Source organism: Enhydra lutris, unplaced genomic scaffold (assembly GCF_002288905.1).
Source record: "Enhydra lutris kenyoni isolate GAN:26980312 unplaced genomic scaffold, ASM228890v2 scaffoldscaffold10, whole genome shotgun sequence".
Taxonomy (NCBI): Eukaryota; Metazoa; Chordata; class Mammalia; order Carnivora; family Mustelidae; genus Enhydra; species Enhydra lutris.
The window spans coordinates 2,198,112-2,329,447 of record NW_019154094.1 but is presented as its reverse complement, the minus strand read 5'-3'; the positions used below and the strand labels follow the sequence as shown (position 1 = coordinate 2,329,447).

General features: G+C 52.2%; 4 protein-coding genes across 6 annotated transcripts; 1 reads left to right on the top strand and 3 right to left on the bottom strand.

The window, feature by feature from the left end:
* The first annotated feature begins 10,779 nt into the window (after nucleotides 1-10,779).
* On the top strand, nucleotides 10,780-69,552 carry LOC111144141 (unc-13 homolog A). Its single transcript, XM_022498299.1, has 44 exons — nucleotides 10,780-10,928; nucleotides 20,057-20,086; nucleotides 20,716-20,815; nucleotides 22,922-23,039; nucleotides 24,293-24,416; nucleotides 25,047-25,120; nucleotides 26,030-26,084; nucleotides 27,992-28,027; nucleotides 31,173-31,380; nucleotides 34,650-35,189; nucleotides 35,449-35,557; nucleotides 37,149-37,195; nucleotides 40,496-40,574; nucleotides 40,738-40,743; nucleotides 41,195-41,266; nucleotides 41,519-41,738; nucleotides 42,293-42,520; nucleotides 43,479-43,620; nucleotides 43,746-43,915; nucleotides 44,483-44,598; nucleotides 45,591-45,754; nucleotides 46,150-46,300; nucleotides 46,601-46,669; nucleotides 46,978-47,067; nucleotides 47,281-47,415; nucleotides 49,223-49,356; nucleotides 50,627-50,712; nucleotides 50,889-51,015; nucleotides 51,772-51,868; nucleotides 52,243-52,386; nucleotides 53,154-53,237; nucleotides 53,782-53,859; nucleotides 54,081-54,169; nucleotides 54,634-54,786; nucleotides 55,976-56,099; nucleotides 57,004-57,009; nucleotides 58,596-58,634; nucleotides 59,779-59,808; nucleotides 61,221-61,277; nucleotides 61,645-61,725; nucleotides 62,619-62,766; nucleotides 66,566-66,658; nucleotides 67,582-67,741; nucleotides 69,252-69,552. The coding sequence occupies exons 1-44, from the start codon at nucleotides 10,907-10,909 to the stop codon at nucleotides 69,550-69,552; spliced, it is 5,136 nt and encodes a 1,711-aa protein (XP_022354007.1). The 5' UTR covers nucleotides 10,780-10,906.
* Nucleotides 69,553-82,119: 12,567 nt separating this feature from the next.
* On the bottom strand, nucleotides 82,120-102,106 carry LOC111143947 (collagen beta(1-O)galactosyltransferase 1). Its single transcript, XM_022497983.1, has 12 exons — nucleotides 101,844-102,106; nucleotides 100,476-100,586; nucleotides 99,638-99,755; nucleotides 95,018-95,152; nucleotides 93,654-93,858; nucleotides 91,641-91,760; nucleotides 87,093-87,169; nucleotides 86,901-87,007; nucleotides 86,602-86,734; nucleotides 85,298-85,425; nucleotides 84,051-84,257; nucleotides 82,120-83,840 (listed from the first exon to the last, which is right to left on the bottom strand). The coding sequence occupies exons 1-12, from the start codon at nucleotides 102,104-102,106 to the stop codon at nucleotides 83,573-83,575; spliced, it is 1,872 nt and encodes a 623-aa protein (XP_022353691.1). The 3' UTR covers nucleotides 82,120-83,572.
* Nucleotides 102,107-103,881: 1,775 nt separating this feature from the next.
* Nucleotides 103,882-119,790, bottom strand: LOC111143967 (family with sequence similarity 129 member C). 3 transcript variants are annotated; one of them, XM_022498003.1, is made up of 15 exons: nucleotides 119,576-119,790; nucleotides 117,677-117,807; nucleotides 114,749-114,874; nucleotides 114,086-114,200; nucleotides 112,886-113,053; nucleotides 112,219-112,334; nucleotides 112,042-112,146; nucleotides 111,652-111,814; nucleotides 110,852-111,042; nucleotides 109,776-109,934; nucleotides 108,619-108,735; nucleotides 108,426-108,533; nucleotides 107,486-107,597; nucleotides 106,174-106,257; nucleotides 103,882-104,784 (listed from the first exon to the last, which is right to left on the bottom strand). In XM_022498003.1, exons 1-15 carry the CDS (start codon nucleotides 119,628-119,630, stop codon nucleotides 104,678-104,680), a joined length of 1,857 nt encoding a protein of 618 aa, XP_022353711.1. In that variant the 5' UTR covers nucleotides 119,631-119,790; the 3' UTR covers nucleotides 103,882-104,677. The 3 variants fall into 3 exon arrangements, with proteins under 3 accessions (XP_022353711.1, XP_022353712.1, XP_022353709.1); XM_022498004.1 differs by lacking the exon at nucleotides 106,174-106,257; XM_022498001.1 differs by lacking the exon at nucleotides 103,882-104,784 and having other exon boundaries at nucleotides 104,791-106,257.
* A 3,087-nt stretch (nucleotides 119,791-122,877) lies between these two features.
* LOC111144295 (6-phosphogluconolactonase) lies at nucleotides 122,878-130,287 on the bottom strand. Its single transcript, XM_022498539.1, has 5 exons — nucleotides 129,571-130,287; nucleotides 126,313-126,420; nucleotides 125,731-125,832; nucleotides 125,303-125,443; nucleotides 122,878-123,239 (listed from the first exon to the last, which is right to left on the bottom strand). The coding sequence occupies exons 1-5, from the start codon at nucleotides 129,856-129,858 to the stop codon at nucleotides 123,102-123,104; spliced, it is 777 nt and encodes a 258-aa protein (XP_022354247.1). The 5' UTR covers nucleotides 129,859-130,287; the 3' UTR covers nucleotides 122,878-123,101.
* Between the last annotated feature and the right edge of the window lie 1,049 nt (nucleotides 130,288-131,336).

Below are 131,336 nucleotides of genomic sequence, written 5' to 3'. Positions count from 1 at the left end.
GCAGTAAAATACATATAACACATAACTTATTTTAACCACTTTAAAGTATGTCATTCAGTGACACATAGTACCTCCAGTTCACAACGTCTCGGCACCTTCACTGACACTAGCTCTGGAACTCTTGCATTCCCATTAGCCATCATTCCCCGTTCCCCTCCCCCAAGCCCCTGGCAACCAGTATTCTACTTTCTGTCGCTATAAATCCGTCCTGGACATTTCATACACTATCTGGCCATTTCTATCAGGCTTCCATCATTCAGCATATTGTTTTCAAGGTGCATGCATATTGTATCCACGTACAACTCCTTTATTCCTGACATTCCTGGTTTATCCGTTCCACCATTGGTGGACTTTTGGGTGATTTGTACCTTTTTGCTATTGTGACTAGTGCTGCTGGGAACATTCGTGCACAAGTTTTTGCTGAATACCAGCTCTCCATTCCCTTGCATGTATGCCTAGGAGTGGAATCTCTGAGTCACGTGGTAATTCTATGTTTAGTTTTTTGAAGAGCTGCCAGACCCGTTTTCCACAGCGGCTGCACCATTTCACATTCCTGTCAGCAACGTATGAGGATTCCAATGCCTTCACGTCCTTGAAAAGACCTGGATTTTATCATCATCGTCGTTACTATTCTTGTTATTAAAAGCTCTGGGTACCAGCTTTATACCGTTTGTCCCCTTCACCTGTCGGTGGACATTTGGGCTATAGTGGATGAAGCTGTTTTGAGCCTTTTTTGTACATGTCTTTTGGTGACTATACCTCATTCTCCCCCCTCCCCCCATAAATGCCTAGGGGCGGGATGGCCAGGAGATGGGGTAAGAGATGGCTGGACTGCTTTCCCAAGTGGTCTGTGAGGTCCATCCATCCTCAGCAACACTTTGATTTTAGCCTTTTCAATATTTGCTTTTTTTCCTGTCCATCCTCTACCCCTCTCACTAATGCAGTACATCTGTCAACATCCATTAAGCATGTGTGTTGAGAACACTAGTTCTCAGTGCTGGGGAGGGGAACAAAACTGTTGGTCCTGGGTGTGCATCACTCCCAGTCTGGGATTGAAGGAGGCTGAGGTCCCCGAGGCTGTATGCTTTATATATTAGTTAATTTTACCCTTGCAACGATTTAGGACAAAATCTCTGAGTAAACACATTTAATAAGTGGGCAAGACAGATTGGGAGAAGTCAAGGGGCAGATTCGGTGTTCAGCACCCTGACCAGGATGTGAACCCAGGACATCTGACTCCAGGCCCTGCAATACTCATTCATCATTCGTCTGTTTATTCATCCCCTCCGGAAACACTTCCTGATAACTCTCCTGTGCCCCTAAGAGGTCTCAGTCCTGGTTCCCAAGGAGACCTCAGTATGCAGGAGGAAGAGCTGTCCATGGATGTCCCCTAGCCCTGGGGAGTCAGGGTTGAGCTGGAGGGTGGGTTCAGGAGCTGGAAGAATTGTGAGTAGAGGAGTAAGGGCTTTGACTGGGGAGAGAGAGAAGGTATCCTCAAAAAAGGGACATTGGAGCTAGGGTTTTGAAGAGTGCATAGGAGTTCATCAGGCAGATGATGTATTCATTAATTCAACAAACACCTCCAGCCAAATCCTCTTCTGCTAAACTCACCCTAACCAGTTCCTAAGGAGTCCCCAGGCTGGGGGAGTCAGAACCACACAGATTCCCCAAAAAGTCATGGATGAGGGGCAAGGAGAGGTGGAGCATAAGTATGCCCTGGAGGAGAGGAATATGGGGCCAGCAGGAGTCTCCTGGGAGGAGCCTGTGTCTCCAATTCCCTCCTCCAGAGCAAAAGCAACAGGTGCTGAATGGTTTTTGCTTTGTAATGTATTCCTTGGGTTAAATGAGGCCACGATGGCATGATTCTGCCTCAAAGAGATGCTTGGGCCTGGTCCAAGCCACTTCCCAGCAATGCAGTGTCAGTTTCCCCAGGTGATATATTTGGAAGGAAAAACAACTAACCCCTCCCTCTGGGCCTGGTGGTGTAGTGGTAATGGAGGAGCATTGAATTGTTGCTTGTGGATGGAGGTCCATGCAATTGAGACATTTGAGACCTGTGAATGGAGCAGGGAGGTCCCAACCAGATCTGGAGAGATCTAGGAGGACTTCCTGGGGGAAGCAGCACTTGAGGCAGGACTTGAGGGAGAAGGAGTTGAGTACAAGTATGGGACAGGGAAAGGAGCACCTGGAGGAGGAAGAGCACTTCCTGTGGGGGAGAACAGCATGTGCAAAGGCTCTGAGGCCAGAACAGACTGGGTGTGTTGGAAGAGTACAAGCCCACAGAATGGCTGGGTGGGTTGACTGGGAAATGCAAGAGGGTATAGCTGGGGAGGCTAGTGGGGGTTGGGCCACACAGGCCTCCGGGTCACAGGAAGATTTGTGGATTTTATTTTATTTTATTTTATTTTTAAAGATTTTATTTATTTATTTGACAGACAGAGTTCACAAGTAGGCAGAGAGGCAGGCAGAGAGAGAGAGAGGGAAGCAGGCTCCCTGCTGAGCAGAGAGCCCGATGCGGGACTCGATCCCAGGACCCTGAGATCATGACCTGAGCCGAAGGCAGCGGCTTAACCCACTGAGCCACCCAGGCACCCAGATTTGTGGATTTTAGACTGAGGGCCATGGTGGGGACCCATGGAGAGTGTGGGAGCAGAGGGGACATGGAACACAAACTATAAAAAATGACCATGAGCTGGTTCCAAGCATTTTATAAGATCAACGCAAGTCACTACCCCATTCCATTGTACAGGTAAGGAAACAGGAATTGACAGGGTAAGTGACATGCCCTGGATCACACAGCACGTGGCAGACCTAGGATTTGAATCCAGATGCCCTCAGTTTCAGGGGCTGGGCTCGTGAGCACTTAGCCAAGAGCAGCCCGTTCCAGGTGGTGGCCAGATTGCCATCAGTTCCGTTGCAAAATCGTCAAGATGTGGCACGGGGAGGAGGGGAGTTGTGAGTGGGAGAGGCTGCATTTTGTTTGTTTATAATCCAGTCCTCTGCGAGGACTGCTGCTCCTCCAGCAACCCCACCCAATTAACGCAAAGACGCCAGAAATGGCGATTTCCTCCCCTCTACTCCCACCTGCACTGGATCCGCCTAAACCCCACCTCCAAGACGGATTGGACGGGACAGCGTTACCGACACCCAATGGTAGCTCAGGATACAAGTTCCCGCCCCTTCCTCTCCCTCAGGCCACTCCCCAACTCCGCCTCAGGGCAGTCCTTAGAGTGAGAGCGGGTGGAAGGGAGGTGGCTGGTTGTACCAGTTTAGGTCCCTGGGTTTTGCAGAGGACCCTGAAGTAGTGCTTCAGGGAGCCAAGGGCTCCCTAAGTTTTAATACCGGATTCATTCATTCATTCATTATTCCGCTTGATAGATGTACTTGAGCAAGAGGTGACCTGCTTGGATGGCTTGCAGTCTTGGAAGCTGGTTAGAGGGGACAAAGATGGGTCCTGAGCCAGCTTCCCAACCCCAGGCAGCGCCATGTCCTTAGGTCCAGACCGGAACCAAGTCAAACAGTCACCACTGTACTCGCATCTCCTATCCCACTAATGACCGGGTGGGGAAATGCAAAGTCGAGGATGACACAAGGGTCAAGGGCGCAGAACCCAAGTCTAGTGGTGTTAAATCCCAACTATGTCCCTTCCGAGTTGTGTGACTGCCCTGTGCCTCAGTTTCCCCAATGCTTGAACCCCTATCATAACAGCCTCCGCCCAGTAGGGTCTCTGTGATATCAAATGATTTACAGCATGAAGCAAAATCCAGCTCCGCTCGTGCTAAACTCGCACCTGGTTATCTATTGTAATTTATCGTCTTATTTTGGAAATCGACTGGCCACAGGTAGCTCACTTGAGTAGACAGCTGGCAGTGACCCAGCTGGGGTCTTCCCATGGAGCCCACATCCAACCCCACAGACCTGTTTTCTGATGCATTGATTTTAACCCCAGTAAAGCTTACATCCTGTTCCTGAACATAATTAAACATTGATTCATTTGGGCTTTGCTGTTCTCCTTTTGCATTCTAAATCAGTGTGTGTATATCTGAGTCGCAACATTTTCATAGGACTCTGGAGTACTTGGGAGCTCTGGGCATGAGGGGTTGACACAGCCCTGCCTGACAGTGCCTCAGTGGTAGTCCTAGAAGCATGAGAGGCTGAAGCCCTGAGTTCAAGTCCAGCTGTGCCATACACTGCCTGTATACCTTGGGCAAATACTGGGGCATCTCTGATCTGCAGTTTTCCCACTTGTCAAAGTGACAGCCTGACGGTCCCCTGTCGAATGTTCTTAGCCACCCATTACCACCACCCCACCCCACCCCGCCACATCTGGATTCAAGTCCACCAGTCTCCAGTCGATCTGTAGCAGGGAAGCAAGATTCAAAGGGGTGGCATGAATGAGGGTGCAGCCCTGGACTGGCACACAGTGAGGGACTTGTTTGGGGGCAGTGGGGGCAGCAGGGAACTGGAAGCTAGAGAGGGCAGAGGCGTTAGGTTCCTACTGATCCCTCCCCTGAGCTGGACCCAGGGTAAACAGCGGATGAGCCTCATGTACTCTTGGCATTCTCACATTGGACATAGAACTACCTTGGCTCCCAGAGTCATTTCTTTGTGCTTCTGTTTTCCTCATCTGTAAAATGGACATGATTGTACCTACCTGGGGGGATGGCATCTAAGGTACACAGGAAGAGCCCAATAATTGTTGAGAAGGAGTTCTTGTTTTGTTTTAAACTATCATAGTAGGGGATTTGGGAGTACAGGGATTAAGGACCCCAGCGGGCTGCTGGGATTTGAATCCCAACTCTGCCATTCACCTGCTTGACCTTGGGCACGTGGCTCACATTTTGGCTCTGTTTCCCTCTCTGTAAAATCGGTTAAGAGGATTAAAGGAGTGAGCATTTGTAGAATTCTGCGCAGTGCCAGGCTCCGCTAGAGAAGGTTTCTGCCTGCCTGCAGGTGGCCCTCAGCCTAGGGATTGCCCTTTGGCCCAGTGCTGCCACCTGCTGGTTACTCTGGAGACTTTGGACTGAGCTCCGCCTCCGAGCCTGGAGCCCCGCCCCTACTCCCTCTGGACTTATCTCATCTCTCCTTACTTCTTCCGGGTAGTCCCTCACTAGAGCCCCCAGGTCAGGGCTGGGAACTTGCAAAGGGTCAGCACTGCCCGCGTCCCATTAGCTCTCTAGGAAGTAATTACCTTTTTAATCCCTATTTTATGAGCGATAAACCGAGATTGTCCTCATTGACTTCTCTTTGTGATCACTGGCTTGAGGGCCGCACGTAGGTCTGGCAATAGGTACAGCCTCACAGCATCGGCGCTCACCTTGTCCTCTACCAGGAATGCCCTGGAAGAAGCTCTGCCCATTCCCCATTAAAAAGCTGAGTTCAGTAGGTGCTGTGGAGGGGGAGCTTTCTCATCTAACCCTTGGCATAGGAGATGGGCAAGTTTGGGCCCCTGGGAATTGCCAGGAGCTCATTGGCTGGGACGTGTGTGTGTGTGTGTGTGTGTGTGTGTGTGTGTGCGCGCGGGTACGCGCGCACATGCTCATGTTTGGTGTGTGGGGGTCTCTACTCGTGTGTGTGCATGGCAGGGGAGGACTTGTACTTCTCACCAGTCTGTGTACTATCTCCCATTATTTGTCTTTGAATGACTTCTTTGTGGATTACATAGGATGGTAAAGAGAGTGAAACATCAAAAGCCAAGAAAAGAGAGATGGAAAGACAGAGGGTGAGGATGAGTTTGCAGAAGACTTGAGTGTAGATGCATGGGAAGAGGAGCCAGGGAAAGAGGGAGCTGAAGAGAAGAGAGTGTAAGAGAAAGATAGAAGCAGCATGGCATAATTAAATGGAGGGCTGGGGTAGCTCAAATAAATAGCTTTGGAATTAGCAGAGCTGTTGGTGGGGGCAAAATAGGACAGTGGGGCTTAAAAATTAATTGGATCTGAGTGATCAGTTTATCAGAGGCTTTGGCAGATAGAGGGAGATGACCTGTGGGTAAAAGGGAACAAGAGAGACCAATGCACATCAAATATTGAGAGACTGTAATTCACATTAACAGATTAAACAAGAAAACTTATATAGGCATTCCAATTGATTCATGGAATGTAATTGCTAAAATTTATCACTCATGTCTGACACAAGCAAAAAATTCTAGCAAACTGGAAATAGAAGTGGACCTCTTTGACTTGATTTTCTGTTAAAAAAAACGTCCAGCAGGGGGCGCCTGGGTGGCTCAGTAGGTTAGGCGTCTGACTCTCGCTTTCGGCTCTGTTGCTATCTCCCAGTCGTGGAAATCAGAGCCCCCAGCAGAGGGGCTCAGTGCTCGGTGCTAAGTCTGCTTCAGATTCTCTCTCCTTCTCCCTCTCACCCACGCTCTCACGCGCTCTCAAATAAATACATAAATAAATAAAATCTTAAAAAAACACAACCAAAAATCTCCAGCATATATATTTAGTGGTGAATATTGCAATGTTCCCTTTAAGATGGGCAGACAAGGCCAGGATGTTAATTACCATGGTGTCTGAGATGGTACTGAAGGTACTGGCCTGCACCATAAGGCAGGAAAAGTAAATGAAAGGTCTAAGAATTGTTAAGGAGGAAATAAAAGTGTCTTATTTTCTTTACTGTGAAGGGAAAGATAGATTAAGTTGAAGAATTTTAAAGTAAATCCATAGACCCAGAAAGAAGATTGGTGGTTTCCAGGGGTTGGGAGAGAGGAGATGGAGAGTGACTGCCAAGGGGGACAGGTTTCCTTTTGTGGTGATGGAAGAGTTTTATTACTAGATAGAACTAGTGGTTGCGGGGCGCCTGGGTAGCTCAGTGTATTAAAGCCTCTGCCTTCAGCTCGGGTCATGATCTCAGGTTCGTGGGATCAAGCCCCGCTTCGGGCTCTCTGGTTAGCAGGGAGCCTGCTTCCCTCCCTCTCTCTCTGCCTGCTTCTCTGCCCACTTGTGATCTCTGTCTGTCAAGTAAATAAATGAATAAATCTTGGAAAAAAAAAAAGAACTAGTGGTTGCCCAACATTGTGAATGTAAAAAATGCCACTGAATTGTACATTTTAAAGTGGTTAAAATGATAAATTTTGGTATGTGTATTTTGCAGCAATAAAAAAAGGATTTTAAAACTAAGAGTTTCCTAGATACTCCTGCTCCAGGAGGTGGAGCACAATTCCCTTGTCTTGAGAGTGGGCTGGGCTTAGTGATTTGTTTATAAAGAGCAGAGTAGAGAAGGAGAAAAATAATAACTTGACAGTGGATAAACTTGGCAGACAACATGTTACCCAGATGATCAAAGTTAAAATCCCCTGTGATGTCACGTGGGTATCAGGGATCTCTGGTGACAATAAGGAAACCTCATCTCTGTGATCTTCCCCCCAAAGCCCATAACCCCAGTCTAATAATGAGAAAACATCAAGATAACCCAAATCGAGGGACTTTCTGCAAAATGCCTAATGAATACTCTTTAAATGTGTCAAGGTCATGAATAATAAGGAAAGACTAAGAAACTCACGTTTATCAGTTTATCACAGTGTACTATCACATTGGTCTCACATTTAGGCAGAGATCAAGGAGATAAAATGACTAAATGCAGTGTAGGTCCTGGAGTGGATCATCGACTAGCAAGAGAACATTAGTGGAAAAACTAGTGGAATATAAAGTTTGCAATTTAGTTAATAATAAGTGCCAATGTAAATATTTTTCTTTTGAAATGTATATCCTGGAAGTAAGTACATGTTAGATGTTAAGATTAGGGCAAGCTAGGTGAAGAGTATATAAAAACACTCTGTACCTTTTTACAGCTCAGTGCCTCTACAACTTTCTGTATATCTAAAATTTTTTCAAAATAAAAAGTTTAGGGGTGCCTGGGTGGCTCAGTGGGTTAAAGCCTCTGCCTTCAGCTCAGGTCATGATCCCAGGGTCCTGGGATCGAGCCCCGCATAGGGCTCTCTGCTCAGCGGGGAGCCTGCTTCCTCCTCTCTCTCTGCCTGCTTCTCTGCCTACTTGTGATCTCTGTCTGTCAAATAAATAAATTTTAAAAATCTTTAAAAAAAAGTAAAACAAAATAAAAAGTTTATTTAAAAATTTAAGAGATTCTGTTCAGAAAATGATTCCTAAATAGAATGAAAACAAGCTACAAAATTGGAGATTTTTTTAAACAATACACATTAAACCAACAAAGGATTCATATTTAATATGGTTAAAGAGCCACACCAGTAGGAAATGACAGTCACATTTTATTTATTTATTTTTAAAAGATTATCTATTTTAGAGAGAGAGAATTCATATGAGGGGGGAGGGGTAAAGGGAGAGGGAGAGAGAGAATCTCAATTAGACTCCCTGCTGAATGCAGAGCCCAGCAATGCAGGGCTCGATCTCACGACCCTGAGATCAGGACCTGAGCCAAAATTAAGAATCAGACTCTTAACCAACTGAGCCACCCACATGCCTTTTTTTATTCCTTTTTTTTTTAAGATTTTTTTTAATATATGTGACAGACAGAGATCATAAGTAGGCAGAGAGACAGACAGAGAGAGAGAGAAAGGGAAGTAGGCTCCCTGCTGAGCAGGAAGCCCAATGCGGGGTTTGATCCCAGGACCTTGGGATCATGACCTGAGCCGAAGGCAGAGGCTTTAACCCACTGAGCCACCCAGGCGCCCCACCTTTTTTATTCATTTTTTAAAAAAATGTAACTATTGGGGCATCTAGGTGGCTCAGTTGATTGGGTGTCCTACTTGTGATTTCAGCTCAGGTCATGATCTTAGGGTTGTGAGATCGAGCCCTACATCGCTGGGCTCCCTGCTCACTGGGGAATCTACTTGAGATTCTCTTTCTCCCTCTGCCCTTCTCCCCCTCACATGTGTGTGCTCTCTCTCTAAAATAAATAAATAAAATCTTTTAAAAAGTGGATAAAAAACTTGAAGCATTTCATCCTAAGAAGAAACCAATAATCACATGAAAAGTTCCCCCTCGTGAGCAGTAAGAAAGCAAATCACACCAAAATGAGGCACCAGTTCTCCCCCTTCCGTTTGGCATGATTCAAAAACTGGGAGTTGTCCAAGTGTTGATCAGGGTGTGGAGCAACTGAATGCTTATATGGTGTGAGTGTGATAGAAATAGTTGGAGGCATGTCAAAAGACAATCTGATGCTATCTCGTGCAGCTGAGCGTGTGGGTGTCCTACAATCCAGCCATCTTACCATGTGCACCAGCCTACATTTCTGAGAATGACTATAAAAGTTAGTGGGGTTTTTTTTTTTTTTTGGATTAAACTCAAAGCGGAAGCAATCTTAAGGTCCACCAACTGAAAGTAGATAAATAATCAAAGGTATAGTAAACCAAGAGGATACCGTAGAGCTGTGAAAAATGCATCTATTTGAGCACACGCAGAAATGTAGGTGAATATCAGAATCATGTTGACCAAACAAGTTAGTAAAATATGTGATCATTTTATTCTAGTTACATAAAGTCCCCAACCACACAAAACTGTGTATTGTTTGTTGATAAATATGTGGTAAAACTGGAAAGAAAAGTAGGAGGATGAAAAAGAAAATTTAGGTAGTTCTTCTTTCTGAGGGGAGGGACGATGAGGTAGGGGAAAGGCCCATGGGGTTTTCCACTGTGGTGGTAATGGTCTTTACTCAAGCCTATCATTGCTGCCTTTTATTCCTTACCTAGGGCTGATCAGTATGTAATAAAAATTGGAAAAGCAATGAGAGTTACAATAATATACATTACTATTCCAAGTTCTTTCAGTTGTTAGCTTACATAACATCTGCAATTCTGTGAGGCAAGACCTGTTATTGTTCCCATTCTACAGATTGGGAAAATGAGGCATAGAGTGGTTACATGACTTGCCCAAGATCATGCTTGAGATCAGAGTCAGAGTTGGGTTTTAAGCACAGACCTCACTTGCAACTAACTCCATGTACATTCTGTGTTTATGAAATTCCTTCATGTGTGCTGGGAGCAGGGGATTCTGTGAACTCAGCTTCTAGTGCTGTTCTAGACACTGGAGGTACAAAGTAAACAGGTTTGTAGGAACTTGACCCACAGGGAACTGCCCAGCTAGGTAAGTAGGGAGCCCTGGAGAGCAGAGATGTGTTGGAGTGAGGGCTGAGTCAGGGGAAGAGTTGGTGGCTGAGGAAGTTCAGAGGGTAGGGTCCGTGTGGGGAAGTCAGGGAAGTCTTCCTGGAAGAAGGGATGTTCCAACCGGGTATTGATGGATGAATAGGAGTTTGCCAGTTACACAAGGGAGTGAAGGATGGGATCCAGTCTGAACGTGTGCAAAAATCCACAGGCTGAGTGGCTTAAAGAGTGAAACAGATACTCAGAAGGAGACCTAGATAGGGAGTGGTAAAGACACAGACTGGACAGAGAGACGCTCAGACAGAGACACATGACCAAAAGAGACAAGGAGACAAAAAGAGGAACAGAGAGACACAGGGAGAGAAAGAGATAGAGAAACAGGCAATGAGAGACACAGACATAGAGACAGAAGAGTAGAGGGAAAGCAGAGAGACAGCAAAGAACTCAAGAGAGAGCCAGAGAACCCACAGAGCGATTCCAGGAGAGATGAAAACACACAGAACCAGTAGGGAACCTGAGTAGGACTGCTCTCTGTCCCTCTGGTAGGGAAGCCCTGGGGGCGGGGAACCCTCACCCGCTCCGGCCCTTTAAAGCTCCCGCAAGCCTGCAGCGCCCCCGCCCCATCAGGCGTCCCTGGGCTCCGCCCGCCAGCCCCACATCAGCACCACGTCAGGAGCTGTCCGCACCCCCGGTGCTGAACCAAGATGGCCGGCGGCACAGGCCGGGCCCCGGCGTGAGCTGAGCGCGGGCTGCAGCCCCGGCCATGCCCTAGTCCAGTGGCCGCTAAGCTCTACCTAACAGAGCCGGCCCGCCGGCGACCTCGGAGACATGTCTCTTCTTTGCGTTGGAGGTAGGAGGCAAGGCTGCGGGGCTGGGGACCCGTGTGGACCCGGACGGGGCTCGGGGTCCGTGTGGATGCGGCTGGATTTCTGAGGGGGTGACTCGAGTACACGCGGCTGGACTTTTGAGAGGGGAGCCAGCCCTTGTAGACACATCAGGACGCCTGAGGGGGTGATCCGTGCAGATGTAGCTGCATTCTCAGGGGGTCCTGGTGGCCACTGCTGGGGGTCGTACGGACGTGGCTGAACGCGGAGGCCCTTGCGGACGCCAGCAGGGACCTGGGGCTCTATCTGACTCCCTAATCTGGACTGGGGAGTCTGTGTAGACCAGGTCATTAGGTGTGGAAGGGGCTGGGCTGGGTAGTTCGAATGAATCGTGTAAGGTACTTGGAAGGAGTCCTGTGCAGTGAACTGCCTGTGGGTTCTCAGGAACGTGAAGTAGCCTCGGAATTCGAAAAGGAGTGCAGAGGGAGGGGTCTCCAAGACCTGAGCATGTAAGATTTGGGTAAGGGGGTTTAACTATCAAGACAACGGTGAGCTCTAGGAATCTCCCAGCCTTGGGTGTAAAGAGTCCTGGGAAGGGGCTGGGGAAGACCCTTCCCTACGTCCTAGGAGGGTTGTGAAAGGGTCTGGGGGAGCTTTTCGCGTTAACTCTTTGGACTCCCGAGTTGGGGCTGGGGGAATCGCCTGAGGGCCTCCCCACTCCCCACCCCCTCCAGCACTCCGAAACCAAAACGCGTAACGGGCCTTCCCCATAGGGAGCCGACCCCTCGAGGGTGCAGTGCAGGTCTGCACCCCTCCCAGCATCCTCACCTCACCCACTTTGCACCGAAGCGAGGTAGGGAGAGGTGGGGTGGAGCTATTTTGGGGCCTGAACGCCATCTGCACCGAGGCCCACGCCCAGGCCCACGCTCTGCGTTGGGGTTGGGGAGGGGGAGAGACACAGGAGGGACATGATCGTTGCCCCGGACTTCTGGGTTGGGGGCAGACCCAGCCTGTCAGGACTCGTGTGTCCTGAGCATTCCTGCTAAGAACTCAGGCTCTGGGAGACCTTGGGCGGCGGTGGTTATGACGAATAGGGGCTCAAGTCTTATAGAGGTCTCATCCTTGGGTTTCAAGGACTGGGGTCCACCCCCCTCACTCACACCTACTCCCTCCAAGAAGGCTGAGGTCAGGGAAGTGTGTTGGTCAGGCCTGAGATGTCAGGCTTCTAGAGACCTTAGGCAGCAAGAATTGTGCTGTGTATGTGAGAGAGAAAGAGACAGACAGCTGAACACCGGCTTCCGCCTGGACCCCAGTGAACAGGCCCAGAACTGGGAACCGCCCCCGCCGCCCCTCCCCCCTCCTCCCCTCCCCCTCTGTCGCTCCATTCACAAACCCTGCCCCGCCCGCTCCCTGCCTGTGCGGCGACTTCCAGAGTGCTGTCGTGCGGGGCTGGGCAGGCGTGGACGCGGGTGTTCTTAAAGGGGCAGGGACCTGCTTTCTCTGAGCTCTTCCCCAACTGTACCTGATGGTGACAGAAAGGCCCATAGATCAAAAGCCAACTACCCCCTGACCTAAGGAGTTAAGGGAGTGGGAAGGTGCAGAGGATCCCTTGGAACCGCCAGGGGCTAGGCCTAAAGGAAGTCGAAGGTGAATGTCCAACCCCCCTACTGGCCTCTTCCCCTCCTCTAAGTAGTCTAAAATTGGGGGCCAGGAGGTGGGGGGCGGCATCTGGCACTGGAGGAGGGGGTCAATGTGAGTGTTCCTGGCTGATTCTCTTCTCTGCTCCTCCCACCCCCACCTTATCCTGCCTCACATCCTCCAAGTTGTGTTCTGCGAGAAGGTTTGCCTAGTTGTGTGTGTGTGGTGGTGGTGGGGGAAATCTCACCATTAACTCTGACGCAAACTGGAGGCTGGACTGCGGAGGTGGTGTGAAGGGGGGGGCAATAAGAAGGGTGAGGCTTCCAGAAACAGAGGCCTGGGGGAAGAATTATGTTGGATGATTCTGTGGAACTTACAGGAAGGGAATCACCAGCAGAGTGGAGGGGTGTTGGTGGGAGGGGCAGGGCTATGGGTGGGGTGGGAAGTAAAGCCCTGAGATGTATGGTGGGTGGAATAACACTGAGAGAGAAAGGGAGAGGCAGAGGGGGAGACCAGGATAAATGGAGACAGGGTGAAATACTGGGGGGAGTGATGCCTAGAGTGGGGAGGCCAGGGGGATGAGGGGTTGAATGGGAGGGGAGAGGGGGGAAGGGAGCAGTAGAGCTAGGCTGGGAGGGCTTTCCGTGGGTCTGAGCTCAACCTTGGAGATGAAGAAATTCCTATACTTTCAACCAGAGGTCCACTCATGTTTGCCCACATCTGTACACACATGCACTGAAACACTCATACACAGACAGTCTGTGTCAACAGTAATGCCCAGGATCCATCAAAGCTCCATGAAGTCCACATGCCTGTGGATGTACACTTATGGACACATGTGCACATTCATATGTGTGTGTGTGAACACACACATGTATATGGGACACAGCCACTCTGCCACGTAGGCATGGCCCCTGAAATATAGGCAAGTGTGTCCACATGCATGTACACAGACATGTGTGTATCCAAACATGCTTGATGCACGGTCACAATATCCATGTCACATAAAGATCCACTCATGCCCTGACATACAGGCACATACCTAGGTATACCTGTTAGGACCCCAATCTCAAGAAACACACATGTGTACACATGAGCACATGCCAAGGCTACATGCGTACACGCATGGAGACACTTGCCTGGACATTCAAAGCAGCCCCTTCCAGCAGGTGAATGCTGGTGAGTACACACAAGTAAACAAATACACTTTCCATATTGTATATTCCATATACAACTGTATAACACACACATCCATACACACACAACATATGTTTCTAATTGACATTATCACCTGTAAGTCCTCATGTACCTAAACTCACACATACTAGCATGTCCCACATACAGTCACACTGTACTCCCTGACACATATGTACAGATCATCACCTGCATTCAGATGGTAAAAGTAAGCACATGTCCTTCCATGCACATATGTACATATATACACACCTGCCTGCCCTGGTAACACTAACAGATACACATGCAAACACACACACATGTCAACTCTTACATACATACCTGAGAGCAGGACATAGGACACCACCTAATATAAGTCTTGCCTCTGCCCCCTCTCATTTCTTTATCTTTGTGGAGTCCCAATGCCCCTCTTCCCCCAACAATCCACTTGCTAGGGCTTGGTAGAGTCCTGAGGCTGCAAATGCCAAGTACCTGGTTCCTTCATGAATTCATTCATTTATTTAATCAGCAAGCATTAGCTGAGCACTTATTCTATTCCAGGCACTGTTCCTGGAGACCCAGCGCTATTCTGGCCTCATGTTGGTAGAGTCAGAGTGGGAGGAGCAGGGAAGGGCTGAGGGAGTCACGGAAGGTGGTATCCCGGGCTCTCTTCCTTTGGGAAGCCTGTCTTTACCCGCAGCCTCCCCCCCACCCCACATCCATTTGCCTGTCTCCGGGTCTCCGAAGATGGGGGGGAGCTAAGCAGAAGGGAAGTGGTGCTCTAGGTGGAGGGAACAACACATTCAAAATCATGGTCGTGAGTATTCCGGTCTAGAGCTTCTTATATACCTTACAACATTTTGCCAGGCCACTCAATGTTTTTAAAGGCTCCATAAATATTTCATGAATGAATATTGCATACAATTAGCAAATTCATAAACTAATAATATCAACAACAAGCCCCATTTATCCGGCATTCTTCAAGTATGGTGTTGAGGACTTTTTGCCCACTGCTTTCTGTAATCCTCACAGAAACCCACTTTACAGATGAGGCAAACTAAGCCTCAGGGAGGTTCAACAACTTGCTTAGTGCCACAGAGCCAGAAATGTAGCTATCTGACTCCACAGCCTACTGGGATTTGGGGGCAAAAGTTGAGCCTCTTCTTGGAGGAAGGGAAGCCAAGTCCCTTTCATGGGATGAGAATCTTCCTGGGATCACCTTCTTCCTTCAACCACTCAATAAAGAGATGTGTCATTTCTTCCTGATTCATTGTGGCTTTTCCTCTGCTCCTCTCCCAGGAAGCTTCCATAAACCCCTCTGCTCCTGGCTACCTTGTTTCTGATACCATGTAGCCAGGGGAGTTTGTATCTGGGTCTTTGCTCTCACTGTACTCATAAGATGCTCTCCGGGGTTGGCTCTGATTCATCTTCAGGAGTGCAATCTTAGCCCCTTCCCTAACTTGTACCTCACTTTCTTCCCACACACAATGGGGTTCCTCTGTGAGGTGCCAACCAGGACATCCCTAGTCCACCAGGCCTGGGTTCAAATCCCTAAAACCACCACTTCCTGGCAAGCCCTTTATCCTCTTCATTCCTCAGTGTGCCCATCTGTAGAATGGACACATTAACAGTACCCACTGCCTAGGTTTGCTAGAACTCCAGTGATATGAGGCACGCAGAGCCTTTGGCACAATGCCTCATCTGTGGAAAGGGTCTGTAAGTGTGAGCCGATGACAGGAAAAATCGATGATGGTGTTTTTATTAATGGGGACTAAAAGCTTTCCGTGGGTGTAGGACATTTCCTGAGAGCTCACTGCGTTCTCAGGCCTGAGGAGGTCTCAGTAGTATACAGGATGTAAAAAGACGTCCAAATTCATTGGAGGTAATTGGGCAGGGACAGGGGTTCAGCACCATGGACAGAGCAGAAACAGCACCCTCCACACCATGGACAGCGCCCGCCTGTGCTGAAGGAGCTGATCCTAGGACAGGGCTGCTGGAGGAGGAAATTCTGTCATTACTTCATTGAACACAATTTAATGAGCACCTACTATACGTCAGGCTTAGTTCTAAGTGGCAGCCCCTGGCAAAAATACAGACAGAAATCCCTGTTAAGGTTCTTGGTGTGTTTATGTTTTACACCGAAGTCTTCTGTTGGGCTCTGGCTTATTTCTGTCAATGGAGGGTGAAAGCCCTCTCTCCCAGTTGAAAGCCAGTGGGGCCAGTGTCCTTACCACAAGGCTCATGTAGGCCATCAACATCACATATAAAACCACCAAACATCTTAAAATCGATTTCTGAATTCTTCGTTTCCCTTCCCTCTTTCTCCATCTTGTAGTGTCTTCTGACACCCAGTAAGCATCTCCCGAAGAGGGGCTTTCAGGCACTTCCCTTGATGGTTGGCATCTACTCCTCACCTGCCCCCACTCCAGACCTGGAAGGTCATGGAGGAGGTGCCCAAAGACTGCAATTTGTCTCAATTAGAATTCAGGTTCATCTAGACCCGCACACTTAGAACCCCACTAAATAATACAAATAGTAATGATATTGGTAATGGTAATTATAAAAATATTGGTCATGACAGTATAATAAGGCCAATTCTAAAAATGATGAAAAAGAAAGGGGAGCAGGAAGAGAAGGGAATATAGGAGGAAGAGGAAGGGGAGAAGGCCCTACTTCGCTCCATTTTCCAGATGCAGAAACAGAGGTCCAGAGCCTGGCAGAGCCTATAGGAGTCCCCAGCCTGAGCCCCAGCTCCCACCACCTGGCCAGCATCTGCCTATGTAACCACATTAATCAGTCAGGGCTGATGGGGCCCCCAAGGGCCGTGCAGGCTGCTGACAGTTGTGAGGCAGTGTCTCCTGCTGGCCTGTCAGAGGGGAGGGCAGTGGGCACCTCCTCCACCCGCCACTCCCAGCTGTCGCATCGCCCACACACTCTGTGCCCACGTTATAAATAGCCTTGTGCGTGTGACCAGGAGCCGGCAGGAGAGGAGTGGTGCTTCCGCCCCGGTGACCCCGATACTGCAGCTCGGCTCCAGCTCGAGTTCCAGCAGCGCCAGCGAGCAGGGGGAAAGTGGCAAGGCAGAGATGTGATGACTGTGGTGGTGAAGGCGACAGTGACTCGGACCATTTACTGCCTGGAAAGACGGAAGGAGATGGACTTGGTCCCTTTTCCGAGCTCCACCAGCCCCTACCTGAGTCCCCTCCTCCTCTGAGCCCCACCTCTGATGACATCTGCTCCTCTGCCTTCCTGAGTCCCCTCCCCCACCAAGACCTTCCTCCAGCTCTGGAGCTTTCTTCCTTAGTCCTCTCTCCTCCACCCCCTACCCCATACCCCATTTCCCCTCTGAGTGCTCCTCTCCACTCTGAGCCCCCTTCTTGATTCCTAATTTCTTTCTGAGTTTCCCCCTCCTCCCTCTGAGTTCCCAGTGATGAACACATATTGAGGTCTTCATTCTGGACTCACTGAAGGAGCCTGGGAGCCAGGGCCTGGCCTCAGGTAGAGCACCCGCCAATATCACTCCACTGCCAGTGGGCCCCAACTGAGCTCACTACCCTCTGGCCCACTGAGGCTTAAGGAGGAGGAAAGTGGGCAATCTGAGGGAGTGGGGGATGAAAGAGACAGAGACAGATGGAGAAGGGAAGGAAGACAAACAGAACCAAGAGGAGGGAAACAGAGACGTTCCATCCCCCACCAGGAAGAGAGGATGGAGGACAGACCTTAGATGATTAGCCTCCTCTCTGAGCCCTGCCCCTGGTCTGTAAAAAAGGATACAGAGCAGGAGCTGCAGGCCAGGGCCCAGGCCAGGCCTGGCTAGACAACAATCAGGCCCTCATCTCTCCCTCCAACCCTTCCCTTCCAACTCTGCCTCTTCTTTTTGCTGGCCCTCCCTGGTGGACGTCTGTGTCTCTCTTTTTCTGTGTCTCTGAGTCTCTGTCTCTGACTCTCATGACTTGTTGTCTAACCCCTCCTCTCTGCTTCTCTTTCTTTCCCCATGTTGATCCCTCCATGTGTGCGTGCCTTTCTCAGCCTGTCTGTGTCTCTTTCGCCATTCTTCTTCCCTGCCCTGCCCCTGCCTCTGCATCATCTCCACTCCCAGCTTCACAGTCGCCAGGTGTGCAAGCAGGAGCTCCCCTAGGAGGGAGGTCAGTAGCTCCTGCCAGGTATATTCCTAAGTGTCCCTGAGCTTCACTCAGTCCCAGGGGTGAGAGGCAGGAAGTTGAGCTCCCTATGGGCTGAGTGAGGCTGAGGGTATGAGAGGGGGCCAGTGGGACAGAAGCTGAGCATGTCTTCAGGAGAGGGGCCTTTACATGTGAAGTTATGTGCCTTGAATGAGGAGGTGAGAAAGATAGCACACGGTGACCAATTTAGGGGTGTGGGAGAAAGGGAGACAGAGACACAAAGATAAAAAACAGAGAGAAGGCCAGATCTAGAAAAACAGAAAGAGAGAGACGGAGAGAGAGATGGAGGTCCAGAGAGGGGGATTCACTTGCCCAGGTTCACACAGCACTGTAAGCTGAACCTGGATCCACCTGACTCTGAAATGGTGCTCATTGCTCCCAATGTCCAGCCAAGGGCTTTGTCTGTACTCTAACCTCCCAAACCCAAACCCAGGTGTGATAAGTACAATGCACAACCCATTTGCATTTAAAGTTTCGGTTTTCTTGGAGGGTTGGCATTGGCATAGGAAGATAATCATTCTCTCTCTTGCTCTGTAACTCTAGGGAGCTCACTTAGTACTTCTGAGCTACAATTCCTCCCCCTGCCCCCCCGCCCACCAGACACGTACACCGTCTGTCTACAACAGGAACAAACAGTATTTATGGCAAGTGTTTAGAACTACTCCATGTCCCTCACCCTTGATGGGAATTCTCTCTTCTCTGGTTTCATTCGGGTGCTTTTGCAAGACAGAAACTCAAGTGATGAGGACAGAGATAGGAACCCAAGATGGGAGGCCATGGCATTTTCCCAGAAAAGGGCTGAACTTGACTCTCAAAAGAAAAGAAAAGATAGAAACACAAGTTTGTTTCTAGGAATTTATCCTTCAACTTACTGCACATACTCTTCAAGATGCACTGAGAAACAGAAAGTTTCTATAGAGAGTGTAGAAAGCTGCCATTTGTGTAGAAAATAAAATAATGTACACACGCACACAATCGCCGAATCAGAAACCGTCTATCTCTAGCACTACAAAAAACTAGTAACATGGATTGCACCAGATGGGATCGTGAGGACTGGGGTAGAAAAGAGCCTTATTCTCATTGTATGCCATGGATTTTGTAAAATGTGCCTGTACTGCCTACACAAACAAAAATGTTCATTGAAAAGGAGAAAGGCAGAACTGTAGAAAGCAGGGGAAAGAGCTCAGTTTGGGAGCTGGTTTTGGGTGGAGACAGAGAGTGAATGGTAGAGAAGGATGGTGGGGGCAACTGCAGGGTACCAGAGATGTTGAAAGTAAGTTTAATATCCTGTGAGAAAAGCCAGTAGAGAGTGGAATTGCTTCAAGTCACTGTGAGTTGATGTGAAACATAAAGAGACTGGACCACATGGGATCCTGATGTATATTTGGGTTTCACCTTTCATAAACAAGTTGGGCTGGACAAGCTATGTGGGCACTCTGGAGCCAACTCTCTGGACTGTTCTGTTCCATCTTGCCTAGTCCCCTTTGAATATTAGACCTCAAACCCCTGGAGCATTTGGTAGGACAGACTGAGCTGGATAATTGGGGTAGAAGTCTCACTAGCCTGACAGATGGAGGGAATCATTGGAGATTGTCTTTCTCCTCTCTCTATCCCTCTCTCCTTCCCCAACTGTTCTGTCTCTGCTGCAATCCTGGAGGGCTTCCTGTGGGAGGCCCCTCCTATCCCCTGCTCAGCTCCTTCTTTTGAATCCTGTTCAATTGTGGGTAAAAGCACAGCTGGAGGTGGGGGAGCTTTGCATGAGTTTGATGGGGAGGGATGAGGGACAGAAATTATGCCCAGGATCCAAATTTCCTTCAACCCCTTGGTCTGCTTGTACTCATCTGTCTGATGGCTTCTTTCTCTCCCTCTCATCCCTGCCTCCCTCCTCTCCTTCCTGTTTCTCTTTGTCTCCTTGTCTCTTTGTCTCTGTCTCTGATCTCATCTCTTGATCTTGCTTTTGTTTCTGTTTTCTGTTTGGTCTCTTGATCTGTCTCTTTTGCTCTCTATCTTTGCCCTTCCTCTTTGGCTCGCTCTTTCTGTGTCTCTCTCCTCTCTGTCTCTCTTGTTACATTTCTATTTTGGTGTGTCTCTCTGTGTCTCTGTCTCTCCCTTCTCCCTACTCTCTACCCGTCTCCCTTCCCTTTCTTTGTCTCTCTCCACAGTCAAAAAAGCCAAGTTTGATGGTGCTCAAGGTAAGTGGCCTCTATTCCTGTCTTGTCCTGTGTTGTCTGTCTGTGTCTTGGAGAGATAGCGGAGGGGGTCTGAGCCAGTGATAGGGAACTTGGGCTGCATGTCTGCTGAGCGTCACAGAGTGTCAGACTTGGCCTGCAATCCCAAAGTCTCCCCAGCCATCTCCTGGAGAATCCAATGGAGGTGGTGTTCACCTTGACTCAGGGGCCCTTCCCAGGACCCTAAGAGACAGGGTGGGGATACTTAGATCTGTCTACAGGTGGGAAAAGTGAGGCTCAGAGAAGTGAAGAGAGTTTCCTACTGCCAATTTTGTTCCACTATCTGGTGCCTCAGTCTTCCCAGCTAAAAACCCAAAGCTATTGTACCCAGTAATTTCTAAGCTGCAAGATTAGGCATCCCAAAATTCCACATCTCCTTTTACCAAGACCCTTCCCTTGGGCTCTGCGGGACTGGCGGGGAGGGACTCTGGGGTTTAAGCACAGAAACAGCTCAGTTTATTTGACCTCGTTATTGGACTGAGGCCCCAAATACACGGAGACCCTGGGGGATCACAGCAGGGTCATCTAGAGCTTGAGAATGGGCACAGGGGGTCCCCAAACCCCTATGTTGACCTCCACTCTCACCACCACAGAGAAATTCAACACGTACGTGACCCTGAAGGTGCAGAATGTCAAGAGCACGACCATCGCTGTGCGGGGCAGCCAACCCAGCTGGGAGCAGGATTTCATGTTGTGAGTCTGCAGTGACTGGGCTAGCATGGCCTGGCACCTCGCTGGTCCCACAGAGCAGAGCCGGACACTTGCATGTCGTCTGGGCATCCACTCCCTCGTCCCTCGGCCCCATGTCCGGCCATTAGCATTGCCTCCAAAGCCCTTCCTAAATCCAGTTGCTTCCCTTTATCTCCATGGCCACCAGCCAAGTCCCTGCTGCCCGCCAGCCTCCGCCCCTGGCCTCCTGCTGCTGCCCGCCTCCTGCCTCCCAGCAATCTGTTCTCCTCCAGGCAGCCAGGGGGATATTTTTAAAACTGCAAATCACATCCTGTCACTCTCTAAACTTGCCCGTGGCTCATGGCTTGTGAACCTCAGAACAAAACCCACACTCCTCTCCACAACACCCTCTTTCCAGGCCTGGCCTCTGTGACCTGCCAGTATCTCTCTCCATCACTCCTGGCTCACCTGCCCCAGCCACCTCCACCTCTGGACCATTCCCCCAACATGTCCAGCTTTTTCCCATCCAGGACCTTTTCGCTTGCTCTTCTCTCCTCCCCACTCCCTCCAGCAGGGTCCTTCTCTGTCCTTCGAATCTCCATTGAGTCACCTCCTTAGGGAAGCCCTCCTTGACCACCATCCCCAAGCTGCCATTGGAGAGTAATTTTAGGCCTAGCCACCAAATATCACTTTAGTCATTTGTGTGATTTCTTGACACATTTCTGGTTCCTGGTTTCGGACTGTGAGCTCTAGGAGGGTGGGTCCCAGTTGGTCTCTGTCTCCACTGTGAGTCCCACCCCCATGCCAAGGACAAGGCCTGGCACACAGCAGGTGGCTCAATAAGTATTTGCCTAACAACTGAAAGAATTCAAGACCTGGACCCTCCCCTCAACCTGGAGCCACTCAGGGCCTCATATTACTTCCCATCTTCTCTGATGATGACCAACAACATGTTTTATGCCCTCTTCTAAGACTTTGTTTAAATCCGTTTTCCCCACAGCCTTGAGAGGGAGAGTGCTAATCTACTCCTCATTTTACAGAAGAAGAAACAGAGGACCAGAAAGGCCAAACCACTTGCTCAGTGTCACACAGCCTACACTTGGCAGAGCTGAGATTTGAACACACACAGCCCTCAAATTCCTGAGCAGTGCTTGGCTGCGGACTAGCGGTGATGGAGGCCATGAGAGAACTCAGAGTCAGGATCTTGAAACGGAGGAGTTTGGGGAAAGAGGGGAGGAGCTGGCCCTACAATTCTAGGGAAGATGTGAAGGGAAGAGACAGGGTAGTCCCCAACTCCCTGAAAGCCTATTACTGAATGACCAGGTCACAGCTATATGCCAGGAGAACATTCATTAAGATAAATCTTTGGGGGGCGCCTGGGTGGCTCAGTGGTTAAGCCGCTGCCTTCGGCTCAGGTCATGATCCCAGGTCCTGGGTTCGAGCCCCACATCGGGCTTTCTGCTCAGCAGGGAGCCTGCTTCCTCCTCTCTCTCTGCCTGCCTCTCTGCCTACTTGGATTTCTCTCTGTCAAATAAATAAATAAAATAAAAAAAATAAAAAAAAAAAGATAAATCTTTGGTAAATTGGTAAATTCAGTGAGCTGGACATTCACCAAGGATTTCCCCCAAATCTGCATATTTTAGGGTGAGTCCTGCAAGGAAAGTGCCTAGAGATGGTATTATTCATGTTCTCATGCGTGTCCCCATATGATTGAATAGAGATGACCCTGGGAAGGATGGAGACATCCTGAATACCCTCATCGTGGGGTAATAAGGAGCCACAGAGGATGTCTGAGCCTCTTCCTCACTTAGCAAGTACTCTCGGGGTCTGAGGGCTCAAGGAAGGGCCAAGGGAGTTGGTGATACAAGAGATGTGTAATGTATTTCCCCACTCCTTCCTTCCCAACTTGTAATCCTGGTTCTGCTATGATACCCTGAGCATGTAACTTAACCCTTTGGCCTCAGTTTCCCTTCTGTAAAACAAGAACCACTGTGTTACCTTCCTGGTAGGACTCACCCAGGCCTGGGTTTGAATTCCAGTTGGCTGTGTGTCCTAAGGCAGGTGAACTGAATTTTCTAAGACTTTACTCCCTCATTCTTACCCCATCATGCCCCTCCCCTCTCTCCACAGCGAGATTAACCGCCTGGATTTGGGGCTGACAGTGGAGGTGTGGAACAAGGGTCTCATCTGGGACACCATGGTGGGCACCGTGTGGATTCCCCTGCGGACCATCCGCCAGTCCAACGAAGTGAGTGGAGGGCCAAGGGCTGGGGAGGAGTACCTTGGAGGGGCCCAGAGGCCAGTGGCCTTCACAAGATGAACGTGTATCTCTCTCCCCCAACAACGTTTGTGACGGTGGTTCCAAAGTCACCAGGGTCTGAACTCCTTCCATCTTGTTGCTCTGCCTTTCTAGGGAGAAAGCAGCCCAGGATGGCTGCTGGAGGATCCCCATTACATCTGCATTGCCAACAAGGGAAGAAAATGTGGCAAGGGAGGGGGCTCACCCTCTCGGTTAAGGGCCTAACCTGGAAGCTGCTCACAGCACTTCACTCACATCTTATTGGCTAGAACTTAGTCACGTGGACACTTAGCTGCCTGGGAAATGTAGTCTTAAGCTGCACAGCCTTGGGCCCTGCTGCAAATAAATGTATTTCTATGGAAGAAAGGAGAAGGGTTATTATGGGTAATTAGCACTTTGTGCTGGGAGAAGGCTACAACAGTCCTGAAGGTACTAGACAATAACCTTGGCCTCTTCCCTCACCTCCTGGCCTTACATCTCACCCCTTCCACTCAGACCCTTCATGCTGAGCCCACCGGGATCTTAACCACCCTAGGACCATTCCTTGCCATCCCCGCTCATCTCCTTTGGGATGCCTTCCTGATGGCACTCGCTTACATTGCCAGCCTCATCTCCCCTGCCCCCCTCCAACTTCCACCCCTTGTAGGCCCCAAAGATGGTCTCTGAACCTTCGCATGTGCTGTTCCCTGGGCTTCAAGTATCCCTTCCATCACCCTCTAAGCTCAGCCCCCATGGCCTCTCCTCCTGGAAACTTCCCTAACTTCCCTCTGAATACCCCAGCCCCACCCCACCCCACCCCTGGCTCTGTCCTGACCTCTCCAGGTTGGAGGTTAGCGTGTCATGCTCTGTCTCCTGTGACCGCAGCACTGGTTTGTTCACTTTCGGTGGGGAGTTCTCTCATCTGCCCATGACAGATGAGGCATAGCTGTGCAAACTTGGGACCACCCCTGCCTGGCCCCACAGGGCCTTCTCTCTGGGTCCCTGCCTCTGGGTTTCTTGGACCCACCTTGGTTGCTTGGACCAGAACCTTCTCTCTGTTTCCTTGTCTGTAACGTGTGGGCATGACCCTTGCTCTTGGGGTGAGGGTGAGATGAGGGGAAGGGCATCTTCTGTGAGAGTCGGGGGACTGCTGGTCAGCATGTAGCAGATCCCTGCTCCACCCTGCATCACTTTGGACACTGTCACCCCGCCCCAATCCCCAGGAGGGCCCCGGAGAGTGGCTGACACTGGACTCTCAGGTCATCATGGCGGACAGTGAGATCTGTGGCACCAAGGACCCCACGTTCCACCGCATCCTCCTTGACACCCGCTTCGAGCTGCCTTTAGGTGAGTGTGGGGTGGGGGGACAAAGGACCCTCATCAGACCCAGGGGAATGGCCAGGACTGGGTGGGTTCAGACTGCCCTTCCTTCTGAGGATGAAGTTTCCGTCCCTGGAAGACAGAGTGTCCCAGTTGCAGCGAGTCAGAAGGGCAGGCACCTGCCACGTGCAGAGCACACCACAGCCCCCCCCACCAGGTCACCAAGGGCCAGCAAATGCTCCTTGATCCATAGGACTTGGGTCTGAACTGATCGGGGCTGGTCCTTGGTGAGGTCTTAGACTGCAGGGTGAGCTGGAGATAGGAGGAGAAACAAACAGAGACAAAGAGACATGTAGAGAAAAACAGCAGAGACACAGAGAGGCCTCTCTTCTTCTCTTGGAAGCAGCTCAGTTCTCTCCACAGCATTTTTCCAAGAACCCATGGCTTCCCCACCCTTCAAATGCTAGGAAGCATCTCCTCTCTTATCTTCCATTCATTCCCAAGGCAGCTCTGGGGCAGGGGAATGGGACACCACATTGTCTTCCCTTCCTCTTCCTCCACCCCCGTGAGACCAGCCCATAGACCAGCAGGCTGCCCTGGCTGGAGGCAGAGGGGAAGGGAGGGGTTCCAGACTCACAGCCAGGGCTCTGCTTCCAGACATCCCAGAGGAGGAGGCGCGCTACTGGGCCAAGAAGCTGGAGCAGCTGAATGCCATGCGGGACCAGGATGAGGTAAGCATTGGAGGGGGGACTCTGTTCTTCTTGTGCCTGTCCCTCCCTCTGTCTCCCCACGTCCTCTGCTTTCTGTCTCTGTTTTGCTCTCCACTTATCTGCCTCTGTGTCTCTAACTGGACAAAATCAGAGCCTCATTTGGTGCCTTCTCAAAGCACGGAGGACATCAAAGAACACACAGTCCACCAATGATGAAACGCTTTCAATCCGCTGGAGTCCTGCCCTTGCCAGATACCCTCAAGGAGACATGGGGCCCCGCAGCAGCCCTCACCTCCGTTCTCTGCCCCACACCCCTCAGCTGCTTGGTTCATACTTTTGGACTTTTCAAAGTTCTCCCCCACCAGTTTGGTCTCTATGCCCCTGTTCTTCCATGGCAACCCCCTTCTTCTTCGCTTTGTATCATCACAGTGCAAAGACCCAGCGGGGGTCAGAAGGCAGCCTTTGAAGGCGAAGGCTGAGAAGAAAAAGCAGGTGAGACCAAAGCTCTCTTTAGTGAGAGGTGGAGTGCCAAAAGGCAACCCTCACATTATAATAGATTTTGTCCAACCTCATCCCTCCTGATCTTTCTTCTGCTCCTTGCCTCAGTTCCCCCCACTGCTCTCTCTTTCTTCCACTTATATTTGTTTCTTTCCCTTATCTGTGTTTCTTTCTTTTTCTGTTCCTGTTTCTCTCTGTTTCTGTGTCAGTGTGTGTGTGTGTGTGTGTGTGTGTGTGTGTGTGTGCGCGTGCACGTGCGCGCGTGCGCAAACGCGCGTCTGTCTTTTTTTGTGGACATCTGTATCCTTCTCCTGCAGACAGAGTGATTTGGGAGGCAGGGGTAGTCAGGATGGAACAGAGCAGAGGACCACCTTGGTCGTCTGGCTTCTGGCCCCTTCTGAGAGGAACTCTCTCTCCTTCCCTCCTTCTCAGTATTCATTCCAAGATGAACAAGACAAGCCTCTCCCTGTCCCCAGCAACCAGTGTTGTAAGTACCTCTCAATTCCTCCCTGGGCATCAAATGAAACCTCTTCCTTCCCCTACCCATGGCTGTTCTGTGTAACAGGCCACCCCCCCACCCAGAAGAACAGATCCTAAGAACACACAGTATTTGCTCGTGGTTCAGTGGAAAGAAAAGATCCAGGGCTTGGATGTGAGTCTTGCCTTGCTGTGGGGTCACAGGCATGCCGGTGTCCCTTTCTGATCTGCAGAGTCCCTCTCTTTGAAAGAGGGCATTTGACAGTGCCCTCACTCTGAGGGCTTGGAAAGGCACAAGAGAGTCCTACTAGAGATTTGGAAAACACTTTGCAGACCCTTTAATTCCATTCATCAGATCCTGAATGAGGACCTATAGCTCATTTGACAAACTTTCCTGGGGCCCCCACAGACCGCATCCCCCCAAAGCAGCCCACAGTCTGGTGGTGTAAACAATCTTGTTAACACAGATACAACAGGCACACATACAATGGATGAAGGCTGTTTCATCTGCCCATTTTCTTAGATAGAGAAACTGAGGCCCAAGAGGAGAAGTGACTTGCCCAAGGTCACACACCCAGCAGGAGACAGAGCTAGGATTTGAACTCAAGGTCTGAGGGGCTCCAGCTTTGCTTTTCTTTCCACTGCTCTGTGTCTATGGACAATGTTGGTTACGTTCCTCTGACTACCGCCTCTCCACTAAGGCTGAATTTCTCGGGAGTGTTTATCCTCCTTGGCCCTGTGGATACTCAGAAACACCCAGGCCAGTTCTGCATGGGCCAAGGAGATGTCTGTCCCCTAAAAGCGCCCTCTGAGTCCCCTGGAGTGGGGAGGAAGTGACAAATCATATAGTCTCAGGGCAGAGCCCCACCTGACATTTTGACCCCACCTTTCGACCTCTTTCTCCTTTTCCATCTGCTTCCCCCTCCCCCTTTCATCCCTTCTCACAGTCTCCCCATATCCACTGTCAAACCCCATATGCCCAGGATGGTAATGATGGAGCCCGGTGGGTGGAAGGGCTGGGGGACTGCAGTTGGGAGCCCCATTTCCACACTAATTTGGGGGTGCTATTGAGAAAGTCCTCTGACTTCCCTACTTGGGGAGGGGTCATCGCTGCCCTAAGAAACTACTAACCCCCCACTGGTGAATGGGGTCACTGAAGGACTGGGGGGGACGGTGTCAGACAAGTGGAGGCAGGAGCAGATGACGAAGAACAAACACCTGGGCAGGTGGACTGACCTGAGGATTGGGTTCAATTAGGGAATGGAGACCTACCGCCAGCACTTACCTCCAAGTTCTCTTGAAAATGTTTCGTCACCGCCATTTCTTGGAGGAGGCAGCCAAGTGTCAGAGGAGACAGGATTCCGGTCCAAGGCACTTTTCCAAGATGCCATGTGCTGAGGATGAGGGGATGAGGGAAGATGTGGTTCTCTCCCTGGTCCTCAGAGGCTGTGTGACTTTAGGCTGCTCACTCTACCTCTCTGAGCCCTGTTTCTTCACCTGTAAAATGAGCAGAATGATTAAAACCCACCCATCAGTGGTGTTTCAAAGTTTAGGTTTCTAGTTCAGTGTTTCTTTCCTTGTATTCCAGAAGGGGGAGGGAAAGAGTGGGGAGTGCTTACTCCAGAGTTCAGAGTCAGAAAACCCTGGGCCAAAATGCCCCCTTTATTACTTCCTGGCTGAACTTATGGCCTCTGTGAAAAATGGGGATATCCCACCTTCCTCCCAAGGTGATGATCAAAGGTTTCACAAATGTCAGTGGTTAAAGTGATATTCTGAGAAGATACTCAGGGCAGGAGGGGATCGGGGTCCTGGGGTGGGAGGAGGAGATGGGGAAAATGAGGAGGATGGGGGAGTCCCCCTCCCCATGCCCCCCCTCTGCCTGCTCCCTTTTATTATCTCTGCCCCTTCTCTTTGTAGGCAACTGGAATTATTTTGGCTGGGGTGAGCAGCAGAGTAAGTACTCAGCTTGATGTTCTGGGAGGCCATGGGGAGGTGGGTGCCTTGGCCACCCTGAGGCCCCCGCCTCACCACCAAGGACGCAGGGAGCCTATGACGGACACACTGGGGCCTGAGGACTCGCAAGGCCCTTCCTGTGCCCTCCTGTCCCTTGACATTAACGTCTGTCTTGAGGGTCCTGCTCTGTTTGGTGGGGAGTGGGCACCATTATTGGGGTGGACAGACTCAGCTGGGAGGAGTGGGCCCTTAGACCAGAGATCTGCCTGTCTCCAGCTGGGCACTGTGACCCCTTCTCCCTGTTCCCCATGTATAATGTCATCTCCTCTCCTGTGACTCCTTCCTCTTTTTGTCTCCCCATCTTCCTCCTCCACCTGGAAATGGGCCCCAATGTCACTTGGCAGTGGTAGGTATGGGGTGAGAGGTTCTCAGAAGAAGCAGCTGGGCAGGAGCCCCCAGGCACTTATCATTCCAGAGACCTCAGCTTCCAGAGTTCCCCACCATCTTCCTCCAATCTAACCCCCGGTTGAAGGAAATAAGTAACCCTCACCGCCCCCCCGCACCCCGCAACTTGATGTTCATTTACTCCCTGAGCAATAAACTCATTTTCCCCATGTCCTGCCCCTTCCAGGGAAATTTAGTCTTCTAGCCTGAGTGTGAATCTACCTCCTTCCCTCTGCCCCGCCCACTGGGTGCTCAGATCCTAATGGACAACTTCCACTATGCCCTCCCTTCAAGGACCAGGGAAACTGCTTACAGATACTTTGATCCAAAACAACTTGTCAAAAGCCAATTTGGCCCAAATAGGCATTTGGCAAACAAGAATTCTTGGTTAACAAACAGTTTGCCACAAACAAACAATGCAGTCAAAAACAAGCACATTTTTGGCTGAAACCAATTTGGCAAAAGCTGAAAATTACGACAGTTGGGTCATTTCGTTAAAACCAGAGTGGCTGGAAATGCTTATTGGGAATCAGGCAATTTGGTCAAGAACTATTTGGTAAAAAGCAGAGTCTGGTGAAAGCAGAAAGAATCCAGTAGGAAGCAATTTGCCCCAAAACAAGACAGTTTGTCAGAAAAAAATTAATTATTTGGCGAACACGTCCACAGCCCCATGCAGTTCGGTTGGAAACACCTTGGCTCAGTCAAGGACAGTTTGGTAGAAAGAATGCCCATTTGGCTTAAGACTATCTACCCAGGTAATTGGGTAGAAAACGAGTTGGTCAAAGGAGCAATTTGGTGAGACTGACAAATTGTCCGGAGTTCCCTTGGGGGACTGTCTGGGTTTCAGACCCCCCGCTTTCATGGACTCACAGTTACACCCTGATGCCTGCAGATCTGAGCCGTGGAAATTCACATCCGCTTCTGCCTAAAATGGCAGCACCGGTGCGCACAACACATCAATCGGATGGCGGCCACAGATGATGGGGACAGGATAAAAAGCCTGTAGGTCACAGTGGCCCAAGTCAGCTGAGAAACCAGGAAGTCAGAATTACCTTGGGGAGGCCGGCTTTGCTAGCTGAAAATGAAGTTAAGGTTTCTCAAAAGGCAAAATAGGTTTGAGAATGAATCCAACTAGCTTTCTATGTGAAGGGTGAAATTAATTTTTTCAACAGTTTACCACATTTTATTTATTTTTTTTTTAAGGATTTTATTTATTTATTTGACAGAGATCACAAGCAGGCGGAGAGGCAGGTAGAGAGAGAGAGGAGGAAGCAGGCTCCCTGCTGAGCAGAGAGCCCGATGCGGGGCTCGATCCCAGGACCCTGAGATCATGACCTGAGCCGAAGGCAGCGGCTTAACCCACTGAGCCACCCAGGCGCCCCAGTTTACCACATTTTAAAAAATGGACCTATTTGTCAAATATATAGAAACGGACACGATTAGCTGGAAAAAAATTAGAAGGTTAAAATAATACGGCAAGAAAAACATACAAACAACTGGGAAATAAGCAAAAAAAAACCGTACAAGGATAAAAAGGGGCAGACCACCCCTTTGGCAACTAATGTGACCAGTAAGTTGATGCCACAGACAAGAGCCATAGGCCACCCAGTCAGGGTTTTGATTTATTGATTTATTGATTTATTTATTTTTGCAGCCCATTTGTTTTCGAGTGTTGCTTTCTATTTTATTTTATTTTATTTTATTTTATTTTATTTTATTTTATTTTATTTTATTTTATTTTATTTTATTGAGAGAAGGAGAGAGAGCATGCGCAGGTATGCCTGCACGCAGGTGAGGATGAGGAGGGGCAGAAGGAAAGAATTTTATGCAGACTCCCCACTGAGCGCGGAGCCAGACTGGGCTCCATCTCATGACCCCAAGTTCATGACCTGATCCAAAATCAAGGGTGAGACACTTAAGTGACTGAGCCACCCAGGTGACCCTCGTGTTGCTTTCTAAATAAATTGAGTCTCTCCCGTCCCACCACAATCTAACATCCTTCCATACTGTCCCCTTTTTATCAAAGAAAACAAACCAAATGAAAACGTCCTTCAATTCTAATAAAACACCTGAAGTTCAGCAATTCCACTCTGTTGCATTTTAGCGATAGATTCTGAGTGTGCGGTGATCTTGCCTACCTAAGAATCTAATCCTTTTTGAGGGCTACAGTATCTGTCAGAGCCGCTTCTTTGTTCCGACACATGTGAGTTCAGATCTAGGATCCGCATCCTCGGACATCATGAAATCTCTGAGTGTTAAAGGAAATTTATACTCCACCTTGTCCTCCTGATCGCCCTCTAAACCTCCCCCGGAGTGTTTGTGTGACTCACTGCCTGATGGAAAAACTCATCTTGTTTTCAGAAAGCCTGGACTTTAGCAAAGTCCATTTTCATATTTGAGCTGAAGGACACCCTCCAATTTGTCCTTGTCCTCCTCATATTGTAGGACCTACTCTGGACCCCCGACTATGAACCCAGTCTGACCGGCAAAGCAAGGTTTTCGCCTCCCTTATCATAATGCCTCTGCTTCTATTAACATGGCCCAAGATCCTTCATTCATTCTGGCAAAGATTCCTCTTTTTGGGTTAGCAGCCAGTGAAGACTCCCTAGTCTGAGAAGTCTGAGACACTGCGTTGGCCTCCATGGTGTGCTTTCTCTCCCTCCCCTCCTCACTCTCTTCCCTCCCCTCCTCTCTCTTCTAGATGATGACCCTGACAGCGCAGTGGACGACCGTGACAGTGACTATCGCAGCGAGACAAGCAACAGCATCCCACCACCTTATTACACTACATCCCAGCCCAATGCCTCAGTCCACCAGTATACTGTCCGTCCACCACCCCTGGGTTCCCGGGAATCCTACAGTGACTCCATGCACAGTTATGAGGAGTTCTCCGAGCCACGGGCCCTCAGGTGTGTGACCCTGGAGAAAGGGATCCATGTGTGTGCATGTGCGTGTACATGGCTGTGAGTCCCAGAGTGGAGAGAGGAGTAGGGGACTTGGGCGAGCTGGAGGGGGAGGTCAGTGGGTCTAGGAAAGCAGCATCTGTACTTTCTTTTAGGTAATAGAGTCCTTTCTTTACCCTTGATCTTATAAGAAAATCTCCCAAGCTTGGTAAAAGGGGATCTGCTTTGGCTGAAGGAAGAGGGATATGTCAGGAGGATCCTGAGAGGTGCCCCCAAAATATGGGGGTGCCTTGGCGCTCCCTTTAAGGGCCCTGGTTTCTGTGTACTCTCTAACTGGGCAGGGGAACTGTGGGTAGGGGAAGAGACGGGCATTCATGAGGGTGGTGAGGCATAGTGACATTGAAAGGAGCCCAGTAAGCAGCTGGTTCATGGTCCTGCCATGGTGCTGCCCGGTCCTCCCTAATGGCCCCACTCTGTGTTTCTGACTGGTGACCATGGGCACAGTGACACAGGAGCTATACCTTGAAAGTAGGCTGTCCCATATCTGTCCCCTAGGTGGGCCCCCTGGTCCTCACAAGCCATGCCACTGCCCTGTACAGGGTGCTGGTCCTCAAGCCTCAGAGGCTGACCCTCGTGCCTGCCGTCCTTCCTCGCTGTCCCGATGACCCCAGCCCTGGTTTCCAAACAGAACAATGGCAAACACGATATTGAGCAGACTGAATATTTGTAAAGCACTTAGAGTGGTATCTGTAAGTGCTACACTGGGACTGTTAGATACAAGGCACAAATAATAGCAGTTGGAGCTAACCATGCACCCGGCGCTGGACCGGCACCTTCCCTTCATCATCTCATTTTATTCTCTGGGTAAGAATACTATTGGTCCCATTTGGTAGACAGGGAATCAAAGCACAGAGAGGTTAAGTCACTTGTTTGAGGTCACACAGCTGGTAAGTCATAAGGACTAGTGTTTATGGGAACCTACTGGATACCAAGCAGTGGCCTGGTGTGATTTTTGGTTTTCCCTAAATATTTGTTCCCGGAAGAATACATCTCCTTCATGAAACACTTGCCTTCATTTGCATACTCAAGGTAGCTTCGTGGGATTATGGGAACAAAGTTTCAATGTGTTGGAAACAGCTGAGAGTAAAAGATATCAAATATTAATAAAACTATTAACTCTTTTAGAAGAAGGAAAAGTCCTCTCTTGGAGAAAATAAGCTGGGGAGTGACCATAGCATCAGACCCAGAGAAAATGCCAGCAAGTGTTTGGTTGGAGGAGTCTGTCTACTGTGAGCATTCCTGGAACAGAATGGGGGGTGTTGGAGAAAGAGGAGTCTCCTCCCCTCGTGCTGTGGTCAGGCCACACAGGGGTGAGGGGAGAGCTTTCAGAAGGAGGAGAGGATGCAGAAGCAGAAATGGCCTGCATTCCCCTGAGAGTGACTCAAGCCACACTCCCTGGGCATCCTATGGCTATGCTGCCTAGTGCTGGGTGATCCGAAAGGCTAGGGATACAGAGCCAGACACAGACATTCCATTCCACAGGTCGGGGCTTGGCTGTAAGGAGGGATTGGACTGGATACTCTAGGAGCGGGGAAGGGTAGGGAGGGATTCCTGGAGGAAGGTGCCTGGGAGATGGCCCTTGAAGGATAAATGAGTCCAAGGCAGAGGAAATGGCTCGGCCACGGATTGGGGAGGTGCAAGGTCCCAGATGGTACAGGCCCTCGGGTGGCTAACTCGGGGGCACGGGAGCCAGGGGAAGCATCTGAATGGGGTAAGAATTGTGTTGGGACTCAGTATGTCAGAGCCAGGATGGGAGGATGGCCCCAAAGTCAAGCCTGGGACAATGTATGTGGTGCCTGAGTTTGCAGGTGGACACTTCCAGAGCCATGTTGGGATCCCCGTCCCAGGCTGCCCTCTTACCAGGGGCCCCAGAATGTGCTGGGCTGGACTTCAGGGGTATTCATCAGCAGTGGGACTTTGGAGTCCTTTCCACCCAAGTAATACCTGCTGATCCCCCACCTGCCTCCTTCCATCTATAGGGATGGGCACCAAAAAGCAATCAACTAAAGTCAAAAACCAGCAAACGTTGGCTAGAGGGAGAAACCCCCATTTTGGTTGCTACAGCATCCCTGGAGCTGCCTGGGGAAAGGGGTTGCAGTCACTGAGAGTGGAGGAAGTATTTAAGGCAAGGAATGATGTTTGTTGAGTGACTGAGTGAATGATTATAAGGGGGATGAGGGGTGGCCCATGTGTCATGCTGCCCACCCCCAGGCAGAGATAGAGATTTCTTCCTAGTCATGCCCAGCACGATCCAGGGGGGTATATTAGGAGCATATAAAGACCTGACTTGGCCAGAGGGTGGGGAAACTCACTCAAAGAAGGGACATTTCATTGGGCACCAAAGTATTTTGCCCAGAGGTGGGCAAGAGTATAGGATTTTGGAGGAACAGTGAGAAAGCTAATGTGGCTGGAGCACGGGGAGAGAAGGGAGCTTGTAGGGAGATGAGGTGGGGAGGCTGGAGGGTTTGGGCCACACTGGGTGTAGTCTGGGTGTGCCACACGGCACAGACTTTATTCCAAGGGCTCTAAAAAGCTATAGTAGGGTTTGGAACAGGGAGGTATTTGATCGCATTTATGACTTGAAGGAGTCCCTCTATGGCTTCCGTGGGAAGCGAGTAGTGTTGGGGATAGGACGGTGGGGCTGCACCTGGTAGAGGCAGTGGAGCCTGGATGAGGGTGGAGCCCAGGGTGCAAGGAAATGGATGCATTTTGCACGAGTTTTCAAGGCGGAGCTGGGGAGACCCCCGGCAAGGTTGGCTGTGAATGGAGGTTGAAGCAAGGAGTGGAGGCAGAGAGGCGTGGGACCCGGGGTCATCAAGAGCCAGGCGTGGCCATGTTCAAGTTTCAGGAGCACTAAGTCTCCAAAGGCTGGAGATAATGGCACTAACTGGGGTCCCCAGCACATGAAAGGAGCATTTGCAGCCTCCACGGTGCATGGACAGGAGTGACGCAGAGTAGGTCATCAGAGATCACTAATGGCATCCATCGAGTTTCCTGCCTGTGTCTCCAGACCGGAAATGGCCCGGAAAGCCGAGATTTCTGTTTCTTCTGTTCATGACTGTGTTTCTCGGGTCCGTAGGGCAGAACATGATGCCCGGTAGGGACTTAACCAATACTGAGTGAATGACTGACTGGGTGTTGGAAACTGTGTGACTGGGGCTGGGTCCGGCAATGGCTCTGTGCCTCCGCCGCTGAGCCCCAGCTGGTTCCCACAGCCCCACCGGCAGTAGCCGCTATGCCTCTTCGGGGGAACTGAGCCAGGGCAGCTCGCAGTTGAGCGAGGACTTCGACCCGGACGAGCAGAGTCTACAGGGCTCCGAGATGGAGGACGAGCGGGACCGGGACTCCTACCACTCCTGCCATAGCTCGGTCAGCTACCACAAGGACTCCCCACGCTGGGACCAGGATGAGGAGGAGCTGGACGAAGAACTAGATGAGGAGCTGGATGAGGACCTGGAGGACTTTCTGGAGGAGGAGGAGGAGCTGCCTGAGGAGGAGGAGGAGCTGGAGGAGGAGGAGGAAGTGCCTGATGACATTGGCAGCTACACCCAGCGGGAAGAGGTGGCAGTGGCTGAGCCCAAAGACTTTAAGCGTGTCAGTCTCCCACCGGCCGCGTTGGAGAAGGAGGAGAAGGCTCCGGCTGTACCTGCTGAGGCCCACGACATGGCCAAGGCAGCCCCTGAGCCAGCCGCCCCGGAGGAGGTGCCCACAGCTGAGCGGGCACCTGAGCCCGAACCCCCCAAGTCTGAGGAGAGGTAAGGGGAAGGGACCAAGGAGCTGTCACGGGGTCAGTGGTGCCGTGATGGGGTCAGCATGGACCTGGGGAATCGAGGGGAGTTTGTCACAGGGTCGTGGCTGGGGAAGCAGAAGGGACACTGATGCCATCAGAGGGGGTACAGATGAGCCGTTGTGTCTCTGAAGGACCAGAGAGTCCACGGAGGGCCTGACGTCACTCCAAGGGCTGGGGGTCAAGGAAGGGCCGGCCCTGGAGCCTCATGACATCCCTTGCCTCAGTTTCAGGCGACGAGAGGATGAGGAAGGCCAGGAGGGTCAGGACTCCATGTCCCGGGCCAAGGCCAACTGGCTTCGAGCCTTCAACAAAGTGCGGCTGCAGCTGCAGGAGGTGAGTGAAAGCTGCCACCTGCCGGGTCAGGCCACGTCCCGCCCACACTGCGTACCTCCCCGCCGCTCCCGTTCCCCTCCCACCCGGGGCCAGTTCCCAGGCCCCGCCCACACGAGCCACGACACGCCCATGGACAGCTTGGCCACGCCCACCCCAGCGCCCACTCCACCTTCTCTGCACCTTCGTGTATCCTGGTTTTTTCATGGCTCCGCCCACACCAACCTGGCCCCACCCACACTCTTCTCTGTTCTCCCCCGCCGTTCCCCGCCCAGCCCCGGTCCAAAAGGCCCCCTCTCTGGCCCAAGCTACACCTTGGCTTCATCTGTCTCCGAAAGGGCCGTTCTCTGTTCTCACCCGTGCCTGCCTGTCCTCTTCCCCAACCAGCTGGCCCCACCAAGGCCCAGCCCAGTCTTCCCCATGGCAGCCCGGAATTTTGAGGGGGGTAAGAAGGAGAGGTGAGCCGGAACCTGGAGCTAGGTCATGGGTATAACCATGTCGGGGGTCAAGTTCATGGGTAGGGGTAGAGGTTAGGGATGGGGATAGGGCTAGAGGTCAGAGTTAGGGCAGCAGTCAGAGATCAGAGGTCAGGGTTAAAATTAGTGTTAGGGGGAGGAATCATGCCTGGGATAGCATTGGGTAACAGTGTCAGGGCTGGGGAAAGTTCTGAGGTCTGGTCAGAGAAGAAATTAAGTGAAAGATAGGTTGGCATTAGGGTCAGGATGGCTGTTCAGATGGGCAACAGGATTGAGGCCATTCATTTACCTCTTCAATTGCTCAAGCCACCCTAGGCTGGGGACAGAGCAGTGCCCTTATGCAAGTGGCCCTTCCAAACTGGGGTGAGGCTGGCAATAGGAGATCCTAAACAAATTCCCAAAGTCCTAGACCGTCACACATCAGAGCCGCAGAAACTTCAAATCAAATTTCTTATGTTTTTAAAACGGAATTCTATTTTATTTTTAATGAAGTACTCCACTCACATGGTTCTAAAGGTAAAGGGTAGAAAAGAATATGCAGCGTAATGTCTATTGAATAACTTTCACTAAATCAGCAAATTAGATGAAAAAAAAAAAGCAGCTACTCTTATAATGGAACCAGCCATAGAACAAAAAGTAAATAAATAAATATGGGCAGACTCTCTGGGTTTCATAGGAGCATAAAACTAATCCAAGACCATCAGGAAGACTCCCTGGAGGAGGAGACACTTAAGGAGAAGTGATATGCAAAATACATCAATAATACTTCCGAAGAGAGGGCTGGACCCTCTCCAATCTTTGCCCACCATGCCACCCTTTAGTTGCATTGGAGATGGGGGTGTCAACCCCGGGTCTGCCCTGAGATCCAAATGACGAATAGAGGCTGGTTGGGTGCAATAGGTGGGAGGGCATACGAGCTAGCACAGCTCAGGCAAAGGCCCTGGGGTACAAGATCAGATGAGCAGGTGAGGCTGGGTGAAGGACAGAACCTTACGAGGGTTTGAACCAGCCTGTGAGAATCCCAGGACTATAGAGCATGAGCACAAAAGAGGTGGGGAGCCTACCCTACCCTGGGGAGAGGCTCTCTCACGGTGACCGTATCTCTGTCTGTCCCACAGGCCCGAGGAGAGGGAGAGATGTCTAAATCCCTATGGTTCAAAGGCGGGTGAGTAACGGAATTGTAGGGGTAGGAGGAAGTTTTGAACCTAGAGCTTGAGGCTGCTTTACATCATAGCCTCAGCCCCGTGAGGGAAGCAAGGGGTTCCATTTATTTATATATTTAAGATTTTATTTGTTTATTTGTCAGAGAGAGAGAGAGGGAGAGCACAAACAGTGGGAACAACAGGCAGAGGGAGAAGTGGGCTCCTCCCTGAGCAGGGAGGCCTATGTGGGACTCAATCCCAGGACACTGGGATCATGACTTGAGCCGAAGGCAGACACTTAACTGACTGAGCCACCCAGGTGTCCCCAGGGGATTCCATTTAGATGGGGGAGAGAGCGAATGACAGATCGGGTGAAATCATGTAACCCCAGACAGAAACCAAAGGTAGTAACACATGGAATCCTTACAACAAACCCAGGAGGCCTGCTAGCCCTATTTTACAGGTGGGGAATTGAGTCCAAAGAGGTACATGCCTTGTCCCAGCTGCTTGCTTTATTCAAGACCATTCCTCTCCCCCCGCACCCTCCCTCCCCGACTAGAAATAAATGCAGGATAAAGGAAAAGTCTAGGGCGCCTGGGTGGCTCAGTGGGTTAAGCCGCTGCCTTCGGCTCAGGTCATGATCTCAGGGTCCTGGGATCGAGTCCCTCATCGGGCTCTCTGCTCAGCAAGGAGCCTGCTTCCCTCTCTCTCTCTGCCTGCCTCTCTGTCTACTTGTGATCTCTCTCTGTCAAATAAATAAATAAAATCTTTAAAAAAAAAAAAAAAGGAAAAGTCTATTTCTTGCAGTACACCTCTGTAATCCTGGAGTGATTTTTTTTTTTTTGCTTTGATTCTGTTTTCATTTTATTTATTTATTTATTTATTTATTTTTAAAGATTTTATTTATTTGAGAGTGACATAACAAGTGAGAGAGAGCACAAGTGGAGGAGAGAGGAAGGAAACAAGCTCCCCGCCAAGCAGGGAGCCCAATATGGGGCTCAGTCCCAGGATCCTGGGATCATGACCTGAGCTGAAGGCAGATGCTTAACCGACTGAGCCACCCAGGCACACCTTGATTCTGTTTTTAAATGTCTCAGATTATTGCTGTGGCTGCTGGCTTTCTAATGATAATTATTTGGTCTTACATGGAGCAAGTTGCCGTATCTAATTTTTTAAGTTTCTAATTTTCGGGGCTTTCTTTTCCTTCAGCGTCTGAGTGGTGAGGTTAGAAGATGTAAAAGATATTTTTAAAATTCCACTAATGTTTTAAAAATACCAGCAGGAAGGTGACTGCCTTCCCTTACACGTCCCTTGCACACAGAGGCATGAAGACAGAAGCTGTCGTTCCCAGATGAGCAGGTGTCCTGGGTGGGGAGCCCAGGACTCAGGGACTGACACGGGGATGTACGTGTGCTTTATGCAGGAAGTGCCCTTAAGAGAAATCTGTGAGGCGGGCAGGGCCAGGCGGGGGAAGCAGCCAGGCACAGGTGTAGTTCAGGAATCAGCACACCTCTGCCTGCTGGAGCATATGAATAGCATCCCAGGGCTTGTCAGGAGTCATTGGCTGCCAGGCATCTCTCTCATTGGACAATGAGAAGCTTCTGTGGAGGAGCCACACCTGAACCCTCTTTGAGATGAGAGCAGCTCTCAGTAAAGTGAATTCGTACAGGGCACAGAGCTCGTTCAGATCCACCAGCCACGCCAACACTGCCAAGAAGCCATAGCCTAGATTTCTAGTTCCTCTCTTCCCATCAGCTTTCTTTTTTTTAAAAGATTTTATTTATTTATTTGACAGACAGAGATTACGAATAGGCAGAGAGGCAGGCAGAGAGAGAGGAAGGGAAGCAGTCTCCCCGCTGAGCAGAGAGCCCGATGTGGGACTCGATCCCAGGATCCTGGGATCACGACTCGAGCCGAAGGCAGATACTTAATGACTGAGCCACCCAGGTTCCCCAAGATTTTATTTACTTATCCAAGAGAGAGAGAGAGAGCATGAGCAGGGAAAGAGGGACAAGCAGACTCCCTGCCAAGCAGGTACCCCGACATGGGGCTCGATTCTGGGACTCTAGGATCATGACCTGAGCTGAAGGCAGACACCTAACTGACTGAGCCACCCAGGTGCCCCATTCCAGAATAGATTTTATTTTTTTTTATTTATTTGAGAGCGAGAGAGTGCACTAGTGGAGGGGACAGGCAGAGCGAGAAGCAGGCTCCCGGCTGAGCAAGCTAGATCCCAGAGTCTGGGGATCATGACTGAGTCAAAGGCAGATGCTTAGCCAACTGAGCTATCTAGGCGTCCCCAGAATAGATTTTAAATATACATATCTATTTCCAATTTTGAACAAAAGGAAAGGTTTCATGAATATCTTAGTATATTATTTAGTTTTGCTTAATTCAAATTTTCATTAAACGTAGACAACAGCATCATCTCCCCATTTCCCAGATGAGGAAGCTGACATCTAGTATCTTCATTCCCCAGGGCCACTATAACAAACTACCACAAATGGTTAGCTTAAAACAATAGAAATAGATTCTTCTACAGTTCCGGAGGTCAGAAGTCCAAAATCAAGTTGCTGGCTGGCCCCTACTCCCTCCGATACCTGTAGGGGAGATCCTGTCCTTGCCTTGCTAGCTGCTGGTACTTGCTGGCAATCCTCAGGATTCCTTGGTTTGTAGATGTGTCACTCTAAACTCTGCCTCTTGTCACATTGCTCTCTCTCTTTTATAAAGGGGCCCACCTAATCTAGTGTGACCTCATCTTAACTAATTATATCTGTGATGACCATATTTCTTTCTTTTGTTCTTTTTTAAAAGATTTTATTTACCGGGGCACCTGGGTGGCTCAGTGGGTTAAAGCCTCTGCCTTCGGCTCAGGTCATGATCCCAGGGTCCTCTTGTGATCTCTCTCTCTGACGAGTAGATAAATAAAATCTTTTTTTTTTTAAAGATTTTATTTACTTGACAGAGAGAGAGAGAGATCACAAGTAGGCAGAGAGGCAGGCAGAGAGAGAGAGGGGAGGAAGCAGGCTCCCTGCGGAGCAGAGAGCCCGATGTGGGGCTCAATCCCAGGACCCTGGGATCATGACCTGAGCCGAAGGCAGAGGCTTTAACCCACTGAGCCACCCAGGCACCCCAATGACACTATTTCTAAATAAGGGCGCATTCTGAGGTTCGAGGGGGCTAGGACTTAAATGTATCTTTTTGGGAAACACAATTCAACCTTTAATACCCAGGGAGATCAAGTGATGTCCGGGCCTCAAGTGATGCCTGTTGGAGGAAGTGGGGAAGCCTGGGCCCTTGACATCCCTGTGTATGTCTTGCAGCCCTGGAGGTGGCCTCATCATCATTGACAGCATGCCAGACATCCGCAAGAGGAAGCCCATCCCACTCGTGAGCGACCTGGTGAGCGCCTGTGCCCTCTCCTCCCCCCGCAGAGCAGGTCTGCCATAAGCAGTGCTCAATCTGCACAACTGCCCATGGCAGACCTGGGACTGGGAGCTGGCAAGGTGTTCTCTGGGACTAATGTAATCTGATTTCTACCCTGCCTGCTGCATGGACACTTCAGGCCATGGTGAGTGATGGTGACCTCAGCTTCTAGTCTCTGTCTCTTCTCCAGGAACCACCCCCCCCAACAACTAGGATCTTTCAACTGGCCCCAACCCATGGGTTCTGGGGGGAATGACCCTGCCACGTCCTGCAGTTTATGGATGGGGGAGAGAGCAGGTGACTCCTGACCTTTGTTCCTGGAGTGGCTGGAGATCATGCCAAGTGCAGCTCCTGAGTCTGGTGGGGAGGGGGGTGAGTCAGGGGTGTGAGGCTGTACACCTTCCAGGGTCCCTTCTAACCCAGAGTCTCTGTCACTTTCCAATTCTTTGCTGGCTCTGCTCCTGCTGCTGTGACCTGTTTCCTATTCGTGGCTGTGGCTTCAATCCGTGGCTGGTGGCTGTGGATTCTGCTTGTGGTGACAACCCCATGGGTGTGAATCGACCCCTGTGACTCCCTGGGTGATTTCCCTGCCCCAGTCCCTGGTCCAGTCCAGAAAAGCAGGCATCACCTCGGCCTTGGCCTCCAGCACTTTGAACAACGAGGAGTTGGTGCGTGGGGCCCTCCCCTTCCACCGGTTGAGGGGTGGGCTGGGCTGGGGCTTCCTGGAGGAGGAGGAGGGAGAGTGTGGCAGAGACAGGCATTCCTAGCTCCCCGTAATCTAGTTTCCAGAACTGGGTTGTGCAACATCCTGCCGACATGATCTGTGCCCAGGAACCGTGGTCCCACGGTGTATTATACTCAGCAAGGGGGTGAGGGCGGGACAGGACAGCGCCCCATGCCTCCCCCCTCCTTCCCCTCAGAAAAACCACGTTTACAAGAAGACCCTGCAAGCCTTAATCTATCCCATCTCCTGCACGACGCCCCACAACTTCGAGGTGTGGACGGCCACCACGCCCACCTACTGCTACGAGTGCGAGGGGCTGCTGTGGGGCATCGCAAGGCAGGGCATGCGCTGCACCGAGTGCGGTGTCAAGTGCCACGAGAAGTGCCAGGACCTGCTCAATGCAGACTGCCTGCAGCGTGAGCGCGGGGCTGGAGGGGCGGGGATCCGGGTAGGGGCAGGGCTCCGCGGAGGTGGGGGGCTGGGCGGGGCAAGAACCAAGGCGGGACTCCTTGGCGGAGGGTTGGGGCGAGAGGAGGGGAAAGGAGATGTGAGAGGGTCAAGAAGGAGTGGCGCGGGACTCAGGGACTAGCTGAACTGTGCAAGGGATGGGCTTACTGAGAGTCAGCGGTTCCCCTGGAGAAAAATGGGTTAGGACTAGGGTTAGCTCGGGAAGAAGGGGGCTCAGCGTGGGGGGAGGAGTCAGAACGGGCAAGGTCTTGGCAGAAGATGGGGATTCAGAGGGGGAGGAGACTCACATAGACTGGTGGGGACTGATGGGTGAATGGGTAGGAGGATTCAGAGAGCAGGTAGAAAGTTCTTAGCAGCTCTAGCTTTGGGGGGGTGAGTCACCTGAGCCCCCACGGCTTCAAGTACCCTTGGCCACAGCTGAGGAAGCTCTGAAATGGGAGTTGGGTTTCTCCCTGTGGTGAGGGAGAGCGCTCTGGATAGTGACTGCTGTCTGCGTCCACAGGGGCCGCGGAGAAGAGCTCCAAGCACGGGGCAGAGGACCGGACGCAGAACATCATCATGGTGCTCAAGGACCGCATGAAGATCCGGGAGCGCAACAAACCCGAGATCTTCGAGCTCATCCAGGAGATCTTCGCCGTGACCAAGACCGCGCATACGCAGCAGATGAAGGCGGTCAAGCAGAGCGTGCTGGACGGCACATCCAAGTGGTCGGCCAAGATCAGCATCACCGGTGAGGCCGCAGGGGTTGGGGGTGGCCACAGGGCCCCTTCTTCTCAGCCCCCTGTGTTTCCTTCTATGGCTCTTCCTTTTGCCGTGTGTACTTGAGTGTGTCCGTGTTTTTTCCATGTCCATGTGTGTATTGGTGCTCCCCGAGTGGCATGTATGCCTCCAAATGTGAGTGCATGACACTCTGTCTTGGTTGGTGCCTCCCGCCCCCAGAATCAGACTCCAAGAAGAGGAGTTGAGGGCACATTGTTTATTTGTGGGGTGATGCTATCCAGTTGAGCGTAGAGAAGTGGGAGTTGGGAAGTGAGACTGGGAAGGAAGGAGCCCTACACAGGGTGCCAATGATCCTGCAATGCTGTGGACAACTGGGGCTCAGACCCGTGTGCCCCACCCACACCCCCTGGGACCACTGGGGGACAGTGTTGAGCTCACACAGCAGAGTGGTCCTACCCAGGGGTGGGGGCCTTAGTGTGTTTATCCATGCCCAAACTCATTCAAGTTTCCCTGAAAGTAGACCCCAGGATGAGGATTTCAGGGCAATGGGTATCCAGGAGGTGGTCCCAGGAAGCCCCAGTGCAGGTGGAGACATGAGTCTGGGAGCAGGTAGGGAAGGGAAGGAGCCCTGCAGGTGACTCCCTGAGCAACCGTAAGCTCAGTCCTGCTGGTAGTTGTAGGTAGTTATAGTCCTGCTGGAGATTTCACAATGATGTATAGAATGTCCCTACCCAGGGGTGGTCCTGGGGCACCTTCCCATTCTGAATCAGCTGAGGGCTCCCTGGGTGTTAACTCTCTAGCAAGCCCTTCATGTCTTGTGGGTGTCCCCAGGGGCTCCTGTGGTCAACACAAAGCCCTCAGACCATGTCACAGGTGTCTCCAGCAAGCAACCTGGAGCGCGTGGCAGTAACTCTTCTCAACCACTGCATTCCTTGAGCCATTATTTGTCTTTGTCTTTGTCTTTACAGTGGTCTGTGCCCAGGGCTTGCAGGCAAAGGACAAGACGGGATCCAGTGACCCCTATGTCACTGTCCAGGTTGGGAAGACCAAGAAACGGACAAAAACCATCTATGGGAACCTGAACCCTGTGTGGGAGGAAAATTTCCACTTGTAAGTGCCTGGCTGAACCCCTGGGCCCCCCAGGGGGAGCTTTCTGCTGGGGCAGCTGAAGGGGCTCCAAGACCAGCCTGTGGCTGCCACCTGACTCCAGCCTCTGCCTCCCCCCCGCCCTGCAGTGAATGTCACAACTCCTCAGACCGAATCAAAGTGCGTGTCTGGGATGAGGATGATGACATCAAATCCCGTGTGAAGCAGCGGTTTAAGAGGGAATCTGATGACTTCCTGGGACAGACGATCATCGAGGTGCGGACACTCAGCGGCGAGATGGACGTGTGGTACAACCTGGGTGAGCATGGGTGGTGTTCTGCAAGGGACAGGGAGGGCACCCCAGGGAGCCAAATTGGGGAACGAGTGTCAGGAGGAATTAGTCTAGGAGCCCAATCTGATGGGGAAGGCAGGCGATGTAAAGTTGTATCTGATGGGGGAGGCGGGGTCTGTAAGGCCCAATCTGATGGGGCAGGAAGCAAGACCTGGGGATCCTAGTTTGAGGAGAAAGGCACAGACCCAGGAACCCTGTCTAAGATGAATAGATTCTGAGCTCTTGATCTGATGGGGGAAGCAGGGCCTGGGAGCCCAGTCTCAGGGAGAAACATGGCCTAGGGCTCCTGGTTAAAGAGGAAGATGCAGACTCGGGAATTTAACTGGAAGCAAGGTCTGGAGTTCTAGTTGAAGGAAGAGATACAACCTAGCAAGTTCTAGGCTAATGGGAATGGCACAAGCTTAAAGAACCAATCTGAGAAGATACCCAGGTCTTAATCTCAGGGAGTCCAGGAGGACTACAGTCATGCATACATTAAAATACCCCAGGCTGTGTTGGAAAGTTCTGATGCAGCCATCCATTTCTGTTTTCCAGACAAGCGGACTGACAAATCTGCTGTATCAGGTGCCATCCGGCTACACATCAGTGTGGAGATCAAAGGCGAGGAAAAGGTGGCCCCGTACCATGTCCAGTACACTTGTCTGCATGAGGTGAGGCCCGGTGCTCTTCCCTGCCTTCAGAGCTCACTGTGATTTCCCAAATTGCCTCCACTTACCATTCCTACCTGCCCTAGTTCTACCTTCCTCTTTCCGGCCACACCATCCACACTCCCTGGGCCTCTAAGATTGTCCCCCATGTCATTCGTTCTGCCTGGAAAACTCCTCGTTATCCAGCCAGCTTCAGGGTCCCCTCCTTCGGGAAGCCCTCCCTGACTTCCAGGCAGACTCTCACTACACAGCTCCAGGTCTCCCATCTGTTCTAGACCTGAACAGGAGGTCCCTGGAGATAATTCAGTTCATTGAATGAGTAAATGATTGAATGGACAAATAGACAATGAGTGGATAAAAGGGTGAGTGGACAGACAGATATGTGATTGAACTGTTGGAAGTAGAGATGAGTGGATGAGTAAATTTGAGGGCAGATGGATAGGTGGATGGGTAGAAAGATGAATGATGGATGAATGGATGGATAAATTGATGGGTAGATAAATAGATAGATGAATTGCTGTATGAACAGATTAAGTTGTGGGTAGTTATAGGGGATGGATGGATGTGTGGTTGGATTATTAGAAGGGAGGACTAGTGCATGGATGAAATTTTGGGTAGATGAATGGGTGGGTGTGTGGATGAATGAATGAATGAGCAGACAGATGGAAGGTTAGATAGATGGGTGGATGGATGGATGTAAGAAAGGATAGAGGAGTGGATAGGTGGATTTTGGGGTGGCTGGATCTATGAGTGAATGAGTAGGTGGATAGGTAAATGGATGGGTGGCCAGGTGGGTGAAGTGTCACAAGGATGGGTGATTTGCTAGGTGGAATTTTTGGTAGTTGAATGAATTGGTAGGTGGTGGATGGATGAAAGAACAGACAAATAAATGAATGAATAAATGGATGGATGATGTAAGCTTCCCCAGACCTAGGATCTCTGACCCCTTGTGTCTTGATGCACTTTTCATGATGCCTTCTCCATCTTGGTGGCAGAACCTGTTCCACTTCGTGACGGACGTGCAGAACAACGGGGTTGTGAAGATCCCCGATGCCAAGGGTGATGACGCCTGGAAGGTTTACTATGACGAGACAGCCCAGGAGATTGTGGATGAATTTGCCATGCGCTATGGTGTGGAGTCCATCTACCAAGCCATGACGTGAGGCTGCAGGCTGGGGTGGACGTGAGGGCAAGGTGCAGGAAACTGGGGTGAGAGGGCCACCAAGTGGACACTGGCAGACCTAGTAATAGAAGGGTTCTTGGGAGAAGGAGCCAAAGAGGATGTGGGTTTGATGGGCATTCTGTAATCCCCTGGAGGTTGGAAAAGTGCCATTTCTAGGAGCTGAAGTGATGGGGTGAGAGTCAGAGGTAGAGCAGAGATAGGGCAACCCAGAGAGGAGACAGAGAGAAACTTGGAAGACACAATCAGCCAGAGGGAATGGTTTGAGGGTCAGAGGGAGCCATTCACAGATGCTGTCTTGGAGGCGTTCTGGGGGGAACACTGCCTGTCCTGGCTGGATGCCAGGCCCAATTTCTCCCATTCCCTCCTACCAGCCACTTTGCCTGCCTCTCCTCCAAGTACATGTGTCCTGGGGTGCCTGCCGTCATGAGCACCCTGCTCGCCAACATCAATGCCTACTATGCGCACACCACCGCCTCCACCAACGTATCCGCCTCTGACCGCTTTGCTGCCTCCAACTTCGGGGTCAGTCCCAGGGACTGGGGCTGGGGGAGGAAGGAGAGCCCAACCCTGTGCTGGTCAGACCCCGTGTGACTCTCTGGTCTCCAACCTGGACCTGACTTAGTGTGTTACTTTGTACCAGTCACTTGCCCTCTCTAAGCCTCAGTTTACCCCTCTGTAGAATGGAAACAGATATTACGAGGATTCAGATAGGGGTGCACTTAGTGTATAGTACGCACTTACCCAATATGGCAGCCAGCTTTAGCTGCTACACTTGAACCCCATGTCCCTGCTTCCATTCATCCCCCTCTCTTCCCTCCTCAGAAAGAGCGCTTTGTCAAACTCCTGGACCAGCTGCACAACTCCCTGCGGATCGACCTCTCCATGTATCGGGTGAGAAGTACATGCATGATGACTTGCCTGCTCCTACACATGTGTGCCTGTAGGGGGGAGCTCCCAGCCCATGTGCATATGGGAGGACCCATCTTAACATGTGGAATGTGTGCCTTTGACATGAGTACACATATGTGGGCTGCACCTGCCCAATATGCATCCAACTAGAACCCCCTGGTTGCTTCAAGGTGTTCTCATGGGCCCTGACATACTTCCTAAAACTTGGGGGGCTCTTACCTTTCCCCTAAAACAGTCTCTCCCCACCCAACCCTCTTCTATAACCCCACCTCTCTTCGCCCTTCCAACAGAATAACTTCCCAGCCAGCAGCCCAGAGAGACTCCAGGACCTCAAATCCACTGTGGACCTTCTCACCAGCATCACCTTCTTTCGGATGAAGGTAAGAAGGAGACCCAGTCCCATTAGTCTCTAACAGGCATTTTCTAACACTCTTAGATCCTAATCAAGTAACGTTTCTCCTAGATAGTGCCCTTTCTCAATGACCCTCTGCTTTTATACTGCTACATTTCCTTAAACCCGTAACCACTTGTAGCCACTTCCTGGTACCTCCTGTTCCAGCTGTGCGGACTTGTGCCTCTCTCCCTCCCTCTAGGTGCAAGAACTCCAGAGCCCACCCCGAGCCAGCCAGGTGGTGAAAGACTGTGTGAAAGCCTGCCTCAACTCTACTTATGAGTACATCTTCAACAATTGTCATGAACTCTATAGTCGGGAGTACCAGACAGACCCGGTGAGGACCCCAGATAAAGCAGAGTAGACTAGGGGATACCAACCTGACCTTGGCCTAAGTCCCAGGTCTGCCACTTATCAAGTGATTTAACTGAGTCTCAGTATTTCCCTCTGTAAAATGGGGTTATAAAACCTTATCTCAGAATTGAGGAGAAAATTTAATGAGATGCTATCTTTAGATAAAATGTAAGTAAGTGTTTAGCACCTGATATACAATAGATATTCAATAAGTTCAGTTTTAGTTAAACTTAGTTGAGTTTGGCATGCAGTTTGCCTGGGATACAATCACTATTCAATAAATGTTGAGTTGAATTTAATTTCTTGAGTAGAATTGAGTTTGGGCCATTTCAATTCAATTTATTTGCGATCTTTCAACATGTGTTTGTTTATCTACACACATAATGCCAGGATTGTCAGTAAGGTTTCAAGGAGTTCATACCATTTTAGAAGGGAAAGATATATACACTGAAATTCATAACCTAGGGTGATTAGCTCTGGGATGGAGGAATTGCAGGAGACTGTGGGAGCTAAGGTGGCCCCTACTTCACCTTGGGCTTCTGATAGATGATGACACATAAGCTCACTTTAGTGATATTTTGTTTCATTCTGTTTATTTATATTCAGTTGACTTCAAGTTGAAGTCAACCTGAGTTGAAATCAAGTCACTTTTTTTTTAAGATTTTATTTATTTATTTGACAGAGAGAGATCACAAGTAGGTAGATAGACAGGCAGAGAGAGAGAGGAGAAAGCAGGCTCCCTGCCAAGCAGAGAGCCCGATGCGGGACTTGATCCCAGGACCCTGAGATCATGACCTGAGCTGAAGTCAGAGGCTCAACCCACTTAGCCATCCAGGTGCCCCGAAATCAAGTCACTTTTAATTGAATTGGGTTGAGGTGCTCTAGATTAAATTGGGTTGGGTTTAGTTCAACTATAAACAATTTAGTTCCATTTATTTCTGTACAGGTGACTTAAAATTGCTCTTGGCTAGTTGATGAGCAGAACTGAGTTGGATTAAACTGGGTTTCACTTAATAAAAATCCATTTATTCATATTCAGTTGATTGAAGTTATTCTTGACTGGGTTGATTTAGCTTGAGTGAGGATGAGCTGGGTTGTTGGGTTAGATATAGTTGAGTTCACTTGAGTTGGGTTGAGTTGGGTTCATTTCAGTTGAATTTAGCTACATTTGTTTTCGCTGATTGGCTACAGTTGGATTGAACTGGCCTGAGTATGTTAGGTTCAGTTGAGTAGGTAGAGTTGGACTGGACCGACGACTCGGTTGAGTCGAATTAGATTAAGTTAGTTGGGTTGAGTTCAAGTCAATTTATTTCCATTATTTTGACTTAGGATAATGTTGATTTTGGATGAGTTGATTAAGTTCAATCCAATTGAATTCATTTGAGTTTAATTCAATCCAGTTAAGTTTAATTCTACTACATTCAGTATAATTGGCCCAAGTTCAGTTTCATTGAATTAATTCTGAGAATCTCCATCTGTTAAGCTAAATGGGCCTGATTGGCATTCATTTCAGTTCCATTTGGTTTAGTGGGCTTCAGTTTTTTTCAACTAAATTCAGTTCTATTCACTTTTATGAGTTGAGTCTAATTAAGATTTGTTGAGCTGCATGGACATGAATTGTTTGGGCCAGTTTAATGAATTCAGTTCCTTTTCATATAGCTCTCTTACCTGAACCACCCATGTGTTAATGGGACCCTTTCCTCACTAACCTCCTGTCCCCCCAATAATGAACTAACTGAGGCACCCACCCATGGACACCATTGCCCAATGTTTCCACTTCCCCACTCTAGGCCAAGAAGGGAGAAGTTCCCCCAGAGGAACAGGGACCCAGCATCAAGAACCTTGACTTCTGGTCCAAGCTGATTACTCTCATAGTGTCCATCATTGAGGAAGACAAGAATTCCTACACTCCCTGCCTCAACCAGTGAGTTGTATATCTGTGCAGTTAACTATCTGGAGGTGATCGTATGTGTGTATGTGTGCACACTTTTGTGATTTATGTGTAAAGGTGATCATGTCTAATTACACATAAAATGATGTGTGTGTGGAGGCAATTATAGGTGTGGTTGTGCCAGAATAAATTAGGGCATAATTTGTAAACATAAACATAAAATTGTGTGTATGTATAAAATCACTGGTATAATCAAATATGTATTTTGTATGTGTTGATTTGTGTGAATAACAATGTGTACATATGTATATAATTTTGTTTATGTGTGTGGGTTCATAAATAACAATGGACACTGTTGCTCAAGTATTCACTTGATACTCTAGATATCAAGTGCTAGATACTCTACTAAATGTTTTACATTTAAATTGCATTATATATTTTGTGGGGGTATAATTCTGTATATAGTTGTGCCTTTGGGTTTAATTGTATATTGTATATGCATACAATTGTGGAATGCACTTCAATATACAATATTGTATATTGTGTAATTGTGTGTGAGTATGTACACAGTTTTGGTTTGTAGGTTTATACGTCTGTAGAATTTTCATCTTTGTTAACTGAATGAACTGTTGTGTCTTATTTTTCCCCGAGTGCTAGAGGGGCTTCTAACTTGGGTGTGCCAGTATCTCTTGATTGGTTAGATATTCAGTTAAGATCGGGGATTTGGGATGGATGGACTGAAGAGTGGATGGAAGTATAGGCAGATGGATGGAGATATGATTGAATGGGGAGATGAACAGATGGATGGGTAGATGGTTGGATGAATAGGTGGATGGATGGGTAGATTGGTGGAAGGATGAATGAGTAGTAAAGGAATGGACAGATGGCTGACTGGATGGAGAGATGGATGGGTGGGGAGATGGGTGAGTGGATGAGTAGGTGGATGAATGGATAGATTGGTGGAAGGATGAATGGGTATATAAAGGAATGGATGGATAGTTGGTTGGATGGAGAAATGGTTGGATGGATAGATGGATAGACAGATGGGTGAGTGAATGGATGGGTAGGAAGGTGAATGACTGGGTGAATGAATGGATGAAGGGATGGAGATGGAGAGATAGACAGGTGGAGGCTCAAGGAGAAGCAAGGCTTCAGTTGAGTCACTCAGAAAGTCAGTGGCTTTGGGGGAGCTTGAATCCAGAACTGTCTGTCCTGTACTACCCTCTGGGCTAAGAAGGCCAAAGCAGCCTTTGCCATCCTGCTTCCTTCTGCCAAGGTTTCATACTTCCATGACTTTCATTAGGTTTCCCCAGGAGTTGAATGTGGGTAAAATCAGTGCTGAAGTGATGTGGAACCTGTTTGCCCAGGACATGAAGTATGCCATGGAGGGTGAGTACCCCATCCCCATGTTTGCTGTCCTGGCTACAGCAGGTAGCTGTGCCTCAGTAATATCCCCTGCAAGGCTGTGAGCATCCTGGAACCTCAAGCTTGAGGTTGGACACCGTGATGATGAGAGCTGGTGCTGCCAAGACAGAGGGTGGAGACTTTCATTCTCTCCCTACCAGAGCATGACAAGCATCGCCTGTGCAAGAGTGCTGACTACATGAACCTACACTTCAAGGTCAAGTGGCTGTACAATGAGTATGTGGCAGAGCTTCCTGCCTTCAAGGACCGTGTGCCCGAGTACCCTGCGTAAGTCCCTTGCCCAAAGCCAGAACCATAGCACTGACAGCTAGACTGAGGCCCAGAGATGAGGGCTGACCTACTCAGAGTTCTCTGGGCACCAAGGGCGTAGTGGGGTACAATCCTGGCATTCTCTATTTTCAGCCATTAGACTATGGGCTCCCATAGCCCAGACAATTAATATGTCTAAATATCAGGAACTGCACTGAGCAGTGCTTTTTCTCATTTATCCTTTGACAATTCTATAAGATGGGGGCATTATAATTTCCATTTTGTGGATGAGAAAATGGAGAGTTTAATGCTGAAGAGCTTGCCCAGGGTAACATTTAATAAGTGATCGGGCCAGGATTTGAACTCTGGTTGTCTGACTCATGAGCTGCGTTGGAGAGCAGGATGGTGGTCACCATTGACCAAGGACCTACTATGTGTTGTGTCAATCACTGCTCACAGCAGCACTGTGAGATAGATTCTCCTCTGTTGTACAGGTAAATGGGTCCCAGAGAGGAAATCCAGTTGTCCATGGGTATTTTATCTGAACCATGAATCCTGCGAGTATGAGGCTTGCCGTGACAGTGTCACGAGGTCTATTTCATGGCTGAAGTAACTGAGAGCTGGTGGGGTAGGAAAGCAGGGGGTACCCACCCAAAGGACACAGTGTGAGTTCAAGGGAGAGAAGAACCTGCCCAAGTACCATTCAGAGCTAGGCAAAGCAGAGGGTTAGGGGACAAGAGGTGGCAAGACCCCCACCCATGCTCTCTATTCCAGGTGGTTTGAGCCCTTTGTCATACAGTGGTTGGACGAGAATGAGGAGGTGTCCCGGGACTTCCTGCACGGGGCCCTGGAACGAGACAAGAAGGATGGGGTGAGGAGACTGGCCCATGATCAAACCCCTAAACTGCTCACAGTGGTCTCACTCCCTCTGGGGTCCATTGGGATCCAATATGGGGTCAAAAATTGCCCTTGAGATGAAGCCAGTCTCTGAAAGGTGGCCACCATCTTCGTCTTGTTCATAGTGTTGAAAGTGTTTTGTTCATTCAACAAATGAATGCAAGTTCAAGCTGGGAGCCCCTCCTTCCTCGTCGCCTCTGTGTCTACCTCTTAGTCATCCTTGCACACTATTCGCCTCACCCAGGGCAGTTGGTCTCTGGTTCTCCCCATGGAAAGCAGGAGGGTTAGATGTTGGGGACTGTCTGGTTCTGATCCCTCTCTTCCTTCCTGGCTTCTTTCTCACTGCAGTTCCAGCAGACCTCAGAGCATGCCCTATTCTCCTGCTCTGTGGTGGACGTCTTCTCCCAGCTCAACCAGAGCTTTGAGATCATCAAGAAACTCGAGTGCCCTGACCCCCAGATCGTGGGACACTATATGAGGCGCTTTGCCAAGGTGCGGGAGTGCAGGTGGGGTTAGGGATGGAGTCCAGGTGAGGGATTGGGATAGGGTCAAGGCTGGGGTTGCAATTGAAACTGGGATTAGGTTCAAGGTACAAGATTGGGGTTAAATTTGGGATTGAGGTCAAAGTTGGGGTTGGTGATATCAGTGGGATTGGGGTTGGGGTTGAGAACAGTGTTGGATTGTGGTTGGGGATAGCATTTGGGTTGAGGTTGGGGTTGAGGTCAGGGTTGTGGTTAAAGTTGGAGATGAATTTGGAGCTGGAATCAAGGCTGAAGGTAGGGTTGAGATTGGGGTTGGGTTTAGGGTTACTATTAGTATGAGATTCAGTTTGGCATGGAGGTCGGAGTGAGTGTTGGGATTTATGTAGAATTTGGGTGGGCTTTGGGGTGAGTTTGGAAGTTGGGACCATCTTACTGGGGTTGAGGGTTCCAGCTAATTGGCTTGAGGCTGGGTTGCAATTAAGGACTGCAAGTAGGAATTGGGATTCCATCTGGGGTTCAGTCATGCTTGTGTTTGGAGCTGGGCTCATGTGATGGTTGGTTGCTCTGTGAAAGAGCTAGGTCTACATAAAATAATCATCTTTACCTGGTGGTATCTCCTGTTGGTTGTGAGGGTCATCCTGGGTGAATTCACTCATTCAAGGGGTCTATCTTGAGTGCTCGTAGGGATTCAGGTTCATTCCTGATCTCACTAGTGGCTCTTGATGGACCCGCCCAGCCCTAGCCCCTGTTCTTACTCCCTATCTTTGTCCTCTCCAGACCATCAGTAATGTGCTCCTCCAGTATGCCGACATCATCTCCAAGGACTTCGCCTCCTACTGCTCCAAGGAGAAGGAGAAAGTGGTGACCTGTGGGGGACCCTATCCTGTCCCCTCCCAGCCCTACTCTGCACCCCCAAGTCTCCATCCTTCCCTGAGCCCTGATACTTATATCTGTGTGTGTCTAACTGTGTGTATTCATGTACCTGACTATGTGTATCGGGGGTGATCTGGAGGTGAGGGCACATGCCTTCAGTGTGTCATTGTCTGATTGTTGTGAATGAAGCCTTCAGGGTGTATGGATGTAAGTGTGCAAAGCTTTGAGCCCATGTAGGAGAATGTGGGTATGTGACAGGAACTCCCCTCTTCCTGCTATTCCCAGAAGCCCAGCCCACCCTGGAGAAGTTACTTGAGCCCTATTTCCCTCTGCTATTCTCCAGAAACCAGCCCCCCACCCCAACATTTCCTGGAATTGGGTCCCAAATGCAGTCTTCCATTTCCCAATGACCCTATGGGGCCCTCCTCTGGACCCAGACCCTGAAACCATCCTGGGGTCCCTGGCAGTGGATGGGGGAGGCTTTGAGGAGGGGGTCCTGAGCCCTGACTCCCTGCTTTGTTTGCATCCCTAGCCCTGCATCCTCATGAACAATACTCAGCAGCTCCGCGTGCAGCTAGAGAAGATGTTCGAAGCCATGGGAGGGAAGGAGGTGAGGCGAGCCCCACGCAGGGTCTCCACTTTCCCTCCATCCCTGCAGTCCCCTGAAGAATTCCATCTCAGCACTCCCTCTAATCCAAGCAAGCCGCTCTACCTTCTGTACCTGTTTCCTCCCTAGTCCCTTGGGATCTCTTTCCCTGTGTTGGGTGGGAAAATGCCCCATTTATGTGGATGCTCTGTAAATCTAACCTGACGTCCTTTTTCCCTCCTCAGCTTGATGCTGAGGCCAGTGACATCTTGAAGGAGCTCCAGGTGAAACTCAACAATGTCTTGGATGAGCTCAGCCGGGTCTTTGCTACCAGGTGGGGACACCTCCAGGGCTAGGAGCGGACAGGAGGGGGCAGCCCCGAGACCTGTGAGCCTGGGGCATCCAGAGACTCAACAGATGTAGTGGTGAAGACTTCAGGCTTGGAGTTAGACAGAGCTGAGTTCAATCCTGGCTTCACCACTTACTAGCTATGTAGCCTTGGGTGAGTTATTTAACTTCTCTGAGCCTTAGTTTACTCATCTGCGAAGTGGGGATGATGATAATAATAGCATCTGGGTAGGACTGTGCAGCGAAATAAACAGCACAGGTGAATGTCTCAGCTCTGTGCCCAACTCAGCTATTATACACCACTCCCTCCCCTGCTCAGTTATATGTCATGGCTCCTTGATGCTCAGGATAAAACACCAAGGTCCACGGTCAGCTTCTGAAGCCTCCTCTGGCCCTTTCTCTGGGAGGCCTGGAAAGTCTGGTCTGAGTTCCTCCCCTCTGTGCCCCCAGCTTCCAGCCACACATTGAGGAGTGTGTCAAGCAGATGGGTGACATCCTCAGCCAGGTGAAGGGCACGGGCAATGTGCCAGCCAGTGCCTGCAGCAGCGTGGCCCAGGATGCTGACAATGTGCTACAACCCATTATGGACCTGCTGGACAGCAAGTAAGCCAGGCTGGGTAGACTAGGACACCCAGAAGAGGTTAGGGATGGGGCTCTTAGAGACTGGCCTGGAGAGGACACTCAGGGAATGTTTACTGGTTAGATGGTTTGGATGGGTGTGTGGGTGGAGGTATGAAGGGATGGAAAGATGGGTGGGTGAATGGTTGGATGGACTGGTGAGTCCTTTTGTATGAGTTAATGGATGGTGGTTGGATGGATAGATGACATGAGAAATAGGTGGGAAGACTGATGGGTAGATTAAAAGATAAATGCTTAGAAGTCTAGATGGAGGATAGATTGATAAAAGGAGGGATGGGTGGACAGATGGATGGGTAGATGAAGTTAGGTAAGTATTTGAATGGATGAATAACTGGATGGACGGATGGATGAATGGATGGATGGATGGATGGATGGATGGATCAATCAACTGAAATACAGATAAATGGATGGAAATGTAGATGAGAGGATAGATGCATGGGTGAAAGAAAAGAAGGGATAGAGGGAGGAGGGAGGATGGATGGATTGATGGGTAGAAGGATGGTTGGGAGGGAGGAAGCAGGGCAGGGGAAGCAAAAAGATGGAGGGGTCATTAAAGAAAGTTGAGGGAGGGATAGTTTGGTGGATGGGTGGGTCATTTGCTGGATGGATCATGGTGGATCCATCAGAGACAGAGACTCTGTCTCTGTCAACCCCCATGCATCCAATCATGAATTCTTTGTTGTTTACCCTCTCAAGTTTGCCCTCTTCCCACCATTCCCTTCCTTTTTGCCCGAACATGGCCTCAGTCCCCTCACAGTCCCTAGTCTCTAGCCTTCCTATTCCAGTTTACCCCTCACTCTGTTCTTTCGAACAGGAAAGTCTGCCTCTGTCTCTCTTGAGCACTCCATGGCTCCCCACTGTCCTCACGCTAAGGCCCAGGCCTTCCTCCCAGGTGCTGAGTCCCCTCCCAGCCTGGCCACTGCTGATCTGTCCAGCCATCATTTACTTTTAATGTGTGTCACAGATCATAGCCCCAATAAACCATTCTGATCAATGGGGTCTCCTCAGACCCCATTTAGAGGTCCCTCTACAGGCTCTGTGCCTTCTTGTGTGTCCATGAAGCATTTTCCTGCCTTGCCCATTTGTTGAGGGAAAGGGAATCTTCAGGTTAGGGCCAGCTGGGCTATCTCTCAGACATGCCTCTTGCCTCCAGCCTGACTCTCTTTGCCAAAATCTGTGAGAAGACGGTGCTGAAAAGGGTGCTAAAGGAGTTATGGAAACTGGTCATGAACACCATGGAGAAGACCATCGTCCTGCCGCCCCTCACTGACCAGACGGTGAGGCCCACAGGGGGCCATAGGGGATTCCTGGGCCACCTCCCCTGTGGGAGCCCGGAGAACTTGATGCCAAAGTCATTGGGGCTCAGAGGTCAGTGGGGCCATTCAAAGATCAGAGAGGTCGCATATGGGCCAAAAGTCATCAAAGAATCAAAGAATTCCTTCATGGTTCAGATATGTAAATGTCAAAGAAGTCAAGTAGAGTTAAGAGGTATCTAAGGGACATAGAGGTCACATGTGGGTCAAGAGGTCATAGGAAGGTTAGAGATCACCCAGAAAATAAAGAGGTCAGCTTGGGGATCACAGAGGTCATAAGGGTCAGTGGTTTCATCAGAGGGCTCTTAGGGTCTATCAAGAGAAAAGGAGGGGAGATACCATGGTCTTTGAAGATCAGAGACCAATAGAACAGAGGGCTCCTAGAGGTCAGCCAGAGGTCACAGCTTCCAAAGTCAGAGAGGTCAAGCAGAGGTCAGCATTCATCCAGGGATCAGGACCATGTCTCTGGAACCCTTTTGGGAAAAGCTCAGAGATCCTGTTCCCCAGGGATCAGCCTTCCAGGTGGGATTGGGTGAACATCTGTGGAGGGGTATGGCTGTGCTTGGGTTCCTCCAGGGAGGTGTGGGGGCCTGAGGACCGCAATGGCATACAGGCTGATGGCACAGCAGAGTGAGAAGACATTCCTGGGGATGGGGTGGGGGAGGCTTGGGGAGGGTGGGCACGTGCCAAGAGGCAACCATGGTGGGGGAGGCCTTGGACCTCCGTCACCTGCCGGTCTCCTCTGGGCTGGGCAGGGGCACGGGGTCCCCCCTTCGGTGCCGTCTCCGCCCCCTCCCTGGCCTTTCTGGGAGACTCATGGTGACTTATTCCCCCCTCCCCACCACCCCGCCCCCATCGCGGCTGACAGATGATCGTAAGTAGAGGCCCTTCTGTCCGTCTGTCTGTCCGTCCGCTCTGTGTCTGGACTCGGCCCACCGCGTGGCTGCATCCACCCCCACCCAGTTGCCCCCTCCTCACCCACCGGCCCCCCACCCACTGTCCCACTTCCCGCCTAGATGTGCCTGTGTTTGTCTGGGGCGGGGCATGGGGAGGGGGCGGGGCCTGGTGGGAGGGAGGCCACGCCCGCCCACCCCGCCCCATTGTAAGTGCAGAAGAGGTGCTTTCCTGCTCCCAAACCCCAAACCCTGAGCCCAGCACCTTCACATCTGACCTCGTTCTTTAGTTGGAATTCACCCTTACTCCCATGCTCAGACTCCATCAGGATATTGGTCTCTCCCCAAAGCTAGAAGGTTAAAAGTCAACAGAGTCCCTCTGCCTCCCCTCTGGGCTCTGAACTGTTAACAACCACCCAAAATACAGGCTCTTACCACCCGGATCCCCCTACTCAGCTTCAGCGCAGACCCCCCACCACCACCCCTGCCTTCCCACTCCCATCACAGGACCACATGAATCCCAGACACACACCCAGGCACCCAGGTGGGAAACAGTATTCGTGACTTTGGTGACAGGCAGACTTGGCGTCAAATCCCAGCCCAGCCACACTCTCTGTGACCTTGGGAAGTCACTTCACCTCCCAATCTCTATTTCCTTGTCTGGAAAAAGGGGTTAACTGCAGTAACTCTCTGAGGGTTGTTGTGAGAACCAAATGGGATGATGCATTAAAGTGCTCATCTTTATGACTACCTGTGGCAGTGCTCACTAAATTAGAGCTAATATTGTTGTTGTTGGTGGAAATATGTAAACACATAGTAGGCAGAGATCAATAAAACCACTTCAGAGTCCCCCTTTGTGGACAAGACAGGCTATTATAAGATTTCACCTGTCAAAAGTTCGTAAGTGCTCATCTCACTCCTTGGTAGCTGCAGTCTGCATCTTTGGCTGTAACCACTTGGTGGCAGCATACCCAACAACAGACATTGTGTTTGTGGGCAAGAAGCTAAAGGGATTCCACATTTATTGGTGATGCTTTGTATGCTAGATCTCATAGTTGCTCTTATAGCCCACCTTCAAGACAACTCTTTAAGTGAGGTGGATATTATTATTATTCCCATTTTGCAGATGAGGAAAACTGATGCTCAGAGAGGAGGAGTCACTTGCTCAAGGCCACATAGTAAACATATGACAGAGTCAGGTTTCAAATTCAGGTTTGTCTGAATTTGAAGCCTGTTTGATCTCCTGTTGACTCAAGAAACAAGATCCTTGTATATACAGTAAATGTAAATGGGTTATATTTTGGCAATGACTTCTCTTCTTTCTCTCTGGCTATGTATTTCTATTTCTCCTCTCTCTTTCTCTTTTCTATCTCTCTGACTCTCTTATAGCTTTTTAAGAGATGGTCGTTAAGGTATGCACACATTCTCCCATGCAACCCAGCAATCAGCTCCCTGTGCAGTACAGATGCCCCTTACCTCCTGTCCCCATGAGTACATGTGTGATCACCCTGGGTTCCCACCCCAAATGGCTTGCCAGGTTGATCACCCTGTGACATTGTCTCTGCAGGGCACCCTCTTGAGAAAACATGGCAAGGGATTAGAAAAGGTAATGAGGGCCTCATCTGTGTTGAGGTCCTGAGCTCTGGTGTCTGGTGCATGTGTGTGTTCATGTGCATGGGTAGGAAGGTCAGCTGGGGATCATAGGTAAAGGCAGGTGTCCTAACAAGTCCTACAAAGCCAGAAGTCAGAATGAGTTGATTCTCCAGGGACAGGGCTTGGAGTGTGTGTGCAAGTGTGAGCAAACATGTGTGCAAACAGTTCCCACCTTCTCAAAACAAAACCCAAAGCACTTCTCTCAGCCCTGGGCTCAGCTGAATTCTGTGGCTTTGAGAAGGGCCCAGACACTGGACCACTGCCCGGGACTGAGATATGTGTTGTTTTTCATGTAGATTTTGGTGTTGTTTTTATTGTTCTAATGGGTGTTTGTTGTAAGGAGATGGAAGCTATGGCAATACATGAACAGTTGCCCTTGCTGTGCATTCATGCAGGAACTATCATATCTGTGAGCACACAAGTGGGGTCTCTGCTTCATGAACATGGGTTGTAGGGCTTCCCTACTCACTCATCCAGCCCTTTGCGGGAGGGGCACTCTTTAAGTGTTCCAGGCACCATATACATGTAAGTGCATCCATGTGGGGGTGAGTGTGTGAGTTTATGTGTGTGATTGTGCACACATGTGCAAATGTTTGGGAGTGCATGTGTATATTTTAGTGTGTGAGTTCTTCTGTGTGTATGTGTGCTGATCCAGGTGTGTGTGTGTATAAACTTTCTGCACTTGTGTGGTTATACTTGGGTGTGTGTCTCTACATTGAGGGAACTTGTGACACCTATAAGTACATTTCTTTTAGAGTCAGGCCTGCTGGGGAAAAGTCTTGGAGGTTGGGAGAGGAGAGAAACCCAAGTTCTTTCTCTTTTCTCCCCCTCCCCAAGGCACCCCATTCCTAGACAGGCTGTCCCCAGGTGATGGGCTGGTTGTAGCCTCCTGGCAGTCTGGTGTCTGGCCAGAGCCCCAGTGGGAGACAAGGGAAGATGCCTAGTTGGGGAGGGGGCCCAGTGTTAGACTCAGGACCTGGGGGGGGGCAGCTTGCGGGCTGGGGAGCGGGACTGTGCTTAGAGGGGGCAGGGAAGCCCCAGTGAGCATCCTCCCAACAGCCACCCAAACTCTGACCTCCACCTGATTCTCTCCACAGGGCAGGGTGAAATTGCCAAGCCACTCAGATGTAAGACCAGCCTCTCACTGTCTGTCTGGCTCCCACCCCCAACCCCCTCCCCACCCCATGCCTCCTTCCACCTCTGTGGTCTGTGCCGTCTGGGGGCGCACTGTGAACCCGTCTGTGGCTGGGGGCGCACTGTGAACCCGTCTGTGGTCTCTTCTTCCTTTGTTTGTCTGGTTTGCTTGTGAGGGTTGGTGGGTGGGAGGGAGGCAGGAGGGGAGGAGGGGTGGCAGGGGAAACCAAGGACCAGACAGCTGGGCTCCTAAGTAGCTATGCCTCAGGACAGCCTCAGGGGATCACAGACATGGAATCAAAAGAGTAGCAACAGCCAGGATGATGGTAAGGATATTAGTAGCAGCAGGATAACAAGCTCCCACTGGCCAGCTGGTAGACTGTCAATGTGATTCCAAGCATCCCAGCTGTGAATGGCCCTCCTCCCTGCCTAGTCCCCAGACCACCCCAGGGCCCAGTAAATGCAGGACCTCACTGATACTTAGGCCTACCCTAGCCCCTAAGCTAGTATAGGTGCCCCTGTTAACTAGGGAAGGAAACAGACCCAGAAAAGTCCAAGGACATGCCTCAGGTCACCCAGCAAAGTGATTGAGGGGGGCAGGACTCATGACTTCCAGGCCAACCATTGCTCCCAGCACTGCTCATGACCTTGAAACCAGATGATAATAACAGTGAACATTGAACAAATACACATTTAGCTCCAGCTAAACCATGAAGTGGATATGATTTTCCCCAACTAGATAGGAAAGCTGAGGTTCAGAGAGTTAAGTGACTTGTCCAGGGCCACACAGCAGAGCTGGGATTTGAACCCAGGCCCACTCGGCTCATTGGAGCCATAACTAGGATGCCATCTTGCTGGTGTCTGTTTTGGGTAGGGTGGGGGATGGGTACTGAGGTGTGTGTTGGTGGGGAGGATTCTTCCTTTTACAGGGTCAGACTAACAGCCACCCAGATGACTGGGGAAATTCTCCCACAGTGGCATTGGGCCCCAGGAGTTGTGGTGGTGGGGTCACCAGAGACCATCCCATAGTTTTCTTAAAGCCCCCTGACTTTGGGTTGGCAAACCTGTCCCAAACTGACAAACACCATCCAGAGCTCCCTGCACCCATGGCTCCTCACTGCCCACTCTTTTTCTTCTCTGTCCCATAAACCTGGGGTCCTGGTGGAGGTGAGAGGGTGGGTAGTGTGCCCACACTGGGATTTGCAGGGACAAAGTCACCACCTCCTCCTCAGCACTTCCTGAAGGGGAGCTCCAGACCTCTGTCCCTGGGACACAACCATTGCCTTGCCCAGAGCCTCCGGACAAGAACCAAGATGGTGTCCAAGGCTAAGGTGTCAGTAGGGCTGTGGGGATTGGTCTGGAGGACCCCCACCCTCACTTTGGCTGTGACTGTTGTTACCTGCAGGGAACCCAGATGATCTTCAACGCAGCCAAAGAGCTGGGTCAGCTGTCTAAACTCAAGGTGAGGCCAAGGGTGGAAGATTGGGGTGGGGAATCTTCCTAGGGGAAAGGTCACAGAATGGTGACATGTTCAAGGGACAGAAACCCTACTCAGACCGATTTAAGCCCGATTTATTTGCTCCAGTGTGTTGGAAAGATCTGCAAAGCTCAGCCTCAGATACAGTTTGATCAAGGGTACAAATAATTTATTCAACAAATATTGAGCCCCTGCCACATGCCTGTCATGTGTTAGGTACCAGGGACACAATGATGAAAAGACAGACCCACTACCGAATGTGTCAGAGTTTTACAGGGATGAGGCCCATAGCCAAGCAGATCCCTAAGGTGGGGCCTGTCTGCCTACCTGGGCCCTCTCTCCATCCATCCAGGACCACATGGTACGAGAAGAAGCCAAGAGCTTGACCCCGAAGCAGTGTGCAGTAGTTGAACTGGCCCTGGACACCATCAAGGTGAGAGGTGCCACCCCTGTCCCATCCCAGGTGGAGCAGGCAAAAGGTTTGACTGGTGTAGGCATGGACCTAGGCTTGAACCCACCTTACTTCAGCCAATTTAGAAATACTCCCTGATGACTCCCTGATGCTTCTGTCAGTTCCAGGCTGGCTGATGGCAGGGCCCTGAGGAGCCCTGGGTTCAGGGGGCCAGCCAGACACAGACAGCCCCAGCTCTGTGGGGCCAGGGTAAGGTAGAAGGAAGGATGGGAGCTGGGAGAGCCCAGGGAGGGAGAAGAGAGGGCTTTCAGAAAGAAGGCATGTGGGAGGTGGGTCTTGAGGAATGCATAGGAGTTTGCAAGGCAAAGCAAACAAAGCATTCTAGGCAGAGGACCAGCCCATGCAAGAACTCAGTGAAAGGCACCGTGGTGTCCGTGAAATGAGAACTACTCTGAAGGGAATTTTTGCTGAAATAATTATAGTGAAACAGGAGGGTGGTCAAGGAAAGTTCCTTGAGATCTTAACCAAGGGAGGAAAAGGAACGAGCTATGGCAAAATAAGGTGCTTGAAGTTGTTTAGGGGGTGGGGGTGTCCCACCAGGGAGCATAGTAAGTGCAAAGACCCTGAGGCAGGTACGTTCTAGGGAATACCTTTAGAGAAAAGGCTGGGAGGTTGCAGGGTTGGGGCCACAAAGGGCTTGAGGAGAGGCGAGAAGCATGGGTATTATTTTGAACGGGCTGGAAGCCCACGATCGCCTTTGGGGCAGGGTTGGAGGTGGAGGAGTAGCAGAGCACGGCTGGGGTGTTCTGAAGGACACCCCTCCCAGCCCATCACCACTGAAGGGCAGCGGGGTTGGGGAGGGGTTATTGGGGCTGCCTAACTAGTCTCACCTCTCCCCACCCTGTCCTCCACAGCAATACTTCCACGCGGGTGGTGTGGGCCTCAAGAAGACCTTCCTGGAGAAGAGCCCAGACCTGCAGTCCCTGCGCTACGCCCTGTCCCTTTACACCCAGGCCACGGACCTGCTCATCAAAACCTTCGTGCAGACACAAGCGGCCCAGGGTAAGCGTCGGCCTGCCAGCCTGCGGCAACCCAGCCCCTGGCCAGCGAGGCTGCCACTGACTCTCCTCCTCTGTGACATGGGCCGGGGCAATTGACAGCTCCCGGGAGCGCCTGAGCTGCGTGATGGCACGCGGCCAAAGAGCGAAAGACTACTCGTGGGGGCGGGACCTGTGACATCATTGGGCCAGGAGGTGATTGGCATCTCCTGGGAAAAATCTGTGACACCGTGGGGCCGGGAGGTGACTGAAAGCTGTGGGACGGGACTTCTTTGTAGCAGGACCAGGGAGTGATTGACAGCTCCTAGGGACGGGACTTTGAAGTACTGGATTCAGGGAGTGGTTGACATCTTGGGGGCGGGGCATATGACGTCATGCAGCAAAGAAATGATTGACAGCCCCGGGAATGGGAGGGATCCCGACCTGGAGGCGTGGACCGAAAGGGAGTTTCCATTTCTCAAATTCTGTCTTTCTCTGTCTCTTCTCTTGCTCTGTCTCCTGTCCCTCTCTGAGTTTCCACACAGCAGCTGGGGCTGGGGAGAGCAGGACTCCAGGGTCCTCGTTCCCCTCCGTGAGGACCCCATACAAAACTGGTCCTAAGACAAGGGAAAGAAGTTTGGCCTCGACCCAGCAGTGGGGTGGGAGGGAGAGCTGCCATCAAACAGAAGCTGGGGGCAGGGGAGCGACCTCCTCCCCCCACAGACAGACCAGGGCCTAGGGCCCTCCCTGGGCGTCGGGCCTCCAGTCCAAGCTGCTGCTTTTAGTGTCCCCGGTGTCCCCCCGGAGCGGGAGGCTGTCTGTCCGTCCGTCTGCAGCTGACGTTTCTCTCTCTCTTGTTTCTCCTCCCTCTCACTCGCTGCCCCCTCTCCGCGCCTCCCCTGCTCCCCGCCACGCACACTCACCCTCCATCCTCGCCTCTCGCTCGCTCGTCTCTCCCCCCACCCCTCCCTTCCCTCCTTTCTCCACCTTCCCCTGTGATTAGTCCATGGTGGAAAAGGGACTAGGTTTACCCTTAGTGAAGACATTTATCCTGAGAAGGGTACGTGCCTCCGCCGCCCGCCCGCCCGCGCCCGGTGCCCGGTGCCTGCGCCCCTCCCGGCCCCGGCTAGTAAAAGGCCCGTCCTTCCGCCTCCCCGGCCTGCCGGGCTCGGCCCAGGCCAGACTGGCTGTGGGGGCCTAGGTGGATGAGGGGGAAGGACAGCTTGCTGGTTCCACGTGGGGAAGGAGAAGCGATCCGAGTCGGAACCCGCTTCTTCCTGGGTGCATCTTAAGCCAGATCCCGGGTCCCCTGGACAGCGCCTGCACGGTTAAGAGTGGACTTAGATCCCAGTTGGCTCCGATCCCAGCTCCGCCACTCTGGTGGCTGGGCGTCTGCAGGATTATCTCACCTCCCTGAGTCTCAGCTTTCCCATCTGTAAAACTGGAACAGTCAAGGGCCTTAATTCATAAGATTATTTTTAGGATTAGATGAATTAAATTTGGAGCAGTTCTTGACCTGTAATACATGTAGTAGCTCCCAGGAAGTGTATTGTTGTTGTTGTTGTTAACTATTATTATTACTGATGTCATTCTTCCAAGCATAGAAAACTATCAATTTTCAGGCTCTAACTCTGAGCCAGCATTTGTGCCAAGAAGCATTTCTCAGGGATTTTTGAAAAGATTTCTCCCAATTGCCCCACAGGGCGGTGCATCCTTCCACAGATGAGGAAGCTGAGTCTCAAAGGAGATTAAGCCACTTGCCCAAGGAACCTTCCCCTACAGGGGGGCCAGGGACTCGGGGAGGGGTGGGATTGGGGTAAGTACAGAGAGGCCCAGGAAAGACCCTTCCCCTTGGAGCCAGCAAACCACGGGATGGGGGCGCCCAGCATTGCCCTCCTCCCCCTTCTTACTAGCTTTGGCCATGGTCTGACCCCTCACCCCACCCACCACTGTCCAACTCCCCCCCTGGCACCCTCAGTCTGGCCCGGATTGAGCTTGCTGAAGCATCAGCCTTGGGGTGGGGGGAGGTGAGGCTGAGCATGTGACTGGTTGGGGGGAGGGGGGATCCAGAGCCTGAGATGACAAGGAAGGTGGCCTGGGGTGGGCAGCGAGGTTGGGGGGGTGCACGCCCCAGTAGTGGGGTGATGGGGGTCTCCAGACCTCTCTGTCCCCTGAGCCTCAGTCACTTCCCACCCAGTGCCAGGTAACCCGGATTAACCTTGAACACCCACCCCTGACTCCCCCTCTTCCTCCCCTCCATGCATGGGGTGCTCAAGGTATGGGAGCTTCCTGAGGGGCAGGGAAGAAACCCGGGGGTGCTGGCGGTCACAGGTCCCCAGGCCCCACAGGATGCCCTTTCCAGAGCCACAGAGAGAGAGACAGGGACAAAGCTTTTAAGCTGCCCCATTCAGTGACCCCATCAGAACCCATCAATCAGGGCATTGTGGTGGCCACAACAGAAGCACACCTTACCCAGACCCAAGCAGACAAGGGAATTTGTGGAACTGAAAGATTAAGGGCTGTGTTGATATCAATAATAGCTGGATCCAGAGTTTCTGACAATGTCATTGGTTACTGGTCTCTGTTGAGACATCTGTGATGTAGGCTTTTCCCTCATTGGGCAGACAGCCTTGCCAGCTTAGCACCAGACTCTTTCCTCAGAGTTACAGCTAAAGTCCCAGGGCTAACTCTGACTGGCCCGGCGTGTGTCACATGACCATTCCTGAGCCAATCTCTGCAATTAAGGGCAGGGAATGCTCTGATTGGGCAGCCATGGTTCATTTCGTGCAAGATGGAGCCACGAGATCTGAGGTGGGCTTGGAGGCCATTTCTCAATGGAAACTTGAGATTCTATTGAAACAGGAATAGCGTTGGGGCAGGGAAAATAAAGATAACCCTACAAGCTGTCGCTTCAGAAGAAGTGATGACTCTGGATGAGGTTATCACCAGCGTTTTGGAGAAACAGTTAGGAAGCCTGTGTGGCTTCCTCAGAGCAGAGTGAGTGAGGGTGAGAGTGGACAGAGGTGAGGCAGGAGAAGTAATAGTGAAGACACTTCGAGAGGGACATTGCAAAAGGACTTTGATTATTTCAGAAGGAGATGGAAACCATGGAAGTGTTTGGAGTAGAGGAGGGAAGTGTGCTCACCTAATAGGATTACTCTAGCTGGTGTATGGAGAGAAGCTGAGAGGAGGCTTCTGGAGACAGGGTGGGGGCTACTGCAATAGTCCAGGCATGTGATGATGGGGGATGGAACATGATGGAACCAAGGAGGTGGGCCAGATTCTGAATGTATTTTGAAGATAGAATCAGTAGGATTTTCTAGTGTGTGAGTACTTCGAGAGAGAGTGAAGACAAAGAAAGGAGTCCCAATAGTTTGACCATTGAAATAGAAGGAGGCAGTGACAAAAGAGTGAGAAGCAGCAGCTAGTCCATAGGAAGAGAACCTAAAGAGTGTGGCATTGGTGCAACCAGAAGGAGAAAATGAGACCCAGGAAGCCAGGGTGTGTACAGTGGTGTGTAAGATGGAGACTAAGTTTTGACAACATGGCAGTCAGTGGAATGAGAAAAATCAAGGGCAGATGCATTAAGCTCAGAGAAGTTAAGAGATCTACCTGAGATCATGCAGCAAGGTAGTGAAAGGCCTGAACCCAGCATTCTTGGCTTCCTAAGGTCACTTGCCATCACAGCCCCACCCTCAGTGCCACCCTGTCATGGCTGATGACCTGGTGCCGCCAGCACATGGTAGATGGGAAGTGGTCCAGGTCCCTTAGAGTGGGTGGGAAGAATGGAGCTCATGCCAAGCATCCTCCCCTACCCCGCCCAGGCTCGGGTGTGGAAGACCCTGTGGGTGAAGTTTCAGTCCACGTTGAGCTCTTCACTCATCCAGGAACTGGGGAACACAAGGTCACTGTGAAAGGTGAGTAGTCTGAGTTGGGAGAGGGAGTGCCTTTGCCAGGACTCACTAGGTCCTATGACAGAAACCAAACTCAAACTAGCTTAAGCAAGAAAAACATTTTTCATTAAAAAAAAAAGTCTAATAAAACTAAACATTCCAGAAATAATTCACCCTCAGGCATGGCTGGATCCAGAGACTCAGTGTTAAGGGACTTAATTCCACCTTCTCCATCTCTCAGCTCTGCCTTCCTTTTGTTGGGTTTTTTTTTTTTTTTTTAAATTACAACACATTTTGGGTTTTTTTAACCAAGGCCTAAAATGACAGTGGCTTAAACAAGATAGAATGAAATTTTCTCTGAGGTAACCAAAGACAATCAGCCCAGAGCTGACATTGGAGGCTTCACAGATTTGGGCACCCCTGCCATCTTTTGTTGCACTTTCTTTCTTTCTTTTTTTTTTTTTTAAGATTTTATTTATTTATTTGAGAGAGAGAGAGAGATCACAAGTAGGCAAATAGGCAGGCAGAGTGAGAGGGAGGAAGCAGGCTCCCAGCCGAGCAGAGAGCCTGATGCAGGGCTCAATCCCAGGACCCTGAGATCATGACCTGAGCCAAAGGCAGAGGCTTAACCCACTGAGCCACCCAGGCACCCCTTTTGTTGCACTTTCATCCCTAATAGGGTACCTTTCCACCTCTATAGGGTACCAAAGAATTCAGTACCCAGCAGCATCCCAGCCTGCAGCTAAAAGAAGGAGAAAGTTTAAGCCACAACCTGAAATTTGTCCACATCACTTCCTTTCACTAAAATTTCATTGGCTGGAACTTAGTCATAAAGCGACACTTCACTATAGAAATGTTCTAGGAAATGTATTCTTTCAGACAGGCTTTGAAAACCACAGCTGTGTAGTAGGGGACCTGACAGCCTTATTCTCTACTTCCCATAACAGTCGTGGCTGCCAATGACCTCAAGTGGCAGACTTCTGGCATTTTCCGGCCATTCATCGAGGTCAACATCATCGGGCCCCAGCTCAGCGACAAGAAACGCAAGTTTGCAACCAAATCCAAGAACAACAGCTGGGCCCCCAAGTACAACGAGAGCTTCCAGTTGTGAGTCTAAGAATGGTTTGGGGAACATGGGCAGGGGACATCTGCTAGGTGAACCTAAAGGTCTACTAGAAGAGGGATGTCTGGTGGGCCGGTGATTCCTTGGCACAGGGATGAGAGGGGTCACATCCTAGGAGAGGGAACTGGAAGGAAGGCACCTTAGTGCATGAGTGACATTGGTGAGGGGATGGGTGTAACCACTCTGGGAGACAAGCAGTTCCCAGGGGAGGCCATGAATGTAATATAAGTTGATGAAGGCTTGTGAAGAAAAGGGGAAATCTGGGAAGAGGGGACATGTTGGGCAGGGCCATTTCCACGGCTGTAGACTCTGGTCTAGTAAGGGCCCTGAGGGGCCATAATGGGGCAAGGAATGTGTGGGTGAGGGTCTCAGAGGCAGGGGGCAGGTCTCCTGGAGTGAGCAGTGAGCCTTGTGAAGGCTGTCATGGCAGGGCTGGAGGAGTCACAGGTAGGGGACAGGAGCCGAGTGTGGTCCAGGGATGCCTGTCAAGTGAATGAGGGTGGGGTTCTATCCAGATGGGGCATCAGGGGCCCAGAGGGGCAGATGAGCTGGGGAGCTCAAATAAGTCTGATCAGGGTATTGCTTGTGGTGGGCACATATTTGGGTTAGGTGCAAATCTCACGGGGGCAGGAACATGTTGGGGGGTGTTCTCGGGGGACAGAAGTGCAGAGGGGTAAGGGGGGAGGACAAGAATAGGGCACTTGGTCAAAGGACTTTGGAGTGGTAGGATACCTGAAGAAATAAATGCTTGGGAGCAGGGGCTTGGTCTAGTCGGGGGGCAGAGGTTTCCTGCAGCGGGCGGTAGTACTTGAGGGCTGGGAAATACAGTGAAGGAGGGTGTTTCTGGGGAGCAGTGTAGGCATGGCCCATCAAGGGCAGGTCCCCTGGGGGCAGAAGCCCAGCCTTAGGGGCCTAGCTTGGGGGTTGGGGAGGCAAGCTGGAGTGTGTTGGGGGGTCACTCATGGTGAGGCATGAGAGCAGGTCCTGTGGAGAGAGGCTTAGGGGTAAGAAGGAAGAGCTAGGGAATATGGGGGAAGGGACACGTCAAGGAGAGAACTTGGATTCAGGTGAGAGCCCGGTAAAGGGACCTCTGGGTGTGATATCTGGGACAAGATGGTGGGAACAGCAGCTCAGCTGGCCAAAGGTGTGGACGCAGATATCACGGGGTGGAAGCATGGTCTAACCAGGGAGTCTCAGGGAACCATCACCTGGGTGGGGATGTGGTTTGGCCGGGGGCTGGGAGTGGGATGGTGGGGGGCGTTGTCGGTTAGAGGTGGGGTGGGGGGAGAAGGGAGGAAGGAGAGACAGGACAGCGATTACTGGGGAACAGGGGTGTGGGTAAGAAAATGTGGGCGTGCCCCAGTTCTGGTGGCCTGGGGGCGTGGCCCAGCGTGGAGGCGGGGTCAGCCGTAGGGGCGTGGGAGCCCGGCAGGTGGGGCTGTCCTTACGCCCAGCCCCCTCTCCCCCACCCCTTCACCCCTCTCCGCCCCCCAGCACGCTGAGCGCGGACGTGGGCCCGGAGTGCTACGAGCTGCAGGTGTGCGTCAAGGACTACTGCTTCGCGCGCGAGGACCGCACGGTGGGGCTGGCAGTACTGCAGCTGCGAGAGCTGGCCCAGCGCGGGAGTGCCGCCTGCTGGCTGCCACTGGGCCGCCGTATCCATATGGACGACACGGGCCTCACGGTGCTGCGCATCCTGTCACAGCGCAGCAATGACGAGGTCGCCAAGGAGTTCGTCAAGCTCAAGTCGGACACGCGCTCCGCCGAGGAGGGCGGTGCCGCGCCTGCGCCCTAGTGCGAGGCACGCGGGCGGGCAGCACTGCGCCTGCGCACGGGGCGGGGCGGCGTCTGCGCGCTGGGACCTCCCGGAGGGCGAGTCTTCGGGCTCTGTGCAGAGGGCTGGCTGCGCCTGCGCCCTTGACTTAGCGCACCCCTCTAGGGAATTGTGAACGGATGACGCCCCGCCCCCTCAAGAGGCCACGCCCTAGGGCGCTATGAAGGAAGAAGCCACATCCCCTACTAGAAGCCAAGTCCCCAGCGCCTAGGGGACCTTTGGAGCTGGGATGGGAGGAAGTCCCGACCCCTATGGAGGAGGCCAGATCCTGGGGCTCTGGTACGGGGAGGCCCTGCCTCCTGTCCCCTGGAAAAGCCATAAGATGGGTCCCCAAGCCGTGGGGCCCAAGACCAATTGCCAAGTATGGAACTCTCAGCTCCCTCAAGGGGCGGGCCCTGGGCGAGGGGCAGGGCTTCCTGGAGCGCCCCCTGGGGTGGCCTAGGGGTTGGAGGCACTAGGATGCTCGCTGGAGGGCCCAGGTTGGACCAGAGTGTCTTTTCGTTTTGTGCAAAAAATACACGGGGAAGGAGGGGAGGATGGGATTTCAAAAGCACATGCGCCCTCGGGCGCCCAAACCCTGGGGGCCAAGTGGACGGCTCTGAAGCACCCGCGCTGCCCCCACTTCCCTGTGGGGGTTTGCCTCTCCTTTTCCCCCACCATACCCCATTCTCATATCATAGAGTTCAACCTACCCATTTAAGAGATGGCAAAACTGAGGCCTAGAGAGCTGCTTGAGACTTTGCTGAAGATCCCAGTGCCATGAGACTTTGCTGAAGATCCCAGTGCCACACCCTCTCCCTACTACTCCCTTTGGCCTGTGTGCCCCATCTAAGGGTGGGCTGACATCGGATGACCCGACACAGCTCCCCATTGCTGCTAACCCCTCTTCAGGGGACCTCCCCCAATCCTTACAAGGGATGGGGGTTCTGGGCCAAGACCCCAACTGCCCCCCTCCCATGTCTGGCTGCCCAGCAAAACCCCTGCCCTTGACCCTTTCCACTGGGACCCTATGGGGAGATTCTGTGAGAACTCTAGATCTCCCACCAAAAAAAGAGAGGATTGGGATTCCCTGGACCCAGGCATCCCCTGAACCCCTTTTTCCTCTCCCAGAATTCTCCAGGCAGGCAAGAAAGAGACCAGGAACTCTAGGTGTGTGTGTGTGTGTGTGTGTGTGTGTGTGTGTGTGTGTGTGTGTAAATATATAAACATACTTGGAGCTTAGTCTCCAAAATCTTATTCATTCATTCAAACATCGTGCCACAGGATACCTCCAGGTGGGACCTCTGCCCGCCTAAAGCTTTTCCTCCAGGAGGCAATAGTGGGGCAATCTGGCCAGAGTCAAGTTCCCCACTGTAGTTCATAAAGGCAGAACGTTTTGGGAAAGTTTGTCCTGGCCTGTCTTTGCCCTCAATCTGCTTTTCCATGTTGGATGCGTGCTTGTGTGCCTTTTTTTTTTTTCTGCCAGACTGACAAGTACAAGATTCTCTTGTACTAGGAAAAAATTAAAACAGGGGCAAGGTGAGGAGTAGTTGGTCTCCTGGAGTGATGGGGCCTGTGTCAGACAGCAAAGAGAGAGAGGGCTTTCTGAGGAGGTGAAGAAGGAGAAGGAACCACCCACTAGAGAGACAAAGCTCCAGGTGGAAGGAACAGTAGGTGCAAAGGCTGAGGTGGGCAGGCTTGAAGCACAGCAAGGTCAATGTGGCTGATGAGGGTCACAACAAGGAGGAGGTGTTGATGTCCAGGAGCCCTGTGGAGATGTCAGACCAGGCAGGGCCTTGTGTGCTGCCCTGGGGAGTTTTTATTTTATGCTAAGAGACTTGGGGAGCCCCAGGAGATTTAAAAGCTCAGGAGAGTCTGGAAGTCAGGTTTCAAAAGCTCCCTCGGGCCACCCCATGGAGAATGGACCAATGCAGTTTGGGGGAGAGGCAAAGTGCTTTGGGAACACTGAAACTAATACCTGAGAAGGTTTCTGAAGGATACATTAAAAAGAAAAACCAAACTCACCCCTTAGATGAACCCCAGTCCACTAGGTACAGTTGTCCACATTGTGCACTGCCCAAGGGTTTGGCATTTCTAAGGAGGCCATGTGCAAACCTTAGGCATTGAGAGTTGTATGTTTATATTGACGATTTCCTGGTATGTGAACAAGTCTGGAAGAAATAGCACTACTTTCTCAGAGAAGTTACCTGGAGGTGTTCTATGTCCCCTGATTTTAGGCAGATTCAGGTGCCAGAAGGTTCTGAATCAGAGGTTAAGATGCCAGTTTTCCCACAGGATGGTGGGGGAGGGGGCTGGGGCCAGGGGCAGGTGGGGGTTGGCAAGGAGGGAGCTTAGAATCTATTGCATGGACTGAGAGGCAGATTTTAAATTCAGACCACCTTCAGGGGTAGGTGGGAGTGATGTGGATAGATGATTCAGGTTGAGAACACCAGCAACACCCCTAAGGGGAGGTAATATGACCTGGGGTGAACCCAGAAATATTTATGGATGACCAGCAGGAAAAGGGGTAGCTGAGCTTCTGCCTGAGAGAGCCAACTTATTTCCAAGAGTCCTTGGGAGTCATTGGTCAAGGCCTGCCCATGTGTGTGAATGAGTGAGTGAGTGTGTGTGTGTGTCTGTAAACTTCCCCAGCACCGCCCAGACACATGGAGGGAGCTTTAGGTAGTATTTGTTGAATGACTTTTTCTGACTCCCAGGCTAGAACTGTTTTGGAAATTTACTCCCTCTTCTTTCCCCCAGAGAACTCCTATTTATCCCTCAAAACCCATCACAAATATCCTCTCCTGTAGAAAACCCTCCCTGCTCCTCCTCAGAACTTACCCCAGCCGCTGTCCCTGATGCCAGGGGTGGGAGTTGTCTGTGACATGCTCTATTTACCCCAACTAGGGTCTGAGGCCTCTGGATAGGCCCAAATTCGCCAAGTACAGACTGGGCACAGGGGGATGATGGGGAGGGTATGACTAGTAGAATTATGTCTTGGGGTGGGGGGTTCACATGCATGTCTATTCATGTCTGTCCATACCAACCTTCCCCTCCCACGTAGACCTGGGCACACAGAACCTGCTCCAGCAAGACTGCTGCTGAGTTACACGACACAGAGTGGAGAGAGGGTGAGAGCAGACAAGGAGGAGACAGGAAAGGAGTCTCAGGGCCTGGAAGCCTTTGGAACTAGAAAGTTCCTGTATCAGAACAAGCGTCAGAGAGAAGCAGGGTTTCCCCAAGGCCATTCACCACCTCACTGGGGTGCCCAAAGTTCTGAGCCCTGATGGGGCCTCAGGGTTGTATCAGACCTCATTTCATGCCAGGAACATGCCCTAGACTTTCACGGGTCTGGGAAAGGATAAAGTAGGGTTGGCCCTTTGTCAGGGAGGGGGGCTGTGACATTGAGGGGCATTTTGGAGAGAGCTGATCACTTCTTCCTGTGCCCCCACCCCCCAAAAAGGGACAGTGTCCCAGAGTAAGGACACAATGAGAAAAGAGGGAAGGATAGAGAGAAAGAGAAGGGGAGAAATCAAGAGGGCGAGATCATGCCCAGGAAGATCTTGAGGGTCTCTGGGCTGTGGGGGGTGGGGACACAGAGCAACCTTGAGATGGAGAGAGACTCAGAGATGGGTAGAAAAGTAGGGGATCTAGAAGGAAGAGGAACCCACTGTTCTTTTTGGCTCTCACCAGCCCATCCTAGAAGGATTTATGTGAAACGAGCAGGTGCCTGGCCTTGACCCGCAATCCTTCTCAGGCCCCAGAGCCTGAAACCTCACCGTGCCCCCATCAGAGATGCAAAAAACTTAACACCCAACTAGAAATCTTTGGGACCTCAGAGACCTTGCTGTCCCCCACACCCTGTGCTATTCATTTTGTAGACGGGGACACCGAGGGGCGGGGCAGAGCAGGGACAGCCCAGAGTCGTCCCCTAAAACTCTGCTGCCCCAGTGGAGCGGGAGGGGAGCTCACTGGGGGGTCGTTTCGGATCACAACACCATCTGCCCCCTGAACATCCTTTCCTAAGAACTGTCAAGGACCAAAGTCGTCTTCGCTGACACGTGTTGCTTTTCTCTTTGCCTTTTATTTTCTTAAAGAGAGAAATCAAGTTGACGGTGTCGAGTAAGACCCCCCCCCATTCCCCAACCCCCGCCTAACCATAGTGGCTCTCTTGAGGCACCGGTCACCGGCGGAGTGGGCACCCCCGCCCCCACCCCCATGCATCCCAGGCCATCCAGCCAGGGGGACTTATTTGCACCCCTGGTCCCGGCCCCCTGAAACCCCCCAAACCTGGCCACGCAGTCGAGGGGGTTCTTCCTCCACACACCTTCTCTTAGCATGTGATTGCAAATGTGAACTCAAAATGCTGTTTGTTTGTTTGTTTGTTTGTTTGTTTGAATTCCATCCCGTTGGTCCGGTGTCTGCGCAGATGGCACCCACGCCCCCCCCCCCATCTCTCTGTAAATATGTGACTTGGAACAAATGTTTAAAACCAACGAGAAGTGGTCATGAATGCATGGTGTTGAGATGTTTTGCACTATTCCGACTTTTTGGTCTCTGTAAAAATATTTTATTAACAGCAGACATTAAAAAAAGCAAAAGCACACAGCCTCAGACATGTGGTGGCTTTCTTGTATTCCAATATTGGCAACAAACTCATGGACCCCTTAGTACTCGCAGATGCTGTTGAACACACTTCCCACCCACGAACGCAACTGGTCCACAGGTAGCTTTGGAGAAGGGCAAGTGAGGCCCAGAGTGGGGGGGTATTGCAGAGCGGGGAGAGCCGGGATCTGATGGGACTTTGGGCAGCTCCTGCTCTTAGCTCAAGAGACTTAGGACACACACTCATACTCACCCTACAGCCCCAGGTGTGGCTGTTGTGTTGTGTTGTGTTGTGTTGTGTTTTTCCCAGCTTAAGTAATAAAAATGTATTGAGAATTCCTGGGATGGTGGTGATTGCCTTCCAGCCTGGAGGGAGGAACCAACACTGCAAGAAATTGCTCAGAAATCACACTGTCCTGGGGCATCTGGGTGGCTCGGTCAGTTAAGCATCTGCGTTTGGCTCAAGTCATGATCCCAGAGTCCAGGGATTGAGCCCATGGTCTGAGTTGGGGTCAGGCTCCCCACTCCACAGGGAGTCTGCTTCTCCCTCTGCCCTTCATCTTGCTCGTGCTCTCTCTCTCTCTCTCTAATAAGATTTTATTTATTTGTCAAAGAGAGAGAGAGAGTAGGGGGAGCAGCAGGCAGAGGGAGAAGCAGGCTCCCCACTGAGCAGGGAGCCAACGCAGGACTCAATCCCAGCACTCTGGGATCATGACCCGAGCTGAAGGCAGACACTTAACCAACGGAGCCACCCAGGTGCCCCTCTCTCAGACAAATCTTTTTTTTAATATAAATATTTTCTTTATTTATTTGACATAGAGAGATCATAAGTAGGCAGAACGGCAGAACGGCAGGCAGAGGGAGAAGCAGGTTCTCCACAGAGCAGGGAGCCCGACACAGGTCTCGATCCCTGGTCCCTGGGATCATGACCTGAGCCAAATGTAGCCGCTTAGCCAACTGAGCCACCCAGGCGCCCCTCAAATAAAATCTTTTTAAAAAAAATACAAGAGGAAGGAAAGAAGGAAGGAAGGAATCAATCACACTGTCCCCCAACACCTCTGGCCAACATAGGAAGTCACAAAATCGTTCCCAAAAATTAGTCGGGCTTTGTTCACCCAAGAAGTGTAGGGAGGACAGATGCAGGAGGGACCATCACACGATACTGGGGGTGGGATGGGGGTGTGCTGGGACCCCAAGCTGGATCCTCAAAAACCAGGGAAGATGGGGCGCCTGGGTGGCTCAGTGGTTAAAGCCTCTGCCTTCAGCTCAGGTCATGATCCCAAGGTCCTGGGATCAAGTCCCGCATCGGGCTCTCTGCGCAGCGGGGAGCCTGCTTCCCCTTCTCTCTCTCTCTGCCTGCCTCTCTGCCTACTTGTGATCTCTGTCAAATAAATAAATAAAATCTTAAAAAAAAAAAAAAAACAGGGAAGAAACCAATCTGCTTCTTCTCTGGGGGTGGAGTTCCTGGTCACCAGGCTCATTTCTTACCCTTGACAAGGCTGTCACTGCCCTGGGTAACACTTTCATCCTGTAGGTTCAGGTCAACGTCGTCAGCAAGGTTGTTGGCAGTGAGACAGACACGGTTCTGTGATGTGAATATTGTCCTGGAGGTGTTCTGGCTTGCCAGGTCTTATGCAATTTGATAAATCAGGGTTCCTGCCTAGGCCTCCTCCAAGGGGAGCGGGTTGGGACTAAGGATCTCACCCCCTCGCCTCATCCTACCTCCAGCCTTTCTCTGGGCCATCAGTCCAAGGCTGTGCTCAGATAGCTCCTGCCCAGTCCCACTTTGGTCCCTACCTGTTTTGTTTTGTTTTGTTTTTTAATGTAGCAGGTGAGAATCTCATTTCATAAACACACAAAGAACAAAACCTTATTTTTCTGCAGTTGAATTTAATTTTTTTTAAGATTTGTTTCTTTATTAAAGAGAGAGAGTGCACAAGTGGGAGGGGCAGAGGGAAAAGAAGAGAGACTCTCAAGCAGATTCTGCACAGACCCGGACATGGGGCTCGAACCCACACCCCCTGAGATCACAGCCCCAGCCAAAACCAAGAGTCAGACGCTTAACTGACTTAGCCGCTCAGGGCGCCCCTACAGCTGAATTTAATTTCTGTTTTGCGCCCCCATCCCACCAGGGAGCAGAAATGGAATCTCGCTCAGCTCAGGGTTTCCTCTCTTTTCTCTGAGACCAAGCAGTTTCCAGAGCTAGATGTGTGGGCTACACAGCATGACTTCTCCATCACAGCTCACTCCCTGACCCAGGGGACAGGCTTTTTTGTTGCTTGCAACCCCAGGGGCTCAGGCCTTGGTCCCATGTCCCTCAGCCTGTGGTCTCCATCATGTCACCCGCGAGGCTTAGGGACAGAGGCTCACTCCTGCTGCTTGGTGTGCTCTGAGAACCAAACAGGCTGGCTTTGGAACCACCGAGGCTCATGGCCAACGCCACACCTGTGGGCATGGGACCTTCTCTCTGGAGTGAGGGCAGCTCTTCTCTGACAAAGGATGTGAATGAATGTTAGACGTGTGATGTTGACGGGGAAAAAATCAGTCTTACACATCTTCTTCACAGGGTATGACCATGGCAAGCAAGCCCAGCAACTAGTTACATGTATTTACAAACACAGATCTAGTTTCAGGATACGTACGTGTGATTAATTAAAAAAAAAAAAAAGCACAACATTAAGGATTTTTTAAAAAAGGAGGATTCTACCTCGTATCATCAAGGGGGCTACTACCAAAAACCCCAGACGGCAGCAAGCGTTGAGGATGTGGGGAAATCAGAACCCTCGTGTCCTGTCAGCGAGCATGTAAAACAGAGCAGCCCCAGTGGAAAACAGGAGAGAGAGTCCCAAAGAGATTAAAAGTAGGGGCGCCTGGGTGGCTCAGCGGGTTAAAGCCTCTGCCTTCGGTTCAGGTCATGGTCCCAGTATTCTGGGATCGAGCCCCGCATCGGGCTCTCTGCTCAGCAGGGAGCCTGCTTCCTCCTTTCTATCTGCCTGCCTCTCTGCCTACTTGTGATCTCTGCCTGTCAAATAAATAAATAAAATCTTTAAAAAGAAAAAAGAGGGAGAGAGAGAGAGAGAGATTAAAAATAGAATTACCATGTGACCCAGCAATTCCACTTCTGGGAATATCCTCTAAAGAATTGAAAGCCGGGGACGCCTGGGTGGCTCGGTTGGTTGAGCAGCTGCCTTCGGCTCAGGTCATGATCCCAGCGTCCTGGGATCGAGTCCCACATCGGGCTCCTTGCTCAGCAGGGAGCCTGCTTCTCCCTCTGCCTCTGCCTGCCATTCTGTCTGCCTGTGCTTGCTCTCTCTCCCTCTCTCTCTCTCTCTGACAAATAAATAAATAAAATCTTTAAAAAAAAAAAAAAGAATTGAAAGCCGGGTCTGGAAGAGATATTTGGACACCCATGTTCAGAGCAGCATGGTTTACAAGAGCCGAAACATGGAAGCAAGCCAGTGTCCATCAGTGGAGGAATGGACCAGCGCGAGGTGGGTTATCCACAGCCTGGAAGACTCCTCAGCCTTGAACAGGAAGGAGGTTTTGACCCAGCTCTCAACACGGGTGAATCTCAAGGACCCCTTGCTGAGTGAAAGAAGCTGGTCACCAAAGGACGAAGAGTTTTGATCCCCCTTGAGTAGCCAGATCCGCGGAGACAGAATGTAGGACAGTGGGTGACAGGGGCTGGGTGGAGAGGGGAGCAGAAGTTTGTGTTTAATGGGGACAGAGTCCCAGTCTGGGAGGATGGGAATTTCTGATGACTGCACAACACTGTGAATGTACTAAATGCTGTGCAATCGTCCACTTGCATACAGCTAAGTTTATAGTATTTGAGTTTCATCCCCGTTTTAAAGATTCAAAAGAAAAACAGTTGGCTGGATGGTCTTGGGCCCCTGGGCCAGAGGGTGCCAACTTCTGACCTAATCCATTATTCAGCTCCCCCCTCTTGCCTCTTTCTCCACACCTCCCCTAGCCTGTGGCTAAACTCCAACACCATCCCCATGCTCACCCCACCCTCCACTGTCCCTGAACCCCCAGCCTCAACCTCACCCTGTCCTCCTGCTCTCGCCCCCACCCCTTAATCTACTCTAATCCCACTCCCATCTCCCCACATCTCCTCATGCCACCTGCCAACACGGCACGATCACCCAGGGAACAAGAAACAGTTTCCTGGAGGGCGTTACACATTTCTGTGATTCATGATCTATGTGCGATTACATTTCATTACATAATTTATTATATCGCATGATAATTACTGTGTTCCTAATGCTGCAATTACATATAATAGGTTCCGTGATTATGCAGCCTACAATTACACATTCTTCCCATCACCGTAAAGTACAATAATAAACGAGGAGGAAGTGGTGGGTTGACTTCAGAACCCGCCCCGATCCAACCCCTTTCCAGGCAGAGGCTACAAAGCTGCAGCCAGGCTCATAGTTTCCCACAGCTGGGTAGGTGTTCAGGTCCGGCTATGGAGAAGCCTGGGGGCGTCTGGAAGGCAGAAGAGCCAGAGCTGTCTTGGTTTTTCCTTCCCCTTCTCTCCGCCAGCAGCCAGCCATGGAAACACCTGTTGTTCTGGAATCTGCATTCCCTTCTCCAGTGACAAACTTGGTGGGGGCTGAAAAGCCATCATGGCAGACACAAAGGTGGCATTCTGTTTCTGGATTGCAGATACAGGGTGTGTGCCCAAAGTCAGAGGTGTCGAGGACCTCCTGCACCCTGCCTTGATTTGAGGGAGCCTCGGTTCCCCCCCGGTGAGCAGGTTCTGCAGAGTTATTCCTGTAGGACCAGTCCTGGTCCTGCTCCCCTGCACCAGGAGTGGTAAACTCTGCGCCCTGGACCTTATCCAGCCCACTACCTGTTATTATAAATAAAGTTTTACTGGCACAAGGCAGTGCTTCATTCATTCAGCTCCATCTCCGCTGCTCTCATGCTACAACAGCAGAGTTGAGTCTTTGTGAATTTCCTATATGAAACCCTTTGTGTCAAAAGACCTTAAGGGGTTTTTTGGGGTGCCTGGCTGGCTCAGTCAGCAGAGCATAAGAATCTTGATCTCCAGATCATGAATTCAAGCCCTGCATTGGGCATACAGTTCACTTAAAAAAAAACAAAAACGCTTCAAGTGGTTTCTGTTACCCACCCTTAATTCTGACTGCTATGCTACATTATGATACATAAGACATTATGACACATCCATAGACCCAGCCACTATTACAGCCTGCTAAAAGTATGAATATGGTAGACTAAATAAAGCCTCCATCAAAGATACCCACATTCCATTGCCCAGAATTTGTGAATGTTACTTTTTTTTTAAAGTAGACTCCACGACAGGGAGCTTGAACTCACAACCCTGAGATCAAGACCTGAGCGAGAACAAGAGTCCGATGCTTAACTGACTGAGTCACTAGGCGCCCTTGTGACTATTACTTCAAATGACAAAAGGAGCGCTGGCTTTGGCAGCACATATGCTAAAAATCGGAAGGATATAGAGAAGCTTAGCATGGCCCCTGTGGAAGGACACATGGGAATGGCAAAAGGAACATTGTAGAAGTGATTGAGGATCTTGAGATGATGGGAACATTATCCTGGATTATCCAAGTGGGCCCTAAGTGTAATCCAAGGGTCTTTATAAGAGGGATGGAAGAAGGTCAGATGAAGAAGTAGAAGATGCTATGACAGAAGCAAGGGATTGGGGAGATACAGGAAGGGGCTGTGAGTCGAGGCATGCCAGCAATCTCCAGAAGCTGGAAGAAAACGAGAACATAGAATCTCTCCTAGATCCTTCAGGAGGAACCAACCCTGCTGACATCTTGACTATACCCAAGTGAAACTGATTTCAGACTTCTGAATATAACTTGTGAGATTATATATATATATATATATGTATATATATATATATATATGTATACATATATATACATATATATACATCTCAGTGGAAACATGGAAACATACATATATCAGATGATATATATATATAGATAAATAGATAGATGATATAGATATCTATCTGTCTATGTATATATTCCAGAAGGAAGGATATGACTTCTGGAGATTTTATTTAAAATAAAATTGGGGGGGTGGCGGGTGGCTCAGTCATTAAGCATCCGCCTTCAGCTCAGGCCATGATCCCAGGGTCCTGGGGTCGAGCCCCGCATCAGGCTCCCTGCTCGGCAGAAGGCCTGTTTCTCCCTTTCCCACTCCTCTTGCTTGTGTTCTCTCTCTCGCTATGGCTCTCTCTGTCAAATAAATAAATAAAATATGTTTTAAAAAGTAGAATAAAATTGGGATTCCCAGTCATCACCTCTAAGCTTCTAACCCCTTCAGTCTGGAAGCAGAGCCTGAGAATCTGTTTTAGAGAGATTTTGTAGCAAAGGAAGCTTCACTTCATGCCACAGACTCAGGTCCCCAAGAGGCTGAATGGGACTGGCGCAAGATTCTCAACGAGAGCCCTGTGGACTCTGAGGCCAAATCAGTTTTTGTCAGGGGATTGCCCTGTGCCCTTGAGGACATGCAAGGGCATCCCTGCCCCCCCCCATTCTAATAGCACCACCCCCAGTCACCACAACCACAAACGTCTCCAAACGTCACCCGATGTTTCGAGGAACAAAAACACCCCAGGTGACATTCACTGGGTTAAAATAAGATTTAGAAACGTCCCACATAACTGGAACACATGGGAAATGACTCCAACGTTCTATGGGAGGTTAATAAACTGGCATCATCCACCTCCATAAACACACGAACAGACAAGATCGAGCAAAGAGAGTCAATACGGTAAGAAGGGTAAATACGGTAGCCGCATGGAATGAGCCGTGCACACACGTGAATCCAGCATTTCCACCTGCATCGACTCACCCAACGGAAATAACTCCAGCAGGAAGAATGGGACGTGTAACACGGCTCTCGGTCGGGCGGTGACTATCTGGGGTCAGAACGGCCACGTGAATGGCAGTCTGTCACCATCGCGGAACATTGTATGTGACAACCCATGAGGAATTCATAGGAGTCTGCCCCGATTAGAACGTCCACAATATGTTGTTAAATTTAAAAAAGAAATTGCTGAAAAACCGAGTGCCAATGGATCCCATGTTTATGGAATAAAAATGTGTAGAGTCTGACGGGAGGTGGGGTGGGGAATCGAATCCGTATATGGATCACCATCCTCTTTTTGAATACGCGTGTATATTTGCACCCTGCACATGGGTGAGACTGGAAGGTTTTTTCACCAAAATGTTCATTGCTGTCTTCTCTGAGGATGTAGGATTTAACTGGGCCTTTTCAGTTTGCTTAGCTGTATGTTCTAATTCTTCCACAAGGATCACACGCCATCTGTGTTATTTTGTAAAAGGCTTGGGTGTGCACCCACACGCTCCAAGGGCTGAAGGATCTTGAGAACCTTCCAGTATTTGACGAAGAGCTGGGTGTGGCTAAATGCCCCGCCTCCATTGCCCCTGGGGCGGGACCCCTCAGAGGCGCATGCTCCCTGCTCTCTCCCGCGGTCCCCAGCGGCCCAGACTCAATTGCTCATGGGGGCCTCCTTCAGGGCTCCTTCTCTCCTCGTCTCACGTCCCCACCCATATCGTGGCTTCCTGGGGTCACGTCTGGGACAACTCAAATCCTCATCTTGGGAGTCTGTTTTCTGGAGACCCCAGAACATGACAGCGTCTCTCCTCCTGTCATCGGAGACGATCCTGCAGTTGGCGCGGGGTGGGTCAGCTGTCCCTGGGCTATTTCAGGGAGGTTTTATGGGGCGGGCTAGGCTGGAAACGGGGCTCACACCACCCTCACCCCACACTCCCTCCACCAGTGGGCTTCCCTCCAGCACCTGGCTGGCCCTCACCTTCTCCCATGTCTTGGCCGGCAGTTGGGGGGTGTGGGAAGTGTGAGCGTGTGTTGGTGGTGAGCAATGCAGCGGACCAAGAAAAGGACACACTGATGTGAAAACCAACCAGCAACGTTTAATAAAAAAAAAAATAATAAGCAAGTTATCCAGGACCCGACCCAGTGAGCAGGTGTCCCTAAGAGAGCAAAGCACTGCTGGCCGGCTCGGACATTCATTCCCGGCTGGAGGCACAGCAAGTCCCCCAGCCCAAGCCGGGGAGCACCGGCCCAGGCCCCGGGCAGTACCCTGGTGCAGCCGAGCCCCCGCAGAGCCCCAAACACACAAGCCCACCAAAGGCTTGAACGCAGGAACCCCATGGAGCGAGCAGAGCCCACGCCTGAGACGAAGGGCAGGGAGGTCAAGCAGATGGGATGACAAGTCAACACGGGAGCAGGGGTGAGCACAGGAGACCCAGCCCCTGTCTTTATCCCTTGCCCCCGCCAGGGGGGTTGGGTCCAGGGAAGCCTGCGCGTGGCCGTGTGGTCGCTAGGACCTGTGGTTGTCCCTGGTGAGGGGAGAGCCACCCTCCCACCTGGGTGGTGGTGGGGATTTTGTCTGCACACAGCTTGGGTGACCAGGCTTGGGGGGGACGTGGGGGGGGGGCACGGCAGGCAGGGATCAAACTCTCAGCCAACAATTCTCCAGTCTCACGGGGAGTCCACGAGGTCTGATACACAGTAGGCGCTCCATCAACGCCTGCTGCAAGGAGAAATAAGATTCATCTTGTTCATTTGGGTGGCCCAGCCCTTGGAACGCGGCCCTGCACGCAGGAGGGTCCTCTGATGTCCTGACCCAGCACAGGCTGTGCTGTTTGGTTTCGCTAATGCCGGCCCCCAGTGGGCGCCCTCTACACGTGTGCGGAAGAAGCCAATTGAAGAGTGAAAAGCACCTTGTTGATTTTCACCCCGGCACCAAGCTCAGTTCCCAGCACACAGTAGGCACTCAATAAATGCTCTGAGTTAATAAGAACTTGTCTTTGTGTCCCAAGTACCAGGCACATGGTGGGTGCTTCATAGGTATTCGGAGAAATGAATGAAAGTATCTTGTTTATCCCAGTATTCCCAGAGCCCACAATGTTTGGTGCCCGACATACAGCAGGCATTCAATAAATACTTCAATGCATTAAAACAATGACTGTGTATCACTAGTGCTGATTCTTGGGGTGGGGGGGGAAATCAACAAAAGTTTGATGGACCAATCGGTCACTAGCTGAAGGAATAATTATGCCCCATCCACTGCCAAACGTGGAAGCCTGGTACCCAGTGAGGACTTCCAAGTGTTCGGCACCTGAAGACAGGAACGAGGTCTGGTTCCCTTCTGATGCCCTAGTGCCAAGCCCCATTCCCGGCATACAGTAGGCACTCCATTAAAGCTGCCTGCGTGCACATGATTGCTGAGCCAGAGCCGAGCCAAGCTGGCTGCATACTGCCTGGAGGGGAGAGCCCTCCACGGCCTACGGAGGTCGGGCTGCGCCAGTGAGGCCAGCTTTGGCGGTTCGGCCTCCAGCACTCAGAGTTCGTCGCGGGCCGCACTGTCCAGCGGCGACTGCAGCACGTCGGAGTTCTTGGCCTCGCGGCTCAGGGCCTGCTGCTCCCGCATCTTCTGGGACTTGGCGCGGTCCCAGTCGGTCTTCACGTGCTCGTTGTTCCACACCACCGAGGTCTCCGTGTCACTCACATAGCCATCATCCCCCGTGTAGTGCGTGGGGTAGACGAGCAGGGGCTCCACCGAGAAGGCACGCAGGTTGCGGGGTGAGAAGTGGGCCTTGTACTCGGACCTGGGGGGGTGGGGGAGAAAGGGGGGCCGCCATGGGTTGGGAGTCCTGACCGACCAAGGGGGAAGTGGGAGGGGACAGACTGAGACAGAAGTGGGCGGGGCGGGAGGGGGGGACAGGCACCGAGGAAGGAGTGGGAAGAGGGAAAGCCACAGGACCGGGGGTCCACCCCGCCCATGGACCCAGGCCAGCCCCTCGGCCTGCCCCTCTCACACTGGGTGCTTGTCAAACATGACCGGCAGGAACTCATCGACAGGTAGCATCTTGGAGAGCGGCTGGGCGGCCAGCAGCTTGCGGGCGCCCTGCAGGGAGATCACGTAGGCCAGCGTCCAGTAGGAGTAATCTGCCTCCACCAGGTTCCTCACGCGGGGCACGGCCTTCTCCGGGTGCTCCACCTGCATCCGCTTCCGGCCCACGTAGCTGTGGGTGCAGAGTCAGGGTCCTGTCACCCTCTTCGCCCCCACGGAGAATGCTAACCGAGCGAGTCTGAGGTCGAGTGAGCCTCCGTCAGGCCCTGGGGTGGGAGCGGGCTGGGCGTGTTTGGGGGAGCAGCCAGGAGGCAGGGGTGGCTGCCGGACCACGGAGGACCTCAGGGATCTGGGACGTGCAGGGAGGAGACTGTGTTTTTCCCAAGGGTACTAGGGACCCATGGGAGGATCTGGAGCTCAGAAGGGGAGGACGTCCTGGACACTCTGAGGTTGAACCACAGAAGGACTAGGGCTAGGAGGGAAGCTGTTCTGAGTTCAGAAAGCTGTGGCAGCTGGGCAACGTGCAGGAATGTGGTGAGTGGCTGGGGAGGAAGGGGTATTGCTCCTAGTACTATGACTAGCAGAGTCCAGAGTCTGGGGCCCAGCACCTGCATCAGGGCCCTGTACACCATGGTCCTGGGGGATGAACCAACTCACCTAGGGGACATTCCAAAGGACTGTCCAGAAATATGCTGGCCACATCCTACCTACTGCTGGTCTAAGACCCAGGCTTCCTGGCCACGCCCCCAGCTTCTGGGCACAGCCCCAAGCCCTGACCACACCCACCCCAGGCCACAGCCCAAGATCCTCAGCCCTGAGCACAGGCTTCCACCTCAAATCTCAGGCAAACCCCATCCCCTCCAGGACTCCTCAAGCCTCCAAGCCCTCTCAAGCCCCCTCCCCACAGGCCAGGTCCCTAGATTTCCAGGTCATCTTCACAGGCCACAGGTCCTACCCCCCAGGCCCTAGGCTAAACCCTGAGTGCTCTCTGGATCCAGGGACCACAGGCTACACCCAAGTCCCCTCCCACCACACCCCTAAGTTGGTGCGGCCTATTACCCTGCAAAGGCCCTCAGACCTCCAGGCTCTAGGCCTCACTTCCCAGGTCCAGATTGCAGCTCCACCCACTCCAAACCGAGCCCCCGAGCCCTGGCCCCACCCCAGTGCCACCCAGGGGCCCAGGCCGCACCACCAGCCCTGGCCCACGCTCACATGAGGTCCCAGTCCAGACCCTCCCGCTCCACGTCCCGCATGAGGTTGAGCAGGCGTCTCTTGAAGAAGATCTCAAAGCGCAGGTCGTCCTCAAAGACAAGTGACTTCCGCAGCCCGCGGTCCACAACCTGAGGGAGGATGCCCTGCCCACATCAGATGGGGACCAAGGCCAGACCTGACCCAAAAGTCAGCTCTGCTTCAAGGCCCTGGGGCCGCAGGAGAGAAGCAAACACAAGCCTTCCTCACCGTCATCGGGATCGACCTCTTGGCCATCAGCTCCTTGCACACTTGGCGATAGGTGCCCTGGCCTTGCCCTAGGCCTGACTGCTCCTTCCCACCCCAGGGCCTGTGCCTGTGCCAACGCCGACGCAGAGTGCCCCCCCGCCCCCGCAGCACAGTGGCAGGCTGGCCCCCAGCCTTGAGGCCTGGGCTCAGAGGTCACCTAGGAGGCCCTCCCTGACCACTGGCTACAGCTGTCAGCTGAGGACAATTCGTCCTTGTGTGGGTGCGTCGCACTTAGATTACTGTGGTTTGCCATCAGAGTCCCCATCTCCTAGGGCCGTGAGCCCCCTGCCAGGACCCGCATCTGTCTTGGTGGCTGTCCCGCTCCCAGCACCAGGCCGGATGCACAACAGGTGCATGGGTGTCCCCAAAGGCACTTGAGAAGCCTTAAGACTGAAGAGGGTGACTGTCATCTTCAAGAACAGGGCGCCCTCCTCGCTCACAGAGCTCACCCCTCTGTGAGGCAGGGCTTGGCTTGAACCCGGGTCAGGCCACCTGGATACAGGAACCCCGGCCCCACGCCCTCCATGATAAACCTCACTCAGGAAGAGAGGACCCGTCACCTCAAACGCCCAGACACCCCATCTGGCCCGCTGCCTGGTGGCTCCATGTTTGAATCTCGGCCTCTGAGAGTGGCCGACGAGACCCCGGTGTGGCGTTAGCGTTGCTGACTGTCCCCGTGGCTGTCACTTCTACTGGTAAGTGTTGAGCACCGAGTCCAGGCTCCAAAGACCCATAAAAGCAGCGGGGTGGGAAGGGGCCTCACTTGGAGGTCCTGGGTCTGAGACCCCACTTTCTATGGGAGCTGGGCACATCCCTGCCTCCCTCGTCTGCTTCCCCATCTGCACAACGGAAGGACAGCAGCTGCCCATCCAGGCTGCTGTGACATCCCCGTGGAGGGTTCTCTGAACCGAGGCCCTGTGTCCTGCTGAAATTCCAGAAGCCTGCAGGGGGCGCAAGCGAGTCCCTCCCTGGGTGGCCGGAAGCCTGAGGTCAGCCCTGCCCTTCCTCGCCAGACCTACCTCCTTCCAGATGTTGTAGTGGCTGAGGAAGCAGCCCAGCTCGCCCTTGGTGAGGGGCCGCCCGTGGTAGGGGTCCCGGTAGCCGGGCAGCATCTGGATGCCCAACGCCTCCACCTGGCTGGTGTTCATGGCTCTGGAGGCGGGGATGGGAGGGAGGGGGTCAGAGTAAGACGTATGCGACAGTGCCGGCCTGGGAGCCGTCTACACCCAGGTGCCCTGCCCACCCGCTCCAACAGCCACAAGCCCGCCCCCCACCCCCCACCACCCCCCACCACCCCCTGGCGGGCCTCAGGACGCACTTGCCGTCCACGGCCTCCACCAGCCGGCACTCGATCTCCTGCGCCTGCAGGGCCCGCAGCATGCGCTCCCGCCGGTCCTGCCGCCGCTTCAGATTGATCATGAAGACCTGCGGGCCCAGAGCTCGCGTCGGACCCTCCAGGCGGGCCCCTGCCTCCGCCCCGCCCCCACCCGCTGGGGTAAGCCCGGCTCACCTCGTCGAAGCCCATCTTGTCAGGCATCTTGGGGGACACGGAGATGAACCTGGAGGGCTCCGCCGGTGGGTGCTTCACTGTGAGGCAGACAGAAGCCAGGGTGTCAGTGGGGTCACGGGGGGAGGAGCTCCAGCCTCCAGTGTCCCTTCCTTTCCCCAGCCCCTCTGGGACCACCGTCCCCCTAAGCTCCTTAGCCTGGAATCATTGACGATGTTGCACCTACTCACTCTGGCTGTTGGCACTGCCCCCAAATGCACCCCCTCCTACCTCAGGTCGTTTGCACATGCTGGACTTCTGCATGAAACACCTTCCTTCCTCCCCTCCTTCTCCTGAGTTCTCAGCTAAGATGCCCTCTTGAGCTGGAGCAGGATACCTCCTCCTGGCTCCCACATCATCTGGCCTTCCATCATTCAACCCCAATCCTGTGAGCCCACCTCCCTGGCTTTCTATCTGTCTACCATAAGCACTGCAGGACAGACACCACGTCTGTCCACTCACACTGAGTCCCCAGTGCCCAAAGCTTGGTATACAGCAGGCACTCAATAGTTACTCAGAGAATGAACAAAAAAATGATGGCAAACTGTGTGACCTTAACCTACTGGGGCCTTGGCTTTCTTCATCTATAAAAAGAGACTCCAATTTTATTTTATTGAAGATTTATTTATTTGAGAGAGAGAAAGTGTGCTTGAGTGGGGGTGGTGGTGGTGAGGGACAGAGGGAGAGAGAGAATCTCAAGCAGACACCCTACAGAGCACGGATTCCCAACACGGGGCTCAATTTCAGGACCCTGAGATCATGACCTGAACTGAAACCAAAGTCTGATGCTCAACTGACTGAGCCACCCAAGTGCCCCAGGACTCCAATTTTAAAAACCTCCTCCTCGGGATGCCTGTGTGGCTTAGTCAGTTGAGAGTCTGCCTTTGGCTCAGGTCATGATGCCAGTGTCCTGGGATCGAGTCCCACATCGGGCTTCTTGCTCGACGGGGATCCTGCTTCTCTCTCTGCCTGCTCTCCCTGTTCTGCCCGTAGCTCTCTGTGCTTCTGCTCTCTGACGAATAAATACAAATCTTAAAATAAAATCAAATCTTAAAAAAACAAAAAACTCCTCCTCCTCCCAGAGGTTTCAGGAGATGCCATGAAATGATGCACATTATGGGCTGAATCGTGTCCTCCCCAACAGGATGGAATCTTAACCCCCAGTACCTCAGAACGTGATCTTATTTGGAAATAAGGTCTTTACAGAGACAACCAAGTGAAAAGAATGACTGGGGTCCTTATCAAAATGGGCAACTTAGATCCAACCACGCACGCAGAGGGGAGACCACAGAGATACACCTGCAGAAGGTGACCGTGGGACTGGAGTGGCATGTCTATAAGCCAAAGTATGGCAAGAATTTCAGAGTGGCCATGAGCCCCCCCACAACGCGCCAGCTGCTGTCAGCAGGGCTCAGACCACATCTCCAGGGCCCTTTCTTGGCATGACCCTGGCAACTTCCTTCAGAAGGATCAGCTCCAAGGGGGACAGGAGGCTGGGGAGGCTGACCCAGAGGAGCCCAGCCTGAAGGTGAGTGCGCCATCTGCCCCATGGAGAATAAAGGCCCCGTGTGAGCCCGAGGGAGAGACACAGGCCCCTCTGTCTGAGACGGGCTGGGGCGCGGCCCAAAGCCAACCTGGGCCCCCAAGAACACCGCATCCCGGGGTTTCCTCCTGCCCCGGGCTCTTCACGGCTCTGGCCACCCCCCGCCCCCATCCTCTTGGGGGAGCTGGAGACCGAGAGCAAGACGCTGGGATCTGAGCACCCAGGTTCAAACTCCGGATGCCTTTTCCCTTCTCCTTCTGAGCTTCTGCCCCTCCACTGCGGGGTGCGGAGGGCAACAAGGCCGCCTGTTGGGTGGGGAGGAGCTCCCCACTGTCGTCAGTTCTGGGGAAGACGGAGCACAGCAGGCATCCAGAAGGAGCAAAGCAATGCAGCCTTTTCAGAAAAGTCACAGCACAGTGATTACAAAAACCAAACACCTCCAGACCCATCATGGGGGTGAATAATCAAACCCGCCCCAAAAGACATCTGGCCTTTTTCCCCAGTGCCTGAGAGGTGGAAGCCCTCTGAACATTCTGCCTGACAGGACTATCTTTGTTTGCCTGGGCTCTCGGGCCACACTGGGTGGTCTATGCCAACAGTGTGATTTAGGGGAGGGGTCTTGGGCCACGTGGAATCAGCTCACCCCCTGCAGGGGCTAGAGAGGCAGTCAGCCACGTCCATGTGAGTGAGCCCCAGTAAAAAGCCTGGACCCTGAGGCTTAGGGAGCATCCCTGGACGGCAGTACACCATGTGTGTGGCCACACGGGGCGCTGGGAGAAGTGAAAGCTGTCCACACGACTCCACAGATGGGGGACACCCGGAAGCTCATGCACAGAACTCTCTGGGTCACCACCCCAGACACCCCTTCCCTTTGCTTGTAAGCTGCATCCTTTTGCTTGTAATAAACCCTAACTGAGTGTAAGAGCAAGGGTTACCAGGCAATGGGGAAAGATGCTCCATTGTCCACGAGCGGGGTCGGGGGGAAAGAAGCAGGTGGCAGGATCCCCCAGCCCCGGGGACGTCACTGAGCCTTCCTGCAAGTCTGAAATTTCATCACTGGACAGACTTTTGAACGCATGAAAAATCACATGCACAGCCCGGGTCCAGGTACCCACACAGGGATGGAGAGAAAAATACAGTCTTCACTCAGACCGGAAGGAAGGATTTACACAAATATCTGAAACCCCCAGACCCTCCTTCTGTCTGTTCTGTAGGCTTTGCTCTGACCCTCAAGACATAGGAAAATATTCACTCCTCTGGTGATGTCAGGTTCTAATACTTCCTAACTGAGCCTGGGTGGCTCAGTTGGTGGAGCATCTGACGCCTGATTTTGGCTCAGGTCATGTTCTCATGAGAGCCCTGCATTGGGCTCTGCTAGCTGTGGAGACAGTGTAAGATTCTCTCTCTCCCTCTCCCTCCATACCGCCCCTGCTCTCATGCGTGCTTTCTCGCTCGCTCTCAAAAAATAAAAAATAATAAAAATAAAATTGATTAATACATAAATAAAAATAACATTTAAAAAAATAATAAAATCAAGTAGGAAAACTCTGGCAGCGTGTGAGACATTTCTCAGGGGCCAGTCACCAGCTGAAGCTGGCGACGACAGAGACCCCCCTCTGTGAGTGTGGCCTGGTGGGGCTGCTGGACCAGGCCTGGGCATCTGTGTGTGACGAACGCTCAGGTACTACAGGGGTCTTCACCCTGGTGACCATGCAACCTGCAGGGGTCACCTCAAAGTACCTAAATGTCCCCCCGAAAACAGAGGGCAGGGTGCCATTCCATCTTCAGCCACCAGGGGGTGTCTTAGAACTTTCCAGAGAGAGGTTTAACCGTGGGAAAGGTTAAAGGAGCAGGGCTCCTCCTTGTCTGTGCAGTGGGAGGAAAGGCCACGCTGCCTCAGAGGCCTTCTGGGGGATGTGTGTGGCCAGCACTGGGCGAGGCCCTCACAGGAGACACTGTGTGGTGTCTCTGGAGAGCCTCAGCAGGAACAGGAGCCCCCTCCTCAAACAACCTTGGTGGCAGCCCCACCCTTTGTGCTTGTCCTATCTCAGGGGCCCACTAGAGGGATGGCTAGTTGACTAGTTCATGGATTTATTTGTGTATATATATATATATATATATATTAGAAAGGCACAAGCTTGCAACTATCGTAAAAGTACCTAGTTTCCGGGGCACCTGGGTGGCTCAGTCATTAAGAGTACACCTTCAGCTGGGATCGAGCCCCAGGTCAGGCTCCTTGCTCAGCAGGAAGCCTGTTTCTCTCTCTCCCTCTGCGTCTCCCTCTGCTGTGTTCCCTCTCTCACTGTCTGTCAAATAGATAAATAAAATCTTTTTTAAAAAAATTCCTAGTTTCCTTTTTTAAATGTATTCAAGTGGGGGAAAAAAGTGTCTGCTTAAGATAAGTATTAAATAATGCCGGGTCTGGGTTTGGCAGCGGCATGGATGAGGACACAGCTTGAAATGGTGGAGTCCCAGACACTGCCATGCACAATGAAGGTCCACCGGTGAAAACCTGCTGCCCCTTCTGCTCTCACACCCTCTATAGCTCCCAGCTGCCTTTGGGCAAAAGCTCTGCTCCTCAGCTTGGTGTCAAAGGCCCCCGTGCCGGCCCTGCCTGTCAGCTCTGCCCAGCTCGCCACCTTTATTTCTGTCCCGTCAATCTTGGCCGTTCTCTGAGCTCACGTCCCCTCCAGCCTCTTGACCTTTGCCCGTGCTGCTCCCTCCAGCTGTAATTCTCTTCCTGGCTAACTCCTACCCACCGTGCATCTTCATGCCTCCTCTTCCCGGGAGCCCATCCTGACTGCTCTCAGGACGCTGCGCACAGCTGTTTCCAAGAGCAGGGACAACCATCCACCTTGTTCGTGCCGAGTCCCCCGCTCCCAGCCAAGGGACTGGCACGCAGCAGATGGGACAGAGGCAAGGTGGTAGAGAAAGGGAGGTGACTCAGCCCTCCGTGTTTGGGGACTCACCCATGACCTCCAGCTGCACGTGCATGAAGCTCTCGGCCTCATCCTGGAGGGTGCTGTGTGACCGCAGCGGCACAGGCAGGAAGCCGTACACCTCCTTGTTGCAGACGTACATTTGGACCTCTGCGGCCAAGGGAACAACAATGCAAAGTGAAAAATGGTACGAGGCAACAGCGGCTCCCAGAAACCAGACGCACCACTGAGGGTGAGCCTAGAACCTCACCAGGTCCCCCCTGTTCCCGGCACCCGTCGGGGACTCCTCAGCTCCCCAGCTGCCAGGCTGGCCTGGGGAAAACTCCAGAGCTGTTAATGAGCGCCTCGCATGGCCACTGCCATGATCCCCCGTGGGGTTCCGAGACACGGCCAACCGCACAACCCCAGGGAGGGCAGCGCAGAGGCCCAGTGAGGCAGGAAAAGGAGACGCGGCTGACCCAGACAGAAGCAACAGCACCTCCATCTGCATTTGCCCTTTTTGGGTGGTTTAAGGTTTTATGCATATCTTTTCTTTTTTAAGTGAAAAACCCAATGAAGAATGATTTTCACTTGAACTGGCTAACTTTTTCTGTAAAGGGCCAGATGGTCAATATTTACACTTATGGGCCAGACGGGTTTATCTCAATGACTCAGTTGCAGCTGGAACGCAGCAGCAGCCAGATATGAGGCTCCAGTGAATGGGCGTGGCTGCGTGCTGATGAAACTTTCTTTATAGGCTCTGAGATTCGAATCTTATACAATCTTCAGATGTCACAAAGTATTAGTCTTCTTTTCATTTTTTTTTTCCTGTTCAGATGACCAAATACAGACTTGGCGTATATATTTGGTCTTCATCCACAGGTCCGGGCTCAGTTCCCAAAATCCTTGGAATTTCCTAAATGTTGAGGGCTTAGAGGTGTCTCTCACATTAGTAAGTGACTTCTGGAAAGCACTTAAAGAGGAACCTCCTTCCCCCAACACACACTGGTTGCCAAGGGGAATCAGCCATGAACAGAGGGCCGGAACTTTCAGTCCTACCCCTCCTGTCTCTGGGGAGGGGAGAGGAGCTAGAGGTTGGATTGCTGAGAGCCAATGATCCAATCAATCACATCTACGTAAAGAAGCCTCCATAAAAACCCAAAAGGATGGAATTCCCAGCAGTTCCGAGTTGGTGAACACGTGGGGTGTGGGGAGAGTAATGTACTGGAGCCTGGAGGGGGAAAGGAAGCTCTACGTCCCTTCCCCTGGACCTCACACAGCCCACATACCGCATCTCTTCCCCAGGGCTGCTCCTGAGTTAGAGCCTTTTAGACTAAACTGAGGCATCTGGCGAGTAAATGGGGTTCTTGAATTCCGTGAGCTGCTTTTACAAAGTAACGGACCCCAAGGAGAGCGTCTTGGGAGCCTCAGGTTTATGGCCAGTTCCTCAGAAGCATGTGGGTTTGTGGCCAGCATCTGAAGTTGGGGTGGCGGACAGTGTTGTCCGACTGAGCACCCCCCAACCTGTGCGATCTGACACTATCCCTGGAAAGACTGTCAGAAGTGAGTTGAATTGGAGGATACCCTGCTTGTCTTACAGAGACAATGGCTTGTTGGTGTGGGGAAGTCGCCCCCACCAATGCACACACTCAAGATAGAATTAGGTCCAGGAACCCAAGTCATACTTGGCTTATGGCTACAGGAAAACAGATGGTGGGCCAGATTTGGGCCATGGGCCATTGTTCACCGAAACACGGTTTAAAAAAAAATGAGAGGCCAGCTATGGCTGTGTTCTTTCTTTTTAAAATGTTTCCTCCCTAACTGTATAATTAGCGAATAATTATGCTCAACTACAGAAAACTGGGAGAACACAGGAGACTATCAAGGTGAAAATAACCTCCAATAAAGAGGTCTTAAAGATAAGAGGATCAAAGTGACCCGGTGAAGTGGGGGCTGGAAGAAAGGGAGTACTGGGGACATCACCTGAACACCTGGATAGAGCCACACCTGAAACTATCCCTGCACCCTGCAGTTCTGGTTTCTGGGAACCTTCTGTGGGCTCACCTGCTTGCTTGCAGGAGAAGGCAAAAACGATGATGTCGTCAAAGGACCAGGTGTAGTCAGGGTGAGGAGGGTAGAACGCCAAGTTCCTGGACGCTGCCTTCCGCAGGTCAATGAGGAAGGTGGAGTGCACCATGGGAACGGCAAAGCAGCCCCGGCGATCCCGCTTGCGAATGGGGATGTAGGCGGGGGTACGTTTGTAGTAGCCCTGTGGGGGGGAGGGTGCAGCTCTATGGGGGGGATCCTAGAGGTAAGGCTGGAGGCCTGGGACAAGGGGAGGCATGAACACGTAGAGAGCAGGACCCAGATGCCAACCTCTGGCTGTGGTGGGCTCTCCCTGAGTCCAGAACTCTGGGGGTGGTCAGGGCTCGTCCCCCACACCCACAGGCAGTAGGATGGGGGCCGAGGAGGGAAGGGCCGCAGCTGTGTGCCCACCTGCAGACTTAGCTCAACACTTCAGATCAGAAAGGCAGCTCTTGGAGGAAATGAGCAAGCTGAGAAAGGGACCAGATATTTGCAATTCCTTGATTTACAGAGGACTGAACATCAGAAATAGGACTTCAAGAAACATGGGGCGAAATCTTTTCAAAAAGAAGTTTTAACCATCTTAAGTTGTTCTCTCTCTTCATCATACCTTTACAAACTGGAATTGTTAGAGTGTAGTATTTAGATTTCCATGACATATTTTTTAAAATAGAAACTACTGAAATGTTCACTTTAAGAGGGTGAGTTTTCTATTATGTAAATCACACATCAATTAAAAAGACAGGAGGAGACAGGAGGGGGTCCTGGCTCTGGCATGCCCCCCACTCCAGCACCCACCCTTTCACTCCTCCTGGTGTTGCCTGCAATCCCAGCCTCAACGCTGGGGTGGGTCTACCAGCCCAGAATCAGTCAATCAGAACCTGGCATTTTCCTGGCTTCGGGAATTGGCTCAGGTGTAGGAGGAGACTGGACAAGGCCCAAAGTGGGGGCCAAGCACTTTGGCTGGATGGTGCTAGGATTGTGCTCCCGGAGTCTGACAATGAAGCCACCCAAAAGATGGAGGAAGATGGGAAAGTTGTTTGAACACCTGGATCAAGCTGTGCCTGAAGTCTACCTGGCACCATGGCTTTCTAGCTCTGTGATCTCAGGCAAGTCAAGTCCTCTCTCCCTGCGTTTCTGTCTCTGCCTCAGTGACTGGGAAGGGAATGGGGAGGAGAGGGCACAATCATAGACCTTCCATCAAGGAGCTAGTTAAGGATTACCACGATGGTGTTGTAAAGGGCCTACCATGAGGTGGTATGGGAAGTTAGGCTCCAGCCACAGTCCCCATTCGCTTGCCCCCACCATTCCCGGCCCCCACCCTCCCCCAGCAGCCCCCTGACCTGGGAGGTCATCCCGCACCAGAAGTTGGAGTATGCAGCCCTCGAATCCAGCATGGGGGCCACCACCGTCTTATTCTCAGCAATGAGGAGGCTTAGTGTGTTCGGGTTGAGGATCAGGTTGTCTGCGTCCACAAACTGCAAAACACCCAGCAGAGAATCAGCAGGGCCCATGGGACTGACCCAGGCTGGCCCATGGCTCTGAACAGCTGTGGCAGCTGCCAGCGTCCTGGAGGGGAGGGGGCGGCAGTCTGGGGATCCTAGAGTAAGCAGATGGGGCCCTGGAAGACAGCCGTTCCTCCACCACCGGCTCTGCCCCTGGTGACAAGCCCAGTAATGCTCATACAACGAAATACACTCTGTAGCAAGAGAAGGGACAGACCACAACGCACAAAGCAACACAAATGGGGCCCAGACGTGGCGCTGGGGGCGGGAGGCGGGGGGGGAATCACATCAAACACGACAGCAAGTACACGTGGCACCATTTATGGGAACTTCTCAAAAAGGCAGCCCCTGTCCATGAGTAGGACGGTAGGAGCAGAGGCCAACTCCACGGGGAATGGCAGGGAGGAGCGCACTCATGTCTAATGTGAATTACAGGCTGACGGAGTGTATACAAATCCGGTCTTTACGGAAGCCCTTTGTTTTCCCCTAACACCTTACATGTCGGGATAAAAAGGTGGTAACTTAGGGGCGCCTGGGCGGCTCAGTGGGTTAAAGCCTCTGCCTTCAGCTCAGGTCATGGTCTCAGGGTCCTGGGATTGAGCCCCGCATCGGGCTCTCTGAGCAGTAGGGAGCCTGCTTCCTCCTCTCCCTCTGCCTGACTCTGCCTACTTGTGATCTCTGTCTGTCAAATAAATAAATAAAATCTTAAAAAAAAAAAAAAAAGATGGTAACTTGCTTGGTGCAGCATGGGATGAAATCCACCATCCCAGGAAAAGGGTCACCATCGGGGGGGAGGTGCCTGCTGTTCCCCCCAAAACCATGTGTCACCAACACTCCCCAGAGAGGCCACACCCGGAAGCTCACTGCAGTGCTGCTGACCACACTAAGTGGGGAACGACGCAGGAGTCTAGCCATGGCGAACCGGCTAGAGAAGTTCCGGCTTCTCACTGCAGAGTGAGCCCAGACAGCTAGGAATTGCACCACGGAGTAGGATCAGGCAAGAGTGTCCGTGTCCACTGGGACGTGAAGACACCAGGCCACCATGCATCACGGAACTCTTAGGAATGATTGATTTGTTTTTAAATGCCTCTGGTCCACAAATAGGCTTTCTGTCCCCCACACAGGATTTTTTTTCTTTTTTAAGAGAGACCGATGTGGGACTCGACCATGGGATCATGACCTGAGCCGAAGGCAGAGGCTTAACCCACTGAGCCACCCAGGCACCCACCTACACAGGATTTTTAAAACCTATAAATCACTTGCCACACGCAACAGCAAGAACTAGAGTCCCAGCCTTCCCTGGCAATTCCAGAGTGGCACTCCCACAAGCCAACCCCCAGCTGGAGACGGAAGGCGGCTGCCCCTTGGGACAAGCCGCGGGGGCTGTTCCCTGCCTGGCCCCTGCCAACATTTGTATGTGTGACCTTTGAATATATACACAATAAAAACAGCCAGAAGGGTCTGGTGGTTCCTCCAAGAGTTACACAGAGAACTACCTAATGACTCAGCAAGTCCACTCCTAGGTATGCACCGAGACAACTAGAAACAGGCACCTGCACACCCACGTTCACAGCAGCACCAGCCACGAGAGCCACACAGTGGAAATGACCCACGTGTCCATCAACGGGAGAATGGATGAACAAAACGTAGTCCGTCCAAAAAATGGAACATCACTCAGCCCTAACAAGGAACACAGCACGGACACACGCTACAACAGATGAACCTTGAGAACATTGTGCTGAGTGAGAGAAGCCTGACACAGAAGACCACAGAGCGTATGGCCTTATCTTATTTTTAAGAAACGTCCAGAACAGGCACATCTACAGACACGGAGAGCACACTGGTGGCTGCCAGAGCCTGGGGGAGGGGCCGGGGAGAGCGAGCGACTGCTCCTGGGGACCGGGCATCCTTCTGGGGTGATGGAAACGTTCTGGAACTAGAGAGAGGTTGTGGTTGCACGACATAATGAATGTACTAAATGCCGCTGAGTTGTTCCCTTTGAAACAGTTAATTTTATGTTATGTGAATTGCACCTCAATTAGAAAACACAGAAACCAGCCAGAAAGGGAGTCTTTCTGGGAGGTAAGATTACAAGGTTTGCTTGTTTTTTTCTTCCCTAGGTTTCTTATTTTTTCTTGTATATTTTCTTACAAGTAACACCTGGAGTGTTTACAAAAAGAAAAAAAAAGTGGTCCTTCTTAAAATTTTTTTTTTGCTTTTTCTTTTAAAAAGAGGTCTTTAAAAAAAGAAAAAAGAGGTCCTTTTCATAACAATTTTAAAACACCGGACAAATGATTTCACACCCCAATATGGATTTCCAAAATCCCTAGTTACCAAAAGATACTGGTGTGTCAAAAGCTGCTTTGAGTTTTGAACCGACATGTAGAGTTCCACCCAAGTTTGCAGAGGGAAAAAAGTGAAAACCAACCAGCCTCAAACTCTGAAAGCAAAACCCAGGGAAGCAAATAAGGTGACCTTGTGCTAGACAGTTCCAGAAGGTTCCAGTCCCACCACTGTGCCTCACTGGTTCTGAGACTCTACCAACAAGCACATTGTCCCCTCCATCTCTAAGCCTCCATTTTCCCATCTATAAAATGGTCTGATAAAGCATCAACCCATAGGGCTCCAAGGAAGAGCTTGTTCCATTCTTCCTCCTCTCTGAAGAGCTCAGGCCAGGCACACGGGGTCCTCCCGGCCCCCTCACATCCAGTCCCTGAGCAGGGTCTGTCCCCTTGGCCTATGAAGGCAACCTCAATCTACTTGACTTTCTTCACAGCCCTGCTCCACACTGGCCTCCTGCTGTTCCCCCTCTAGCCCCAACAGGCCCTGCTCCCCACAGCAGCCACGGAGCTTCTGAAAATCATAAATCAGAACACAACTCTCCCCTGCTCATATACCCTCCACGGCTCCCCATTACCCTCAAAGTAAAAACCAAATCTCTGCCTTGGTCTGCATAGTCTGGCCCCCTCCCACCACTACAGGACCACCTCCATCACCCCCACAGGGACCTCACCAGTCCCTGAAGGCCTCAAGCTTGCATGCTACTCTGCTCCCTCTGCCTCAGACACTGTCCCCCAGTTTCCTGAGGCTGGCTTCTTTGTTCCTTCAGGTCACAGCTAGGGTTCCCTCCTAAGAGAGGCACCCCCAAACCCTGCTCACGTGTCACTACATCCTGACTGTGCCATCTGTTGTAGACTGAACAGTGGCCCCCAAAAAGGTTGAAGTCCTGACCCCCAGGACCCTGCGACTGTTTTCTTATTTGGAAATAGGTCTTTGCAGATGTAACTAGGATGTAGGTTAAGATGGGGTCACACAGGAGTCGAGCGGGCCCTAAAGTCAATGACTAATGACCTGGTAAGAGGAGGAGGGACAGAGAGATAAGCCCAAGGGACCACAGAGGCAGACAACAGAGGGACACAGCCACAGGCCACAAGCCCAGGAGCACATGGAGCCCCAGGAGCTGGAAAAAGTGAGGAAGGATCCTCCCCTAGAGCCAGCGGAGGGGGCAGGGCCTGGCTGACACCTTAACTTCAGACTTCTGGCCTCCAGAACTGGGAGACAAGGAACTTCCGCTGTTTGCAGTCCACCCCACCCCCACCGCCAGGGCGAGGAGTTCCTTATCATAGCAGCCCCAGACACCGATCCACCAGCAGCTGCCTTTCCACAATCACGGCACCGCTGCTCTCAGCACCGGCAGCTCTCAGTTCTTCCTCACTCGGTTTTGGTTTCTGGTCACGGCCCCCCCTCCTGGGACACTAGGAAGGCAGGGCTCAGCCCAGGCTCATCCTCACTGCATCCCCAGGCTCTAGCAGGTGGAAGAAGGTAGAGACCACAGCTCGGGGTCTGGCGCCTAAATGAAAACCGACCACAGGCTCTGTTGGGCTGGCATCAGGGGAGCCAGGCCCAGCAGCCCTGGTGCCATCTAGCCCCATCCACACCAGGGGAAGGGATCACATCCTGATCAAGGGGATGGACTCAAGGAGCTCACACAGGCCTGTGGGCAGGTACCTTACATTACTGCGTCCCAGCCTGAACCGTCCCTTCCTCCAGAGGCAATGGCTGGCCCAGGAGAAGGAAGTGAAAGTCAGGCCTCAGCAGCCTAGACTCTCCATCGGCCCCCAGACCCCCACCCCATCTTCCTGCTTCTCAGCTGTCACCCAGAGGATGTCACTGTGGGGTGCGAAGAGGTGGTGATAAAGTGGAGATAACCCCAGGGTGCAACCCCAGGGGACAGTTGGGGACACCACCTGATGTTAAGAACCCCAGCGCCCAGGGATCGAATCCCAGCTCCTCCGCTAACCAACTGTATCACATCGGACAACTCATTCCCCCCTCTCAGAGCCTGTTTCCTTCTGTAAACGGGCTTAAGGATGATCTCCACATCCCACTGATCCCCCTTCCCTCAGCGGCCACCCAGATGTCCCGCATGATCTCAGAGTAGCTGGCTGAGAGACTCACCAGGATGTAATCAGCCCACATGTCCCGGGCAGATTTCAAGGCTGCCTGGCGCAACTTCATGACGTGCTCGTACCTCGAATCAGACCAGTGTTTGGGGCCCTCCTCATCCGGGTAGGACCTGCAGAGAGAGACGGCTGTGATGTGCGAAGGATGGAGCGCTATGGCAACCCAGAGGGCAGTGGTCAGAGAGGGCTTCCTGGAGGAGGGAATATGTAGGCAGACAGGTAAAGAAATAAACCCGGGGGACGCCTGGGTGGCTCAGTTGGTTAAGCAGCTGCCTTCGGCTCAGGTCATGATCCCAGCGTCCTGGGATCGAGTCCCACATCGGGCTCCTTGCTCATCAGGGAGCCTGCTTCTCCCTCTGCCTCTGCCTGCCATTCTGTCTGCCTGTGCTTGCTCTCTCTCCCCCCCCCCCTTCAAAAAAAAAAAAAAAAAAAAAATAAAAAAAAAAAAAAAAAAAAAAAAAAAAGAAATAAACCCGGAAAGGCTGAATGGAACAAGTGGTCTTCACTGCCCAGGGGCTCATGGGGAAGCTAAGCATAGAGTGAGACTGGGAACAAAGCAGTAGGCGTCCACCAGGAGGACAAGGGAGTGAGTGAACTCTAGGTGGAGAGACCTGTGGGGACAAAGGTCAGCTGGAGGATTATGGCCCACTGAAGCTGAGGGTGGGTCAGAGTAGCCAAGGCCAGCCCGTACAGCTGCAGAGTTGGGCCAGAGGGGCAGAGGCAGAAGCGCTGGGGTTCTGTCACAGGACAATGGGGAGTCATGGAAAGTGTGTGAATAGGGGCACAGCCCAGTTGACTTGGGGAGGGGGGTCAGGGCAGAACCTGGAGCTCACCTGGGTTCCTCCGCCGGTCGCCACTCCACAGAGTGGTACAGACTCTTCACGGCCACCAGCCATTCCCGCAGCACAGCCGATGTATTGTCTGAGTTGTGGTCTGTGGCCACCCTGCAAAGCAGAGCAGGGCAGTCAGCGTGAGGCTGGGGAGACTGAGGCAGCCCCGGGTAGCAGTGAAGCAACATGGGCTCCACACCCCGAAGCTTGCCTTCCAGCAGCTTATACAGCCCTGGGCACGATGCTTCCCTCCTCCATGCCTGTTTCCTCATCTAAAACAGAGATGAGGACAGGACCCGCTGCACTGGGCTGCAGAAGGGATTAAACAAGCTAATTTTGGGAAAAATACAGCAGACACTGAGCACCCAGGATCTCATAACCATGTTAAGGACTAAATATGGTGATTTAATTTAAAAATGCATGTGTCATCTACCCCCACCCCACCATCCTCGATTGTCTCCTATCGACAACAGCACCTTAGAGTGGCCTGTGCTTACTGGTTAATTCAACAAACATTTCTTAAGCACCAACTGTGTGCCTGCATTATCCAGGCTGGGGAATCTGGGATGGAGGGGTGTGGGGCATTTAAGAGTCCACATCAAGAGGAGAGCTCTCCCCTTAAATAAGTTGTTATTAACTTGCCAACATGAGCAGCCAAGACTAGTAAGGACAACATAACCATAACCACAGTTCTGGTCACCGAGCACCAAGCTAGAGATCCCAGGCTCAAGGCCTTGAGTGCTTTAACTGGTTAATTTTCCGAGAGGAAGGCAACCAGAGTTATATAAATGCCCCCATTTTCCAGATGAGGAAACCGAAGCAGGAGGCAGGAAATCACGAGTTGCGATATAGCTCTGCCCACTCCCCCACCCTTGGCCACCTGGTCCCATAACTCACGCACCCACCCACCCACACTGGTTAGAGGACAGGGGATCGACTCAGAGTGGATTCAGGATTCAATGCAGCAGAAGCTGAAAAGACTTCCTGTTAGTGGAAATGCAGTGTGGGCCGTGGGGGCTCCAGGCTCCCCTAATTGGAGCCGTGAGTGCCCCGAAGGCGGTTTGAGAGTTCGTCCCCGGCAGAGCAGCCCAGCCCTGGGCTGGGCACGAGTGGTCCGGAATCTGCCCCAACCGCGGGGCCAGAAGCCAGAGCGCGATCCGTCAGTCCCACAGCGGCGGAGCAGAGACCGGGAGGGAGGGACAGCAAGCGGAGGGCCAGCGGGTTTGGCCGGCCCGAAGAAGGAAGCAAGCAGGGGCCACGCTAGGGTCCCGCCCGCCTCGCCCGGTGCCAGGGCAGCAGTCAGCGCGCGGGGTGGAGCCGGCTGGATGGGGGAAGCAGGCCGGGCGCGGGGAAGGCGGGTGCCGCGCTCACCACAGAGCCGTGCGCTCCCGCGGGTGCCGCAGCCGCTCGAGCGCGCCCAGCGTGGCGGGCAGCGCGTGGGCCGCGTTGCGCGCCACCAGCGCGATGAGGACTCGGGGCGCCTGCAGCGGCGATTCGGGGCTCCAGCGCTCCTCCGGGAAGTAGGCGGCGGCGCCCGGCGGGCCGCCCGAAGGCGGCAGCGCCAGCAGTAGCAGCAGCAGCAGCACCGGGCGCAGCCGCCAGCGCCGCCTGCACGCGCGTGGGGCCGCCGCCATCGCGCCACGCGTCGCCTTTAAGCCGCTTTTCTGCCGGCGGACGCGGACCGCGCCTTGAGCCCGCCACCAGGCCCCGCCCCGCCGCGCGCCTTAAAGGGGAGGAGAGTGCCTGGAGTGAATCAGCCGTCTGGGCCCGCTTCCCGGACCCCTCCTCCCGAGGGCCTTAAAGGCTCAAAGTGCTGCGTACGCGACTCCCACCGGGAGTCACGTCAGTCCCGCCCCGACGCCCCGCCCCCTGCTCCCGCCTTAAAGGTACAGAGTGCTTCTAGCGTTCCCTTTTCACGTGACTCAGTGCCGTAAAGGTGTCAGAGCTCACAACACCCCGTGCCTCCGACACCCGCCCCCGCCTGGACCTTCGCCTGATACGCCGTGCCAGTTCCATTTGTGTAGGACCCAGTCTCTGCCACCCCGCGGACCTGGCTAGTTAGGACTTGGTTTCAAAGGGCTGTTGGGTATTAAGCTTGCGGTTTCTGGCGTCCCCAGACCTGGCTTCAAATTCAGCCCCCACTTTGGGCTCCCAGTGAGAGCCTCAATTTGTCCATCTGTAAAATAGGGTCTTACCGACACCGCAGGGTTGGCGTCAGATGGAGCCAGATGATACTTGTAAGCGCTGAGCACGTGCTCCGGAGGTGGGTGGGAATTTCCATAGAAATGCTACCAAGGGATTATTTCCCAATGCTCCAATGTACTTTCTGATGGATTGTTTTTGGGTCGTTCTTAAAAACTAAGTTTTAAGAAGGATCCTCAGGTATACATTTGTTAATATGGTGGTGGGGGGAGAGATTCAGTACTGTTAAGTAAAATTCAGGGTCCTGCGACCTTGTCCTCAAAGGGACAGTAGGGCCTGAACTGAAGGAAGACAGGGAGGTGGGCTTGACCCAAATGCCTCAAATCTCCCAGCATGGCTAGTGGAGTCACATGATACTTGCCCTTCCTTCTCCCCATGTCCTTATCCTTGTCCATGCCTCTCTTCGAAATTCATCTCTCCTTTGTTTGTGTTTTCCAGTTTTTTTTCTACAACGGTCATTTGTTCAAGTTCAGTTTTTAGCTGAATATTTTGGAAACGCACCCTAAAATGTACTGGTTACATGATTGACTAAGGGGGTGAGGGATGGGAGTAGAGGAAAGGGATCTGGCCACACTTGGTCACTGCTGAATCCGAGTGGGGGCACACAGGGGTGTGCTTTGGGGGTGTATTTGAAACTTTCTGTAACAAAATGGCAAAAAACAATTTTACACTCTATAGACCTGACAAGGAAAGATCAGTCATATTAAGTGAGAAAAACAGTGACAAGACACGTCCCCTACCCTGGTCAACTGAGAAAAGACTGAAAGTTTTTGGAACCAAAAGCAAATAGTGATTTTTTTGTTTGGTTGGTTGGTTAAAGATTTTATTTATGTATTTGACAGAGATCAAAAGTAGGCAGAGAGGCAGGCAGGGGTAGGGAAAGCAGGCTCCCTGCTGAGCAGAGAGCCTGATGTGGGGCTGATCCCAGGACCCTTACTTAGATCATGACCTGAGCTGAAGGCAGAGGCTTAACCCCTTGAGCCACCCAGGTGCCCCACAAATAGTGATCTTCTCAAAGAGGGCAGGATGACAAGTTCTTGTTGTTCCAATTTTGTAGAATTAGCATCACATTCTGGGTTAAAAATTAAAACAAAAACAAAAAAACCCCACCCAGCTGTACAAGGGCTGTGAAACACAAATGTATCTCAGAAATTTGAGTTGGAGGGTAAAATCAGGAAAAGTGAAGAAAATCTTTCTCTTTGAGGAGGCTAAAAACTCCAGGGAGGAACGGGAGGAAACCATCTCCATGCAGCATGCGTATCCCCCTCTGAAAGCTGAACCAGAGAAGCACCCTGGGGAAATCCCTCCGGAATCTGCTCCGGAAGCAACTGGAAGGCTTGTGATAGGGAGAAGCTGCCAAACCCCAAGGAGACAGATGACTCTTCTGGCAAGCAGAGGGAAGTCAGCAAATGCTTCGCTCTCAGCGGGGACACTTGATACCAAGTTAAAATTTGGAGCAAATAAACAAACCCAAAAGGCCCCCAGCAGGTTGAGAATAAAAGTACCTGTAACCTGTATAACAAAGCATTCATAGCTTTAATATACAAAGAGTTATTAGAGATCAATAAGAAAAAGATAAAATCTCCTGAAATGAAAAGTAGGAAAAAGTCATGAACAGGCAATTCACTTAAACACACACACACACACACACACACACACACACACACACACACAAAACAAAAGCACAAACATAAAAATGGCCAATAAACATATTTTTAGGTTCAGTGCCACCATGAATGAAATTCAAACTAAACAATGAAATGCATGCGTGTGTCTCAAATTGACCTTTTTCTTTTATGAAACTGTCTAGTGTTTGGAAAGGATATGGAGAATATGCAAAAATGCTGTTGATGGGAGTGTAAGAAAGAGGCCAGCTTTTCTGGAGAGGAATGAAGTGGAGGTATGAGGGTTATAAAAGCCTTGAAATGGTGCATAGGCTTGACTCCAAAATTGTGCTAGTAGACGTTTACCCAATGGGAACAAGGACCGAGGTGGCCAAAGATTCAACTGCAGAATGTTCTGGGAGGAGGCAGTGGGCAGAGTGGCTGGACCTCGGTGCCAGAGCCTGGCTGCCCAGGGCGAGTTCCTCTCTGAGCCTCAGCTTCCTCATCTGTAAAATAGAAAGTATCATCAGGAGGCAAAAACATATCAAATGCCTGACACAAAGTAAATGCTCTGGACATGGAAGCCCTAGTAAAAGAAACTGAGCAGAAAATGACAAGCACCCAGGAGATTCGTGGGCCAATGAGAGGAACAAAGTTTCACAGAAAAGAAGCTAAAATAGTTCTTAAACACACAAAAAGATGCTTAATCTCATCTCCAACAAGACATGCTTGTAAAAATGATGCCAAGACACCATTATTCACTCAGAAGATCTGAGAAATCCTGAGTCAGCTGGTAGCCTGTGCTGCTGGGGAAATGGGCCACCTGCACATGGGTGAGGGGCACCAGGTGGGACCAGCTGGGTGGAGAGTGCTCTGGAAACTGCTGTTAAAATGCCAAACACAAAGGCTCAAAACTGAGATTTCACACTGGGAGATTTACCCACAGAGACCTGCACATTCCTGGAAAGTATGTACAAGGTCATTCCCTGTAGCACTAACAGTTAGTTGGGAGACTAGAAGTAAAATGGCCATCACTGGGTACATTCTGGTCAAATGGATTAAGGGGCCTGTTTGCAATCCTTCATTCTCGCTCATGAATCCCCAAATATTCTGACCCCAGAAGTCTTTCTAAAACAGTTTAATCTCCATTTATCCCCACACTTGTGTATACTCCTCAGTTTGTCTACAGTGATCTACTATGATCACTATAACTAGGCCAGATCAGCAATGTATGAGAGTATCAGTTAGCTAGTGCTGCGTAACAAATGACCCCAAAGTTAGCCGCTAAAAACAACACACATTATCTCAGAATTTCTGTGGGTGAATAGTATGGGGGCGCTCAGCTGGGTGGGTTCAACAGCAACACTCAAGGGGACTGAGCTGTGAGCTGTTCCAGAATCCCGCACCCGCCCTGGGTTCTGAACTACCAGGTTACAGCTGTCCTGCCCACTGGTCTGCTTCTAGGTGGACCAGCTGTTTTCTGCCCCATATCAGGGAAGTCCCCATGATGGATTTCCATCTCACGACTGGAACTGAGGATCCCTGCCCTGCCAGCAGCATCAGCCACAGCCCTACATGCATTTACTGCTCCAACAAAGAGTTTGTTGTAGGATCCTGCAGCAGGAGGCCAGGCTGCCCTGGCCCTGAGCCTGGCTCCCTGTACCCATCTCCTAGTACAGCCCTTGCTTGCAGTGGCCCCAAGGCTCCCATCACCACAGTCTCCCCTTGCAGTGTTGAGAACTCCATGAGCTTGACCAACCGGCTGGGTCAGGAGATAAGGTATATGTTGTTCCACCCAGGAATCCACACTAACAACCATCCTTCCCACCCCATGCCAAGCCCCCCTACTCCCCAACAATTCACTGGCATGACCCAAGAGCTTGTGATGTCCTCACCTACTCCTGTCTGGTCCCATGGGGCCTCCGAGCAGCCATCCGGAGTGCAGGACATGTCACTGGCACCAAGGGCCTTTTTCAATTCTAAAGCAAGAGATAAACCCTTGCACCCACCTGGGGATTCCATGCATTCCCTCAGAGAGGTCACAAGAGGGCAAAGGATGGGAGGAAACATCTCAACCAGGAATCCAAAACAAGTGGTTCAAATAAGCCTCTCTCCGTACCTGTGCTCACAGCAGACAAGGCTAGCTGATCCCCACCCTTCACTGAGCCCCCTACCAGTCCCACCTGCCAACACAGCATCCCAAGCAGACATTACAAGTCAATTAAGGGTAGAATACCGCTACCTGTAAAATCTCTAGGACAGAAACTCTCTGAGGTTACCTGTTTCTGGATTTCCACCCCCCTCTCATTAGAGAATAGCTTTTCCTCCATTGAAAATGCCCCTTTCCAAAAAGAAAAGAAAGAAAGAAAGAAAAAAAGAAAAGCCCCTTTTCTAAGGGAACTTAGGGTTTTTTTTTGTTTGGATGCCCAAGGACCAAAGACATCCTCCCCTTAACCTCCTGGTTCCCAGAACCCTACTGTCTTTGGCTTTCTCCCAAGAAAGGGGAGAGCTACCTGAATCCGTCCTTTGCCTCCAGGACTGTGCCCTCAGCCTCCTCCTTGGTTTCCGGTCTGGTCACTGTTGCCCTCTGCTCACACACCCTCCATGGCTCCCCATTGCCTGCTCAATAAAGCCTAACCTCCTGTGCCTGTTATTTCAAGCCCTGCACACTTGCCCCAGCAGCCTCCTCTCCTGTTCTCCTTCATGCCCGCTGCCTCAGCCACGTGGATGCCAAGCCATTCCCTCAGCCTCACATGGCTCATCCCAGCGCACGTTTCTGCAGTCTCAGGCACTGGCTCATGAGCAAACTGACGAAGCAAGAAGGAGAAGAGAGGGTTCTGGAGCCGCTACCAAGCCCAGAAGATCCAAGAACTCTGGAGGCTTTAATGTCAGCCCGGAAAGAACAGGGAGTTGCTGAATGAATAAATATAAACGTCTACTCCCAGTTTCTGCATTTTGCCTCCTTCCCCCTATCCTAAGAACTCCTACACACTCCTCAGAGCCTTGTTCCAATGCCCCCTCCTTTAGGGAACTGCCATCACTGCCCCTCGAAGACTCGCTCAGCCCATCCCCATCTGTCCCAGTCCTACCCTCCATCAACGGGCTAGCATTGACAGGAAGTAAGAGGTGATAGGGAATGTGGTACAGGCTGCAACACACAGCCAGGGGTCACCAGGCTTCCTTGAGGCATAAAGGAATGGGGCTTACCTCCATCGATCCTCTGCAGCAGGACCCCCTGGACAATGTCTTTATAGATGCCCTTGACGGTCAGGGCTGGGCTACCCACAGCAAGGACGTCTCCTTCGAACTCAAGCAGCTCCTGGAACAGAGGTGGCTGAGGGGCTAGTCTGGAGGGGAGGGCGGCAACTTTGACCCTGTTTGGGGGGGGGGGGACCTTGGGATTAAATTTCCTCATCTCTAAAACGGACTCCTTGATCCATATGCCCTCGGGTTGTTGTGGGGAGCAATGAAACAGCACATCACATCTTACTGAGCATAATGCAGGCATCTCCACTAGCCCTCCCACCCATCTTCCCTGGCAAGAGGATCTTGTCAGCCACTGAGGCAGACCCCTCCCTGATGCCCCTGTGTGACCAGGCCCCTGTGACCTTCTCTCTCATCCCCTTCCCATGCCCTCACTCATCAAACTCCAGCCATGAGCGCCTCCTCACTATTCCTCCCACACACCAGACACTGGCTGACCTCAGGGTCTTTGCACCTGCTGTGCCTTCTGCCTGGACCATGCTTCCCCAGGACATGGCTCATGCCCTCAGTTCACTGCTTTTCGAGTGTCATTCTCAGCGAGAGCCTCCCTGACCATCCGGCACACCCCCCAACAGACACACATTCCCTCTTTGCCTCCCCACTTCCCTAAGGCCCATGTCACCCACTGATATGAGATGCCTGGGTGCATGCCCCCCCCCCCCCCCGCCAGCTCTCAAATGACAGACGCTGAGCACTCTCATGGGAGAAGCAGAGGGCATTGTGGGAGCCCAAAGAGCCATACATCCCAACCACAGGGCTTAGGGAACAAGAGTCTCTTATTGTCACAGTGACTCCGAGGGAGAGAGCACTCTGCCCACTTTACAGAAAGACAGAGACCCTTGGCTGTCCTCTAGGATGTGCGCATGCGTGCCTTCTTACTCACCGCTGTGCAGCTCCCCTCCAGCTGGTGCAACACAAAGGGCAAGAAGATGGAGAGCAGCCACCCACGGGTAAAATTCCTCTGCACTGAGCCACTGTCTGACTGGAACTTCTGCCGGACACACACAGCAGCTGGTCCAGGGGCCATCAGAGTACCCAGGCCATGGGAGTAGCCATGCCCACCCAGTGGACCTCACCTTCAGCACACGCCCCCGGACTTTCTCCAGCTGCTGGGCAGCCTGGGTGCAGTCCAGGGCCGTGGTCAGACACTGGTCTGCCAGTTGTAGGAAGGTGGCCACGGCGTCAGCCATAAGCTGTGGAAAGAGCATCTCGTAAGCCCCCTGGGAACCCAAGCTCTGGCCTCTTGGGTCCTGTGCCTACCCTGCTGACCCTTCTTGGCATCCAGACTAACCTGATCGGCTACTTTCCCCAGACTTCCTTTTTGTCTCAAGAAACAGCCTCTCCCTCCACTCAGGACCTGGGAGTCATGCAAACAGTGGGAACCTCTGTGTAATCTAGCAGAAAATGCCCTTCCCTCTGGGGGATGGTGCCAGGGTGCTCAGTCTGGGGAGCAGAGGGCTGGTCGGAGTTCCACCTCTTTAGCTGAGTGCTCTTGTGCAGTGTACAAAATGAACAACTGTACCAGGCAGCACTTGGTCTTCTCAATCCTTGTCTCCTTCACCCACCAAGTCAATTAGCAGGTCCCATTCCCTTGGCCTACAAATGCACCCCACTTCTCTCCATTAACGGCACCCATTCTGGTTCAGGCCTCCTTCTTGCCTCCTCTAATCCTGCCCCCAACAGCCCCTCTTCCCCACAGCAGGTAGGGCTTCCTAAATCTTGAATCTGGTCATGACCCTCCCCTGCTCACACACCTGCTGGGGCTCCCCACTGCCCTCAGGACAGAGCCAGACCCCTTAGCCCCATATTCAAGTCCCTGACCCATCTGCCCACCCACCTTGCTGGCATATCTCCTACCTTTCTGCCCTCACTTGAAACGTACAACCCAATGTCTCCAAATGGCTTCATTTTCCCCAAATGCGGATAGACTCCCTCACCTCCCAGTGCTGATCCACACTATTCCCTCTACCCAGGACACAGCCCATCCCCATTTTCCCCCCTGCTGCCTCAGTTCAGAAGTCCTCTCCTCCTGAAGGCCCTCCTAACACTGGAGATGAATTGCACACCTCCCCAGGGCTCCCACAGCACCCCATGTGTTCCCACCACAACTCTGCCCACCACATGGGAGCCCAGGGAGGGAGGCCAGGTCTGTTGGTCATCATGATCTCCCCAGCACATTCTTGGCAGCCGTTCAGTGCCCCCACCTCCTTCAGCCTCCCACTCCCCCCCTCACCTGCTGGGCAAGATCCTGGGCCCCAAACATCAGGCTCCGCGTTCCAAAGAAGCCAAATGGCACCACCAGCTGCCTCAGGCGCCCCTGGCTTCTCTCAGCCTCACGGTAGCAGGTCTGCATCAGCTCTGGGTCCCATGGCATCTCCCCAAATGAGTAAACCTGGGCTCCACAGGCAAGTGAGAAAAATACCATCAGTCAATGGAAAAGAAAGGCCAAGGATCTCACAGCCAATTCGTAGTAGGAGAAACGCGAATGAAAACACATCCCACCTCAGCCACCAAAAAAATGCATAATAAAAGTAACAGGTATGGTGTGATGGACATAAAATGGTAAAACCTGAAAAAATGGATAACATGCAGTGCTGGCATGACTGAGAGGAAATAGGCACAGCCCTTGTCACACCTATACCCACCACCTGATGCCCTCTCTGTGCTGGGGAGCTCTGCAGCTGCAGAAATGGAGTAATCCAATATGGTCTTTGCCCTCAAGGAGCTCACAGAGAAGTTGGGGGAGATAAACTATAGACTAACAACTACAGGGGTGTGTAAACCCATCTGTGAGGAGGGCCGCACAAATAGCTGCGGATGCAGAGAAGAGAAGGACAAGTTCCTGGAGGGGATGATTATGAAATGGAAGCTTAATGAGTTCAAGTTTTCCTGGCACTTAGTCGGTCTTCATTTAATATCAGAAAAACTGAGGTGACCTGCATGGAGCAGAATTCACTGGCTTAGGGGATGGGGTGGCCTCTGACAACAAAGGAATGGGAAAAGGAGGAATCTGAAGGTAGGTGGCTCCAGACTTATGTTAGTAAAATGCTGCTCTTGTCATTTTACTCCTCTCTCCAACCATGGTTTAAACTGTGGCCCCAATGACCATAGCATAGTGGTCTACAATAAGTAAAAAGCAGCCTACAACAAAGTTAAGAAAAGGTTTTCAAAAGAGGTTTTCAAACAGAAAGAGGAAAGAGTTCACGCAACTCTTCTGTAAAGCCAATATACTGTCCATTGGATGAAAACACACACACACACACACACACACACACACACACACACACACACACACACACACAAGCTCACCTCCTTGCGCAGCTGCGTGCCAGAGGAGCTCCCACGCAGATGGCGAGACAGGCGGTCCATGCCCTGAGCTAGGAGGTTCTGCACTGCTGAAAGAACGGCTTCCATGGTGCTCAGCAGCTTCTGCGTGACCAGGGACAGCTGTGTGTCCACCTTTCCGTGCAGGCACGCCTCCAGGGGGCGCTGGACCTCGACTGGGAGTGGAGGACACTAGCCTGGGTCTCCTCCACAAGGTGCTCGGCAAAGGGCGTGGAGGCGGCCCGGGCTCAGCACGAGGAGGGGGACAAGAGCTCAGACTCTGAGCACCCTCTTCTACCATTTTATACAGGAGAAAACTGAGGTTTGGAGTATGGCAGCAGTCAGCGCAAAGTTCCACGGCTCAGAGGCAAAGCCCGGATTCCAAGCCGGTTCTCTTGGTTACTGAGCGGAGTGGGAACCTCCGCCATCTGACCGGGATATCCCGAGTCAGGTTGGCCACTGCCTGTGCCTCCACCAGTCTCCCGACTGGGTGTGCCTCGCTCCATCCCTAACCCAACGCCTTTCCACGACCGGACCTCCCTCTTGACCCCACCCTTATCTCGCATCTCGGAGCCTCGGCCACGCCCAGACTCCCACCAACACCTAGTCCCTTGTGCTCACCTTTTCTCCCATCCCTCCTCCCACCCCGCCCTGCCCTGCTGGGTCTGGGGTCCGAATTCTCGGCCCCACCCCTTACACCCACCCTTACACCTACCAGGTTCCTCTTACACCTCTCAGGCTCCCGGCCCCGCCCCTCCCTGCAAGTCCCTACCCCCAGGTCTCACCCCGCAGCCTCCCAGCCAAGCGCTCCCGCTGCCGCAATATCTGGTCCACGTCGGGCCGGATGGTTTTCTCCAGGACCGCGAGCAGCTCGTCCTTTTCCGGCTGGAAGGCGCGGAGCCCGGCGGAGGCCTCGGCAAGGACGGCGGCGTGCACTGCGTCTACGAGCTACCCGGCCCGGCCGAGGGGACCCCACATGGGCCAGAGGCGCAGGAGGGAGAGGTGATGGGGCGGGGGTGCGAGAACAGAGAGACCAAGACAGAGACGCAGAGAGACGCGGAAAGAGTTTAGGGGACAGACGAGAGGAGGGGGAAGATGGGCCCCCGGGTAGGGCCCCCATCCGCCTCCGCGCCCCCCCGCGTGTCCCGGCCCCACCTGCGCGACCCCGCGCCTACCTCCGTCCAGGCACAGGCAAGGTTGCGCCTGGCCCCCCGCAGGCCGGGCAGGGTCTGAGCTCGCAGCGCCGGCAGCAGCTCTCTCATCAGCACCCCGGTCAGCACCTGCGGGAGAGGGGACCGTGAGCACCACGGCGGGCCTAGGGGGTCCCGGGGACGGCCTTGCTCGGCACTGACCTCAGCGTCCGAGCCCAGGGTGACGTCGTCGTCGCCAAAATGGCCTTGGTGCTGCCGATAGAGTCTTACGGCGTCCAGGAAGGCACGGGCGGCAGGGGCCTGACTTCGCTGCAGGACTGAGGGGGCAGCGCCTCAGGGCCCGCCCACTCCTCCTCTGCTCTCGCCTCCGCCTGGCTCCCCATCGCCCGGGAAGGAAGCCCTCCACCTCCTCACCGGGTCCCAGAACGCCCAAGCCTCATCGCCTCCAGACCTTTGCTTGAGCAGTGCCATTTGCAGGGAACACGGTGCCCCAGGACCATCACCAGCCCAGGCTGCACAGCCATCCCCCCCTACCCCTCCACAAAGGTACATTTGTGCACTCAACGACCTGCTCAACATATGTGTTGGTCCTGTTCCCTTCTTCAGCCGGCTGGCCCCTTATCCTTGTCAGACCCCAGCCTTGACATTCCTTCCTCCCCTCCTCCGTGTAGCCCTCCCTGATCTCCCAGGCTGAGCTGCTGCAGGGCTGTGTTCCCATCGCAGCCCTGGTTGCTTGTAACTGCCTGTTGTCGCTTCTGTCTCCCCCCACAATCCATTTCATAAGGAAACTAGAAGCTTCGAGGTGACTCCACAGCCAGCAGGAGCAGAGCTCCTGACCCACTGCTGCCTGGCCTTTCCCAGGACCCACCTGTGCCACGAAGCCGGATGCCACCCTGGAGGGCTAGCCTCCAGGCTCGCTGTGCTTCTCCGGTGGCTGCAGAGAAACACAGATGCCGGCGGAAGGGGTGCTGGAGGAACAGGGGGAAGTTCACTGGCATTTCCAGGAGGGGGTCAGACTCTTCCTGTGTATGCTCTCCTGCAAGTGGGCAGAGGGGATTGTCTTCATTCATGTACTCACTCTACAATCATTCATTCACTAGAAGAAAACACCCATGACGGGCTTAGAAGAGCCACACGGTTGCGCAGTTCCTCGGTAAGGATGAGCCATGCCATCATTATTGCACTCTCCTTATTCTTGCTCAGTCCCAGGGGGAGGTAGGCCCACGATGGACATCAGCAGTCCATCCCAACATTGTTTCCCAGCCTCAGTATCCTCCTTAACCCAGAGGCCTGGGCAACCACCGCTAATCGAGCTGAGCTGGCATGTGATTTGAGCCCGGCTTGCCCCCGGGGTCTCAACCAGGTCCAGATTCAAACTCAGCCAAATCATTTGCTCGCTCTATGTGTAGGGCGCAGTTTCTCTGTCTGAAACTCGGGTCTCTTGCCTGTAAAATGGGCTTCAAAGTGATACCAATGAGATATTGAGAGGACTGTTGGAAGGACTGTTGGGGGCACTGTTGTGGGGGCAAAATGAGTGAATTTTTTTTTGGTTACTTAATTTGGAGTGTCCTAAATCTTCAGTGTTTGGTTCTGATTTCCAGGGTGATACATGGGACCACAGTAAGATGGAATAATCCAGAAGGTATAAATCCCTGGTCACCCCAGCCCTTCAACCTTAGCCCACCCACCAGTGCCCATCTCCCCACATGCTCACTGACACCAGGTTTTACTGTTTTACCTTTGCTATTTGGATTCTTGTCCAATGTTCTAAGTCTCCTTCTCCCTCTGATGAGAGTGGTTATTTTGCTTGCTAGAGCTGGGGTGTTCAGCCAAAGACAATGCTGCCCCAAGGGGACACCTGATAGTGTCTGGAGATATCTTTGTCATACCTCTCATGGGGGGGGGGTGGAATGCTACTGGCATCAAGTGGGTGGAGTCCAGGGATGCTGTTCAACATGGTGCAATGCACAGGGTGCCCTTCCCCCCGCCCCCGCAAAGAATGATTTGGCCCCAACTGTCAACAATTCTAAGTTAAAGAAATCTGTTCTTGAGGACCCAGGAAACTTACCTGAGGATACTGGGCAGAGAGTGTCCAACAGGTGGACATATTCACGCTGGGAAGTCAGGGCGGTATACCCTGTCAAGGTCGTGGAACCCAGAGGATGGCCCCCATTTTCATATTCCTATGAAAGGCATCCAGAGAACCAGCTTGGGACAGGTCTAAACTGTGCCTTCCATATCCCAACTGTGGGATCAGGAGAAGGCTTAGGGTTCACTAGGGAAGTCCTCCACACCCCCTCCCTCCCTCCCCGTAATCAAGCACCAGCACCCACTGTGTGCTAGGCTAGTCCCAAATATTGTATGAGGATTATCTCATTGACTCCTCACAGCCCCGTGTGGCCTAGACCACCATCATCCCATTTCACAGAGATGGAAACTGAGTCCCAGGGGCACAAGTGACTTGAATTCCCCAGCAGATGTGATGCATAAAGGACTCTCACAGTTTCAACCTCAGCTCTGCTGATGACCATGAGTAAATCCCTATTCCTGGCCTGGACCTCAGTTTACCTCCCCGGCTCAGCAAGAGATGGCCACCCCTCCCAGGCCAATCTCACAGGGACCCTCAATTCATAGCAGGTGACTGAAGAAAGGAAAGAGGACCACATTGGGAGCTGCTGAGGGGAGTGGGATAGTGAGGCTAGAATGGAAGGGACAAGAGCCACTTGCTTACCTCCCTGTGGCTGAACCACTCCAGGCGGCCGTCCCCACGCAGGACACAGAAGATCGGCTGCCACCGAGGCGGATGGCCCTCAAGCTGGGTCAGAGGCCCTCGGTGCTCACGGACTTGGGGAAGCTTCTGCAGAAGGAGGGACCAGTGGATGTCGGGGGCCCAGATCAGTGTCCCCACATCCAGATCACCTAGAAAACACCCTCCACCCATCCCAGGTACCACCAAGTACAGGACTTGGGCACTGATGTGATTGCACTGCTCTTCTTTCTCACGTGCAAAGACCATGCACTTGTTTGGGACACTTCCAGATACAAACTGACTTCATTCCCTCCCACAGCCCTGGGAGGCAGATGCTTTGTCATCCCCTCATCACTCGGAAGCAGCCCACACCCCACTTGAGCCTCGGATGAGACCCCAGCCCCTGGCCAACATCTTTTTTTTTTTTTAATTTTATTTATTTATTTATTTATTTATTTGACGGCGGGGGGGAGAGATCACAAGTAGGCAGAGAGGCAGGCAGGGGTGGGGGAAGCAGGCTCCCCGCTGAGCAGAGAGCCCTACGCGGGCCTTGATCCTAGGACCCTGAGATCATGACCTGAGCTGAAGGCAGAGGCTTGACCCACTGAGCCACCCAGGCGCCCCCCACCGGCCAACATCTTGATTGTGAGAGACCTTAAAAGAAAGAATTCAGGAGGCTGTATCTAGATTCCTGACCCACAGCAACTGTAAGATAATACACGTGGGTTGTTTCCAGCCGCTCACAGTGTGACATGTTGTTACGTGGCATTAGCTAACTAATACAAGAGGGATTGCTGGGTCACGGAACAGGTGTAGTTTGCCTTCATGTGAAACAGCAAGTCCTCTGTCCACAGACCCCTCCCTTGGGCAGGGTGGGACATCACTTTGTTTTATCTTTGTTGCTCTTCTCACTACCTGGCCACCTGAATTGTGTGCGTTTTGTTTCATCACTGGGTCCCAGAGCAACGCCCAGTGCACAGATGGTGCTCAATAAATATTCAATGAATAAATTAACTGTATTTGTGGTATTTTCATTCTTTGATGGGGTGGTAGAAACTCAGGTGTTTGTTGAATGGTTCTCCAAACTTTCTCTGAGGTCTGAGATTTTTTCATAATAATATCATTAAAACATTTTATAGAGGGGTGCCTGGTTGGCTCAGCCTGTTAGGCGTCTGCCTTTGGCTCAGATCATGATCCCAGGGTCCTGGGATCGAGCCCGCATCAGGCTCTCTGCTCAGCAGGGAGCCTGCTTCTTCCCACTTGTTCTCTCTCTCTCTCTCTCCCTCCCCCTCTCTCGCCATCTCCACCTCTCTCTCTCAAATAAACAAAGAAAAAATTTAAAAACTTTAAGAAAAATAAAATCCTTAAAAAATTGTTATAGAAATGATGTATAAAATAAGTATATTATACAATGTTCAAACTGAAGCAAGGGGAAATCCCCCTACACTGTTTGAACCCCAGTGTCAATGGTTCCCTAGGCCCAGTGGCCAGAACCTACAGGTGGCAAGAGGTACAGGTAGGGATGACATCCTGTGATGCCCCAAGCAGGACAGGGAGAGCCCCAGGTGAAAGAAGACTCTGTGTCCACAGGGCTGGGGAGCCTCCAGCCGAGGGCGGGTGCGACTGGGTAAAAGGCATCTGAGAAAGATGGGAAAACTCGGAGCCCTTGATTAGGGCAGGGACCCAATAACTAGCATGGACTCCAGGTTCAAATCACGCCTTGCCCCTTCTTGACAGGGCGACCTCAGGTAGGTCACCTCACCTCTCTGTGCCTCATCCTCAGTTTCTTCTCTGGTCAAAGACATTTCACAGGCTGGCAAGGACTGGGGGAGAGGTACAGGGCATGTGGAGCCATTCGTTGGCTCAGGAGACATCTGGAGCTGGACTGGGCAGCTCCACAGTCTTTTTTTTTAGATTTATTTTATTTGACAGAGAGATCAACACAAGTAGGCAGAGAGGCAGGCAGAGAGAGAGGCGGAAGCAGGCTCCCTGCTGAGCAGAGAGCCCAATGCAGAGCTCGATCCCAGGACCCTGAGATCATGACCTGAGCCGAAGGCAGAGGCTCAACCCACTGAGCCACCCAGGCACCCCTCCACAGTCTTAAGTTCCATCAGCAAACTCTTCTTGACCTCCTCCTATGCGCAGTCATCACGTGGGCACAAGGGATATGGCCCCCACCCTCACAGGGCAGACCCAAGGCTTCCCTGGAAAAGCAGCGGGATGGGGATCCCAGAGGAAGCACCCAACCCAGGAAGGGGCTGGGTGGTGATCAAGGAAGGCTTCTTGGAAGAAGCATGGCTGGAGCATGAGGAACACCAGGAAGAGTGCCCTGGGCAGAGGGTACCACGTGTACAAAGGCTTGAGGGTCCAACGGGAGGGCTTCACGCCCCATAGACAAGGCAAGCCTTTTCCACCTTGAGAGCTTTTGCATGGACTGTGCTACCTGCCTTGAATTCCCTTCCCACTCTGGCTTCCAGATCTGGTTCCTTCTCATCCTTTACATCTCAGCTCAGAGAAGCCCTCCCTGCACCCCAACTCCCCGCCCTTCAACACTGCCTTTCATCTTGTCTTCAGAGCACCTATCAGAAGTCCTCCGGTACCATGACATGCTAACTTGTTTGCTCACTTCTCCCCGGCTCGGACTGTGAGCCTGGGGGTGGAGGGGGCAGTGCAAAGCAGGATCCTTCCTCCACCAATGCTGTGTGCCACCCCCCATATATCTAGCCCAGGGCATGGTCTGCTGTAGGTGCCCAGTGAATATTTGTTCAAAGAATGAGTTTTTAAGTCTCCCTAGGTCTTGGTGTCTCCTATAGGGTAAAGGTGGAAGGAAGGAGGGCCCGCAACTGAACCAAAGCCCCCCCCCAACTCCCATCTCCCTCCCTTAGCAACCCCTCCCTTTGCGGCACCCACTTTACTGCGCATCAGCTGACATCCGGCTGGCTCCCTGGGCCCCAGCTCGTGGGAGATCTGTCGCAGGACAGAGGCTGCCAGCTGCTCCCGGTAACAGGGCAGGAAGTTCCTCAGCAGGGTGTCCACCTGGCCTGCAGCGACAAGAGGGCAGAACAGGCAGAGAGGCCACTGGTGAGCTCCTGCCCTTTGCCCCAAAGCTGCCCAACAAGATGTGCTCCAGATTCCACTCACCATCCATAGACTGCTTGTAGCCACGTGGGGGTCAGGGGCGGGGGAAATGAGCGACTCAGGCTTAATTTATAACTGATGTACAATAAACTTTAATTACATAAAGCATACAATCTGATGAAATTTGACACCTTTACACACTCTAGAAACCATCACCACTATCAAGATAATGAATAGATCCATTCCACCCCAGTTTCCTCTGGCCCTTTCCCTGGGGAAAGTTTCTGAATATTTTAAAAGCCTCACCCCAGCACCAGGGATCTTTCTGTATCTTGATCTAGGAAGTGATCGAACAAGTGTTAAAGTCCTTTAAGCTCTTCCCCTAAGATGTGTGCACTTGGCTGTATGTAAAACAAATCCATATCTGCTGCCTGGAATGTGGACCTAATGGCTGGAGCTTCAGCAGTTATTATGTGCTATGAGATGGCCTTAGGCACAGAAGCCATGAGTGGTAGAACCATGATGTGGAAGGAGTTCAGGAGTCTGACTTATATGAGGCTGCCTGCCACTGTACTTTTCTATAGGTGAGAGAAGTAAATCTTTATCTTGTTTAAGCCACTATAGGAAAAAAAAAACAAAAAAAACCAACATAGCAAAGAGTAACTTACTGAATTCTTACAATGGTTCCATGAGATAGACATTGTTGCTATCCCTGCTTTACAAATAAGAGAATGAGACCTAGAGAGATGAAGTCATTCACCCAAGGTCACACAGTGAGTGAGGGCAGGGCTATGGTGTGAACTTACATGGTCTGAGTCCTTGCAAGACACACCACATGCCTGTGCACATGCTGTTCCCCCTACCTGGGATGCTCTTCCCACATATCCTACCAATGAACTCCATCACAACCCTCCAGGCCTGGCTTGACCCTCAGCTCCTCAGTGGGCAGTTACCTACCCCTTCTTGCCCCCCAACTTGGAGAACCTATGGGTTTTCCCACAATGCTTATCAGTCAACTGCCATTCTTGTAATTGTAACTTGATCTTCTTTCCTGGTCTAGGTCATGAACCCAGGAGGGGGGAAACCATTCTTAACCCCACTGTGTCCTCACCACCCAGCACACTGTAGGTGCTCAAGCATGTAAAGGCACCAGCCACTCTTAGTCTTGAATTGGAATCTGAGCCTGTTTCCCCCTGCTGGTCCCTGTCCACCTAGTAAAACCATCCCAGGAGATCTGGCTGAACCACCTCTCACCTGGTCCCTCATCCTCATCCTGAACCCATGCCCTGAATAGGGTTACCAGATTTACCAAATAAAAATATAGGTCATTGGGGTGTCTGGGTGGCTCAGTGGGTTAAGCCTCTGCCTTCAGCTCAGGTCATGATCTCGGGGTCCTGGGATCGAGCCCCACATCGGGATCCTTGCTCCGCGTGGACCCTGCTTCCCCCAGCCCTGCCTGCCTCTCTGCCTACTTGTGATCTCTGTCAAATAAATAAATAAAATCTTTAAAAAATATATAAGTCATCAATTAAATATGAATTCTGGATAAATTAGGTATCATTCTTTAGCATAAGTATGCTCCCATGCAAAATGTGGGACATACTTATACAAAACAAAAATATTCATCCCATATCTGCAATTTACATTAGTAGGGGCATCTTACTGTGTGTCTGACAACCTTAGCCCTGACCCCCGCCCAGCCCACTCCCACCCTACCCCATGCCGGCTCACCCCTCAAGTGCTGTTGCTGCCGCTTGTCCAGGGGGCTCGAGGGCCGCCCACCCATCCTGCTGCCGTTTCTAGGGTCTCCCTCGGGAACAAAGCAGACACTCCCTCCCCTCCCACAAGCCCCAGGTTTCTGGGTTCAGGGGTACCCCGGGAGCAGGGCAGCCAGTGAGGGGCTTGGATGCCGCTGAGACCAGCTCCCTGGGAAGCCAGAGCATGGCCACTGTGTGAAATGTGTCGGGGGTGGGAGGGAATCCCCGCCCTACCCCTGCCCCGCCCCACCCTGCACCTGCGTCCTCCTGGTTCCCCTGGGGCCAAGGCCTTCAGAACTGCTGGTTTCTGCAGGGGCTGCTGGGGCAGCCCCAGGGGTGGGCTGGGGGTACGGAAGCCTAGAATCCTAGCTTTGGAGGAGGGATGTAGGGCCCACACCAGGAAGAACAAACAGCAGTTGTCAGGTGTGTGGGGCAGGGAAGGAGGGTGGGCAGGGACAGGGTGTCTAAATCCTGGTGCCCACTTCCATTGTGCCTCCCCCCAGTGGGTGATGCTGGGTTCTGAGAGGACCCAGCACTGACTCAGCAGTCCCCAGCAACCCCAGACTGGGGAGGCAGAGCTGGATAGACACCCCCAGTTCCTGGGATCTGTGCTGGGGCCAGGGAAGAGGGTGGGCGGCTGTTGGTGTACCATGGACTGGTACAATGCGTCCCTTGCGTTCCTGTCTTGTCAGCCTGTCCTCCATCAATGCACATAGCACTGGACTGGGTCAGGCTAGTTGGACCTCCTACCCCTTCACCTGTTTTTCCAGCACCTGGCAGAGAGCAGCCCTGGCGAAGGGACGGAGGGAAGGAGCAGAATCTGTGCTCCAAGCTGAAAATAGGATCAAATGGGAACCTCACAGGCTTTCAAATGAGGGGAGTGTTGAGTTCCAGTGGCCGGAAGGTGGATGTGATGGCTGGAGCATATGCAGTCCACCTTGGACCACGAGGTGAACCCCACATAGTGACAGTGGCACAATTATGATTTAGGAGCAGGGGGTCCCTGAAGAGTTCATGACATTGCTCCAACCCTGGGTGGCCTCCCTCCAGAGAAAGAGCTAACCCTCCATTTTGCTTAAACCACCAGAAACATCTGACTGTAATCCTCACCCATGCCCCAGGATTCATTTCTCCTTTCAACAAACATCACTCCTTGCCAGCCCGAGTGTCATCCTTGAACTGTGTGCCAGGGATGCAGAAGTGGGCAACACAGACCATGGCTCCAGCCCCCATGAACCGTCAGTTGGCATACCAAGAAGTGTCAGATAACGACAAAGTAAGGATAAAAAATGGAGCTGGAAGAGGTAGAAAGTACTAGAGGTGGAGCAGGATCGGGGAGATGTTGCATGGTGACCTAAAGCGAGTGAGGGCCCACACTGTACACAAAGCTGGGGAAAAGAATACTGGGTAGTGGGCAGAGCACACACAAAGGCCCTGAGGTGGGAATGTGTTTGGCAGGTTCCAGTAGAACACAAGGTGGGAAGGTGAGTGAGGGGCAGGGAGAGCTGCGGCTACAGGGAGAGGAGTGGAGAGGTGACGTGCCCCAAAGGACCCCCATGTGTGGTCCCCATGCCTCTCATCACATCCCTCTGCTTCTTGGCACCCCCCCATCCTGGCTACTGCCTGAAACACTGGGGGCACAGCCACCTGCTGTTGCCCAAGCCCATGGCTGGGCTGCTTTCTCCGCTTTTCTTCATGTTTCCGCCCCGGGCCCTGTCCCACTTCCTCACTCACACATCTGAGTGACCAACCCAGACAAGATGTTGAAGGAAACTTCACTTTCTGTGGTTTTGGCTTCAGGGTTTCAACCCCCACGGCCTGATCAGGTGCCTCTGTGGGATGTGCCTAGCCGCCAAACCTGGCAAAGCTCCACATGGCTGAGGGCTCCCATGCACCCACCAGCCTCCCCCACAAGGCTGATGGGTGGGCCATATGCACAGTCAGGCTCTGGGAAAATGCTACAGCCCCAGTACACCACAGACTGAGGGGTCTTGGCCCATTCAACATTCAAGGCTCTGACAAGGCCTGCAGCAGAGCGGGACAGAGGCTGCCACTCCCCTGTGTGCAGGGAGGGCCCAGTTAAGTGTGTAGTGAGCTGAACGGTGTACACCAAAAGGATATGTCCCCAGGCTACTTTCAAAACAAAATAAAACAAAACACACATTGGTGAGGCGGTGAAGAAGCCTTGGGCACCAGCGGCAGGAACAGAAAATGGTATAGCTGCTGTGCAAAAGGGTACAGAGGGTCCTCAAAATTTAAACATAGAATCACCATATGAATCACCCTTTCCACTTCTAGGAATATCCCCAGAAGAACTGAGAGCAGGGTCTTGAGATGTCTGTAGTAGCTCTGTCACAATGAGCAAAGTGTGGGAGCTGCCCAAGCGGCGGCTGGTGGATGGACAGGAAACTACATGGCGTATGTGCACGCTGGAATGTTCTTCTGCCATAAGGAGGAAGGAGGTTCTGACCTAGGCTCCAACACGGATGAACCTTGAGGACGTGAAGACACCAGCCATGGGAGCACAAATAACGTGTAATTCCACATATGGGGGGGTGCCCGGAGTGGTCAGAAAGTTGAATTGTGGGTGCCAGGGGCTGGGGGAGGGGAGAATGGGGAGCTGTTTAATAGGTGTAGTTTCAGATTCCCAAGAGTTCTGGGGATGGATGACGGTGAAGGCAGAGAGAATATTTAATGCCGCAAACGGGACGCTTAAAAATGGTTAAGATGGTAAATTTTGTTACTTTTTAAACACACACACATCTACACACATACGACATGTCCCCTGGAACCTCCAAGTGTGATCTTATTTGCAGCTGTAATTCTTAAGGATCTTGAGAAGAGTTCACCCTGGATTTAGGGCTGTCCAATGTCCACTTGCAGGTGTCCTTACTAGAAAGGGAGAGGACACAGAGACACAGGGGAGGACATGTGACAAGAGCGGAGTAGACCGGAGCGATGAGCCTACAAGCCAAGGATGGCTGAGGGCTGCCAGCAGCCACCAAACACCAGAAGAATGGCATAGGACAGACTCTCCTTCAGAGCCTCCAGAAGGATCCAACTCTGTGGACGCTTCGATTTCAGACTTCTGACCCTCCCCAGCCCCGAACTGAGCGACCATACATTTTGTGGTCCTTTGCTCCGGCAACCCTAGGAAACTCACCCAGGGTACCCCATCCCTGCCCTCCCCTTGCTGGGACAAGGACTTTGGATCACACACTCAGCTGGGGCATCCCTGCTCCCACCACCCACCAAGGACCACGAGAGAGTGGAGACTTCAAGCAAATGCTCCCTTTAATCTCTGGTCCCCCAGAGCCCTGGCCGGTGGGCTGAGCGCCCCCAGAGCAGGGCTGGCGGCCAGACCCTGGGGCCTTCCTGCGGCACCAGGCGGCTTTTTGAAAATGAAGCCTGGAGTGGTGGTGGCAGCGGACCCCAGCCCAGGAAGGTCCTGGCCCACAAGGGCCATTTGTGGTTCCCGCCGCGGAGTCCCTCGGGGCCAGCTACAACGTGGAATGCTTCTCAAAGGGCACCGTCAGGAGTCCAGCCGCTGCCTCGTCCAGGAACCAGCAAAGTTTCCCGGTGTGGGGCTGCACCAACGCAGCGGGGAGCAGGTTCTCCTCCTTGTCCTCCAAAATGCGCTGCATAGAAAGGGCAGGAGCATGAGGCACCCCCCAGCACCCACATAGCCCCTCAGAGCTCCCAGTTCCCCGCATGGACAAGACTGTCCTACTCTCAAGAGGTGATGTTGCCCTTCCAGCTGTCTTAGCCTCAGTCGGTCCCTGCCTTTTCTATCATCCGTGACTGCAGGACACGGGGGTTGGCACACCTGCCCCGCACAGACCGGGGTCACACTTGCATTCTGGGGATCACACCCCATCTCTGTCACGAGTGCGCAGCTCTGCTCTCACGTGGCAAAAGCAGCAGCAGGTGACACATGAACAAACAGGCACAGCCTGTTCCCACGAAGCTTTATTCACGGACGCTGCAATCCAGATTCCATGGTATTTTCATGGGTCAGAGAATATTCTGCTTTTGCTTTCTTTTCCCATCCGCTTTAAAATCCTTCTTAGGGGCACCTGGGTGGCTCAGTGGGTTAAGCGTCTGCCTTTAGCTTAGGTCATGATCCTAGGGTCCTGGGATGAGCCCCACATCAGGCTCTCTGCTCAGCGGGAAGCCTGCTTCCCCTTCTCTCTCTCTGCCTGCCTCTCTGCCTACGTGTGATCTCTGTCTGTCAAATAAATAAATAAAATCTCTAAAAAAGAAATCCTTCTTAGCTGGCGGGATGTGGGCCCATGGGCTGTGGCATGCTGATCCCCCCATGTGACCTCGCAATTAGTGGAAATCATAAATGCTGCTTTCTGATAGCTGGGCCTGCCCCACTCACTCTGCGAGGTCACCTCTATTCCCAGCCCCATTTTATAGGTGGGGAAGCTGAGGCTTGGGGGGCCTCAGGTGAATGTACTCTGAGCTAAAACTGCCTGGACTGACCCTCAGGAGGTCCACAGGGAGGAGCCCTCCCAACCCACCCTACAGAAGGAAAAGTTGAGGCTTGGGGTGGGGGTGTGAAGTAGCTGCCCAAGGACATGCTGGGCATCATGGGCAGGGATCCTGGTCTGCTGGATTCTTTATAGTCTGCACCCTTAACCCCAACACCAAGCCAATCCATGAGGACATCTGGGCTCAACTGTTTGGGAGGATGAATTGTTATTTGTTAATTTTTAAAAAATATTTCCAGTTTCTTCCATAGTTGGTCTTTTCAACGATGGCAATTACAGTATATTTTTTATTATTTAGTTTACTTTTAATAGCTTATGTATTCTATATTTCCCTAAAATATTATGTTTAACTATCTCTCTTTTTTTCTTATTCCTCCTTTTTCACTTATTCCTCCTACATAATTTTCCTCCCTGATTAGTTTTGCCAAGAGTTTATCTTTGGGATCTATTACCACTAAGCTTTTAAGAATACTAATCAATTCATTAATTTCTTTTTTTTTTAAGATTTTTTTTTTCTTTTTTAGAGAGAGAGAGAGACCATGAGGAGGGTTGGGGGAGAAGCAAAGGGACAGTGAGAGAGACGCCAAAGAGGGCACAGCCAGGTGTGGGGCTCAATCTCATGACCATGCAATCACCACCCCAGCTGAAACCAAGAGTCAGATGCTTAACCCAGAGTCACCCTCCCCTTAACCAATTCATTAATTTCTGATTATAATGTCATGTATTCCTTCCACCGACTTTTTCTAGACTTATGTTATTGTTCATTTTAAGTCTAAAGTGGTCAATTTGTTTAACAATTTTTTTAAGATTTTTTTTTTAGCGACTGAGCCACCCAGGCGCCCAAGATTTTATTTTTAAGTAACCTCTACATCCAATGTGCTTTGAACTTACACCTCCAAGCTCAAGACTCACATGCTCTACCGACTGAGCCAGCCAGGCACCCCTACTTAATACTTTTTAAAACTGCCTTTTCAAAGCTATGAATTTGCCCCTGAATGCAGCTTTGGCCTCACCTCATCAATATGATTTAATAATTGTTTATTCCTAACTAGCCTATAATTATACCTTCCACCTCCCCTTCAGCTCAAGAATTATTCAAGTACCTTGGCACCTGGTGCTTTCAGCACTATGATATCTGGAGCCATATTCCATCCCTGGGCCCCCACACTTTTGATCTCCTTGGGAATAGGGCCCTTGGCTATTACCTTCAGGACAGCTGCCTTGCCTTCTCCAGTAGCCACAAAGATGACGGTTCGGGCCGCGTTCAGCACAGGAAGTGTGAGGGTCACACGCTGTGGTGGTGGCTTTGGGGAGTCACTAATGGGGGCTACAATCTTCTCCCGCTCCTGGGGGAGGAGGGCCGGGATGGAGACAGAAGGACAAGGTCACTTCAGCTTCAAGAGCACTCACACACACCTGGCATGGTCTGTTGGATCATTCCATCCCCTCCTACTGATCCTGTAGTACTTGATTTAAACCCTCATTTTAAGATGGGTGAACTGAGGCTCAAAAGGGTTAAGCCAAGCCAACTGGCAGATGCTAACTAAACCCCGCTGTGGGTACCTCCTGGCCCCCAAAAGTGGCCCTCCCTCTGGAAGCCCCAGTCAGCAGAGGCCCATGTGGGCACACTCACCTGCAGGAGGGGGTGGTCTGGGAAGAGCGAGCAGGTGTGGCCATCAGGACCTACCCCAAGAATTAGCAGATCAAACACTGGAATGGAGTCCCCTTGGAAGGCCTAGATGGGGGAGAAGACAGTCCTGCGAGGTTGTGGGGGGTACTCGAAGGCCACAAAGAGACAGTGATCAGAAAAAGAATCCCAAGTGGTTGTAACAGGGAGCAACACTCAGCCTCACCTGCATGAAAGGGTCTCTACGAGGTTCCACGTTTCATCCATTTGACTGGCCAAGTGTCTGGGGACACAACTGTCCCCCAGATGTGAAAGCCCAAGCCCACTCCCAGAGGGTCAGAAGCTGGGCCACCCTGAGAGACCCAAAGGTGGGGCTGTGGCCTCTCAGAAGAGGGAACCTCCTGGCATCTGTCCAGGGTAGGGCAGGATTTGCCAACCACCCTTGGTGGCAGTTTTTGCTGGTGACAATCATGCAGCGCCACCTGCTGGGCTACTCCCCCACCACCTCCCTGGGTGCCAAGTAGGTCTCCCTGGGGCCAAGTAGGGGGTGGGGGGCATGGGACGACCAGAAGGTCAACCACAACTCACCTGTCTCAGCTTCTTGGCATAGTCTTCCGCCGCCTCCTCCACAGGCAGCTGGGGGTTAATGGTGATCACCTGGCTTTCAGGAATGGGCAGCCTGGAGAGCAAGTGGGTCTGCAGCAGACAGAGGGAAAAAGTCACCCAACAGCAACACGCAGCTCCCAGAGGCACAAGGTTTGCATGGGTGACTGAATGGCCCCTGGGACAGACCCGTCATCACACCCACCTTCTGTGTGTGCTGAGATCCCGGCGGTACTCCGCCAGGAGTCTTTCAAATCCAGCCTGATTGGGGGCCTCTGGCCCCAGCCAGCACCTGTGTGGCTGTACCACAGTCCTGTTTCAAAGCCCCCAGAGTCCCTTGCACCTCAGGATAAAACCCAGCCCCTCTCTGCCCTGCACAAGGCTTTGCAGACCCTGCAACCCCCACCCACACATAAGCCACTGCCCTTGCCTGGGAGACTCCTATGCGTCCTTCAGAGCACCTCCTCTGAGCACCCACCCCTGCCTGTGCCTCCCCTACACCGCATGTGACAATGGTAAGCACTGACTTCTCTTCCGGCTGCCACTACAGGGTGTCCCTGGCCAGCATATAGCACGTGCCCCGGCCTCGAACAGGTGGATTTAATTTCTTTGGAAGCACCTGGAGTCAGGCCCCCTGCAAGGTGGAGGGCTCTAGCCTTTTCCCTCATCTCCCCAGATTTGATCTGCTCTGGGAGGGACACTGGTGACCCCCACCTTGGTGCCTCCCTTCACACAGGATCTTGGAATCCTGTGCCAGGAAGGCAATGCCAAGCTGAGCCACAGTGGAAAAGCAGGAAGCCACAAAAAATATTGCATGAGAAGGGGCAAGGGACAGGGCCAGGGACATGGAGTATACATACCAGACCACACAGGGCAGCCTGCCCTGAACACTGGCCCGAGGAGTAAGAGCTCTCTCTGTATTAAGGGTAATGGGGAGCCAAGGAAGGTCTGTGAGCCAAGGAGGGCCAGGGTCAGATCTGTTGTTGGCAAGACCTCTCCGCTTTGTCCAAGGTTCCCATCGATACACACCCTTAGGGATTACACTGAGCAAAGCCAGCGCAGGGTATCAGCACCCTCCTTCTGTCACATGAGCCTCTCCTTAGCTGCCCTTCCCCACCAGGCTCAGAGCCATTCCTTCCTCCTCCTCCTCTGCCTGGGCTCCTGCCAGGGAGCCAAGGGCTGCAGTGTCAGTCAGGCAGGTTCCCGGAAGTGGAACTGCTGGTTGAGCGGACTGTTTCTCTCTTAACATTCTGTGGGCATTGAGAAACCATTCCTAAGAAGGAGGCAGCCCCAGCTAATCCTCCCAGCCCAGAGGAAGCCCTGGCCTCAGCAGCAGCAGACCCACAGAGCACACAGGGTAAGCAGAAGAACACTCCTGCTGACAGAGTCCCAAGGTATACCGGATCCGTCCTTGAGGACAGAAGCAATCCTGTGCTCCTATACTGGGTTGACTCGTGGCCCCCAAGATTCGTGTCCACCCAGAACCTCAGAATGAGACCTTATTCGGAAGGGGGTCTTTGCATATGTCATTAGTTGACTTCAAGTAGAGTAGTGTGGGCCCTGAATCCAATGACTGGTCTCCGTGAAGAGGCAGATGCAGAGACTGGAGGCCAAGGAACACCAGGAGCCCCCAGAGGCTGGAAGAGACCAAGGATCTTCCCCTTGAGCCTCCAGAGGGAGTGTGGCCTTGCCAACACCTGGATTTTAGGCTCTGACCTCCAGAACTAAGAAAATAAGTTCTTGTTTTAAGCCACCCAAGTTGTGGTCCTTCGTTAGGACAGCGCCAGGGAATTCATGGGACTCCCCTCACAGGGAAACTGGCAGAAGGAGCAAATCTTTGCCCCACACTTGTTCCCATGGCATCGCATTTGTCTTTGCCATACCCTCTGCCCCAGCTCTGCCCCTGGCCAGGTCCTCACACCTCCAGGCCTCAGCTCAAACATCCTGGGCACTTTCTCTCTCACGCTATTATCTTTGGTCCACACTGCATTATGTGAATGCTCTGAGTGGACTTCCCTTATTTATTGCCCTGTGAGCCGGTGCCTGATTCCCCACTATGAGCTATGAGTCCCATGAGGGAACTGTCCAGCACCCCACTGTGTCCCCAGCGCTGGATACAGGGACAATGGACAACCCTGCAACATTTTTTTTCTACTGTTTTGTTAGGATTTTGTTACTTGACGAAGTACAGTTCAAAAAAAAAAAAGTAAAAGTTCTTCAAATTCATGCAAAGTAAAAAGAAAGAAATGCAAGCTCAATTTTTAATGAAGCTTTTGAGGAAGACACACTGGGAGGCCCCTGCCCTTGAGATGCGTCCCTGGGGGGGTCCGTTCAAACCCTAGCTCCCCTGCAGGTCAGCAGGAGACCCCGGCACACAAGCTCTCCTCTTCCGGCCCCAGTTTCTCCATCTATGAAATGGAGGAAATGACAGCCTCGACCTCATAGGTTATTGTGAAATTACATGAGATGATGTGGAGAAAATGCTTGATAATCAGTAGACCTTCCTTTTTATGACAAAACAAAACAACAACAACAGAAACCAGGAAATCGTCAGCTCAAGCTTCTACGCAAAGAGAAGGCAACACAACCAGGACCTAAGTGACCTGTAGCTTCTTCTGACCAAGCCCGCCCCTTCCACACCTCCCTGGGCGTGACTTAGCAGATGCAGCTGGAGGACCCCAGCGCAGACCACGCCTCCTCCAAGCCTCAGTTTCCCTAATTGTGTAAGACCTGAGGCCGCAAGTTAGTTAACCAGCCTGGGAGGTCATCAGCACCGAGAGCAGCGTGTAGATCATCCTGAAGGCGTCCAGGTTGGAGATGAGAAAACTGAGACCCAGGCTCCACACCAGATAACTCCTGCCTGGCCCTTCCCTAACTCTGCCCTTGCAAGCTACCGGGCTGGGGCGCCAGAACTTCTCTGGGTCCCTGGAATGGGCCACTGTTTCACCTCCACGCCCTCGCCCGGACTGTGTTCCCTCTACCTGGCCACCGGACAAAGCATAATGAGACTTCAAGGTCCCTACCGGCCCACTCGGGTGGCAGTGGACGTGGGAGTTCAGGGCACCCAGCAGGCCATTCCCAGATAGTGGCAGAAGGCAGATTGTGACCCTATGCGACCCCCGTGGCGGGGTCAGGAGGTGGGCGCGGCCTTCTTCATTTGACCCCCGGCGGTCCCCGTAGTCGGGTGCGGGCGGTGGGCGCGGCCCTCTCGGCGTGACCCCCGGCGGCCCCCGTAGCTCTCACCCGGTAGAGACCGTACGTGCTCTCGGCGTGCTCGAAGGGCACGAGGCGCTCGTCGCAGAAGCCCACGGTCCAGCGCGCGAGGCTGGCGGGGCCGGCGGGGGCGGCGGCGGCGGGCAGCTCACGGGCCAGCATGGAGACGAGGCTGCCGCCCGACAGGCCGAGCGCGAAGCGGGCGCGAGCTCCCGCCAGGCAGCACGCTGCCCGTTGCGCCACCAGTTGCGCTAGCGACGCGCCTAGCTCCTGTGGGCTCGAGAAGACCGAGATGAGGTCCGGGGCCGACGCGGCCATGGCGACGGCGGCGGCGGCGGGGAGGCGGAAGCGCTCCGAGAATCCACCAGTGCGCCTGCGCGAAGGCCGGCCCTGCCGCACGGCTGTCAGTACCTACGGGCGGCCGCCTATGGCACATGCGCAGTCCCACGAGTGAAGTCGCGGCAGGGCCCTGCGGTGCATCCGAAGGGACTCATTGATTCTTTGCACGCTGTTCCTGAGCTCTTCCCTGGGCTGGAGCAGGCAGAACTAGTGGGGTTGTTCTCAAGCCTCGTGGTGTCAGGGTGGGGCCGAAGAGAGGACCCTAGAGCTGGGGTCCCTAAGAAGGGATTGCGAGGTGGGATGGAGGGAGAAGATAGGAGATTTCCTGGAGGAAGGCACCTTTTGGTGGACTTGGAAGTTCCTGAACCTGATAATATTTATCTTGTTGCTCTTTTTGGTCTCCCTCTTTAATTAAAATATAAGCTACAGGAGGACAGGGTTTGTTTTGTTCTCTGATGCTTGGAAAGCTCCCTGAATCATGCCTGGCACAGAGTTGGACCTGAAAAGATACTCGTTGAATTGCTTCTGCCAATGCTCCCTGGGGATCTCTGTGTCTGAGGACCCAGAGAGGCCTCCACCCTTGCTCTTGCCTGGAGAGGCTCCCAGAATGGGGCAAATGTGTAATGGCTGATGAGAAGGGGTATTCCAGGGAATAGCATGGGTAGAGAAGTCTGGAAAGAAGAGAAGGCCTGGTGGGCCTGGGGAGCTGGGCCACTTATGGGGGTGGAGGGATAATTCAGTAAGTGCAAGGAGACTTGCATAGGTAGTACATCTTTAAAATCAGTAGCAAAATGGGGCACCTGGGTGGCTCAGTGGGTTAAAGCCTCTGCCTTCGGCTTAGGTCATTGTTGGGTCGGCAGGCTCCGAGAGTGCAGGAGGAGCAATGGAAATGACCGCCGCCCGGTCCCGCCATCTACCAGCCTACCCCCCCAACCCTTGACTCTCCCTCCAAAAGGATGTGTGCCCAGGTCACATCTCCATAGGTAACCCGATACCTAAGCAGGAGACAGATAAAAGACCCCCGCCAACTCCCTCCCAGTGCGACTTCCGCCACTCTGCTTTCCAGAGTCACGGAACCTCGCCCGAGGGTGCCCACCTCCTCCCGGCGCAACTTTCCTGGCTCCCCTTCTCCTGAGCCCTGAAACTTCGTGGGAGAGTGCCTTTAATAAATCTTGCCTTGCACCCACTTCGCCTGGTGTCGTGTTTATCTCGCCTGTAAAACCTTATATTTGGTGACGAAACCCGGGAGGAGATTGAGCCCCCACCCTGGTGAGGAGGCTCTCTCCTCTCCCTAGCCGGACCTAGAACTGCCTTTCCCAACGCCACTCCTGAAGCCCTGGTGAGTTTCCCCCGATTCCGCGCCTCCATCCAGAAAGCCCTGCCCTAATCGCGGCCGCGTCAGGGCGGACCCCACCGGTCACCAGGTGACCTCCGTGACTCCGAGAGGCTGGGAGACG

Excerpts from the sequence above, each read along its gene's own strand:
- LOC111144295 (XM_022498539.1), bottom strand. The coding sequence starts at position 129,858 with ATGGCCGCGTCGGCCCCGGACCTCATCTCGGTCTTCTCGAGCCCACAG. Across the intron at positions 126,421-129,570 it reads GCACGTACGGTCTCTACCGG|ACCCACTTGCTCTCCAGGCT; the intron begins GTGAGAGCTACG and ends TGTCTGCTGCAG. Across the intron at positions 125,444-125,730 it reads CAGACCACCCCCTCCTGCAG|GAGCGGGAGAAGATTGTAGC; the intron begins GTGAGTGTGCCC and ends CTCCTCCCCCAG.
- LOC111144141 (XM_022498299.1), top strand. The coding sequence starts at position 10,907 with ATGTCTCTTCTTTGCGTTGGAG. Across the intron at positions 46,670-46,977 it reads TCGACCTCTCCATGTATCGG|AATAACTTCCCAGCCAGCAG; the intron begins GTGAGAAGTACA and ends CCCTTCCAACAG. Across the intron at positions 51,869-52,242 it reads AACGAGACAAGAAGGATGGG|TTCCAGCAGACCTCAGAGCA; the intron begins GTGAGGAGACTG and ends TTCTCACTGCAG.
- LOC111143967 (XM_022498001.1), bottom strand. The coding sequence starts at position 119,630 with ATGGGTGGGCGGCCCTCGAGCCCCCTGGACAAGCGGCAGCAACAGCAC. Across the intron at positions 111,043-111,651 it reads CTTGGCTGGGAGGCTGCGGG|TCGAGGTCCAGCGCCCCCTG; the intron begins GTGAGACCTGGG and ends CTCCACTCCCAG. Across the intron at positions 108,736-109,775 it reads CCCAGGATCTTGCCCAGCAG|CTTATGGCTGACGCCGTGGC; the intron begins GTGAGGGGGGGA and ends CTCTTTCCACAG.
- LOC111143947 (XM_022497983.1), bottom strand. The coding sequence starts at position 102,106 with ATGGCGGCGGCCCCACGCGCGTGCAGGCGGCGCTGGCGGCTGCGCCCG. Across the intron at positions 87,170-91,640 it reads CGTGCAGCTGGAGGTCATGG|TGAAGCACCCACCGGCGGAG; the intron begins GTGAGTCCCCAA and ends TCTGCCTCACAG. Across the intron at positions 86,735-86,900 it reads GTGGAGGCCGTGGACGGCAA|AGCCATGAACACCAGCCAGG; the intron begins GTGCGTCCTGAG and ends CCCCGCCTCCAG.